The 144,179-nt window shown below is 34.5% G+C and overlaps 4 protein-coding genes and 2 long non-coding RNA genes across 9 annotated transcripts; 2 read left to right on the forward strand and 4 right to left on the reverse strand.

Annotated features, from left to right (window-relative positions):
* The first annotated feature begins 19,811 nt into the window (after positions 1-19,811).
* LOC128292882 (uncharacterized) lies at positions 19,812-24,506 on the forward strand. The gene is made up of 2 exons (XR_008282852.1): positions 19,812-19,936; positions 24,314-24,506. It is a non-coding gene; the product is annotated as an uncharacterized LOC128292882 (long non-coding RNA).
* Positions 24,507-38,647: 14,141 nt separating this feature from the next.
* On the reverse strand, positions 38,648-40,530 carry LOC128292597 (uncharacterized). The gene is made up of 4 exons (XR_008282583.1): positions 40,246-40,530; positions 39,447-39,556; positions 39,194-39,331; positions 38,648-39,079 (listed from the first exon to the last, which is right to left on the reverse strand). It is a non-coding gene; the product is annotated as an uncharacterized LOC128292597 (long non-coding RNA).
* A 2,535-nt stretch (positions 40,531-43,065) lies between these two features.
* LOC108453453 (uncharacterized) lies at positions 43,066-60,792 on the forward strand. The gene is made up of 7 exons (XM_053027554.1): positions 43,066-43,236; positions 43,320-43,494; positions 55,456-55,525; positions 56,102-56,250; positions 56,622-56,857; positions 56,983-57,772; positions 57,933-60,792. Exons 1-7 carry the CDS (start codon positions 43,066-43,068, stop codon positions 60,128-60,130), a joined length of 3,789 nt encoding a protein of 1,262 aa, XP_052883514.1. The 3' UTR covers positions 60,131-60,792.
* A 4,387-nt stretch (positions 60,793-65,179) lies between these two features.
* Positions 65,180-71,506, reverse strand: LOC108453536 (uncharacterized). Of its 3 annotated transcripts, XM_053028335.1 has the most exons (16): positions 71,310-71,498; positions 70,479-70,919; positions 69,866-69,943; positions 69,611-69,666; positions 69,093-69,212; positions 68,915-68,985; positions 68,330-68,423; positions 67,950-68,153; positions 67,245-67,496; positions 66,810-66,918; positions 66,562-66,629; positions 66,231-66,300; positions 66,077-66,151; positions 65,900-65,991; positions 65,558-65,647; positions 65,180-65,395 (listed from the first exon to the last, which is right to left on the reverse strand). In XM_053028335.1, the coding sequence occupies exons 2-15, from the start codon at positions 70,791-70,793 to the stop codon at positions 65,572-65,574; spliced, it is 1,680 nt and encodes a 559-aa protein (XP_052884295.1). In that variant the 5' UTR covers positions 70,794-70,919; positions 71,310-71,498; the 3' UTR covers positions 65,180-65,395; positions 65,558-65,571. The 3 variants fall into 3 exon arrangements, with proteins under 3 accessions (XP_052884295.1, XP_017607178.1, XP_017607179.1); XM_017751689.2 differs by having other exon boundaries at positions 65,180-65,647; positions 71,310-71,499; XM_017751690.2 differs by lacking the exon at positions 65,180-65,395 and having other exon boundaries at positions 65,487-65,647; positions 70,479-70,817; positions 71,310-71,506.
* Positions 71,507-72,014: 508 nt separating this feature from the next.
* Positions 72,015-74,155, reverse strand: LOC108453537 (uncharacterized). Its single transcript, XM_017751691.2, has 4 exons — positions 73,827-74,155; positions 73,436-73,525; positions 73,249-73,345; positions 72,015-72,414 (listed from the first exon to the last, which is right to left on the reverse strand). Exons 1-4 carry the CDS (start codon positions 74,020-74,022, stop codon positions 72,276-72,278), a joined length of 522 nt encoding a protein of 173 aa, XP_017607180.1. The 5' UTR covers positions 74,023-74,155; the 3' UTR covers positions 72,015-72,275.
* A 1,540-nt stretch (positions 74,156-75,695) lies between these two features.
* On the reverse strand, positions 75,696-78,736 carry LOC108450172 (uncharacterized). Of its 2 annotated transcripts, XM_017747682.2 has the most exons (6): positions 78,450-78,710; positions 77,547-77,873; positions 77,331-77,460; positions 76,640-76,764; positions 76,361-76,507; positions 75,696-76,143 (listed from the first exon to the last, which is right to left on the reverse strand). In XM_017747682.2, the coding sequence occupies exons 2-6, from the start codon at positions 77,730-77,732 to the stop codon at positions 76,009-76,011; spliced, it is 723 nt and encodes a 240-aa protein (XP_017603171.1). In that variant the 5' UTR covers positions 77,733-77,873; positions 78,450-78,710; the 3' UTR covers positions 75,696-76,008. The 2 variants fall into 2 exon arrangements, with proteins under 2 accessions (XP_017603171.1, XP_052885022.1); XM_053029062.1 differs by having other exon boundaries at positions 75,885-76,139; positions 77,547-78,736.
* Positions 78,737-144,179: the final 65,443 nt, after the last annotated feature.

Below are 144,179 nucleotides of genomic sequence, written 5' to 3' on the forward strand. Positions count from 1 at the left end.
AATAGGTCATTTTAAGACCACATTTCTCACCCTTTTTATAGTCTACCTGCACACAACCTTCAAATACACAAATATGTCCAAACCAATCAACCAAATCAACCAAAACATAAGTTTTTCATCTACCAACATACCATAATACTACTACTTTATCCTAATTTGTCAAAGTGGTTTCATTCATTACCTTACCAAAATAACTTCAAAACATAGATATTCAAACATACAAATATCAATATTTCAAAACTACATCTTTCAACCCTGTCCTAAACATGCCATATAAATCAAAAGTTGTATTTTAAATCTACTAGTGAAACTCTGGATAGTGCTTCCCAATGTGTTGCTCTGATCTACCAATATCACGTAAATCTACAGAAGCAATTAACACACAAAGTAAGTTTGTGAAATCTTAGTAAGTTCATAGACTCTTAATAACAACCTTACCAAAAATTCACAAACAATTCATTAAGCAATATTATACAATCAATTCCTGCCAAATACAATCTCAAATGATGAGTCCATACAATTGAGTTCAATATCAAATATACTATCATATTCCAACACTTAACTTCAACTATCACCTACCAACACTATTCAAATTAAGGGACGTCTTACGAATTTGAATATGTCATTTTCTCAGTGCCACAATTCACAACTAAGTATGGAAATAACATACCTACGTTTTACCACTCGGTATGGAAAATGCCATACCTACGTTTCACAACTCAGTATGGTTTTATTTATTGAAATACCATACCTACGTTTCACACTTTTCCATGGATAAACCATGGTCTTATCCGTCCATCACTTGTCACAACAGGAACATACTCAATCCTGCGTCTTTCTCAATTTGACTTTTAACTCAATTTTTCACATTATTTCTCAATATTAATAATTCAATAGAAGTATATGAAATAACACATTATATCATTCTCAAATTAAAAAAATTATACAAGTTCAACCATATGAACTTACCTGGCCAATTTGTCAAAGTTGTACTATTTTAGGGACTAATCGGTAATTTTCTTTTTCCTCGTTTATCTTCAGATTCTTGATCTAAAATATAAAATTATTTATTAATTAGCATCTGTTTCAATTCAAATTCAATTCATGCTTTATGCCCTTCAATTTTTGAAATTACACTTTTACCTCAAATTTTAAAATTTTTACAATTTAGTCCTTGCTTAATTAACCTCTCAATTGAGCTGATTTTTCTCAATTAACACTTTATTCCATCACTTTAAACTACTTCACAACCTTTTAAAATCATAATTTTAGCATCAAACCCTAATTTCAACATTTTTCACAATTAGGTCCTAAACATCAATTTTTATTGAAATTACTTAATAAAATCATCTCACAACCAAATTAAAGCTTCGATTTCATACTAATTCATCATAAAATTTAAGAAATCATCCATGGAAACTTCCAAAATCATCGATAGAATCAAAAACTAATGAATTAGATAGTAGGACCTAGTTGTAAAAGTCTTAAAAACACAAAAATTACAAGAAAAAGGCAAGAATTTACTCACTTGAAACAAAAATTATGAAAATCCAGTTTATAAAACCCTCCTATGGCCTTTTTGGCTGATGAGAATGAAGAAAATAAAGAGAAATCTAGATATTTCCACTTTAGTCCTTTCTTTATTTAGTTAATTTTGTAATTTTCCAATTTTGCCCTTATTTCCTCAATTTTTCTGATTTTTCTCTGCTTTTGCTGCCCAAAATATCTCCCTTGGGCTTATTTACACTTTAGGTCCTTCCTTATTTGACAACTGAGCTATTTAATCCTTTTAGCAACTTTTACACCTTTTTCAATTTAGTCCTTTTTATTTAATTGACCACCCAAACGTTAAAATTTGCTAATGAAATTTTAATACCACATTACAAACACTCCATAAATATTTATAAAAATATTTTTGACTCAGTTTTAGGAAATCGAGGTCTCGGTACCCTATTTTTAACTCAATTTATTCAATAATTTCTCCTTAAATTTTAATTTCAGATATTTAAAATATTTCTAATTTCTCACTCACTTCTAAATATTTTATTTTTATTTTTATATTTATTAAATTTTCTAATATTATTCGTCGATTTAGTGATCTCGAATCACTATTCCAACACCACTGAAATTTTAGGCTGCTACAGTCAGACCCCAAATTGAAATACTGCTATTGATTTCGAATGTATGTAGTCAATATCAGTACACTCCAACGTACTACAAAGTATGGGTTGCAAAACAGAAAGCTATGGAAAAGTTGCATCACGGGTGGGAGGGTTCGTATAACTATCTATGACAATGGTGTTAGGTAATGGATCGGTATGTACCAGGTTCCGTAACCGATCTCGAAACGTACCCAGGGTACTGCGACAATCAGATGGTCGTTAGGAAAAGAGTATTCCAATGGTTCTTTTGGACCTTCGAGCAATGTAGATAGGCATTTCAGCACTATAAATCTATGGACCAAATTGACGGCATATGGTTGTACGGAATGTATGAGTAGCATCTACTGCTTGCCATTGCACAAGACAGTAATCAAAAGATTCTCCCTATAGTGTTTGTAATAACTCCCGGAGAAACGAAAGATGCTTAAGATTTCTTTTTGAGTTGCCCACAGCCCAACATATGTGTCATATCAAACAGGGGACCCGGAATACTCTCAACAATTGATCATCACGGATCCCTCTGGAATTGCACTCATCATTGGTATTGCATACGACATGTGAGATTCAACTACTACCAAAAATATCCTTCGGTGATTGAGCGAATCCTAGTCTTTGACATGGGTTTGTAGTTCCAACTATTTATTCATGTTATTTCATTACACTAACTAGTACATATTTATCGACATGTTACGAGCTCATTCAACATGTTTTCCATCAAAAGTTGAACAAATTAAGCACTATTAACGCGTATGGTACGGTGTATATTTTGAATATACCATTCAAACAGTAGACGCAGTCGTACGATGTGGGTCTACAATACGGGCGCATTACATCAAACTTGACGGAGTGCATCAATTCGATACTAAAGGGGACACATTATTTATCGATAACATCGATTGTCAAAGAGACATACTTTGGAATTATCGCCTTGTTTCCTAAGAGGGAGTCGTCGTATGTTAGACAAATATCAAATGACGGTACCTAAGAGGGAGTCGACGTACGTTAGACAAATAGTAGATGGCGGTAAATTCTGCAATGACGTGATGAAAGAGATTCGACGAAATACATCGAGAGCAAACATGGTGTATGTAGTGTGCCACTCGAGTCGAAACCTCAATTTTCAAGTTACCGAGCACGCTAGGCCTGACTAGGAAATGTCGGGTGCATCCTACTGTGTGAATCTAATGGAAGAGACCTACTATTGTGAAAGATTCCAAGCACTTCGGTTCTCATACGCACTTGCAATTACTGCATGTGAGAACACATGGATTGAATACGCGCCTTATATCAACGACGTCGACCGACTACGACACATTTGTAGTGTTTAGAGTCTTGAATTTCCACCCGTCCTAAATAAGAGTAGGTGGTTACCTGTGTCTAGCGTGTCGTTTGAGTTAGTGCCAAACAAGGTTCTGAATCGCGTCCCGAAAGTTTGCTAGAATTCTACCTGGATAAGGAAAAATATGGATATTCGGAAAAGGCATGATCAACAGAAATTATGCGGGTATTTTCGAAACCTAGGGCATACAAAGCCTACTTGTTCTCTGGTACAGGGAAATGTAAGGGCTTCAGCATCGATAACATTGCTTTTAACCAAATTTCATATGGTCCTAAATGTTTGTTGTATTCAGTATAACTATAAAGGTTGATGTTTCGTATTGTGATCAATTTTAAGGACATAAAATTTATTTAGTTGTTGATAATAAGGAAAATCCAAAAAATTTTATATTCAAAATAATATGTCGATAACAAATTTTGACATTTTTTATTTATCGATGAAACATAGAGAATAATAATGACAAATGGTTTGTTTGAATGAATAACCTTGGTTTTTTTTTATGACATGTCTATATTTATATTAAAAAAATAAATGAAAAAATACAATCAATGGTGTCGTCAAGGAGAATGTGTACCACAAAGAGGTGGATGTCGGTCACGTAAAGGATTTCTGCAAACAACTGGTCGTACCACCGGAGGTTTATCTGAAGGTGTGAGCCTATAGACTTCCTCCTCCTACTCGTCATCGCCTGAGTACGTAGCTAGAACGACCCCTTAGGCAATTGTATCTCCAGAATCGACACCGTCATTATCTTTTTCCGTGGTTGATTATTAACTCGTCCTTGTTGCCATCATGTATTTGCCACTCCCTCGTCCACTGGTTACGACGATGAGCCACCCCCGTAAAATAGGTGTGCACGTGGTGTTTGTGTCACTATAAGCATGAAACCATAAAGTTCCCCAAATCTCGGGTACGTAGGAAATGTATCAGCATCGATTGCTACATAAGCGCTCGGATCAATGGCGGTGGGTATGTAGTCGACTATCTCAACACGGGGTTCAGCATCGACATCTATGCAAGGGTGTAGTATGTGGGGGACGTCGGTGGAGTGAAATATGTACTTGCAGAAACAAAAGAACCGGCCACGTACAGCGGTGGTCCGTAGTACGGTGGTGGTCCATAGTGCGATGGTGCTTGTAACACCCCCTAACCCTAAATCGTCACCGAAACAAGGTTACGAAGCATTAACAGACATTACGGACAACTTACAAATATTATACAATTTAATTGACATTTATAATAAAATATATTCATTAAGTCCTTTTCATGGACCTTCAAGGCCCAAATTACGAATTAGAAGTGAATCGAGACTAGATCGGGTGCTCCGGAAATTTTTTGTAATTTTTTTTTAACTCAATATAACCCCTTTTATAAACATCTAACCTTCCCTGCAATTTCAAACCACAACTAATCCAAAACCAATGGTATAACCAAAACAATTTATACTCAAATACACCTAAATCATAACCAATTCATTATCACAATAATTTAATAATTAAACATTCATAATATCATTAAAAGTTTACTAATAACTTCATTCATTTTCCCTTCAAACTTAATACCAAAGTTTATAGTATACTCTTTACCATTTTACTTAGACTAAATTCAAAACATTACAAACCATCCATACTTTATAACCAAAATCATATGACTCATGTATATAACCTAGGTACATGCCACATTTACCAAAAGGAAAATTACATCACCAAAGTTGTGCTGAAGTCAAGATTGATCTAAATGCTGAATCGGGACCTTTGACTTCTATTGACTTGCGCACGGGAACAACCGTATGCTAAGTATGTCTATACTCAGTGGTATTACCATAATTCAAATTATATAACATTAATAAATTATAACATCAACTTGTAAAATAGAAAATCATAAGAACAAATTTTACAATCAATTTAATATTTCATTTATAATAGCCTATCAACATATATCATATATTAACAATTTGCATTTTTGATCAATTCATGAACCTTAAGTTCATGCTTTCAAGTCTCATATCTCATTCTCACATCACATTTCGATTCATAATTTCACTATCTCATTTCTTCCATCAACTCATTCAAATCAAGATTTATTCATTTTCTTTTTCATTTAATTACCCCTATTGATAAGACTCGGACTTTAACGGATACATGAATTCCAACCAAACACACCAGAATAATCATCCCAAACACACCAGAAAGGCATTAAATGCCTCTACTGATATTCCGAAGAAATAAAGTAACATCAGTATCTCTTCGGCCAAGCCGAAAAGTCCCGTAAACTCTTTCAAATCCTATGGCATGCCAACTATATCCGACTCAACCCGACTAGTTAATAGGGTATTCAAATCATTTCTCAATTCAATCTCATTTCAATTCAAAACACACCTTTCAATTTAATCACAATTCAATTTAATACATTTTATTTTCCACTTTCCAATCAATAAACGATTTAAATACTCAAACATATTCATACTTCCTCTCAATTTATTTCATGTCAATAGTAATACTTACATTATAATTTACTTACCATACATAAAAATTTAAAAATAACATTAACTAAATAGTAGTTTGAATTATAGTAATACAAACCTAAAATTCGCGATTACTCCTCGATGATCTTCTCTTTTCCTTTCTATGCTGATGCCTCGGGTTCTTTATTAGCTACAAAAAATTAAAATAATTTACGCTATTAATACAGCAATAATTTATATTAAATAATTGAATTTCTATTCAATTTATACTTTAATTTCAATTTGGTCCTAATTAAACTCATTTACTTTTCTAACTCAATTCATACTTTATTTCTACTCAATTTCCTACCAAATTCAACTTAACTATCTAATGTTCATATTAAAACCCTAAATTCAAATTTTTTTCAATTTACACCCTCTAACACAAAACTTATAGCTTCTTTTACAATTTAATCCCTCTATCTATTCTAACTAGAAATTCTATCAATTAAACCCCTAATTCATCATTTTGTTCAACATGAATTTTGTTCAAAAACCTAAGAACTTCCAAAACTTCAACTTAATTTCAACAAAACTTTGTTTTAAAGCTTCTAAAACATCAAATTAAAAGAAAAAGGACTTAAGTAAGCTTTAAGCATCAAAACCCTAGTTTTTTTCTTTCTCTTTTCTTTCTCTTTTCTTTCTCCTTTCTTTCTCCCTTTTCGTTTAAGCTTTCTGTTTCTTTTATGCTTTGTTTCTTTTTAACCTTTGTTTTATTTACTTTCTTTATATTATATTTGTTTATTAATTTAATAATAATAATATAATATATAATTATAAAAAATCTATTACTTAAATAATAAGTAAATTAAATACAATATTACAAATGTACATATTTTAATTAACACACTTGTCTTTTGTCATCACCTTACACTTGTCTTTATTTATTTTATTTCATAATATAATAATAATAATTAATAAATATCTTTTACTTATTATTTAAGAAAATATACAAATATATTACAAGTGTATTTTCATGCATGTTTATTATCATTACCACAAGTGTATTTTCATGCATGTTTATTATCATTACCATACACCTATCACTATTTTAATTTATTTAATAATAATAATTTAATATAAAACCATTATAATAATTAATAATTATTATTATATATAATATATAATCTAAGAAAAATCTTAGAATTTTCTTCCCATTTGTCGCCTCACCTAATGAAATAGGCATAATTGCCTATTTAATCTCCTTTATTTTATTTTATTTTAATCTATAATTAAATTTTTACCTTTTATTCAATTTAGTCCTTTTTACTAATTACTCTAAATTAAGCTAAATTCACTTAATAAAAACCTAATTAAACATACCATTAGACTCATAAATATTTCTAATAATATTTATTAATTCGGTTTACTAAGACGGAGGCTTGATATTTCACTTTTCTGATGCCCGTGAATTTTGGATCATTACATTTCTCCCCCTTAATAAATTTCGTCCTTGAAATTTACCTGAGAAGAGATGAGGATATTGAATTCTCATTGTCTCCTCCGGTTCCCAAATTGCTTCCACCTTATGATTTCTCCTAACACTTTTAATAGAGGAACCCGTTTATTTCTCAATTCTTTTACTCTTCGAGTTGATATCTACACTGGCTCTTCTTCATAAGATAAGTCTAATCAAATTTCAATGTCTTCAGTGGGAATAATATGGAAAGGATCCAATTTGCATCTCTGAAGCATAGAAACATGAAAAACATCGTAAATCTTCTATAACTCTGAAGGCAAGACTAGTCGATAAGTAACCGGTCCAATACTTTCTACTATTTCATACGGCCCAATATAACGAGGACTTAATTTTCCCTTCCGGCCAATTCTCAGAACCTTCTTCCAAGGTGATACCTTAAGAAACACTTTATCACCAACAGACTACTCTATGTCTCACCGTTTCAAGTCCGCATAAGATTTCTGTCTATCAAATGCTGCTTTCAGTCTGTCTTTGACCTTCTTAACTATTTCCTCTGTTTCTTGAATTAATTTCGGCCCAATTACTTTTCTTTCATTTAATTCTGTCCAACAAACTGGCGATCTACACCTTCGACCATATAGAGCTTCACACGGGGCCATTTGAATACTAGATTGGAAACTGTTATTATAAACAAATTCAGCTAGCGGTAAATAACGTTCCCAACCTGATTCAAAGTTAATAATACAAGCTCTCAACATGTCTTCTAGAATCTAAATTACCCGCTCAGACTGTCCGTCAGTTTGCGGATCAAATGCACTGCTGAAATTGAGCCTGGTACCCAGAGAATCATGTAATTGCCTCCAAAATCTCGATGTAAATCATGGATCCGAGTCTAAAATTATCGATGGAAGAATACCATGTAGTCTCACAATTTCCCGAATATAAACTTTGGTAAGCTTCTGTAAAGACCAATTAGTTATAATTGCTATAAAATGAGCTGACTTTGTGAGTCGATCGACAATTACCCAGATGGCAATCTTTTTACTCGCCGACAATGGCAATCCCGTAACAAAATCCATAGTAACACAATCCCATTTCCACTCAGGAATACTAATAGGCTGTAACAACCCTGTTGGTACCTGATGTTCTTCTTTTACTCACTGACATGTCAGACATTTACCGACATACTCAACTATATCTTTCTTCATCCCTGGCCACTAATATAGTTCTCGTAGATTACGATACATCTTCCTTCCATCAGGGTGCAACACAAAAGTGCTATCATGTGCTTCTCGAAGAATCAATTTTTTTAACTCAGAAGTAGTTGGAATACAAATCCGATTTTGTAACCTCAAACAATCATGTTCATCAATACTAAAATTTTCCATCATACCTTGTTGTACCATCTCTCTTTTCTTCATTAACTTTTCATCTTCTAACTGGGATGCTCTAATCTGATCAAACATTACTGGCTTAACCCTTAGTTCAACTAACAAGCTTCCATCATCATTAATACTAAGCCTAGCAAACATTGTCCTTAATTCGACCGCAGCTTTTCTGCTCAATGCATCAGCTACTACATTTGCCTTTCCCGGATTATAGTCTATAACACAGTCATAATCTTTTAGGAGCTTAGTCCACCGTCTTTGTCTCAAGTTCAACTCTTTTTGTGACAGAAGATATTTGAGACTTTTATGATCAGTGTAAAGGTAATATTTTTCACCATATAGGTAATGCCTCCAAATCTTCAATGCAAAGATTATTGTAGCTAACTCCAAATCGTGTGTCGGGTAGTTACGTTCATGTGGCTTCAAATGTCGAGATGCATAAGCTATGACCATTCCATCTTACATCAGTACACAACCCAAACCGCTCAAGGAAGCATCATTATACACAAAAAAGTCCTTTCCTGACTCTGGTAAGGTTAAAACAGGTGTCTTGGTCAACATATGCTTCAATGTCTCAAAACTCCTCTGGCATCGATCATCCCAAATAAAAGGAACATTCTTTTGTAGCAGCTTTGTCATCAACAATGCTATTTTCGAAAATCCATTAGCAAACCTCTGGTAATATTCAGCTAACCCTAGAAAACTACGTACATCGGATACATTCTTTGGTGCTTTCCATCAGACAATTGCTTCGATCTTCTTCGAATCAACTCTAATCCCTTCAGTAGATACCACATGTTCCAATAATACTACCTCTGATAACCAAAATTCACATTTAATCAGCTTCTCGTACAACTATTTTTCCCGCAGAATCTGTAAAACTGTTCTGAGATACTGATCATGTTCCCCCTTTGTCTTCGCATAATCCAATATGTCATCAATAAAGACCACAACAAACTGATCTGAATACGGCTGGAAAATGTGGTTCATCAGATCCATGAAAGAAGCTGGGGCATTAGTCAACCTAAACGGCATCATCGAAAACTCATAATGACCATATCGAGTATAGAATACAGTCTTCGGGACATCAATTTCCTTTACTTTCACCTAATAATACCCGGATCTCAATTCAATCTTTGAAAAAACTGAAGCTCCCTTTAACTGATCAAACAAATCATCTATACGAGCAAAGAATATCGATTCTTGATCGTCACTTTGTTTAACTACCGTTAATCGATAGAAAGCCACATTGAACCATCTTTCTTTTTAACAAATAGTACCAAAGCTCCCCAATGTGACATGCTCGGTCGGATAAAGCCATGATCTAATAAGTCCTATAACTGTACATTTAATTCCTTTAATTCAATAGGCGACATTCGGTACAGAGGTATACAGATTGGAGCTGTACCCGGATAAACAACAATCGCAAATTCAACCTCCCTATCTGGTGGCAAACCCGGTAATTCTTCAAGGAATACATCTGGAAACTCATATACAGTTCTAATCTTGCTGCACTAACTAACAACCGAATCTAAATTAATAACATAAGCTAGATATGCTGTACAGCCCTGCTGAAGCTATTTGTTAACATTTATCACTAAAATGATACGTGTCGACCACTGGTACGAATGTCATTTACCTCAATGTTGTCCCTATCTTCTGTCTGAATACTGAATCTCTTTTTATAACAATCCAATACCACCCCATGTTCAGACAACCAATCCATGCCCAAGATTACATCAAAATTACCGAAAGGCATAATTAACAAATCAACGGGAAACATTTTATCCTATATTATCAACAGGCATCTTCGACACATTTGGTCCACAGACACAGTTTGTCCCAAAGGACTAAACACTTCTATTAAAACTCTACACATTTCAGATTTTAATTTATTCGACTCGACCAATTTTGAATTAATATATGAATGTGATGATCCCGGGTCAATTTATGCATAAACAGGTTCAAAATATAGTAAAAATATGCCTATTACGACGTCATGTGCATTGCTTTCTTCCCTAGTCTGAACTACGTATGCCCTAGCCGGTGCTCTAGCCTCCAACTGTTGTATGACTATATCACTGCCCCTTCTTACACCTCCACCTCTGGAAACGGAACCACCTCTACCTGAGCCTTTGCTTTGAGCAATAGACACTGACCTTTGTGATGCTGCTGGTGCGATACCTTCGCCTTTCGGGTAGTCTCTGATAAAATGATCGGTAGACCCACATCTGAAGCATCGTTTGGTTATTTTCCAACATTCACCAAGATACTTTTTCCCACAATGCTCGCATTCCGGAATATCAATGTTTCGTGAAGGCCCTTTTACACTGCCAGTAGAAACCATAATCTACTTTCCCCGGCTTTTATCTCCTCGGTCTGATCTAAAACTCGGCCTCCAACCACCTCTGGATTCCCTGGATCTTTTTGGTAGAGGATTTGAACTAGTGGTTCCAACTCGTTTCCCAGTCAATCTAGCTATTTCTGACTTTTTATCCAGACCCAAAACCTGCTCTACCGTCTTTGATCTTTCAACCAAGTCCACAAATTTTGTGATTCGATGTGATACTAGTTGTACTCTGATTTCATCTCGTAAGCCCCGTAAGAATCGCTTGCAACTATCAGCCTCTGTCGGTATAAACTCTGAAGCATATCAGCTGAGTCTAGAAAATTTCCATTCGTAATCTACCACTGATAAGTCACCTTGTTTCAACATTAGGAATTCTTGCTTTTTGTCTTCAATATATAATTCCCTGACATATTTCTTATGGAATTCTTTCTTAAATAGATCCCATATTACCTGTTCTGTAGGTAGATGTAAAATTATAGATTCCCACCACAAATAAGCTTTACCTTGCAGTAGAGAAACATCACAAATCATACATTCTCGGAGGGTACATTCCAGTTGTTGCAAAACTCTTCTAGTTGATTCCATCCAATTCTCTACTGTGGATGGACTGACTCCTTTCAGACCCAAGAATTCAGTGGCACCGTATTTTCTTAATTCTTTTATTGGGGCCCATCTCGAAATAGGTACGGATGTCGTAGCAGGAGTAGTTCCCACTACTCTTTGTAAAGCGTTAGCAATGACTCGTAATAAATGAGAATCATCTCTATCTCTATCCTTTCTTCTATCTACATTAGAAGGTTGATTTCTCATCGGGTTTATACTAGGTGTTACTGATTCAGTTTCATCTAATCTATATGATTCTTCATCTCCGGTATACATCTCTTGATCAGTATCATCTATTCGTTCAACTGACATCTTTAATCTATAAAACAAAAATAAATGAATAGGTCAGCATCCAAATCCCAACTCAGTTTCGACTTAACAGTGGCATGTATCTCTAAACTAATTTTCGAGCTTGATTTAGCCCAAGAATCGGCTAAACCTGAATAGCTTTGATACCAACAACTATAACACCCCCTAACCCTAAACCATCGCCAGAACAGAGTTACAAAGCATTACCAAACATTATGGATAACTTACGAATATTATACAATTTAATTAACACTTATAATATAATATATTCATTAAGTCTCTTTTATGGACCATCGAGGCCCAAATTACGAATTAGAAGTGAATATAGACTTGATCGGGTGCTCCAGAAATTTTTCGTAATTTTTTTTGAACCCAATATAACCCTTTTATAAACATCTAACCTTCCCTACAATTTCAAACCACAACCAATCCAAAACCAATGGCACAACCAAAACAATTTATACTCAAATACACCTAAATCATAACCAATTCATTAACACAATAATTTAATAATTAAACATTTATAATATCATTCAAATTTTACTAATAACTTCATTCATTTTCCTTCAAACTTAATATACCAAACTTTATAGTATACTCTTTACCATTTTACTTAGACTAAATTCAAAACAATACAAACCATCCATACTTTATAACCAAAATCATATGACCCATGTATATAACCTAGGTACATGCCACATTTACCAAAAGGAAAAGTACATCACCAAAGTTGTGCTGAAGTCGGGATTGATCTGGACCTTTGACTTCTACTAACCTGCGCATGGGAACAATCGTACGCTGAGTATGTCTATACTTAATGGTATTACCATAATTCAAATTATATAACATTAACAAATTATAACATCAACTTGTAATATAGAAAATCATAAGAATAAATTTTACAATAATTTAATATTTCATTTATAATAGTCTATCAACAAATATCATATATCAACAATTTGCATTTTTGATCAATTCATGAACCTTAAGTTCATGCTTTCAAATCTCATATCTCATTCTCACTTCACATTTCAATTCATAATTTCACTATCTCATTTCTTCCATCAACTTATTCAAATCAAGATTTATTCATTTTCTTTTTCATTTAATTACCCCTATTAACAAGACTCGGACTTTAATGGGTACACGAATTCCAACCAAATACACCAGAATAATCCAACCAAATGCACCAGAATAAATAATCCTCCCAAACACACCAGAAAGGCATTAAATGCCTCTTCGGATAATCCGAAGAAATAAAGTAACATCAGTATCTCCTCGGCCAAGCCAAAAAGTCCCCTGAACTCTTCTAAATCCTATGGCATACCAACTATATCCAATTCAGCCCGACTAGTTAATAGGATATTCAAATCATTTCTCAATTCAATCTCATTTCAATTCAAAACACACCTTTCAATTTAATCACACTTCAATTTAATACATTTTTTTCTACTTTCCAATCAATAAACGATTTAAATACTCAAAGATATTCATACTTCATTTCAATTTCATTCATGTCAATAGTAATACTTACCTTATAATTTACTTACCATACATAAAAATTTAAATATAACATTAATTAAATAGTAGTTTGAATTATAGTAATAAACCCGAAATTTGCGATTACTCCTCGATGGTCTTCTCTTTTCCTTTCTGTGCCGATGCCTCGGGTTCTTTATTAGCTACGAAAAATTAAAATAATTTACACTATTAATCTGGCACTAATTTATATTAAATAATTGAATTTCTATTCAATTTCTACTTTAATTTCAATTTGGTCTTAATTAAACTCATTTACTTTTCTAAATCAATTCATACTTTATTTCTACTCAATTTCCTTCCAAATTCAACTTAACTATCCAATGTTCATATTAAAACCCTAAATTAAAATTTCTTTCAATTTAGTTCAATTTAGTCCCTCGAACACAAAACTTATAGCTTCTTTTACAATTTAATCCCTCTATCAATTCTAACTAGAAATTCTATCAATTAAACCCTTAATTCATCATTTTGTTCAGCATGAATTATGTTCAAAAACCTAAGAACTTCCAAAACTTCAACTTAATTTCAACAAAACTTTATTCTAAAAGCTTCTAAAACATCAAAATTAAAAGAAAAGGACTTAATTGACTTACCAAAATAAGCTTTAAGAATCAAAACCCTAGTTTTTCCTTTTTCTTTTCTTTCTCCCTTTTCGTTTGAGCTTTTTGTTTCTTTTATGCTTTATTTCTTTTTAAGCTTTGTTTTATTTACTTTCTTTTTATTATATTTTTTATTAATTTAATAATAATATAATATATAATTATAAAAATATATATTACTTAAATAATAAGTAAATTAAATACATATATTACAAATGTACATCTTTTAATTAACACCTTGTATCTTGTCATCACCTTACACTTGTCTTTATTTATTTTATTTCATAATATAATAATAATTAATAAATATTTTTACTTATTATTTAAGAAAATATACAAATATATTACAAGTATATTTTCATGTATTTTGCACATGTTTATTATCATTACCATACATTTGTCACTATTTTAATTTATTTAATAATAATAATAATTTAATATAAAACCATAATAATAATTATTATTAATTATATATAATATATAATCTAAGAAAAATCTTAGATTTTTCTTCCCATTTTCTGCCTCAACTAATGAAATAGGCATAATTGTCTATTTAATCCCCTTTATTTTATTTTAATTTATAATTAAACTTTTACCCTTTATTCAATTTAGTCCTTTTTACTAATTACTCTAAATTGAGTTAAATTCACTTAATAAAAACCTAATTAGACACACCACTAGACACATAAATACTTCTAATAATATTTTGGTTTACTAAGACGGAGGCCTAATATTGCACTTTTCTGATGCCCGTGAATTTTGGGTCATTACAGTGCTTGTGAATAAGACACAGGGTTAGTTAATTGAATGAGAATACCTGGAGGAAAGTGACTCGGATATTGGCTACGCATTTTCTGCCGAAGCGAATGATGAACCCATTGTGCAACCACATCCCTTCTTAATATGCTGTGGCGGTGTGACCTCTTCAATTGAATTTGCCAACTCCTCTCATCCGGTGATAGCAAATATGGCTTACCGACAATTCTAAACCATGCCAAGTATTCATCAACTGCCTCCGTGTCCGCTAAGAAAATTGTTCGCAGACGGGTATGGATTGCATCATACAATCCCACGCTTCGATGTGCTCTTCGTGCCGTGCTGACTAGTCAATGTTATCCTTCCCACAGATATCCACCTTGTGTAGTTCCTTCAGGTCTTTCGGTGGCAATGAAATCCATTGTCTCCAACCAAACTACTTCAACATCCAATTTGTTTCGTGCATTTCCACTGTCGCATACACTATCAACGGCACCTTCTCGTCCCACATCTATCGATTGCCCAAAACTTCCAACGGGATGCAAGATATGACATCGGTGTCAGCATACGACATCCATTCAAACTGATAAGTAAAATTGTAAATATCACTATTTATGAATTTTCTTTTACGAATAACTGTGTCATTAATATAGGTTCGAAAGAATAGGTAATTAACATTGACTTTCGACCGTTGACCTAACAACAGCATAATATCTTCTAGAATCTCGGGCAGTCCTACGTAGCTCAACCCATGGTACCACCTTTACAAGCGATATGTTAGTCAAAACGAATAATAATAAAAATTATTGTACAAGCCACGTATTTGTTAATAAATGATGTTTACCTCGGTCACCAATGGGAATAATATGAGTTGGTCACATTGGGTCATAGAAATGGTAGTCATCATCAGGCCCACGACTGCAGCAGGAGCAAGCAACCACCGATCAATACCGCAATTGGTAGGGTGACCCGACATATCTCTCGGTATAATATGGACAATTCAGCAGATCTTCAACTTAGTTTCTTGCAGTCATTGAAGTCCACTAGATGTAGGAACCACCTTACGTACACCACATTTCGAGATTTTTTGGGTATTAAAATGCCCTCGAATAACCTCTTAATGTACACTCGGGCGTATTGTTGTATCACCTCCTTCGTTCGGTCTTCAGGGTGCTTGTTGAAATTATCCTTCAACTAATTCATCGATATCCGGCCACCTTTGAACTTGTCCGAGACCTTTCCCAACAGTGATTGGCAGAGGGTCACTTTATCCAGAACAATCCCAGATCCCGTGATGACTAGTCCATCCACTGTCAGACCGAGTTTTGGTGGTATGTCTTCAAGTGTGATTGTACACTCACCACATGGAAGGTAGAAATTATGTGTTTTGTGCTTTCATCTTGCCACCAATGCGCTGATTAATTGCAAATTGAGTTTCCAGCCTTCGGACATACGAGACACATGTAAGGATCTAGCCGTTTGCAAATGGTCACAAATTTTAGGAATCGCAAGCTTTCCCATATTATGGATGAAGCCCTCCAAAACACGATAATCCGCCTATTTACACAAAAAAAATTATAATTATAATAAAAAATTAAATTTAACATTTTTTAAATTAACGAAATTTAAATTTCGGTCTTACTGTTACTAATTGGGCGGCAAAAACATACTTATCATCGAAGCAAATTAGGGAGACGATTATTCGTGAGAAATCGATTTAAAAGAATAAAAATGATATAATTTTAAAAAATATTTTTAAATAAAAATACAAAAATTATTAAAATTGATAGACTTGAGAGGGTTTGAGAGAATTGAGAATTAAGAGAAGGATGTGGATAAAAAAAATAAAATTTGAGGGGTATTTAGAGGGTAAAAAAAAAGTTACAGTTGGTTAGGGTTTTAATTTTTTTACAATTGGCGGCAATGTTCAAAAAGCCATTGGGATTTGACCATTAGCTGGAAACTCGCCCAAGTGGATGCGCTTTCTAGCAAAATTGGCCTGTATCCCTAATTAAATTTACAATCAACGTAAAATCCAAATTTTAAAAAAAAAAGGCCTATAAGCCTTATTTTTCCAAAAATAGAACTTAAATAAATACATATAAAAAATCCAATTATGAACACTCACCAATATAAATCACATCATTAGACCTCAATCACTGCAACAAATTTTCTAAGCTGATGCGTTAGATATATTCAGGATTTTACATGCATATGTACTTGGAAATTACGTATTTAGAATATGTAATGACCCAATTTTGCCCGGGCCTAAATAAAACAAAAATTAAACTAAAAAATAAAGTCGAAGTCAGAAAGCAGTCCATTTACAATATGACCCAATGGCCCAAATAAAGAAAAAAAACCCTAATGGCCCAAATGGCCCAAAAACCTAAACATCTTCAGTAAAACAAAAGAAACCCTAGCCCCTTTCAGTCCCGCCACCGCTCCACGTGCCATGTCAGTGTGCTCACTGCCTAAGGCCTGCCTCCCTTACACCAAAATGACAAAATCCACCTCCGTTGACCTTGCCAATGCCTGTAAAAATGATGAGAAAAGAACACAAAAATAGAGCAGAGAAATAGTAGCAAAAAAAAAGTAAATAGTAGCAAAAAAATATAACATATTGTAATGAAATCGGCTATAAAGCCACAAAAACCGATTGTAATTATTTACACACAAAGATTAATCAAAAAACAGAATAAAAATTTTTGAAGGTGATTTTTTTTTCTTTCTTTCTTTTGTTTTATTTTCGTATGAATTTTTTTTAAATAAAACATAAAATAAAAAATCAAATCTTACCGAACCATTCTGATTCCCACCGCCGCGAGTGGAGGAGGATACTGTCCCCGATAACGGACGGTTTTCTTCGACGAAATGGCGGAGAAACCGAAGAGATTCCTTCAGTTTTCATTTTTTTGGTCGAGTTTTAAGGAAAACTGCCCTCAGATCTGGGTTCTAAGGATCGAAGCGTTCAAAGCGAAAGTTTTTGGTGAACTCCGACTACTGTATACGACGGTCACTGTCGCCGGCGGTCATGGCAAATGGACGATGGTCCGATGTCCGGAGAGAGGGAGAGGGAGAGAGAGTCTGAGAGAGTTCTCAGAATTTTCTGAAAAAAATGAAGAGGGAAGTGTTTTTTTTTTTTGGCTATTTATATAAGGGACTATACGGCGCCGTTTTGGACTTAACATCAGTTGCCAAAACGATGTTGTTTTGCTTAAGATCCAAAACCCGACCCAATTTTAATCTAGGATCCACTTGTTTTTCCCCCAGAGGGATATTTACGCTTCGGTCCTTTAGCTTTTTCGCCCTATTTCAATTTAATCCTATTTCCTTTTTTTTCTTTTTAATTTTACTCTGCAATTTTGGCTCCGTTTCATTTCAGTCCACCATGAAACGGTACGTTTGTAGGACTAGGAATAATTTATCATTTAGTCCTTGTCCCTTTGCGTGCATTATATTTTGACCCTAATTTCTTTTTTTCTTTTAAATTTGGTCGTTCAATTTTATTTCATTTTTAATTTGGTCCCTCGACTTGCTAAAGGAAATGGCGCATTCAGTGGGGTTTGGGATATTTTCCTGGTTAATCCCCATTCCTTTTTGCACGTTTCATTTTAATCCTTGATTCTGTTTTAATTATTTTATTATTTACCTTTTAACCCCTTTGTTATTTATTTTATTAATTTATCCTTTTAATTTCATTTAAGTTACAATTAAGCCCTTTTATTTTAATTCTTTTATTTATTCATTTATTTATTTACTTGTTTATTTATTCATTATTCCTTTTATTCTAATCATTTGTTTGTTCATTTACTTATCTATTTATCTATTATTCATTTACTTATTTATTTATTTTATTTTAATCCTTGTATTCATTTATTATTCTTTCATTTTTAAACTTTTATTTTCTTTCATCGATTATTAATTTTATTCATGCCTTCATTATTGTTACTATTTTATTATCTATTATTACTATTTTATTATCATCTTATTTATTACCCTTTTTATACTTTCAAAAATTAGATTTTTTTTTTACTTGTACACATATTGTTCTTATTTTTCTTGCTATTATTATTATTACTATTATTATTATTATCACTTACATGTCTTCGATTATTTCTATTATTATTAGAATAATAATTATAATACGATCATTGCAATCATCATTACAAATTGGTATTTTATCACTGTCGTAGTTACATTATTGCCATTCACTAGCATGACATTTTTTGTTTTTTGTATATCATCGATCCATTTTTATACATCACCATTTCATTTCATTATAATCACATCCCAAACCGTGTTTAGATATTTATCCATTGTCGTATTATACCTCAAATAAGATAAATACCTGTAACGCCCCAATTTTCGGGAATTCTGTGAATGTTGGCATAGGTTTAATTATGTTAGTGGGCCTCTAGAAACCCAAGCTTAAGATAGAACCGGGAAATTTTAGTTAATTTTCGTTCCATAAGAAAAAAGGGAGTGAAATTATGAAATAGAACCTATGTGAAAATGTTTGAAAATGCTATAGGCTAAATTGAAGTGGCCAAATAAATAGGAGTGCAAAATAGGAGGATTTGCATGACAAACCTCCCATTTTACATGAAGTGGCCAGCCATCATGTTGTTGTAGACAATATGAGCACTTGATATCCATAATTCATGGTACAAATTGATAATGGGTTAGGTAAATGTTCCATGATAATGGATTAGGTAAATATTCCATGATAATGGGTTAGGTAAATATTCCATGATAATGGTTTAGGTAAATGTTCCATGATGGGCATTTCATGTCTTTTGTATTAAAGAATTAAATGGATGAAATATGAAATTTTATTAAAAGAAAAAGGGGTGAAAAGAACAAAGTTTTGTCCATCTTTGTTCATCATAGCCTAAAGTTAGAGAAGAGAAAGGAGAGGAGAAAGCTCTTGAATGTTCGGTCACTTGGGGAAGAAAATTGAAGGTAAGTTCATGGTAAATTGCTTCTATCTTGATGTTCATGAGTTCTTCTTGATTCTACCTTAACTCTTGAAGCATATTTTGGATTTTAGTTGTGTTGTGAGCATTTAGTCATGAATTAAAATGAAGGAAATGGTTGTTGTTTCATGTTCTTTTGATGAAAAATGGAAGATAGGTGAAGTTGAGCCAAACAAATGAGCATGCATGTGCCTTAGATGCTAAGGGGAAAAATCGGCTAACATGTTGTGCTTTAAAATGATGAAATGGAGACTACACTTAAGTAAACTCATAGATATGTGATGATTGATTGGTGATATACATGTTTAAATAACATGCATGCAAGTTATGTGTGAAAGAGTGATTTGGTAATAAATCTGCTTGGGACGATGCGATAGCGTGACTTTGGAAAATCACCATAAATTGTGAGAGATGAGTTAGAAGGTTAATAAATTATATAATTAAAGCTTAATGAGTCTAGTTTCAAATGAAATAAACAAGAACTGTAACACCCCGTACCCGAGACCGTTGCCGGAGTCGGACACGAGGGGTTAACAGACTTAATTCACTTATTCACAGTCCATTTTAAAAATTTCCAGACAAGCTGGCTAACTGCGTCACTGTCACCTTAAAAATCATATCTTGAGTTCCAAAACTCGAAAATCAGTTTCGTAAATTTTCCCTGAAACTAGACTCATATATCCATCTACAAATTTTTTTCTAGAATTTTTGGTCGGGCCAATTAGTACAGTTTATTAGTTAAAGTCTCCCCTGTTACAGGGTTTGACTGCTCTGACCTTCTTGCATTACAACTTATATATCTCCCTGTACAGGGCTTCAATACTTATGCCGTTTGTTTCTATTGAAACTAGACTCAGAAAGGAATCTATACATATATGGCATGACTTCTAATTATCTCTATGCACATACGAAACATACCTCATCGTTGGGATTTTTCGAGCGTATTAATTGAAATTATTACAGCAAGATCGCTCATTCCCAAACCCACTTATCTTCGGGATTTAGCCGGATATAACCACTCGCACAAGGCCGTCTAGTCTTAGCCCGGATATGGTCACTAGCGCAAATGCCTTCGGGACTTAGCCCGGATATAGTAACTCGCACAAATGCCTTCGGGACTTAGCCCGAAATTAGTAACTCGCACAAATGCCTTCGGGACTTAGCCCGAAATTAATCACTAGCACAAATGTCTTCGGGACTTAACCCCGTTAGCGTCCGAATATTCATGCACATATCAGTAAATCATGACACATCTTTATTTCATTTTCATAACTAGAATTCAAACACAAATCAATTATTAAGCATTCCCATTTTCGGCTCAATAGCCACATACGAACAGCATGATTCGGTTTGCTTCATGACATGATTTCTATGCACATACGGCTACTCATCATACGTTTAGACTAATTAACTCAACATATAATTCAAGTAGAATCATTATATCACCATATATTCGTTATGATTATACGTCATGACTTAATCAAATCGTAAACTAAGTTCCATTACTCGAAAACTTACCTCGGATGTTGTCGAACGATTTCGACGGCTATTCGATCACTTTTTCCTTCCCTTTATCGGATTTAGTTCCCCTTTGCTCTTGAGCTTAATTTAACAAATAAATTGATTTAATCATTTGAACATCAAAAAAAGAAACTCAAGGTACTTAACCCATATATATATATATATATATATACATTAGACATTAAAGTCACATACATATGAAATCATGAATCAACTCAACATATTAACCCACACTCTCTTTTAGCCGATTGTCTAAGCCAAGATTAAGCCACCAATATGCTTACTTATAACCGAATACATGCAACACCAATCTATGTGTTCATTCATGTGGTCGAGTATACATATTCCAATATGATATCATTTCCATTTCGTTTAACACTTAACTTTTACCACATATCAAATAACCATTTCTTTACTCATGTGGCCGATTATATTCGGTCATGCATACTCACATAAAATCAATTTGGAGACTCTATCAACCCAACATACATTCGGCAATAGTCTATAGTTCTCTCTCTACCACTCATTTCACACTTAACAAAGCTTCCATTCGAAATCATTAGTGAGTATCAATTAACTTAAGCTACCTTTAAACCTTTATTTATCACCTCATGCCAAACCAAAGACCACATTCGGCATTTTCATCCACCATTCTACCAAGCATGTAATATTCAACCACAACCAACTCACAATCGGCCCTAGTTCATAACAAGGTAGCCGAATTCTTTTTATGGTTCAAACACTCATCTATCATCATTCACCTAACTTTAACATGAAACAACAAAACTCACCATTATTAGTTACCATAGTCGAAAACCTTACTCAATAAAAAAAAATCAAAATTTCATCATGGGTTACAAAAAAAAAAAAAAACTTGATATCTCACTCAAGATCAACTAAAATTTCAAGAACTAATATGAACACCTTACCTTAATATTGACCTAAGATGACCGATGGCTTCACTCCCTTCTTCCTCCTTTCAATTCGGCCAAGAAGAACCAAGGAACACAACTTGTTTTCATCACCGAATGCTCTTGTTCCTTTTTTTTCTCTAGATTCGGCTAGGAAGAAACATGAATGATGATCTCTTTTTTTTTTTCTTTCACCCATCCCTTCCTTTAGTTATCATTTCTTTATTTTATTACATCCTCCATACTAATATGGCACCTAGTTAATTAAAGTTAATATAAAATTCACACTTGATTATACAATTTGTAGCATGGCCGGCCACTACCTATAGTTTGGCTAATTTGACATGCAAGGACAAGCACTTTCCCACATATATTAATAGGCCACTTTAACACTTGCCTAGCATATTTCTAAATTGTCTCACATAAGTCCCTACTAATAATTTTCACATACACTGACCAAATTGAAGCATGGAACTATCACACAAGCATTTACTCACATCATAAACACAGAATATAACCTTTAATTATTTATAAGACTCGGTTTCGTTGTCCCGAAATCACTTTCCGACTAGGGTCACTTTAGGGCTGTCGCAAGAATATATTTTGAATTCTGTACAATGAGAAATTTGATTCGTAATGAAGAGTGGTCAGATTTGTCAAACAGTGAAACATGGGAAACTTTAAGAAAAATCTGGTATTGATTGGCTAAACCAAAAAATTCTGAAAATTTTATGGATAGAAGATATATGAGTCTATTTTCAGGAAAATTAACGGCACTTGATTTGGAGTTTCTTAGCTCCAGTTATAAATTATTTAGTGACTGTTGTTCGAAAGACAACTTGCGGTGAAATTATGATTATGTGGTAAACATTGACAAAAATTTGTTAATGAGTTGCTTATTGATTTCTTATAAGCTTACTATAATCTGTAGGTGTGGTTGGTAGAATATTGTAAGGGGTTAATCGTAGTTTGTATTTGAATAGTTAGATTAACGTGTTAGTAATCCAATTGTAGGCGGTTCGTGTGTGGATCTCACAAGATATCGTCGCAAATGTGTGTAACTAACACCCTCTTTCTTAGTCTGGATCGGCAAAAGTCGAAAAGTCGAAATGCCAAAAACCGGTATTTTGTAGATTTGAGAGTGTGCGAATGCTCGTGAGGTAAATTGATTAATGTTTTTGGTAAACTGCAAAATTTGGATTGCAAAGTGCATGATTTCTGTGCCCTCGATATTTTTGGGCTTAATGGGCCAAAATTGGAATGATGGGCCAACAGCCCAATTCGGTAAGAACCCTCGATGCGTGATTCTGTTAGTACGTGAAAAGTAGGAATATGCATGAAAAACCCTAAAATAGATAAATTATGAAATACCTTTAAAAGTGGAAAATTTACAATTTTACCCCAAGAGATAAATTACCAAATACCCCTAGGGTTAAATTAACCTAAATGCATGTTTGATTTGTTATTTATCGCATGCCATGTTGTTATTATCGATGCATGGACCGGGATATTGACGGAGGAATTATCGAAAGTGGCTTGTCCACGTCTTGGAGGCTTTGCCTCAATTCTTCATCAATGAGCGATAAGGCTACAACTGTGGAGTGTTGGGTGGGTGGGTTGAGCTATTCCCACATGGAGTGTATGGTGGGTACGGTGGAGTGTAGTGGTTGGTGGGTTGAGTAGTCTCCCAAATGGGCTTGCATATGTTTATTGATGTTGCATGTATTTTGAAATAGGCCTATGGGCCATACTATTATCTGAATAAGGGGCTAAGGCCCAGTTTATTGTAATTTGAAAAGGGCTCTGGCCCAGTATCACTGTTACCTGAATGGGCTTAGGCCCAATAGGCTTGAGCTAACTTGGGCTTTGAATTGGTTTTCCGTACACACTGAGTTTCCCCAAACTCACCCCTTTTATTTTCATCCACGCAGGAAATCCCCAACCATAGTGGGCTTGGAGCTGTGAGGGAATTCGGAGTGGCCACCCATTCTGAAAGTTTGATTTTCTTCTGGTGAACTGGACATCCTTTTATTTACGTTTGAAGTTTTGGGTTTTTAAATGTAATAAGGCCGCTTAATTATTTTTAATGGTTTTAATATGTATTACTAAGATAGGTATTACTTATTTTAACTGTTGAAATTGGATAGCTTTAGGGCACGTTTTCAAAAACAACAGTTGATTTCAAAATAACACGACAACAAGCAAAGCTTCCGTAATAAAAGTATTTTCCAAAATTAATCACTTTTCCTAAAAATGACTTAATCAAATCGGTTTCCTAGAAATATCCATGATGTTAAGGTGTGGCAATGGCGGTATGCATGTCTAGGATTGGATCCGAAGGGAGCTTGGTACTTAAGCAGTCCGATGGACTCACCACCTCTTTTCCGGTTTCCTACCTAGTGCACAGCTTCCATTCACTTTAACCTATAATGAAATTATCTTTTAAAACACTAAGTAGGTTTTTTGGATCAACAATATAAAATGTTTTTAACGCTTCGATGTGGCATGTCGATCCAGCCATAACGTCTGGGCCGGGTTTGGGGTGTTACATTTAGTGGTATCAGAGCCTAGGTTGCAACAACTCAGCTGTGGAATGGGTTTACAAAAACAAAGATTTTCGAAAACGAAAATTTTATAAAGAATGCGAAAAACTCGATTTTCAAAATTTAGATCTTTAGAAGGTGGCATTCCGAATCTCCGGCTCAAGCCTGTAAGTATTACTCTGAACTTTTCTGAATATTTTCCTGAATTATCTGTCTGTACTGAAACCCTATTAGGATACTCTAGATAGGATGATACTGAAACCATAGGAAAATCTGATAAGAGACTGAAACTGTAGCTAGACTTCGATTCTGCGAAAAACAAACTCTAAACTACTGTCTGATTCATAAAACATCTGTAATAAACACTGGAATATTAATTGATGCATAAAAATTCGTAATCAAGATAATACGATATGAGTACAAGAGGCCGTGGACAGAGCGAGGAAGTGCTCGAGCGGTATCTTCGTCTTCAGGACATATGCCGGCGGCAGATGCACCCATCGGCAACAGAAGTAGAGTCTCATGATCGTGGTGCCGGGGATGACGCTCTGTCGCAGGCAATGCTTCGTGTTCTGGAAAGGGTTGCCGGGACAAGTTCGGGCAACGGAATTCGAGGATCTATTTCTGAACGACTTCGGGCTAACGGAATATTGGTTGGAGGCCACAGAACGGATTATGGACAACTTGGACTGCTCTGAGGAGATTGTGAGTGGGGTATCTGTACTAAGTCCCTAACTTACAGGGTTTCGACTTTCTCGTTGAACCTAGATGACCGAATATCCTTTTAAAATTAAAATATGTGAGATTTAATATAAAAAAATAAAAGGCAAACTTATTTTTGAGAATTCGAGACGTCGTGTCCTAACATACGAGATACGCCCTTTTGTTACCTCGAGATAAGAAAGCCTTTTACATAGGTTTTGATCTATTTAAGGGATTTTACTAAAAATATATACATTAATACAAAGAGGGATCATGTTTGTAACTCCTTTCAAATTTTTAATTTTCGACACTAAAGACTTCAAGTAATTAATTAGGTACCAATTTTGGGCGTAACAAGGGTGCTAACCCTTCCTCGTGCGTAACCGACTCCCGAACCCGTTTTCTAAATTCTGTAGACAAAAAAATCATTGTTTTAAATCAAACATTTTATTAAAACGATCAAATTATGAGATGATTTGATCACACCTCATAAAAAAGATTGGTGGCAACTCCATTTTTGTTTTTAAAATAAAAAGTCGATTTGCAAAAAAAATAGTTTCGACAGGATATATATTTATGTTTGAAGATAACATACAATAAATAATGAAAAGATTAAAGTATCTTCGAATAATATAATATAAAAGGGGATTTTTATAATTTCTTTAATCGAGTTAGTACCTGATTGACTCGTGCCATCAACTTAATTAGAGGTTTAGAAAATAGTATAGATATACAATTGATTAAAGTAATAAAATGTAAATAATTAAATTAAAATGGATAAAAAATTAAAACAAAACTTTGATTAAGTGGTATTTAAAGTTTTACGTATTGGGGTGAATTCAAATTATGCCATAAGCATTTCGGTGGGCTGAGTCCGGAGAGAATAAAGGATTTGCTTTAGGAACTCCAAGGAGCTCAGAGATTGGAAGAGCTGGGGTGAGAAAATGATCAAATGCGCATTGGGTGATTGTTACCAGTTCCTCGCAAAGGAGATTTGACGATACCATTATAGAGGAAAAGGGGTCAAAGAAAAGTCAAGAATTTTAGGGTTTAGTTGTTATTTCTTTAATTTCTTTAGGAAAGTGTCTAATGGTTTCCTTTTAGAGTTAGGCACCTGTTTTCAGGCTTTAGGGAACTGTTGCACTGAGACATTGCCCACAGGTAGCAATAGATTGCTGACAACTATTAGGATTAGGAGGCAAAGCAGGTTTTAGGATATTGTAATTTTTATCTTAACTTCCCCTATTTTAATGCATCGGTCGATTTTGTTTCAAAAAAAAAACTGCTATAAACATATTTTTTTGTTTTTGTTTTAAATAGGAAAACTAAAGTATCTTCTAATAATATAATACGAATGAGTATTTTAAAAATTTCCTAGCCAAGTTGGTACCTGACTATTTAATTAGATTTTTCGACAAAAATAGATTGAAAAAAAAGGAAAATAAAACAATATTTAATTCTTAAATTTGATATTTTCTTTAACTTTAATCTTTGAACATTTTAAAACCGTGGAACTTAACAACATTCTCAAATTTTGGTCCATGTGTTACACCATCATTTATAAAATTATAGTTTTTATTAAAAAAAAAGGAAATGAAGTGGAAAAATTATGTCTATTTATTTAGAAAAATCAAATTCAAAAGGTTTATAGGTTGAAGTAAGATAAGAAAATTAATTATCGAAAAAAGCGAGGGTGAGGATGCTCCTTCCCTCAGATTCCGTGAATCAAAAGTTTTTTATTCATTCAGAATATGTAGCCTTTTTCTTTTAAGGCCAATTTCGTCCATATAATAATGTTAACAAAAGGGTAGTTCTATTATTTTGAGAGAGACTGTGGGAGTCAACTTTGCTTTCTGTTGGTTTTGGAAGGCCAAGAATCTTGGTCAGTACAGATCGACATAGGGATCTGAAAGCAACCCCTCTTCATATTTTGTTTTTTTGTACGGATTATCATGGCATCTTTAGGCCCTCATTTACTACAATACCCTTTTATGTCCCTTTACTTATACCATGACCCTTCACCAAACAACATCATTGTTTGAATCGGTCTGGATAAAGGGTTGAATAAAATTTTGAATTAAATTATTTTTATTTTATTTTGTATATTTGTTTATGAGCTTTTAATAATTTATTAAACTAAAATTAATCTAATCAATTGAATTGAAGATAAATGATTTGATTAGTTCATTCATCAATTCGATTTTTAAAATCTTGATAAAGAAGAAATAAAATGTTATATTTTACTTTTTATATCCCAATTTATGATTACATAAAAAAATAATTTATCAGATTTATTGTGTAACAGCCTATTTTTAGTGAAATCGGAACAATAGTTTTGGGACCACAAATCCGAGCAAGAAAGAAAATTTATTTTTATATTTTGTATGCTCTGCATTATGATAGAAATGTCATATAAAAATTCTGATAAGAAAATTTTATCGATTATGTGCTTAATTATAAAAAGGACCAAATTGCATAAAATGCAAAAGTTGGATTCTAGTAGCTAAAAGGATCAAATAGCTATGAAATTCAAAACTTGAGGTCCTTATATGGTAATTAGACCATTAAAGAAAAGTTAGTAGATATTTTTGATGAATCATCCATGGAAATTTAGAAAAAGGGCAAGGACTAAACTGGAATTCAAAATAATTAAAAGATGATAAATTAATAAATAAGAAATATCATCATATTATTATCATCTTCATCCCCAAAATACATGGAAACCCTAGGAGAGAGAGAAGAAACTAATGAAGCTTTATTAGGTAAGTATTCTTGTCCCATTTTTAGTAATTTTTATATTTTTGAGATCGGGATAGTCTAATCTATCTATTTAGGGGATTAATTTGAAAATTTATTGAAGTATAGAAATTTTTCCATGGATGAATATGCTGAAAATTTGAAATTTATGGTAGAAAATGAAAGGTTGTTGATAGATAAACAACTTTTACAAAGTGAATTTTGATGAAAACATGATTTAGGGACTAAATTGTATAGTTGTGAAAATTGAAGAAAAAATCTAAATTTTATAGAATACATGTGCTGTAAATTTTATACTGAAATTTTGGTTAGGCTTGGAATAAGGAATAAATTGTATGAATTTCATTTTCCGAGCCTAAGGACGAAATTGAAATTTATGGAAAGTTTAGGGGCAAAATGGTAATTTTGTCTAGGATGTAAATTGAGTCCAATTGAATATGAAATGTGATAAATTGATGATTAAATTCATTTATATAGATCTGGATAACTAAAATTCGAAGTTAGATCGAGGAAAAGAAAAAGTTTCGGATTAGTAGATTTTCTCATAGGAACTATTATCGAGGTAAGTTCTTGTAACTTACTTATACATGTTATTATGTTCGAATTGAATGTTGTATTTGAATTGAATAAGATATGTGCTTGTATGAATTATAAGAATATTATAAATGCATGAAAAATACATGTGCTTGAAATAAGTCCCGAAAATGTTACATTCTGTTTGAATATTGAATTTCGATGGATATATGTAATTTTCCCACATTGAAAGTGATCCTGCATATGTTTCAGACAAGATTTAGCTCAGATGAGTAATCCTAATATAGCCTTCTCGAGCATTTTGATAAATAGTTCATATGAGCATCTTGATCGGTAGTGATATAGCATGTGTTGCGCACACCGCAGCTCTTTGTGAGCGTTCTGACATGTGATCGGTTGTGATCCTGCATTAAGTGCGGACACAAATGCAACTCTTCATGAGCGTCTTGCTAAGCTTGCTTGAACTCTCTGCTACCTTATACAGTGCTTCCTGATATTATCTCTTCGAAGATATCTGATTAGCTCTATGAGCTCCCTGAGTAAAAAATTCTTATGCCCGGATAAGTGTTCTGTTATATGATTACATGGCTCGTTTGAGCAACCTGACATGTGGCTCGAGAGTGTGCTCCTTGAGTATTTACCCTAATGGGTACCCCCGATTAAGAATTGACGGTTTACGGATATGTACACCTCAAATGTACTATTTGAGTATCTATCGATAATTCAATAATTCAACGGACAAAATTCTCGACATGAAGAAATGATAAGATAAATAGATATATGTCTTGAATGATTCTGAATTTCCCAATGAAGTGTTTCATGATGAGCTCATCTATGCTTATTTGATATACATGAGACTTAAACTAACTTGTTTGATTGGGTGCATGTGGTTAGGTAATTTTCCAAGTTAATGGAAAACATGTTATTGTATGCTTAAATTTAATAAATGAGATTGGTAAGTTTAATTCCTGTTATATGAACTTACAAAGCATATAATGCTTACTAGGTTTTATTTTCTTTATTTTATAGTGCTCGGAAGCTCACGTAGGTTGGAGATCGGTTGGAGCACTATTAACTATCCACTAGCTTGTTTTGGTATAAATAGTAAACTCATTTTGGTATAATGACATGTATAGGTAACTTGATCATTGTTGGCTTCTAAAAATTGTTTTTAATTTAGCCATTGGAATGGCTAGTGATGGTTATGTTTTGGTATATCTATTAAGGTTATTCTATGGCAATATCATGAGTATATATTATGGATTGATTGAGTTATACTAAATGAATATACTTATTAAAGATAAAATTTAATATGTGTATGCATGTAATGATATATCATGTTAGATGTTAAAATTTAGCTTGGTTATAATGCTTGGATTGGTTGGAATATGAATGTAAATTTTGGCGTAGGTTATTGGAAAACTTTGGGTGAGAAATAAAGCTAGGAAATGGCTTTATTTTGTCCACACAGGTAGACACACGGGCGTGTGTCTTGGGCATGTAGTTAGGCCATGTGTCCCCTGCATTTTAAATTTGAGAAACGGAATTCTCAGAATTGAGCACACGGGCGTGTGTCTCAGCCATGTGTGCTACACGGCCCAGAACACTGGCGCGTGTCTTGGCTTTGTGAAACCTGTACTTAATTTTGAAAAATTAAATCTACCACATGGCCTAGCATACGGGCGTGTGATTGGCCATATGGCACAAGTCAAAGAGTTACACAGGGTCGAACACGGCCTGCAGCATCGGCGTGTCTTAGGGTCACATGGGTGTATAGCGTGTCTTAGGGTCACACAGATGTATCCCTTGACCACACGGGCATGTGTGCCCTACATTTAAGAAAAATATTAAAATTTCACGAAAAATTCTCTGAGTTCCCGATTTAGTCCCGACTCGATTCTAATACTCATATTGGGCGTCGAGGGTCCATTTATGGGACGTTATGAATAATCTCGAAAAATGAATAGTAATTGACATGAATTATCTATAAACATTCTAAAAATTCCAGTAATGCTCTATAACCCTGTTTCGACGACGGACACGAATTAGGAGTGTTACATGTTGAATTTTTATTTTATTTTTTGAATACATTATTACATTTAATACTCGTGGTCAAAATCAATAAAGTACATTACTTTTTATTTATTTTTTTTATTCATAAGTCTTTAAAAGTCACATTCATAATTCAAAAATTTAAAAATATCTATCATCCATTAATTTGTTAGTTAAAGGTTATAATTGCTTTTTAGTACAATCATACAAATTATGTACCGAATAGCTAAACATTATAACTATTATATTTATGTAAATATCATTTTTCAATCCACATGACCATTAATATATGCTTAAGAATGAAAAATAAAATCACTTAAAATTTCAAACCATTTAAATTTTTAAAAAATATTATTTAGTATAACGTTTGTTATGGTGTTTGTTATTTTCAACTTTGTTGTCCGATTGAGGCCCACTCTCAATCCTCATTACCTTAGTAGTCAAATCATGCAATTTGTTTGTATGAGTTCAAACTTGATGGGTTTGTGTCGTCATGCTGGCAAACTTATATTCAAGGAATACTTGTTGACATTAGAATAGAATACATGTTGGCATGCATGGGGTCTACCTAATATGTCACATTCAGGACCTTGTCATATAAAAAAAAAAATTAACCTCCATGAACAGAGAGACTCACGAAATATTCAACAACATTAGTGGAAAATATTAGTTAATTATTTTATTACTTTTAAATTAAGAATAATAAAAAATAAAATTATAAATTAATTAAATACACACAAAATATTTAAAGTTTTTAGTATTGTTTGCGTTAGCTATTTTTTTTTTTAATCTACTTAGTTTTTGCTTGTTTTATGGTGAATACATGGGAATTACTAAAGCAAGTGGCCAATTAGATATGTTGGAAATCATTATGGAAGGACTTAGTCAAGAAAGCAAGTGATATTAGATTTTAAGATGATGAGAAGGAGGATGATAAGTTATAAAATAAATTTTGATCAATGAAAAATTTTTAGGACTAAATTGATAAAATTATTTAAAATTAGAATTAAATTGATAAAACATGTAAGTATCGATGATTAAATATGTTATTATACTAATTAAAAAATCACTTCCTCATTTCCATCAACAATTTAATGGAATGTGACTAAAACAGAATTAAATGATAACATTAGTCATCAAACTGAAAATCTCCATAGTTGAGTGGTCAAAACAGAAACACGTTAATAATTTAGTAAGTGTATAATTTATCCATAAATTCTAACTTTGCCTTGATTTTTTTATGATAGGTCAAAATCAAAATTGTATTTTATAATTATAATTAAAAACCCTTAATATATTTATAATAGCTCATTAATAATATTCAGATGTCGCCTTTAACTTGAAATTCAATAATTGGGAAATTACCAAAATATTGTCTTTTAAATATCGTTCTTTTTATTGTTATTATCTTTTAAAAAATTGTCTTTGAACGGTCTGTTTTGGCATGTGAATTTATGGCTTATATATATATATATATGTATACAGAGACAGCTATGAAAATTGCATGTGAATTTATGGCATGTAAATTTATGGCTTTTATTTTATTTTATAAAAATAAAATTAGTTAAAATACAGAAATGTTAGAATCTTGCAGTAACTAGTACAGATTGGTATAGATGAAAACACACTGATACAAAAAGTACTGAATTAGAATTTATTGTTTCGGTAACATGACATTTCGACTCCTACCAGCACTACAAATACATAATTGATTTCCTTGGACAGTACCATCATATGGATTCTCTTAAAGCTTTCATTTTATTTATGTAAATTATTTCGTTAATCATTCTAAAATTAAATTATTTATATTACAAAAAATTTAACTATTCACTTAACCGTTAAATTTATTTTTTCCATTGTTATATATATGTTTTTTAATTTTTTTTCCTCATTTTTTTTATCTCCTCTCCTTTTTATTACTTTTTTCCTTTTAATCTGAAAACTTTAGCCACTTCCCCTAAATATGTTGTTACTTCTGTCACATCACCTCCAATGAACTCAAAAGTAGAAAGACATCTCGACATCAATCCATATCGACAATAGGATTAAGAGATCGGAGCACAACAATTTTAAAGTTCTGGGAGTGGCCATTTTTGAATTTTTTTTTTTTAGAAATCTAATCTTATGGATTTGAAGAGAAGGCTTTAGGCTTTACCTTGGTGGTTTTTGATCAATAGTTTGACGTCAGGCAATCACAACAACGACAGTGAAAAGCGACGATCGTGGGTAAGAAGAAAAAAAAGAGAAGGAAAACATAAAAAATTAGAAAACAGAAGCATCCCTTAGCGTCGTTCATTAACATAACAACACTCGCTAGCAATGGTTTAATAGAGGAAGCGACGACATCTTTGAAGGAAGTCACAGCTAGGATTTTCGAATTAAAAGGGAGAAGATGAATAAAAAAAAGGAAGAAAAAAATATTAAAGGAAAAATAAAAATTAACAGAAAAATTGGGAGTGACATAATTTCAAAAGACTAACGTGGTAAGTTACTTTTATCTATATATTATATAAAACCAATAAGAGTATTTTAGGCATTAAGACTTAATAAAGGAAATTAATTAATTAATGTTAAATTTTTATTATATTTTAGTTATTTTTTTAATTTTCTGTTATTATTTAGTCTTATGCAATACTTTTACTTTAAATTTAATTTTTCTGTCACTTTATTCTTTCAATTTTTGGTTGCTTTTTTTTTTTCACTTTATTCTATTTAATTTTAGGTTTTGAAGGTTTAATTTATAATTGATATTATATATATATTGTTTACGCATGCTTTTTACTTTAATTTTAAATTTCCAGTTACTTTTCTCTTCACTTAATTATTTAGTCTATATAAGGCTTCACATTTGGTGTTTAACAATCAACTTTTTCTTGATTTAATTCTTAGTTTACAATATGTTTGGGTTTTTTTCTTTAAATTCATCAATCTACCTCTTCTGTTATTATACTTATCAAAATGTTAGTTTAATATTTAATCTTATACTTTATTTATTATAGTTGGCTCAATTCATCTTATATTATTCCGGTAGTGTTGGGTGTTATTATTCATTTTATCTCAAGAGAAGTTAATGTTGAACTTGATAAAGTTACCAAAGGAGGTGCTAGTAGACCTACCCCCTTCATCGCTTCTGTCTTGATGATTTATGCCAGTTTCATAGTTGAGGGCGTAGCTACGGCTCTTTTAAGATGGAAAATATTTTATTTAGGTAAGGTAAAATTATATTTTAACCTCTCTTAAAAATAATAAAAATTTGATTTAATCCTTTAAAGATTATAAAAATATAAGCTATTAAAATGATAAAATTATATTTTTATTATAGTAAAATTACAATTTAATTTCAAACTTTTATCCATAACGTTTATGTTCCTACAAGTTTTTCGGTTGCATTGTCATAATTTAAAATTTTTGGTGAATTTTAAATTTACTTCCGTTTATTTATTAAGTTATGTTTTTAATTTGTTAAATTTTGTTTTTTTTCCAATTTTTTCTTACTTCTTTTATACGATGAATTGAATATCTAAAATCGAAAAATATGGTAGAGAGTAAAGGGTTAATTATGCTTAATCATTGTTTTCTTCAAAAATTTTAAATTAATAATTAATGTAAATTTTAAATTTAAAAATTTAAGAACAAAGAAATGTATGAATTAAATTAATAATAAATTAAAATAATTTTTAAGAAGATATTATATATTTCAATAATTTTATTTTATAAAATGACGTTGAAACTTGAAACAAAATGGGATTAAGGGTTTTATATTGATACATAAATTTATTAAATAGTTGGATAAAATATAAATTTTTATGTTAGATTGTATAAACCTAAAATATATAAAAAAAAATTGTTTTGAATTATTGAGTATTTTTTTATGTGTCTCATTAAAGAAAATATTTGGGTATTTATACATATTATCAATGTTCATGATTTGACTTCACTGTTCATGGACTTAACGTCATTATTCATAGGACTAACATTCTGAATAGGTCTCGGGCATATTGAACACGTGTACTATTCTGGGTCTCCTCTTAGGCCTCACGGTCTCCTACATGCGAACTCATTGGGTATATGCGAGCTGAGACCGCGAATTCCTCTCAGCCCGTGCAAGTTAATGTTGTGAGCTCCCCTGGCTGTACGCAAATAGACAGCTTAAATCCTACCTGAATTTCGAGTTAGTGATAATTGGTATATAATAGGAATATAAAACATGGTCTCATAATTATATTCCCAATATATTTAAACCTCATTAATTATTATTTTTCCTAATGAAAATTGTTTCCTTTTCTCGGCATTGCAAAAATGCATCCCACAAGTATGGCAAATCCTTTTCACATCTCTTATTGGGGGAAATTCCACATCAACTTCTCACTTGTAACCAAACATGAAATGAATGTATGTAACTAAACAAGGCAGGCAAACTAGTCACTTATATTTGTTTTCTATTTTATAAATTCCACCAAACCTAAAACTTTGGAAATAGTATATTCTGAAAGATTAATATTATAAAATATGCGAGGCTTTGGATCTATTGATAAACTCAGGAGGTTTGAAATCCATTAAATACAAAATTATACACATGGGTAGTTGTTATACGTTGGTTTTAGTCTAGTTTAATTTGTTGATTTTAGTTTGGATTGTATCAGTTCTTAATTCGTTTGTACTTATAATTGTTTGATTCTATTTTGTGATTACTCAAATCAGTATTATAATAATCGACACTCGTGATTATTCAGATATGTATTTATATTGCACTTGTAACACTTTTAAAAATTATTATAAAATTTATTTTAAAAACGTTTGGATTAAATAATTAAATTTTAAGATAGATAACAAATATTTTCTATTTATTCAAAGGCTTCACAATGTACGAAGAGACTAAATTTATTTATTTTAAAAGCCTTTAAATTAAATTTATTTTATACTTGTTAAAAATTAATATGAGAAATTGTATATAGATTTTAAATTTATTTTTACTATTTTAAATATAAAATATTTATTTCTACATAATAAAAATTTTAATTTTGAATTAAATAAAATAGAATTTGATTTAAGAAATCATAATTTTTAATTTGTATTCTAAAATTGTTTGAACATTTTGGTTTGAATCGGTTTTCAATTTTTCATTTTATCTTGCTTAGCTTAAATGAGTGAGAGAAAGGGACAGATGTGAATCTTAGTAGAAGTGTTTATGAGCCGGTCGACTCAATCCACTCTGGGCCAAGCTTGACTTTAACTTTTCAACATTGATCCAACTTGTTTTATTGATAAAAATAAAATCATATTAAAAACAATTTTATATAAATATTAATATATTTTATAATTAATTTTAAATAAAATTATTATTTTTAAATAATAAAATGGACCAATTGGATTGAGTCCATTTAAAAAAAATCATACTTAGGTTGAACTCAACTCAACACCTCTAAGGTTAGGGTTTAGTATTTACTTTAATTTTTTTTTCAAATTCAATTCATTTAAATTAATGTTCAAAACTCAAATTGTTAAAATAAATTATATTTTAAATTTTTTTCTTTTTTATAATTAAAAATAGTTTCCCTCATTTTCTCTCACTTTATCAATTTCTAAATTTATTTATTTATTTATATTTGATTTTTTATACATTTTCATAATTTTTAATTTAAAAAATTATTGTTATCATTTTTATAGAATTAATGTCAAATTGATAGAAAATATAAAAGATGAAGATTAAAATTATTAATATATCCACTAAAAGTGTCACCATTGGTCACTTAAAGGTTAGGTAAGAAACAAATTTAAAAAATTAATGTTCAAATTGTAATTTTTTTAATTAAAAAATTTATCCATAATTGAAAGAAATTTTTTGGGGCATTAATCTCATTATATCTTTTTGTTATATATGATATTTTGATATAATGCTTAATTACCTATGACCCTCCCCATCTCTTAAATAAAAGAATAATATTTTTAGTGCACTCAAACTTACATCCTCCTGTACAGATAACAATATCAATATAATTGAGTTGGATATAATTGATATACCTTACACTTATGCTTCACAACTTTTCTTTTTTACCCCTTAAATAATATATCGGCAACATGTATTTTCTATTTTTACTTTTTAAATTATTTAAAGTAAGAGGAATATATAAATTATGTTAAATTATAATATAATAATGCTATTTATTTGGTGTGACATTATTAAAGTAAAATGTTAATGCATTGAATAGATTGGTGGGTGTCCCACACATTTTCCCTTGAATTGCTGTGATGGTAATGATAAAAGAGCATAAAAAGAATTGATTTCTCCAACTTCCTTCACACACGCTAATATGCTATCCTATGCTCTTTAAGTTACTACATTTTCTCTTCTTTCAAAATTAATAAAGTATTTTATGCTCTTAATACATAAATCTAAACTAATTTTAGGTAAATTTAATCGTTTATATTTTTGTTAATTTAATTTTTATTTTAAATTTTAAAAAGTAATTAATTATTGATATGACATTCATGTGTATGTATACATCAATAAAGTTAATGTGTATTAACTTTTTCATCTATTTTGTGGTGATTTAACAAAATAGCATAAGTTCAAAGGTTAAAAGAAACGAAAAATTAAATGGTAGGTTAAAAGGACTTTTTTTTTTTTTAAACTTGGAGGGCTAAATAAGTCTTTATCCTATTTTCAAAAAAGTCAGATAATTTTTTAATGAAAATGCTAATTAAAATATTATTTTTTTAAATAATGTTGGCATGACAACCTACGTAATAGTCCACATGTTATTAAATGCTGACATATCACTATTTATCCTATATGCTACATTAACAAATATATTTTTTTAAAAGCATAAAGTGCATGTGGATCGCTATGTGGGCTACCATGTTTGAACTTTAACGTTTTAGTCAATATTTTAGTTAAATAACAATTTGACTCTTTTTGAAATGTCGATGAACAAATTTGACTATTTTAAAATGTTAATGACTAAATTTAGGCTCTGTTTGTTTGCTAGTAAAATATTTTTTGAAAATAATTTCTGAAAAATGATTTACTTTTTTTGGTGTTTGGATAAATTTGTGTAAAGTATTTTATGTTGTTTGGCAAATTTTCGGAAAATATTTCATAAAAGTTGTTTTAAATGAAACAAATATATATTTAAGAATTTATATCTTTTCATTGTTTAATTGAGTTTATTATATATATATATATATATATATATTAATAAATTTATATATTTCTTGCCTGTATTGCATGATGCAGCATACCAATCTGGTAGAAGCCAGGCAAGCTTTTTCCTTTTAAGCATGCAACAAACCTATATTGCAATCAACAAGCACTCACTCAAAAATGGTTAATCCCACATCTGGAAATACGACCCACAGTTTCAATGATTATAGTTCTCTTAGCCACATCTCCAGAGCTAATTCTACAACATACAAATAAGTTCAAGTCAATTATGCTTATACTGAAATAATAGGACCAAGAGACCTCGGCAACTTCAAGGCACAGAGGCCAATTCTACAACATACAAATAAGTTTTAAGATTATTCAAGAGGATCTTAGTGAAGGGAAAATTCTTTTTCTTCAGACTCTTTTACCAGTAAAATGACATCTTATAACTGCATAATCTAATCATGACATTAAGCAAAACCTAGAATTGTGATTGCTATATTTACAAATGAAAAGAGTGACAAATTTATGACCAAAACTTGTAAAATTTTCATGTTTGAACAACACTTGGTTTTCTCCACACAATCATTACATTGTACAAAGAAAAGAGAATTACACCAATCAACACCTCTTGATACAAGCAACGCCCAATATGATCCCTCATCATCATCACATAGTAAAAAGAATTAAACCTAAAACAAGGACTAAAAAATATATATAAAAATAAATGTGAAAAATACTCAACACTACCAACCCATTGGAAGAAACCATTTGACTTCTACCTGGCTGTGCCTCAATTTATAGAGGGAGAAGCCCAACTTGCAAATTTCAGCACATATCCAAAAGGAAACCTACGCCGTGCACAATCTGCTTCTCTAACTTGTATCTTTCATACTATCATAGCACCTTGTAATCTGGTTCCCAAACTGTGCATCTTTTATAATCTCAAGGCCTACCGTGTGCTGAAAACAGGCGAAAAACCAAAGTCAAAGCCTTTAAAATTTGTTACGAGAGAGATTACAAGTTTGGAAATGCCTATATTTGGCATCATGCTCTTATACGAAACAGGGAATCACCATGTAGTAACATGAACATGAAGGAGGATATGGAAAAAGATTTGGAAGGATATATTATATATACGCGAGAGAGCCTCGATCAATTGCCACTTGAGGATAACATCTAGTAGCTGTCGGAGGTCTGTTAGCATTCAACTCCTAATCCCATAGATGTAAAAAATATTAGTATAAGAAGCTATGCACGTGGTCCAAGAAAAAGAATATAGAAATAACAAAAGACTAATTACTGCTAACAAAGGGAAAGAGGAAGCACCTGCATCCATGTATCTTCTATATAACGTTTCAGTGATGCTTCTGGAGATGACATTGCTAGGTGTAAAGGATGAATCAGCTTTGGATCTACCACGAGATCTCTACCCAAAGCTAAAAAGAGAATTGTGATTGTTATAATACAAATCAAAGTTAAGTTGAAACCCAATGAAGGAAAAATTATTTTTCTTCAAACTCCTTTACTAGTAAAATAAATTCAAATACTAAAATTCGAACAAAATGACATCTTATAACTCCATAATCTAATTGTGACATTAAGCAAAACCTAGAATTGTGATTGCTAGCTTTGGAACTACCATGAGATCTCTACCCAAACCATTATCAAAAGCTAAAAAAAACCATCAAGAATATTATTGATCAATCAAGCAAAATCACATCAATATTATTGATCAATGCTATTTAAAATCATATAACATGAAGAATAACTTTCATTTAAGCCAGTTTATTCAACCATGAAGCACTAAACAAATTAGACCCTAAATAAAAAAACTCAAATAAAGTTCATAAAATTCTTAAGCCAGATCAGAACTAACCCATGAAACCCTAAAATCAACAATACCAAAGTTGGCAAATCAATCGACTGGACAAAACAAACTGGAATTTTAGATCTTGAAACCTGAAAAAAATAAGATCTTTACAAACAGATGCCAATATGTTTATTGAAATAGATTCAATTAATTGATGAAACCTTACCCTAATTACACCAAATAAAAATTTACGAGAAATCACGAACAAAGAAATCAAAACTGAAATAGAAAAAGAAGCTGTAAAGAGAAGATTACCTTCTGGGAGATATTCGGAATCGAGAGGTTGCTTCGAAATCGAGAAGATTGAAAGAGAAGACAATTGAAAATTTTTAATTTTGATGAGAAACTTGGGGGAATTTGTTGATTAATTTATAAGGAGAGATTGCCGACTTAAGTATAAAAAATTTCACGGATCAAAGCAAACTCTTACTGAAAATAATAAGGAAAGGGGAAGGGGAATGGAAAGGGAAGATCGGTGTTGCTTCTTTTCCTAAAAATGTCTTACCGAAATAAAAAAAAGGGTAAGACATTTTCCTAAATTAAGGGCTTTGTTTTCCCATGTTTTGTAATACATTTTACCTTAGGAAATTGTTTTTAGCCAAACAAACACTGGAAAAGGCTGAAAAGCTTTTCCAGAAAATGTTTTACTGCCAAACAAACGAATTAGTTAAAAAATATAAGGGTTAAATTGACAAAAGATATAAATGTTGAGAGCTAAATTTATCATTATACCTTAATATAATTGGACTTACATTACATGTAAAAATTTGAATCAATACAATATCTCTATTATATTAATTGAAAATACATATTTGTCAATATATCTTTGATGATTAAAATTTTTAAATGGACAAAATAGTTAAACAATTTTAATTTTATTAAAAACTTGATAGTTCATGGTCTACGTGAATAAAATATGAAATATGACAATCAGATAATTAAAATATTAATGGTACAAAATATTATGAAAATCAATAAAAACAACTTTAATTTTGAACTCTTACAAGTGAGTCCCTTCGTACAAATATTTATGTATATTAGCCATCAAAGGAATTCAATAATAGAATTATTAAAATTATCGAAAAATAATATAAAATAAATTTTATCGATAATAAAATTAGAGTATTCTTAAATTCAACTATTAATATATGATAATTATATAAGATAATATTAAAATTTACACATATCAATCCGACATGATAAAATTTTAATATAAGTACTCAAAATCCACACTTCAATCTATATCAATAATACTAAAACTTTATTCATTAAAAATAATTCAAAAATATTAAATATGTGTTGAGTAATTTTTCATTGTTTTTTATTGAAGGGACAATCGTGTATTTATACATATTATCACTATTCATGACTTGACTCCACTATTTACGATCTACTCCATTATTCATAGGATTGACATTCTAAACGGGTATTGGGCATGTTGGACACGTGTACTACTCTAAGTCATTTGTTAGACCTCGCAATCCCCTCCATGCGAACTCCTTGTGTATGCGCGAGCTGAGACCGTGAACTCCCATCGACACGTGCGAGCTGGTGATGCAAGCTTGATGCAGCTTGTTGGGCACGCTATGAGCTATGATGCTTAACATCTATCCCACCACATGCACGAATAAGTTTCTTCTACTTACATATGACCTTTGACAATTGAATCGTTTTCTTCTGCTTGTATCTGGACCGTCAATAGTCTTCGGTCATTGAACTGTCAAAACGCGAGAGGAGAAGCTCTTTAAAAGGGAGATCTTCGAGGCCTTAAACCTCTCACACTTAGCATTCTCAACAACCAAATCAAAGGTAATTTCAAAGAACTTTTGCTTTTTGAATTTTAATTTTCTTCTTCTATCCAAATTATGACAAGAATGAAAAGGGTTGACAATCGAATAATTTAGAGTTACCTACAGTGAGAGTAATCATCTAGGGTTTCGATGGAAGCCAACTTCCACATTTACACCATGAAAATGGAGGAGATGCAATGAGTTTTGGCCATACAGGGGATATAGATCCCCTACTTCGCGTGTGAATTTTCCATTCTTGAGTGGTTACATAGGCTGAATGAAACCACTGAGGATAGTTTCCTGCTCCCCCTCTATGCACTTGAGGTTGGGTTCCATCTGTCATTTAACCCTTTCTTCTGCCACCTGTTTGATAACTACAAAATTTCCCCTGGTCAGTTTTCAGGGTTTTCTTGGTGGATCACGATTGCGTACTTCATTGATTACTACCAGAATAAAGATGTTCCCTTGCTCGTAATTTTTCAGCACTTATACCAGCTGAAAGGTCAAAACTGAGAGAACTTATCGGGGTTCTATTACTTTATCCCCGGCACGAAAAGGTAGAGACCATTATTTCAAATTGGTTCCCCAATCTTCGCCTGAATTGGAGGAAGTATATCTGGGACCAAAATAAACTTGGTGATGGGTTCAGATTTTTAGCCGAATAGTCTTCACTGAACCGAGACATGTGCTCATTTAAGTGAACCCTCCCTAACAAGAGATGCCCTAGCCCAATTTTGGAGGCTTCACGCTGGACAATCACTGATTTTAGAGAACCTTTTAATGACGAGAAATATGTTTTAATACTGTTTAGAGGGCTTCAGCCCCAATGGGTAGAGGCATAGTGATAGTAGGGTGGTCATTCAAGCAGTTGGTACACGGCCTGAAAGTAATATGTGGCATCACAATTCTACGGATGAGTTGGGTGTAATACTATGGAGTTGCAAAGAGGAATCGATGAACTTCTTTTATAGCTTTTATGGGATGAGACCTCGCATATAGATCTCTGTCGTTTCTTTACGAGGGAAAAATGGCAGGTAGAATATTAACTGCTAATAGTTCCCATTGATCTTAGAATTGTTACTGATACAGGTATCGACTGCGACTCCATGAACAATTCGGTAGATACTAATAGTATATCTCATGAAATAAACAAGGCTATGAACATACAATCCTCGATAAGGGGCATGCGCAAAAAGTGTAAGACAATCGTAGGGACGCAAACATTGTTGTTACCAGCAAAGAGGAGGGAAATAGTAGAGGTTTGGAACAACATTACAAGAGGAGAATGGACCCTACTAGGCCTACCATTACAATAGTTGCTAGTCTAGCTTCTTCCTCTACTAGTTCGCTATTAGTGCCCCTCGTTAGCTCACCTATTACTGTTGACGAGGACTCTCTTCTCGTTGTTCCTTATGTTCCTCCTTCTATGCTGCTATTGAAAAAGCAGGAGTTGAAGGTAATAGAGGTCAATTTCCATGGCATTGTCATTTGAGCATGCAGGAGTACCCCTATGATCTTGTTGGTGCTACCCAAAAATAGAAGGCATTTTTACCAGAAATCATGGGGCAGGAAATGCATACGGTGGGGTTATCGAGTGGTGTACAAAAACCCTCAGTAAAAAGGATCATTTCATCTCTGCAATTTCTACTTGATGAAGCTAACATCATTAGGTTAGATCTCAGCCAGAATATTGATGGGGTTAAGGTCTTCCAAGGTGAGGTCGCGGAGACTAAAATAAAACTTGAAAGGGTTCGCAACATGTACCTCAAAATGAGGGAAGAAAATGAAGACCCATTCTCGTAGGATGAGTTCGTATCCAGCTGGAAAAGCTCACAAGATTTTTACTTAGATGAAAAATTATTCGAGGTCAGCATCCCTACTGTTGACAACAACAATGTGGACTAAATCGTTGATAGGGAAGAAGAGGAAGATAATCTTCATTAGTTTATTAGTGCCTTGTATTACTTTCTTCTTTTTTTGAAATAAAGTTTAATTTTTAAGGAAATTTGGTTTTATCAGTTGTTACTATAACATTATAGCATTTGCGAGCTTATCACATTTATTGTATGATTATATTGCTATCATCAAAGCTTTAACTTAAACAAATTTTAAAAAATCATCAGCTGCAATCTGTTTTAAACTTAAGCAAATTTTTCAACATTAGCAACTAAGAATACAAATTTGTGAGCTATTTTAGAGGCTTTGATATTAAATAAATAAGCCTTTTCATATTAGTTGGGAGCTTTGGCTCGTGCTTACTATGTTGGAAGCCGCGATATTGAATCAACAAGCCTTTGGATTACAACTAGGAGCTTGAGCTCGCACTGACTATTTTGGAGGTCACAATATTAAATCAACAAGCATTTGGATTACAATTGGGTGCTTTGGCTCGCACTAACTATTTTGGAGGTTGCGATATTAAATCAGCGAGCTTTTGGATTACAGCTGGGAGCTTTGGCTCACACTAACTATTTTGGAGGTCGCGATATTAAATCAGTGAGCTTTTGCATATCAGTTGGGAGCTTTGGCTTACGCTTATTGTTTTGGAGGTTAGGATATTGAATCAGCGAGCCTTTGGATTACAGTTGAGAGCTTTGGCTCGCGCTTACTGTTTTGAAGGTCGTAATATTAAATCAGTGAGCCTTTTCATATCAGTTGGGAGCTTTGGCTCTCGCTGACTATTTTAGAGGTCATGATATTAAATTGGTTGGGAACTTGAGCTCAAGTTGACTATTTTAGAAGGACATGTTGTAAACATATTAATAAAAAAAATTCTTTTTTTATTAAAGAATAAGAGTTTACACATAGTATTTTTTGAGGTGACGAGCGTTCCATCTTAGTGTTTAATACCTCTAACCTTCTGTTTGTCTTTGGGGTTGTTACGCGAACCCTGTGCTTACTGAGGAGCATCATGATCCACGTACTCGACGAGCTCACCGTCCTTGACTACCTTTTTTATAGTCTCCTTCAAAGTAAAACAATTCTTAGTTCGATGCCCCACATCATTATGGAAGACACATCTATCTGTCGAACTCAACCTCCTCTCACTGCGCTTTATAGGGGACGGATAGGGCAAGATGCTAGAATTCTTCACTTGGTTCAAAATATGCACGAGTTGCGTTCGATAGAGTATAGGTTTCAAACCTGCCTTGTGGTACATACTTCATTGTTTACTCGAGTGAAGATCTTTGAGGGGCACTAGGAGAACTTCTCGGTACTTGTGTTGTCTGATGTCTATTGCTTCAGGACGTGAGGTCTGAGTGGGTGATTGCTGTCTATTGCGAGCTCCTTCTCTTTCTTTGAACTACTAGCCATCTCTTCTAAATGTGCCACACGTCGCCCTTTTAATCTCCCCTACTTCTGCGAACTTGTGAGCTCACTTATATAGGTTCGCCAAACCCTGTGACTTATTATCAGTAAAGGAGTACTGCACATGCTTATTTTTCACTCCCATAATAAAGGCATCAATGGCTCACTAGTCTTCAAGGTTTTTCATGTTGAGAGTCGCTGCATAAAATCACTTTACATAGTCCTGAAGAGACTTTCATTCTCTTTGCCTCACAGACATCAATCCCATAGGTGTGCTCATTATCAACTTATGAGCCCTGAATCTTCCCAAGAACATCTGACCCAACTGGGAAAAACTTCGAATGAAGCCTTGGGGAAGGGATAAATACCAATCATTTGCACTCTCTTTGAGTGTTGTAGAGAAAGCTTTGAACTTCACTAAGTCTGAAGCTCCAACACATTCATATAATCATTGTATTGCATCAGGTGGGCTTGCGGGTCCTTCATGCCTTCAAACATGTCCCTCGGCACTTTGAATTCACGTGGTAAACTTACTATCGCCAACTCTAAGGGCCAAAGGATTGTTAAAGCAGAAAAGTCAATCCATGTCTTGAGCTTTAGGATGCAATGCCCTCATGTCTTGCCGCAATGCATTCATTTCACCTTGTCATTCCCTTGCATGCGAGCCTGGAACTTCCTCCTACATGGTTACATTATCATGAAAATCAGAATTATTAGATTGTACTTTTTTTTTTAGCTTCTAATTTTGCTTCAACAACTCTTGTTGGATGGTTTGCTATTGATCCATCTATACTTTCTCTGCAAACATTTGTTCCTTCATTAGCCCCATGTATTTTTAAAGAGAAAAAAACTCTTGTGGTAATGCCTCTTGGTTAGGGGAAAGTGATAGCCCTAGATCGGTGGGAAGATTAAAGTCGGATGGGCTTGAAACTCTCGGATGGGACACATTACCTAGGTTTTCCGGCCAGTCGGCAAACCAGTTAGCAAATAAATCTGTTCCAATAGGTTGGCTGTCAGAATCTGAGGCTCTAGTCTTGCCAGACGAAAAATTAACGAAAAAATTTTCATTTGGATGAGCCATTATGATCATCGAATTGAGAGAGTTCTGTTGGTCAGAAGTGTGTTCACACTCACCACACCAATTTTGAATAATTTTCTGTTGTTTTTTATTAAAGGGGACAATTAGGTATTTATACATATTATCAGTATTTATGACTTGACTCCACTATTCACGATTTGACCTACTATTCATAGGATTGACAATCTGAGCAGGCCCCGGGCATGTTGGACATGTGTACTGCTCTAGGTCAACTGTTAAACTTCGCGGTCCCTGCCCTGCGAACTCCTTGTGTATGCATGAGTTGAGACCGTAAATTCCCTTCGACACGTATGAGCTAATGATGCGAGCTCCCCCTGCTGACCTCTCGCTATATATCTCGCACACATTCCTTTGGCAGAGTTTATTTGGGTTGCGAATAAGTAAGCTGGATCTTTTTTAGATTCCAAGTTGGTGATCTTTAATGTATAACCATATGTAATCCAAATAATTAAAAAATATGTCAATTTTCATGGCAGTCATTTTCTCATAATTGTCGAAATTAAGTCATTGTAACGTGACCCCCAAAACGATTTAATTAAAACAAAGAACAAAATCAATCAAGCTTCGACAAACCTAAAAAGATGAAATCGTTGTAATGAGAATTATTCATAGTTCCGATAGATATAAAAATGTGTAATTGTATATAGCGGGAATAATTAAAAGATGGGAAAGCTTCACACATTTTCCATGAAAATGATGAATGCAGAAGTATTTAAGGGACCACAAATAAGATTAAGGTATAATTAATAAATTTCACGAGAGAATAAATAAAAGGAAAGAAAGAAAGGGTGGGTGGAATCATTACAAATTTATTTGATATGTATACAAAGCTTTTTAATTTCTTGATTCATACTTAATAAGTTGGGCCACATTTGTCACATCCTATCTGCTTGTGGCAGCTAATTCTTCAAGTCTTCAACCAAATCCAACCATTTATTTATTGATATTTGTACACATTATACAAATTTCTATTGATTAAAATGGGATTTGTATTCTGTTGGAATTTTTTAATTTTTTTTTTTTGGATTTTTCGGCAAGCTCATTAAAAATGCTGCATCATTTAATTAATTAAATCATCAATTTCCGTAGCTTAATAAAAATGAATATCACGAGATAATGCAATGAAGTTATCAATTCATGCCTATTAATATAATAAAAGGGCTTCTATCAAAATTAATTCGTAAAGGAAACATTTATCAAGCTAATTACTAGCTTATGATGTTTATTCATTCATTTGTCTTCTTACTTTATTTTTTAACTAATTAAAATTATATTAATTTTGGATAATTAATCTAATATAGCAAAATAACTAAAAATTAAAAATATTCTCTTAAACCCCACAGCAAATAAGATAATTTCTTTTTAAATTTACAAATTAATTAATATATTTAAAAATACCATTTACCATTTTGCAAAAAATTATATTTCATAATAAAAATTTTAAAAGTGTTTTTAAAACATCTTAAAATATCAGGTAATTTTGAAGTATATGCTGATATTGGGAAAAAATTTAGGTTTTAGGCCGATTTTTGTGATATTTAGGGGAATAAGTCAACTTTGGAGATGTTTCTCTGTCCAAAACTTTTTTTTTTTGTGTTCGATGTTGAAAATTTGGGGAGAAAGATTTATTTGTATTTGTGTTTGAGGTAGACATTGTGATAGTTTTAAGGTATATTTGAGTTCATGGTTGTAACGCCCCCTTTACCCGAGACCATCGCCGGAGTCGATCACGAGGCATTACTAAACTTATTTGAGCACTTAAACAAATTCAAACAATTTATATCACACTTTCCAGACAAGCTGTCCAACTGCGTTACAGATGCAAAAAATCATATCTCGAGTTACAAAACTCAAATCTAAATCCGTAAATTTTCCCAAATCTAGGCTCATATATCTACTTACTAATTTTTTCTAGAATTTTGGTTGGGCCAATTAGTACAGTTTATTAGTTGAAGTCTCCCTGTTTCAGGGTTCGGCTGCTCTGACCCCTGTTCACTACGAACCAAATTTCTCCATGTACAGAATTCAAATAACCAAGAAGTTTATTTCTATTCAAAATAGACTCAATAAGGAATCCATACATATATAGTATGACTCCTAATTAATTTTTTATAATTTTTAATGATTTTTACAAATCAGAACAGGGAGTTCAAAATCACTCGACCTTGTCTCACAAAAATTCAAATATCTCCGATATGAAAGCCTTTTGCTTACACCGTTTCTTCTATGTGAAACTAGATTCAATAAGATTTAATTTCATATAGTTGATTGTTATAATAATTCACATATTTGAGCTCAACAGTAACAACTACTCAATCTCTTCCATTTGGATCACTTCTCTTTTATTTCTTATAATCAAATTAGGAAACGGCTTACGAAATTGAGTACGTCGTTGCTCAATGCCACGATTCACAACTCAGTATGGTTTTCCTCATTGAAATACCATACCTACATTTTTCAACTCGGTATGGGAAATGCCATACCTACATTTCTTAACTCAAGATGGATTTGATAATACCATACCTACATTTCACATTTCAAGATGGATAATACCATACCTACATTTCACAACTCAGTATGGATGATACCATACCTACATTTCACACTTTGCCATGGAACAACCATGGTCTTATCCGTCAATTCATCACACGTCACGATACTGAACGTACTCAATCCTGCGTTTTCCTAATTTGCATTTCGCATTTATTCTTTCATTAACAAAATCTACACAATCCCACAACAAATTCGTATATAATAACACATTATAAACTTCAATCATTCACAAATAAACATCTAAATTCAACCATATGAACTTACCCGCTAATTTGTAGAAGATATTGAAATTTAGGGACTATTCAGCAACTTTTTCTTTTCCTCGTTCTTCTTTGGATTCTTGATCTATAATATAAAATATTTCTACTCATTAGCATTTATTTGATTTCTATTTCACTTCACAATTTATGCTGTTCAAATTTCGAAATTGCACTTTTACCCCAAAATTTACAGTTTTCACAATTTAGTCCCTACTCAATTCACCCATCAATTGAACTAATTTTTCTCAATTAACACTTTATTTTATCATTATAAACTATTTCAAAACCTTTTATATTCTGAATTTCAACAGGAACCTTCAATTCACAACTTTTTCACAATTAGGTCCTAAATATCATTTCCTATCAAAATCACTTAATAAAACCACCTTAATATGAAATTAGAACTTAAATTTCATAATAATTCATCATAAAATTCCCTTATCCATCCAGGGTAACTTCAAATTTCACCCATAAAATCAAAAACTAATGAATTCTACAAGTGGACCTAATTGTAAAAGTCATAAAAACATAAAATTATCAAGAAAAAGCAAGAATTAGACTCACATGATGTAAAAATATGAAAACCAGCTTTCTCCAGACCTTCTATGGCGTTTTGGCTGAGAAAATATGAAGAAATGTCTAGATTTTTCAATTACATCATTATTTAACTATTAACTTTTATCTATTTCCAATTTTGCCCTTGTTCACATTGTTTTCTTGCTTATTTCATACCCAAACCGTCCAGCCATTAACCTTTGGGTCTAATTGCTCTTTAAATCCATCTTTTAAATACTTAAGCTATTTACTCACAATTTAACAAATTTTGTGCTATTTTCAATTTAATCCTTTTTAATTAATTAGCCATCCAAACGTTAAAATTTTCTAACTAAACTTTAATACTAACTCAATGACACTCCATAAATATTTATAAAAATATTTATAGCTCGATTTTCAACTTTGAGGTCTCGATACCTCATTTTTGACCCGTTTGACCTAATAAATTCTTTTAATTCACTAATTTCACCATTTCACAAATTCTTCTAAATTCTTACTTGACTCATAAATATTAAATTAATATCTTGTTCAATCTTATTTGTCGAATTTAGTGATCTCAAATCACCATTTCCGACACCACTGAAAATTAGGCCGTTACAATGGTGATGTGATAGCATTTAAAGACCGATACATTTCATCTGTCATCACCTTAGAAACATATTGCATTACAACTCATGCTTCAAGTTCATAGTGCTTATACAGTAACAGGTTAAAGGATAACTAAGGCTCCTAGTTGACGATGGTTATGCAGTCACGAGTTGGAGTATAACTCGGGAGCCCAGTTGGCAGTGGTTATGCAGTCACGGGTTCAAGTTTCATGATACCAGAAAATGATGCTTTATAAGCCCTATACATAAGTTTGAGACCATAATTATAGGAAAAACAGATAGACTTTCTAATATAATCAACTTATTTTGTTTCTCCATCTCCACCAAAAGTAGTATCCTTAACCTAATTTTTCAAAACCTGTGACAGAGTTGGATGCAAGATGACTTTTAGGAGGGAAGTGACTGTGGCGGTGGAGAGAAGATAAAACTCGAGTCAAGATGGTAGTGGTTGTAGTTATTAATGAGTTCTTTAATTATAACAATTGTTGTCGGCCTAAAAGGACTTTCATCTTTTCTCCACCGTCATAGCCACTCCTCCCCTTGAAAGCCCTCTTACCCCAACACCGTCATAGGTTTCGAATAAGGAGGTTAAGGATACTAGTTTGGTAGAGATGGAGAATATAAAAAAGCCCTTTAGGTAATCGGCAAGTGATTTTGGTTTTAACATAAGGTATACAAGAACGAATGATGTACTTCTTACAACCTATACCAGTGAAGGGACATCCAACTGGGGTTGATAACAAACATGGAGATAGAATGAAGAGGGAGCTAAAAATAAAGAGGGTTCTAAATTTGATAATGATCCAATCCGGGAGTTCGAGCTAAGTGGTTTGGAAATTGCATTATTTTCTAAACCAGAAGAGAGTGGTTCTAACGGTGAAGATCCGGAAATAATGGAAGAACCCATTCAGATTTCACATCATATGCACCTCTGGCCTACATGCATAATGTCAGCCTCCATGCTGAAGGTTGCTTAGAATTTCCAGAATTCCCTCATAGAAGACTGGACCATGCAAGTTCTTCTTTAAATGTCAATGATTTACAAGTTAGAATTGAGTTTTCTTTGAAAGATTTTTTTTTGTTTCAATAAAGTGATACAACATAAAGCATGGGGTCAACTTCCATGTTAAAAAAATCCCAATTAGAAAAATTTGAGGCCAAGTGTGCAATACGTGACAATAGATATTCATGGAAAATTATGATATCTGTGAGAAAAAAGATGGAGTTCTGGACAATTAAAAAATATAATGCTCCACATACTTGTGTTGTCGCAGGTATGTCACACAATTATTCAATATTAGAATCTGACCTTATCTCTGATATTGTATTACTCATTTTGAAATACTCATGTTATTGTAGGTATAACACAAGATAATTCTAAATTAGATTCTAACATGACCTCTGACATTATCTTACATATGGTGAAAACGAGTCCTAGGATTCCCGTGTTGGTTTTGATTGCCAATATTCGTAGCCAGTACGATTATACCGTGTTGTACTACATGGTATGAGTCACAAAATAGAAGGCTATGGAAAATATGCATAACATGTGGGATAAATCATATAATGATTTGTGGCAATAGTGTCAGGTACTGAATCGGTATGTCTTAGGTTTTGTAACTGATCTGCAAATGAGCTTTGCATATTTCCACAATCGTTTGGTCCAAAGGAATAGAGTTTTTCATTGTTTGGTCCAAAATCGTACCTATGTTCCCAAATGTAGATATATTTCTCATGGAATTTTGCCCAATCTTCGTTGGTTCTCCCCTGCAAGTCGACTTTGTGTAGTTCTTCAATGTCCTAGGATGACGTCGTAATACTTTGCCTAAACTCGAACTGACGCATCACTCGATCAAATTTGTGCATCTCCATCGTCGCGAAAACTATCAATGGCACCTTCACATGCCACATATTGCGATTGGCCAAAAATTTGATTCTTGAATTCTCGGATCAACGTATGACATTCATTCAAACTATAGTACGAAATTATAAATATTATTATCCACCTAATACTAAATTTCAAATCCTTACATAAATATTATATAATTTAAAAATTCAAAAACTAACATCAACTTTCAATCATTAATCTAACAGTAGCTGTTATCTTCGAGCTTGTCCATTATACCAACATGATTCGAGTCATTGTTTCACCTATTCAAATAATATGTTATTTCAAAAATATAACAATGAAAACAATATTATGATAACTATATTATCAAATGAATTTTACATTATTACGAGTGAGAAAGAATAAAGGGCATTTACTCGGGGACGAAAAAATGGTAGTTGGTACCATGCCCATGATTGTAGAAAGAGTATGCAACCACCGATTTTAATTTTTTGTGGTTGTGTCACCCGACACATCTCTCGGTACAATGTGGCCAACACAACTAATCCCCAACTGAGTTACCCCTGCTTCTTTCAAGTCGACGAGTTGTATTAGCCACCTTAAATAAACTAGATTTCAAGATTTGTTGGGCATTAGAAGACCCCCAATACCTCTTTTCAATGGACTTGTGAAGTTGTCGATATAATTGAAATTTTCTTCCAACCATTTCATCTCTATCAGGCTCCTAAAAAACTTGTTCGACATCTTGCCTAATAGTTGCTCGCAAATTGTGCTCCAATCGCCAATGACCATTACCCTCATTACAACTGATCCATCTACTAGTTAATCGAGCTGTAAAGCTACGTTTTAGAGTGTAATTGTACACTCACAACACGGAAGATAGAATGTGTGTGTCTCGGGTCTTTATCTTTCTACCAAAGCGTTGATAAGTGTGGGATCCAAATTAGTCCCCTTGAGCATACGAGATAGGTGCAAGAATCTCACCTCTTACAAGTGTTGTTCAATAACACGTGGTGCCCTTGTAGTTAAATTGTGTATGTACGTCTCTAAAATCTGATATTCGACTTAATTATATAAACATAAAAAATATAAAATTAATAATGTTAACAACTTAATAATGAACTTAATTAAAATTTAAAAAATTAAAAATATTTTCTTACCATTTACAATTTGACGCCGAAAACGTGCGTGCCATCGAAATAAATAAGCCGAATTGCAATTATAAAAATGAATTAAAAACAAAGAAATTACGAAATATAAAATTAAAACAACAAGATTTTGAGAGAAATTAAATGAAAATTTGAGAACTAAAAAGTTGAGAGAATTGAGAGAATGAGACTTGAATGCAAAAAGAAAAAAGTTAGTTATTAGAAAAAAGTTTGCAGTCGAACTTTTTTACTATTGGCTGAAAATACGTTTTGCTGAACAAATTTTTTATTTCTCTCTTAAATTGACCTGTTCTCCTAAATATTAAAAAAAAATCTAAAATCCTAATTTTTTTCCTAAAAACGAAGTATATATAAAATTTAACCCAAAAACATCTAATAATTTCTGACAAACTCATAAATTAATCCTCCTGTAACACGTTAACTTATATTGAGAAATTAGGCAGATTATTTAATATTTAATTTCGTGGAAATTGTAAATTAATAACTTAATTAACTATGTGAGTTGTAGTCCACTTCCACCATATAAAACATCATTTTCTTTTTTCATCAATTTTATTTTTGTAAAAAATCCTTACCATAATCATAACAATTGATTAAAAAGGAAACATATAATTAAAAATTAGTAGTTAAAGAATTAGACGTTTGAATAATTAATTACTCTAACCCATAGTGGTATTTTTCCATTTTCCTTTGCTAATTCTGTATTTAATAATGGGGATAATCCAACTCAAGATTTTATTCAAGAAACATTGAGCATTTTATCACTCAATTTATGTGTTATATTTATTGGAAAATAAAGAACTAATTTCGTAATTATGTGTCTTAAACCTGAAGAAAACTCATCTTTTTAACACAAAACAGTGTTAGAGGACCCCATTTATGTATTAACCAATTAATCACTGATTAAAATGAAAATGAAACAAACTTTGAATCTAATTAACCACTAATTAATTACTATTACACCTTTTGGCTTAGGATTTCTTTTTCATTTTTCTACAAATATCTAGATTTAAATAATGGATATAAAAATTAAATTAACATGAATAATAAAGGAATTGAAATTGAAATTAAATTATTGGATTTATGTAACAGTTGAATTCAACCGCAACCCGATGCAAAAATAATATTAAAGTTGCAGTTTTTCATTAAATATTCAGCGACAACTGAGGTTTACACTTTTAGTTTTAAGAAAATCAATTAAAGAGGTAAAATTTGAAGATTAAAAGTGTTTAAAATGGATAAAGCTGGGATTTATATAATTTTTGTTAAATATATGAAAAAAGAGTAAAAAGCAAGGAAAGTAGAGAGAATCTAGAAATTCTGTTTCTATATATTTATTAAATAATAATATCTGATTATAGTATAGGTGTAGTTTCTGAAAAACCCAAGGAGAGAAAATTAAATAAAAATGAAAAAATAAAATGTGAGAGAGAAGAAGTAAAGAAAAAGGTGAGAATAAAAATAGACCGGATATTGACAAATTTCATGTCACTGTTCTTAGAAGGGTCGTTTGTTTGTGTGAAAGATTTCATTTCTTATCTGGGATCTCTCTTTCTTTCTTTCTCTCTCTTCCAAAACCAAACCAAAGCAAATCAACTCTTCTTTTTTTTTTGCCCTTTAAACCTTTTTTTTTCTCTCTCTCTCTAGAAACATAAATTAAAATTTAGAACTTCAACAATTATTCCTTGTTTAATTTTTTTAAGAGAGAGAGAGAGAGAGAGAGAGAGAGAGAAGAGAGGTCCTGTAGATCGAAATCTCATGCTGTTTGTTAATTCAATCTGGTGGTGATCTAAGCTCCTTTAATGGTGTCAGGAGAACACCCACTTGGTTGTTTTTTTAGCTGTATATTTTTTGTGGGGTAAAGATTTGTACTTTGTTTATTCTCTGGGGAAGTTTGGGAGCTATGGGTTATCTTTGATGCGAAAGTAAAAAGAGCTAAATCCATGGGAGAATCTTGAAGGAAGGGTGAGGAGACGATGTGGGTCTGAGGTAAAATTCTGTTATTTTTTTCCTACACTCTGTTAATTTGACTTATAGATTCTTTTTTAAAAAAAAAAAAGCCTATGATTTAGTCAATTGGATTTTCTTTTCTTTTCTTTCCTTTCCTTTATTTATTTTTTCCTTTTTGCCTGAGTTTCCCCCCTTTTTCCAAGTCTGATAAGTTCTGGGTGTGGTATAGTGGCTTTGTAATTGAGTTAATTAACCCCTTTAGCTCAACTGTAGGTTTCCTCCTTCTTCTTCTTTAGTTATTTTTGTTTGCTTTTGATTTCCAGTTTATGGTTTCTGGATTGGGGTTGTTGGTAATTTTGATTTGATGGATGATCATAGCTTTTCTAATGAAATGTTTAGATGTTATTATTTGCTAATCTGTCATATAAATTTAGGTATTAGTTATGTGGGATCCAGTCTATTAATTTAGCATATTAATGTCCTATATGCTTCATAAATATAATAGGATTGTGCTTTCTTGATCATAGGGTTCCTAATTTTCTTTTTTAGCTCCTTTTTTTCTGCTGAATTCTGTCTTTGTCTGGGAATTTTCAATATGCTTATGAAGTGAGTATGGTTTTTAATTAATGATGTATGGACTTGTATTATAACTCCTAAATCTTGGTTTTTTTGCGTCTACTTTTGGTGGCATTAGTTATGAATTTATGATTTGATACCTTACCGTAGATGATAGGGCTAAACTTTTTAACATTTTAGCTGGAAGCCTGGAACTATATATAGGAACTATTTTAGAGTATGGACATATTCTACCAAAAAAAGGTGTGACGATTTGATGGTTTAATGGCTATTTTTATGTATGATTTCCGTGAGCTTCTTAGTTGATGAGACTGTTGTTGTAGCATGCATCATTTAAAGTGGGGATAACATCAATGAGGGCGATTTTTCTTCAATATTGTTTGGTAAATATAGAAGTGGTTCCTTCAATTATGTTTGGTGCCTTAGCAAGTTGTTAGGTTTTGATCATTCAATCATCGTTGAAGTTTTCTTATTTTCTATATTCTTTGTGAAACCACCGTTGGCGAGTCATTCAACTGGGTTTTGTCACTTTGATGTTATAGGTGGTTTGAAGCTCCTTCTTCTTCGGTTGCTTTTTGATTGTAGGCATTCATCTCATAATTGCTTGTGATTGTTGTTATTTTTGTTTGTTTTTGGGTTCATGCGGGATAGGATCTGTGCATTAGTAGTGGAAGGGTGTCCTATTTTGTTCCGATGACTAATGTTCCAAGTTTTTAAACAAAATCCAACTCCACTAGAGAATTTTTCTCGCATCTTTTAAAAAGTTATTCATACTGAGAGAAGTAGAGAAAATTTCTCTCTTTTGATACTTGTAATTAATTAAGCAAGTAATTTCCTTAGGCCAATAGTTATTAAGATTCTAGTACTCATGATTGTTTATTTATATCGAATTACCTAGACTTATTGATTTCAGGAATGGGAACAAAAGTGCAGTCTAAAAGCTATCTTCCAGGATATTGCTCAATGAGGGATCTCAATGAGGACTCTAACAGTTGTAGCTGGCCACTTTATTATGGGGATAAAACCTTGACCAATGGTCGGTATTACAGTAGTTTTTTCCCGAGGACCATTGCCGATGCATATCCTGGGCATGATAAGGATGTTTTGAAGCGAACTATGCTTGAGCATGAGGCGACATTCAAGATTCAGGTAATGGGGTCTCTACTGTCTGTTAGCCTGTGTTTAGTTGTATAAGGCTTTTACGCGTTGCTTGTTTTTACTCTTCATTTTGTTGCGCAGATAGTTAAATATCTGAGGTTTCTGTCTTTATCCAGGTGTCTGAGCTTCATCGCTTGTACAGGATTCAAAGGGAGTTGATGGATGAAATAAAGAAGAAACAATTACAAAAAAATCAGATTCCTATTGGGCCATCATTGTCATCAAGCCCATTAGCTTCGCAAATTACAACTGAAAATGCTCATAAATGGCATATCCCCTTCCCTGAGGCAAACTCCATTTGTGCTAGACCATTGATATCTGGTGTTGAGCATAGTCATTCTCCTCTGAGTTTCATGAAGGCAAGCAGTATCCAAGCTGGTTCCTTTCTGTCACAAAGTGGAGGTAACTCAAAGGATGTTGAGGTGCTAGAGTGCAGACCCACAAAAATGAGAAGGAAAATGTTTGATCTTCAACTTCCGGCGGATGAGTACATTGATCCTGAAGAAGCAGTGCAGTTCAAGGATGACTTAGAATCTGGCATGTCAAGATTTCTTCCAAGTGGTAATGGGAATACCAGGCCTGAGAACGCTGAGAAGCTATTCCGTGGTGATGTTTGGAAGACTGGTTGCTCAGGCGATGCTTCAAGATGTTTGAAGGGTAAAAATAGTTTGGCCGACTTGAATGAGCCTATTCAGATCGAAGAAACCAATAATTCTGCATATTCTGATTGCCATGACGCCTATCATGGTGGCCGTGAACTGTCTGTGAAACCTAAGCAAGAGCTTGGTTTGTCAAAAGAAATTTCTGTCAATTCTCATCTTCGAAGTGATAATAGTTCCACAAATAATATACATGCTGAAAGCAATGGAAATGCTAGAGGATTCTTTTCCCATGTGCTTGAAGCAGGTCCATAGATAATGTTTTGTCTATTATTTTCTTGTTAGTGCTACACACACACACACACACACACACAAAAAAAAAAAAAAAAAAGAAGTGAGACTTGGTCTTTGTCATAATTTTGCATGTTGTTCTGATTATCTCATGTGAATATTGTCTTGCTTTGCAGGGAATGGTAAAAGCAACTTAGTAACTACTTCTCAAGGTTTTCAGCCTGAGAAGTTCCCTGTATCATCTCAGCAGGTATGCGTTCTTTTTGACAAAGCTCGTGATCCTCCAGCTTTTTCTCTGACTGATCAAAGCAAGGCAGATCTCTCTAGAGAGAGAATGCTTCACGGTTTAGAAGTTCCAGGAAGGAATTGTGAAATCTCTAATAACAGTTATCCAGATTTAATAACGACTTCCAATATACCTAGTTTGAATCCATTTGCTTCTTCCAATGCGGTAAAGCAGTGGTCTCATTCAGTTTCCTCTTGGGAAAAGCCTTCTAGTGACCTAAGCCAAAAGTCAATGTCAGTTCAGAGTCACCCATTTTTTAATTCATCTGGTAGTAAGAGTTCCGTGATAGCACCCCAAAGCAATGGGATTTTTGGTGAGAAGTGGCAGACGAGTTGCAATTCTAGACTTAACCCAGGTTTTGGAGGTGAATTGCCCAAACGGAATGGATTTTATCATGGATCATCATCAGGGTCCAAGGAACCTGCAATTCGATTCAGTTATGATTACCCAGACTGTAGTAATGATAGTAAGGGGGTCTTTGAGCACTTCACCATTCATGGTTCAGCTAAGCTCTACAATTGCTCAAGTAGCATAGATATGAAATCTACAAGTGATGTGAATTTGAATGTGAGGCGTTTAAATAGTTCTTCTAATGAACCCTTTTTGCAACATGGTTATCAAATAGATGGAGGAAGAAAGCACGAGGACCATCCTCCAGGTCTGCCATGGCTGCGAGCCAAGCCTGCTTGTAAGAATGATGCCCCTAATGCAGGAATGGATTTGAACGTTGGAGAGTTGAGCTTCACTCAATCTTCTCCAAAGCAGTCAACCATTAAAAATGAGACCGGAAATGGTTTCAACCAAATTTTGATACAGGATATGAAGTCAGTTCCATTCTCCAATAATATCGGTGCCAGCAGAAGTGAAATAAATGAATGCCTGCACAATAAAAAGATTCTAGGGATTCCCATTTTTGAGAGATGTTATATTTCTAAGAATGAGTCTTCTTTTACCTCCCCGCACGTATCTGTTTCTCAGCCAGCTGAAGGTGAAGCAGAAAATAAGGGGAGAAATAGGTTACTTGATATTAACTTACCTTGTGATGCCACGATTCCAGATGTGGGCCAAGACACTGTTGCAGAGAATTCTGTCATAGAGAAGGACGTGAATACGAAGCTTTCAAGTTTCAGACCTGAAATTGACTTGAACTCCTGTGTTGATGAGAATGATGTTTCTTTTATACCCTCTGTTCCTAGCACCAGCATGAAGATGACTGGAGGGATAGATTTAGAAGCTCTGCTGGCTCCCGAGCCTGAGGATGCCATTTATGCAGAAGAATTATTGGGAAAGGCATGTGCGCTACTTCCGCAATCGGTGCAAAACAAAGATGATTGCTTGCAGGATGAAGTTTTTAAGAGTGCAGCTGAGGCAATAGTTGCCATCTCATCATCAGGTCTTTACAGCCATTTGGATGATGTCAATTGCAATCTATCTGAAACTGCTGAGATAGACCGCCTTAATTGGTTCGTCGAGACAATTTCCTCTTTTGGCGAGGATCTTGAGAGCAAGGTCGAGGCTTTTTCAAGAGTTAAAGTTGGGGATCGAGATGAATCTTCATTGGAAGAGATTGATTATTTTGAATTGATGGTTTTGAAATTAGCAGAGACCAAGGAAGAGGGTTATATGCCTGAACCTCTGGTTCCTGAAAACCCTAAAGTGGAAGAAACTGGGACTATTTCTTTGTTAACAACTCGAACGCGAAAGGGCCAGGGAAGGCGAGGAAGGCAGCGGAGGGACTTCCGAAGGGACATCCTTCCAGGCCTTGCTTCCCTATCAAGGCACGAGGTAACTGAAGATCTTCAGACATTCGGAGGGCTTATGAGAGCAACGGGACATTCATGGCAATCGGGATTGACAAGAAGAAATGCCACCAGAAGTGGGTGTGGCAGGGGGAGGCGATCGTTGGTAACAAACTCCTCTCCTCCGGCTTCGGTAGCTGCGACAACATGCACACCGTTGATGCAGCATTTTAGTAATATGGAAGTGGGGTTGGAGGATAGAAGCCTTACAGGATGGGGGAAGACAACTAGGCGGCCTCGCAGGCAAAGATGCCCCGCAGGTAATCCTCCATCTATTGTCTTGCATTAACCTAGTAACGGATTGAAAACAGGATTTTAATGTATTGATTGAGGAAAAAAAATACTATAGAGGGAAGTAGTTCATTGTTCGCTTCATCGGCAGGTTTTATCAATTATCCATGGGGGTCTTGCCTTTTGTACATTTTTTTTTAAAAAAAAAAAAAAATCATGAAATTTGGGTACACTGGATTGTGTGTCTTGGGGTGGTTAGGTTACAAACAACTTGTATTATCCATAAATAATGTTGGATGATTTGTTCCCAAGATACGTGGCACCGAATTTTACTTGTCTGGTTGGTTTATTTTGGTAAATGTCTGGAAACGTAATGCTATTACAGATAGAGAAGCATAAGCTAGATGGTTGTGTCTTTTTACCACAACAAAGATTAGGCATGTAATGTAAGGCAACCATAATTGTGATATAATAATGTCAAATGTTTGTATTTAATGAGGAATAATAACATTTGAAGCTAAGTGAGTTTGGACTAGACCGGGTGGACCAGGAACTGTTGGAAGTTCTGGTTCTGAAACTAGTTGAAACTTTAATGTGGTTTGAGGGGGAACACGTGAAGAAGAGGAGCGTGGAGGAAAATGTGACTGTAAGCACATACTAAATATGGTGTTGGAGTTGTATTTTAGTTAAGAGTGAAAATGTGACGATCGCATCGAATTATTGCTTTTGCCTTTAGGATTAGATGATATATTCTTCTTCTTTTGTATTGTCCAATCACCTTACTTCACCTATCAATTTCCCATGTCTATTTATCATCCAACTGACCTTTTCCTTCACTGCTACTCTTTTCCAATCTTTCTTCTTCTTATTAGAATGTTCAACTTCCAATTTTATAAAATTTTGACTATACTATAACTATTTATTTGATTTTTTTTTTCTTTTTCTAAATTTTGATTTAATTTGTTCACTAATTAAAAAGGTTAGTTATAAGTAATTGAAAAGTCAAGCAAGAAATGATTGTGATAGTGTTATTTGTATCTATATACTTAATTCTCATACCTTTAATTTTTTTTTTGTTAAAATCCTGAACAATACTTGTTTTAATTTATCATGGCAGGATAGAAAATTTTTACCTTTAGGGCCACCTAGTAAAATTTAAGATTCTGGGTTGAGTTTTAGTTAAGATTTTTTGCTCGGCTCTAATATTATATTATAAAATAATTATATTAATTATATTATGTTAAATAATAATTATATTTATTTTAAATCATTAACCTAACAACGATAAAATCAATTTCTTGTAACTTATAAAAATTCTAATTAAATAACTCAGTTCAAAATATAAAATTTTAAAATTTATATTTAGTACAATAAAATATTTATTATATTCATTTGTGTTTTAATATAATAAAAATTTATTATATTTATGGTAGTGTCTTTTAATATAAATATTTTTAATGTTAGAAAATTTTTATTTTATTGTTTTTAGTGCAGTTAGTGTATTTTATATATATATATATATATATATATATATATATATATATTTTTAAAATATTTTAAAATAAAAATTAATCTAATATGGGTGGGCTAGATCAAGTTTGGATTTATTTTTCTTAAATTGGGTCAATTCAAACCAAAAAAAAAAAGTCTAATTTTTGGATCAGTACAAGCCTGAGCTTTGAGAATTGATTTAGATAATGTATCTAGTCGACCCATGAGTAAATCTAGTTAAAAATGTTTTTAAGAAAATTTAACAGTAATGTCTTAATTTAACTAATATCATTGTGGAAGTAGAATTAATTAAAATAGAAAGATTAAATATTAATTGTGAGCATAATAAAAAAAAATCAAAATTGTAAATTTCATTATCTTATGGTGAACTATAGGTGCTCATGGGTCAGGCCGGGTTTGGGTTGGGCTCAATTAAAAATTTAGGCCCATTTATTGGACTCAGGTCGGGCTAGGCCCAAAAAATAGGCCTAAAATTTTGCTCAAACCTGGTCCAAATAAAAACGCTAAAACCCGGGCTTGGCTCGGCTCGACTTACTGTATTAATTTTTATATTATTTTATATAATTTTTAAATATATATAATACATCAAAAATACTAAAAAATCAAAATAAATATTTTTCAACAAATTAAAAATAAATTTTATAAAATATGTAGACTTAAATAACACTAAGATAGATGTAACTTAACAAGCAAATACCTCTAAAATAATAACAAAATTAACAAATATCTTTAAAATAATTACAAAATTAATAATAAAATAAGTTTTATACAATATCCAAATAATAACAACAAAATAATAGCAACATAATAGTAATATGGTAATAAAATAGGAAGAAAACAACAAAAAATAACATTCAAAAACAAAAAAAAAATAGCAGATTTTTTTTGTCATTTAGTGAATTAGGACCGGGTCGGGACCGGGCTAAAAATACCTTACTCGAGGCCCAACACACATTTGTCCAAGCCTATTTTTCAGGCTTATATTTCTGCCCAAACCCTTCCACATTTAGAGTGGGCCTTCGGGCCAGGCCGGATAACTCGACCCATGAGCAGGTTTATGATGAACTGATTATTGAATTTTCATAAAATAGTAATAAAAAGTTTTCATAAATTTAATAATAAAATAAAAATATCATAACATTTTAACATTACTACGAATAATACTTAAATAAGAAAAAGAAAAGAAAGAGATTGCACTATTGAATTTTCTAAAATCTAACATTACATTATGGTTAATTTCCATCACTTTTCTTTTGAACTTTTCAAAACGCCCTTATAATTTCCTTCATTTCTTAATCTTTTATCATTTTACTTTTTATTTTCATAAAATAAATTCTGTTCTATGCCTTTTAAATACAAATTGGTAAAGTTTCAAAACTTTTTCATAAATATTTTTAGAAAATTTAATAAATAAAAATTAATCAATTATTTTTATATAATATTTTTAAAAAATTTTAAATATAAAATGCTTATCTTTATAGGGTAAATTATATAGGATAAACTATATTGGTAGTTACCTAATTATTAATAAATTTATTTTTAGCTACCCAACTATAAAAAGTTACAAATTGATCTTCTAACTATTCAACTTATTTTGTTTTGGTCATCCAACTATCCAATTTTTCTTTTTAGTCATCACCCGTTAAATTACTTATGAAAAGATAACTTGACAGTTTCTAAATTTGGATAATAGTAACTTCAACCCTTAACATTTATATATTGGGTCAATTTAGTCTTTCTTTTAAAAAATTAACCCTCAACATTTACACATTATGTATTTTTTTTTTTTTTTTATTTGTGACATTGAGAGTTAATTTAAAAGAACGAGAAAAAATGCAAATTATTATCTTGGGTTTTTAGAAGTTTTAATTTTTTGGTATATTTCTAATCAAAATTAGGTGATAGGTTCATTTTTTTGAAACTTTTTAAGTGAAAGGGTCACAAAGATAAGCAAATTCGAAAAGAAAAAAAAATCAAATTACACAATGTGTAAATGTTGAGAATTAAATTTTTTTTTTTAAAATCAAAACTAAATAGACACAATCTATAAATGTTGAGGGTTAAAATTACTATTATGTTAAAAGTTGCCATATTATCTTCCCGTCAACTATTTAACAGTTGGTGACAAAAAAAAAATCAAATAGTTGAATGGCTATTTTGTAACTTTCCTTAATTGAGTGACAAAAGAAACTTATCAATAATTAGGTGACTCATTTTTGTATTATATAAAATTAAAATTACCTATAAATTAAATTAAAAATAAAATACAATTTGAGTCATTTTTTAAGTTGTAAACTGAAAACCGTCCAAAGAGGTTAACAACATAACTGATTTTTTCTTCTCAGCCCTACATTACACAATATAATTTTTATTTGATAGCAACATAATATAACTAAAGCTTAATGTCAAATTTGGAAACTGAACTTTGATAAATTTTTTAATATGGTACTTGAATTTTTTAAAAATTTGACTTTGATACCTGAACTTTGACGCTGTTTATCAATATAATACTTCTAATTAACGGTATTAAAATTTGACCTGTCAAAACATATGCCCAATTAAATGACATCTATTGCTTTTTTCATCGTTTTTTAAATTTGAACATATATAAGTGACTTGAAAGTAAATAACCCTTTAATATATTTTTAACCCGAAAAAGGCCATTAATTTTTTTTTAGTTAAAAAAGAAAAAAGTAAAAGTAAAACCCAAAAAATGAACAAAACTCATCATCTTCTCCATCTTTACACCCACAACTCCTACCATCACCATTTCCCCACCATCGGTAGACCTCTCCAACATCTTCCATGATTTCTTTTTCGCCCAAATCAATTGATTTTCTCAGTATTCTCCTTTCCTCAATAACACAACCTGTGAAATTTTTCCCTTTTCAAAGACAGACATCCAAGGAACAAAAAAAGGAATGTTATCCCCTCTCGCTATATGTGTTGATGTTTTAGATTTTTAATTAATTAAATTGCTATATGTATTAAGGGTTACTAGAGATGTTCTGTTATTTTAGAGTTTTTTTCAGAGCATGTAATGCTAGTCGACTGATTGATGATGGGTTTTCAATTTACTGATATGCAGTTAAGATGTAGAAGACGAAGTTTTTTCCCCCCAAATTTTGGTTTATATTTTTTATTTGGGTTTATTTTTAGTTTATACATGACTAGGTTATGTTGTAGAGGAAATTGAATCAGGCTTAGTTCTTTCTTTTGCTTTGAGAGAACAATCATATACAAACTAACACCACAGTTCCAAGAAAATCAGGAAAAAAATGTCAAAGAATGGGAAGAAAAATAATGAATAAATAAATTTAGGACACAAAAGGATTAGATATACGTGTCACAATTTAAGCAGGCCATGTGTCCTGAAAGTTAAAAAGTTAACTTAGTTTGATAAATGGCGTCAAAGTTTAATTTTTGAAAATTCAGGTACCATATTAAAAGATTTGTCAAAATTTAGGTACCAAACCTATAATAACTAAACCACCTTAAATTAGCAAAATCCTAAATTTACCCTAAACATGAAACCAAATTTAAAAAGATTCCAGTTGCTGTTAAAGAAAAAATGGAATCCAAAGACAAGAAAGTGTTTTCTAAGAGATGGAAAATTATAAATTGAAACAAATAGATACATACAATATAATACATGATCCCACACCGGACATCACCAACCATAATCCTCATTTACGAGATTTGATTCAATGATTTTCATAAGAGTGAATTAAAGTTGAAAGACATTAAAGCTTAGATCTCCCACCAAATATTATTAATTAATACTTACGATGGTGCAAGAATATTACTTTCCCTAACATAAAAAAAAAAAAAAAAAACCCAAGCACATCATTGTTTAATAAATCATGAAATAGCTATTTCTATACCATAAGCAATCACCCCCCAAAAAAAAAAAAAATCTGCCTACAAAATAGAGTTGAAACGAAACCAAACCAGGAATATCAACTGGTGATACCGTATATTTCGTGTCTATGGTCGATGATATACGAACTTCGTCCGGGGATCCACTATAAGACCCTTTCCACCATTCACTTCTAAATCGTGCCTGCAATCATCATATCGACAGAAAATTAGAATCATTTCTACTTTCTTAAGTTGACCCTCTGGCTCGCAAACATCCATTTCATATTGAATGAGATTGGTCCTGAAAACTGTTGAACGACTCAATTGCATCCATGAAAAAATTATTAGGGTTAAGCTACTATAACACTGCAGAAGAACGCCCCTTGATTACGTATTAGAAAGGATGGCATGTTTTGCTTGAAATAATAAGAAAGATAAAACTAAATCACTCAACTGAAACACAAAATCAGGGATGGTCAATTGCTCACGAGGAACGTATCTGAATAGCTGCAGAAGCCTGTCAACATATATCACTTTCTTCCACACCTATAGATAAATTCCAAGTACAGCAAGTTACATTAAGATTTGTAAACAGGTAAATCACTCTTATATAAGAACAATTAAGACGTACCACATTGTCCACAAACATTTGCAGAGCAAAAATTGTGGCTTTCAAGTGAAAGGTAGGATGAAGAACATATATTGCCTATACAACAAAAGTAAGGGGATCAAGAAACAACTATATATGAATATTCAAATTAGATGGGATAGATATTGCTGCATACATGCAGATTACGTTGGTGTTTCCGACCGAGTATTTGTTGTAATCTTCTCATCCATCCTAAGTCAGGTTGGCTGGTTGTTCCAGAAACCAGAAAACAAACATATGAAAATGCATTAAAACAAGGATATATGATGGAAATGTACCAAGGATTGTTTGTATTAATTGTGAAGAAAATTTCCAAATCTAGATTCTATTGTCCAAAGAAAAGGCATAACTGTTTTGTTTTATTTTATTGCTTCTTGAATCAGTTTAAAGAATTCAAACATTTAATTTTATTAAAGCCCAACCTGGTAATTCTTTAAAGGAAAAAAGTCTCAAAAACCAATACGTACATTTGTAAAGAAGCTGCAGAGTGTAAGTATACAATAGTATAAGGCTTCTGTATCAAGGGTTCAAATTCCTGAAATCAATAATAAAAAGATGATTTTAGCCCAAAAGCCAGTTTTCAGTAAACATATACTGTTAAGTGACCATAGCCACAAAACTTTTCCCAAAATTAAGCAGTTTAACGATGAGTAGCTAAATAAGACGATGTCAGGAAACTTTAGAAGTCCAATTGAAGAAACTAGAAAGCTAATACCTTTACAACATAGAGAACAAAGCGTTCAAGCTCAAGACACCGCAGCAGGAAATGTGCTCCAACAACAACCATAACAGGGCGACCTTCACTGTCCACCCCTCCACGGTAACTGAGATAAAACAAATAAACTAACTAAACATTATATTAAGACCGGAGGTAATCTGAAGATGTATGGAAATTGAAGAGTTTCATTGTATAAATAAAACATGGTCCCGCATATAGTTAGTAAAGTCAACAAATAAAATGGGGAAAGTATATAGTCTACAGACTTGAACCGTTTATCATCATGAGTGTATCCACAAACATTGATTGTGAAGAACCCAAGTTACTAATGGAAATGTAAAGATTAACCGAATCCCCAAAATAATAAAATATAATAGAGGAATGGTAACTCAATAGGGAAGATATGAATGGAGAAACACATGATAAACTTACACAATTTTCATCTCTGCAATTTCAGAAAGATTAAGAGAATTTGCCTTGGAAATGTATCTAGAGTGAAGTGAGTATTCTTCAGCAGCAGATAATGGGGGCCCACCAAGATCACCAAATCCAAGCAACTTAGCACAATTCCAACCACCTTGTGCTTGAGAAGTTTTTTCCCACTGTTCCTGCCGTCTCTGATCTGGATCTTTGATCAAGGACATGAAAGCAGGATCCAAATATGTATCCAGGTAACTTGAATTCCTGAAGGAAAAGCAATCATCCATTAAGGTCATCCAATGAATTGAATTCCAAATAGGCCAAGACTACTTATAATAATCAACCCAGAACCACCATAATTGCAGGAGAATAATAAAATGTGCCATGAAAACTCAGAGATAAAATTGTTACACTTTCAAACTATAGAATTGGAGCTACTCTGATTATAATTTGAATTGATTATCACTAGGAAATGCTTGAAAGAAGTCTAAATGAAAGTGCAGATTTTATTACACTACATTAACCAATATACTTTTGGGGAAAAGAAAGCATAGGAAACCAAAAAAATACACAAGATTGTGCATTGTGATGTAGCTACACCTATATTCCAATATTTGCACATAATGATGCATTTACGAACCAATCCACAACCACGAACAGAATATAAAAATGTAGGGAAATGTAAAAGATTTTATTCATGAAATTGAGGCAACCGACCTTCGTACCAAACCTACATCACTAACAGGCAGTTCATCTGGAGCTTCGGAAGGCTTTGGGTTGGCCTTTTTGGGCAATGGCTTTATTCTGATTTTACGCTCATCAATGATAGTCTCACCATTCTCATCCCCGACATCAGCAGGGAGCTTAGATATAGCCACATCCTCCTCATGCTTATCTCGAGGAAAGTATAGTGGAAGCAATCTACAAGTTAAAAAATTAAGTGATATGACACCTCATGCCTATAGCATTATTTTAAGCAAAAGAAGAAGTAAAATAATCATCAAATTCCTCAAGACAGGAAGGCAGTATAACAATGGATTCAAACAAAGCAAGCCATCTTTGCAGGGTCGTAGAAATGAATATTAGTACTATGATACCTCTTATAGATTTCAGTATCAGATGACGTGCCAGTACAAAAAACAACAGCAGTGATTTCATCTTTCTGCTTTTCCAGTAGTCGCCGAACAGTCCCTGAAGAAAAGGACAAAGTTTTAATGGCATATTAATCTGAAACACAGGCATGTAAAAACAAACAGAGAGGTTTTTTAAGAGCTTTAGCTTCTAGAAACTATGCACTAGTAACAAAATATCAGATAACATGCACGTCAAAAAAAGAACTAAAAGAACAAAATGAAAACTCCACAGAAGTCAATGACTCTTAACATTGTATTTCTCACAGCACACTGAAAGAGTCAACTTAGGAAAATTAGAGGCTTAACTAGCATTGATCCATTGCACAAATTAAAAATATAATATCTTATAATATTATTGTCTTGTTCATTTGATGAGATAAGCAAAATTGCTTCAATTTTTATTCACCACTTTCTGTAATAAAAGTACCACATAATGAATAAAAGTTGCAAAACATTACACACTTTTGTATTACCCCTTCTTACTGCTGTATTTATGTTAATGCATTAAGAATCAGACAAATAGCTGCAATATGTAGGAAATTTTCTCACTTATAGCAACATGAGCAGCTGGTTCACGGGGATAGTTTTTAGCTTCTGTATATATGCATCCCATAGCAATACTGCATTCATACATGTCAAAGGATATTAAATATCTTACTCCATGAAACAACATATGAAATGAACAAATTGAAAAAAAATAAATATATAGCATCTGCAATATACCAACCTCCGAAGACCATTTTCAATGAGAAGTTCAAGGCAAGAGCGGTAGCAGTGACTCAGAGCATTCTCGGCAGCAGTATGATACTTCACTGCATACTTGGGACCAACTGTATGGATAACTCTCCTAATGATATGAAACATAAAACCCTCAGTTTCCAGTGAAGACAATTTTATGACTAAAAGTTAAACAGTAACATTTTCGGTACAAACTAAATCAAATACTTATATTCCAAAATGAAAAATATAACAATCTATGGCTGCGCCAACGCTAGCTCAAAACCACATGCGGCAAGATCACAAATCTAACCCATAAATGATCAGATGAGAATGATGACATCATGCAATAAGCTGTTACATTTTGTACAGGAAAGTGTTACATTTTGTACATAAAAAAAAGAATACATTATCAATCTGATTTATAAAGAACTTCATTGAAGCAGCAGACGCGAGTCTCTGATAATATTTTTGTAAAACATCATATCTAGACAGCCCCTAGTTGTGCAAGAATTTGGACATACACACCTAGCAGGAAGATCATATGCATTAGTAACTTTGGCCATTCCAGTTCTGCATCCACCCTGTCCATACAAGCAACATCAAGTCATTCTTGCTTCAAGTTTATTTTGAAAATGAAGAACTTGCTTCAGAATCACAAAAGCTTGCCATAAACTGAACCAAAGTTTACGACATAACTATCAAAATGGTGCAACAGACCATTTAGTGCATCCATGCTAACAGTTCCCTTAAAATTTCTTCCTGATTAATATTTTAGCATACCAGTGTTGCACATTCTTCTGCAAGACCAGGTCCAGCTGCTGCATGCAAACCTGGACTACTGTGTGCTTCTTCCAAGTTCTGCAACCCAGCATGGAAAGAACATATCAATAAATTTACCTCTTTGACTAATGACATGCTCTTGGTGAGGAGCTTAGGTGTTTAAAGGGGTCAAAACTTTAACTGAGTTCTCATATCAGAACATTAAGAATCAAACTTGCCAGTGCCACTCAAAGGTAAAATATACAAGTGCAAATGGTTAAATATACTCGTGTGAAGAAAAAAAAAAAATTCAGCTTGGTTCAGTTCTTAACTTTTGAACAAAGATGCAGAGCCCATGCAGATAAGTTTTGTGCATCCATGTGATAAACAATTAGGCTCCCTAAAAAAAGTAACCCTTTTTTTCTATTATTCCTTTTATCAACTCAATCCTCATATAGCAATTCGGTACAGTTCCAAGTTACTAATTGAGTTATTCTCATCATTGTGCTTCCATATTAGCTTCACTAATGACATGGTAAGGTTCTCCGTATCCAAGGTTAAAGCAATTCATGGTATCTTCAAAATGTCTCAAATTTTTACAGATCAGGTAGGATAGAGAAAACCTAGTGCTTACCTCATTTGTAGAATTAACAACAGCATCAACCTCAAGGTTCCACGGTTGACCCCTCCACAAGTATATCTTTGAGTTTATTTCATGATCAATGGGAAACCTCGATACCATCCCATTTCTACTACTCTCCTCTTCAGGAGACTTTAAAGGGTCGGGGAAAAATGAATTTGAAAATGAAGGATCTCCATTCTCATACTCCAAAGAAGACCTACTCTCTGCATCACTCCACCGCGGGACTTGATCCAAGGTCACAACAAAGTCCACATTGTCAGTTGGGACTCCCCCCATGGTTGTGGCTGTAGCCACTGTCCGATACATTGTAACAGCTCCCAATCAGAGTCCCTAACAGAAGGTGAGCCCGAAGTCCAGAAATTGAAACTTTAATACCCCCAAATAGAGAACGGATTCTATGATTAAAATAAGGTAATTCAAACTATCCCCGCCCTGAAATAACAAAATTATCACAGTAAAATCAATATTTTGATAAAAAACGAGAGCTTTATCACTGATCAACAACAAATCTCAAGATTTTTTAACCTATTTATATCAATCACCAGTATCCACCTTCCAAAAATTCCCCAATTATCGAATCATCCTTATGACATACCATGAAAATACAGGAATAACAAGACATCCCTAAATCCTCATCCGAAATTTGATAAATTATAATTAAAATGCAATAAAAAATAATTATTTAAGCAGTTACGTCTTGGGAAACCTGAACCTAAAGTCCAAAGTTTTCATAAAAGAAGTAAACAATTGACCAAACGAAATTAAAATTGGAAGAAACCCAATACAACTTAGAGTTCGATTTATGTAAATAACATAACGTACCTGAATTTCAAAAGCTGAAGAATCAAAACTGATCTTTAGCTTAATTAGGGGTTCTGATTTGTTTCTGAAATACAACTATTATTGAAGCGGAGCTCATTTTGGCCAGAAATGGATTTGGGTGAAAAAGGAAATTATTTTTTTTGGTACAAAAAAGAATTATTCGATTTGTCATTTTGTGTTGGTTTTTGTTTGACTAATGATGTTAGTGGCCCTCTAATTTTCGGCATATTCCGTTTAGGTCCTGTCCTTCCCTGTAGAACTATTTTTAGATAAAATCAAACCAGATTCATATAAAAATAATATATCTTTGTATTACGGTTTTAGTCCCTTTACTCTTTTAACTTTTTATATATTTAATTTGATCATTCAAAATAAAAATTATAGTTTAATTTGATATAATTTTTCTATTTGCATAAATGAATGGCATGATTTTTACTTAAAAGAACACCTATCCAATACAAAAATATACATGTTAGCACAGTGAATTAAAAGTGCTTTTTATTAGCCTTTTGTACTAACTAATAACTACCAAATTTTGCCAAAATAAAATATAATAATTAAATTTCAAATTTGTGCATAATATAGGATCAAAACTATAATTTGACGAATTTGATTAAGAAAAATAAAAAGAATTCCGGACCCAAAACACATATGGTTTACTTCTTAATGTTCAATTTTGGCTTTGCAAATAGAAATTAAACAGCCTTTTTCTTTTAATGGTTAGTCTTGAAGGTAAACTTTATCTACAAAAAAAATATTAAAAAGCATACAAATTTTCGATTTAAGGATGATTTCCCATCTTTCATCCTGCCATTGTTTTGTATGGATTTTGATGATTTGAAGAATGGGGATGTTTAAACCAAAAGAGGGCTATATATTGCCATTGCTATTACATTTTGTTCTTGCATGTTGGCTTTGCTTCCCATTCTTCTTTTATCTATATCCAAGCAAATTGAAATGACAATTTCATTTGATTCCAGCCTTTTCCTTCAACATTGCAATGAAGTTTTCTTTGTCTTCTGGCGACATTGCCTCCACTGAACAATCCCCTACTCCCCACTCCGCCCCACGCATGCAGTACTTGTCTTGAATTTCTTGCTTGTTCCTGCAATTTTGCAATAATTTGCAGCAACCTTCACAATTCTATCTCAATGCCTAATCATATAATGCAAGTTCAAGAATCTAGAGCTTAATTCAGTCGGTTCATGCAATCTTCCTTTAAAGATGGTATTTTGATACATCTCAAGTTAGATTCTCAACATTGCAATCCTTCCCCTATCCCCATACTAAGGCCTCCTATACACAAAATAATGCAAGTTCAACATCACAATTCTACCTCAATGCCTAATCAGATGATGCAAGTTCAAGAACCTAGAGCTTAATTCAGTCAGTTCATGCAATCACCCTTATGAGTGGTATTTTGAAACGTCTCAAGTTAGAGTCTCAACATTGCAATCGTTCCCCTATCCCCATACTAAGGCCTCCTTTACACGAAATATTGCAAGTTCAACATCACAATTCTATCTCAATGCCTAACCAAATAATGTGCTTAGTTGCTTAATGCAACTATTCTTAGTATTCAGTAAATTTGGGATTTGAATCCTGAAATCTACAACCCTTCCATATCGATAATGCAACTTCAATAACTAATAAGTTACAGTTGGTTCATGTAAACACCTTTAAGAGACGTATTTAGTAAATTTGATTGGAACATCTACAACCTCTTTCTATCCCCGTATGGAAACAAACACACCCTTTTTTTATTCTTCCCTCTAGAGACAAGCAGTTCATAGTATGAGGATAAAAGGGAAAAGGGATTATAGATGCTCGGATTCAAATTTTATGTCACTTTTTAAGGCTATTGCATGAACCGGATTTGACGTAATGCAGTTTAAGTAAGCAATTTTGATAGTGATATAGGGTAAAGAAAGTGAATTACTTTTCTTTGTTCTGCTTTGACCGCTCTAACAGCTGCTTCAGCAAGGGAGATGACTTGAATCTTGCATCAGCTTCAGCGTACTTCTTCTGGTTTTCTTCTGCATAATCAAAACCCAATTTTTTTAAGGCCAATTTTAGAATTTAAACCACAAATGTCAACGGATTACGGTGAGAACGATAAATCAAACCATTGAAGCGATTTAGGAACTCAATTTCAGGTAATTGAGGACCAGGGATTGATTCGATTCCGGGGAATCCTGATAACAATCCAGCTTTGGCTGCAAAAAGAAAAAAAAAACACAGAAGCTCAAGCAATCATTTTTTTAACTATACCTTGGATTTCAACAATTTCTATAGTTAATTTCTTATGGAATTCGAAACAAATTCACGAACATACCATATCCAACCCAACAAACAATTTTATAAACAAAATCCTAAAATGAAAAAAAAAAAAGGAAAAAAGGAAAAAAGGAAAAGAAGAAGCAACTCAAGTTACCCAAGTGGTGAAATAAACAGTCAACGCAATGAACTCAAATTGAAGACATGGAAGTCTAACATTAAATCATTGTATAGTGGTACCTGGAATTGGAGACAGAAGAATACTAACTGAAGCAGCCAAAGGTACAAAAGACTTGCGTAACACACTGCAATTCAACGGTAAATAACAAGAAGAAGAAGAAGAAGAAGAAGAAGAAGTTTTCAAGATTTTAGTGGATGTAATAGAGATTCTTTCATCAAAATAAATGGGGAGAGAGGAAGCTGTTGAGCAAATCATTGTTGGGTTGTTGGCCTTTCTTCGAGATGAACAAGCTTAATAAGTAAAGATAAAGAGGGTTAAAAAAGAATCCCCCAGGAGCGGCTGATATTAGTTTCAAGTCTACAAATGAAAATTGACTTTATGTTTAGGTTAGGATTGGATTAAGATGTAGGTCATCAGCTCGATTTAGTATGTTAACCCAACGATTTTATAACCGGACCGGTGGTCGAACCGGTCTTACCACCGGCCCAACCGGTTTACATATTAAAAAAAATACTGAAATATATAAAAAGGGCTTTGGCATGGAGGAAACGGTTCGTTTCAGGCTTTTCAGTTAAAAAAAAAAAAAGAAAAGAAGAAGAAGATATTTAAAATAATATAATGCTGTTACCCACTTCTTTCTTTTTATATTAAAATAATATTTCTTTTAATTGGTTGAATATAAAGCTGTGGGTTTTCATTAAAATAATACTAAAATGATTAATTACTTAAATAATATAAAATATAAAAATGGATTATTTTTATAATGTTTTCGAGCTACCTAAAACTTCTCTCACCTTTTATCAATAAGTCAATTAAAGTAAAATATATATATATATATATATATTTTTTTTTTAAGTTATGTTGTCAACATATCAAGTGATACTCAAAAAATACTTTTAAATACAAACCAAATAAGGTATCAGGCCACACCAGTATGAATTAAGAAAAAGTTGACATTGAGAGTGTGGCCTCTCTTCTTCCTTCAGATTTGCTACCTCTTGGTTTGTGCCTCTGCTTGCTGGTTGCTGCTGTTTGCTAGCTGTTGCTTCGGCCTCCTTCATGCCATTGTCCTCCCTCAGGTTGTCTGCACCTGTCACAAACTCCGTAAAATAAGCATACAAGTGCAACATGTCAATTAAACTTGGTCATGAGTCAGGCTACTTATCTAAGTTCAAAGGTCCACATGAAAAGCGAGAGGGTTCAGACAACAATATAAGTCTTAAAAATAGACTTAGAGAAAAAATAAAACCTATTTTCTAAATGGGTCAAGCCTCGAAAGGCCCAACTTGACCCGAATTTGACTAATTTTTTTCTTCTGTTGTTTCCCGTTGTTATGTTATTGTTTTGCTATCATTTTGTTATTATATTTATATTATTTTTTTGTTATTATTTGTATATTGTATCACTCTTGTTTTATTGTTAATTTTATTATTATTTTAGAGGCATTTACTTGATAAATTGAACTATTTTGATGTTATTCAAGTATAAAAACTTTTTTTAATATATTTTTACTTTATTGGGAAATATTTATTTTAACATTTTTAGTGTATTTAATATATTATACTTTTTAAATCTATTTTTATATAAAAATAATCTAAAATGAAGTAATACGGGCAAGTCAGACTCTGATTTAGTATTTTTTATCTGGACTAAACTTCAGCAAAATTTTAAACCCATTTTTTAGTCCGAACAGAATCCTCACCTAAAAGACAAACTTAAAATTTTTTTGCATCAACCCAACCCATATGATAAGGTGTAATGCCAACATTTATTTATTTTTTATATTCTTAATTTGAAGTTTCTCTGTTTCTTGTTAGTATTTATAGAAAGGGAACTTTACTTTCTCTTTCATTTTGCTATTTCCAGGCATGGGAAATCAAATTTTTTATTTATCGGGTGAATTGTATTTGGTATTGTGTTTGACTGTGTTATATTTTCAAAACTGAGACAACGTTTTCATTTATGAGCCGGTCACATTGTCAGATCCGATTACTAAAATGAATCGGATTGAGTTCAGTTCAATGCCCAACCAATAAAAATGCAACCTATAGGCAGATCGAAGGGGAAGCTGAAACAAAATAATTACTCAAATACTACTAAAGTGTAACTCCAAAATATTCCTCACAAGATGAAGTGAATAAAGTGATATTTTCCCTCCCCCCTAAGTTGCAGATTTTTCCAGAAAACACACAGTTTTAGTTAGCAGCACAACACACTCCATCAACGTGCCCATTGTCAAATTCATCCTTCAAGCATAGCCTTGGCAGCATCGATCAGTATCGATCTAAAATCGGTTGAAGCTAGGCCAAGAACAGTATATCCTTCTTTGTCTTCTATGTCCACATCCGCTCCATGTCTTATTAAGAGGAGGGCTACCTGACACCAAAGGAAACAATTCTGACTAAGAATACCCTAAGTCCGCAAGATTTCATAAGATGTTCAGGTTTCCCCTATCTTAATTTGTGAGTAATGTAAATCACCATAGTAGCATAGAACTGATTTTGGTTTTATCAAATGTAAAAGCAATGATAAATAGATGAGGTTCACCAGCCTGAACCTTAAACCTCGGTTTCTCAAGGCTCAGAGAGAGTACCTCCTTGTTTTGGCAAATAACCGCACTCATCAGAGGAGTTTGTCCAGCTCTATCAGTAGCATCAACTTCTGCCCCTTCCTCAATCAAGAGTTCACATAATGCTGACTTCCCAGTACTAGCTGCCCTATGCAATGGGGTGCATCCTACCTGCATTTAGTCATACTATCAACTGATGAAATGGAAATTAAAAAGAAAGATACTGCAAATGAAAAAGGAGAACCAAAAAAATACAAACAGCCCCTATATAAGAAAAAATGATTTATGTGTGAAGTTACAAGCCTTGTCCTTTGAATTAATCTTTGCACCATGAGAGATCAGAAGTTCAGCAATCTTCAACCATCCCTTGCTAGCAGCATAATGAAGGGCGGTGCGGCCACCATCATTTTTCACATTAACATTTGCTCCTTTGCAAAAAGTAAATAAGAAAATAACAATACTTAACATCAGCTGAATGCAAAATTTGCACATTCGAGATAACAATCAGAGTAAGAACCCTGCTTATGCTCAATTAAGATCCTTAACAAAGAAACTTACAGGATAAAAAACATTTTCCATAAACCAGCAGGAAGATTCTCAACCAATACGTACATGCACAAACGAATTCCATAGATTTGCAGCTTATGGATACTCTGAACATGCTGATACATTAATCTTCTAATGTTCCGATTTTCTAGTACCCCATTAGGACATGATCTTGCAGAATCGAAAGCTTAAACTAAAAAGAACAGGATCAAAGATCTAGTATGATTTATAAGAGCTAGTTTACAAAGTATTTGATGTGGTACCAGTTATATGCTAAATTAACACCCTTTAATGCCTAATTTACAGCATAACTTTTCCATAAACTTAGCTTGAATATTCGTAACCAATTCAAGTACATACACATACATATATTCACAACTCAACTCAAAACAACTGAGTTTCCACATTAGGATTAATTTGGAAAATCAGAATTATACAAATTTCTTACCTTTATTCAACAGGATTTCCATAATTTCCAAATTACCAATGCTGGCGGCTGAGTGAATGGGAGCCCAACCTTCTTCATCGATACCATTCACAACTGATTCATCAGCGGCGGCAGAGAGTAGTTTGACCACCTAATGCAAATTGATTTTTTTCACATTAACAAATCAACCCAATAGAGATAGGGCAACTCAGGAAATGGAAAGAAGTATGGGGTTACCTCAGGGTGGGCGGAGGAGACGGCGACGTGGAGAAGAGATCGGGCGTCTTCATTCCGGAGTTTAACAGACTTGGTAAGGTGGTCTTGGGAGAGGGATTTGAATATGGAAGAATCGCCCTTCTCCGCAGCTTTGAAGAGGTCTTTCTCTTTAATTTCAACTGATTTAGTTGGAGGATTAATTTCCATGTTTGAAGCGAAAATTACAGATAAAAGAAGAAGTAAGGGAAAGAAGAAGGTTAAAGAACAAGAAGATTCGAAGGGCAGAACTAACAAAGATAGCGTTTTCCTCTATTAGTTTTTCGGCTTACTCCGAAGAACACCTACTCTCTGCATCCAAGGTCACAACAAAGTCCACATTGTCAGTCGGAACTCCCCCCATGGTTGTGGCTGTAGCCACTTTCCGATAAACCGTAACAGCTCCCAATCAGAGTCCCTAACGGAAGGTTTACCCGAAGTCCAGAAACTCAAACTTTAACACCCCCAAAAAGAGAACGGATTCAAACTATCCCCTTCCCGAAATAACAAAATTATCACAACAAATTCAATATTTTGATAAAAAACGAGAGCTTTATCAATGATCAACAACAAATTTCAAGACTTTTTAACCTATTTATTTCAATCACCAGCATCCACCTTCCAAAAATTCCCCAATTATCGAATCATCCTCATGACATACCATGAAAATACAGGAATAACAAGACATCCCTAATTCCTCATCCGAAATTTGATGAATTTTAATTAAAATGCAATAAAAAGCGATTATTTAAGAGGTTACGTCTTGGGAAACCTAAACCTAAAGTCCAAAGTTTTCGTAAAAGAAGTAAACAACTGACCAAACGAAATTAAAATTCGACGAAACCCAATACAATTTAGAGTTCGATTTATGTAAATAATATAACGTACCTGAATTTCAAAAGCTGAAGAATCAAAACTGATCTTTAATTTAACTAGGGGTTCTGATTTTTTTATGAAATACAACTATTACTGAAAAACGGAGCTCATTTTGGCATAAATGAGTTGGGGTGAAAATGAAATTACCTTTTGGTAAAAAAAATTTAAAGAATATTAGGGTTTTAGGCCATTTTTCTTAAAATTTAAGAAAATAAATTATTTTTAGAGAGATAATAGGAAAATGCCTCCAGCAACCACTTCAATTGAAAACCTTTCTACTCAATGTGTATTTGTCCTAGTTAAGGGTGTCCCCCATTAGGCTTTTTATTATTATTTTAAATCGTGACCTTAATAACCCAAACTCTAACCTTAACCTTACACCCAGTTATTTCGAGATAAAATTTCACAAGGGAATCCAGGGATAAAATTGACACATCCCATTCGATCTTTCTGCAACACATAATAATGTTATCTTTAAAAACTTTTTAGAAAAACACTTATTATTAGAAACATTTTTTTTATTTGTCATGTTCAATCTTTTTCAACATTTTGAAATTATATTTCATATTCGATGGTAGAATTTCCTATAAATTGAGCACATTTTGTGTAGAGGTTTCTATATTTCGAGCATATTGATTTCATAAGGAGGTTTGCATAAAGAGACCATTTTTATGCTAAAAATCTAAAGTTTAAAAATTGACCCAACAAAGTAAATTAGTTCAAGTGTCGTTGTTTTAATTTGGATAATGAGTACTTATTTTTGTATATAATCTTTTAGTTTTAAACATATGAAACAGGTTATTCGGGCAAAGATGAGTAGACGAATTAAAGCCGTTATTTATTACGATGGTCAGATTTGTGACATCGATGTTGGGGTTGTTTTTGTATCGGCCAAATTTGTAGAGTTGGCTGTCAACTGAAGCATAAAATTGAACGAGCTTCAGTCAAGAATTAGAAGAAAAGTGGCGACTTAAAGTTGGAGGAGAATTACGAGCTTGAAATATAGATATTTAATGTCACTGAACCTTGTTAAATATGATATATTTGAGGTTAAAAGCGACATGAATGTCGAGACGATGCTTGATAGGCATTGCTCTAGTGAAAATGCTATACTAGAGTTATATGCCCACTTTGTCGATGTCGAGGAAAATGGTTTGAGTTTGACAATAGTTCCAGTAAATCAAGAACAAGAAGTAGAAACTCCAACTACACGGTTGTGCAGTGTTTTCACAATGTTGTTATAAAGCTTCTATCAAGAAATGTTAGAATCATCTATGGGAAGACATTCTTTAGTTTCAGCCATCACTATCAAATTTGGCGTACAGGCGCAGATAGTTGGTAATGTCACACCCCGAATTGTTAATTTATGTTGGAATGGTAATTTTGATGATTAATTTGAAAAGATTGCACATTGAGCATGCTTTAATGAAAATAAGTAGAAATGACAGACTGGTTGTGGAAACATTGTAATTCAAACTTGGTTTAGAGAGTTACTTGATGTGAGACATGATGATTATATATTTTAACACTTGGCTATTGAAATTGAGATCGATGAAAGAAGTGCATGAGTGGTATATAAGGGAAAGAAGTTATTCTTCAGTGTAATTCTCTTACTTTTCTGTTCTTTCTTCATATTCTTCACTGGTTTGGATTGAAAAAGAGAAAGGTGAAAGGAGCGATCTTCTTCATCTTCTTCATAATTTGTGCATAAGTAGCTGATGATTTCTCAAGCTGGTAAGCTTCCTAACCTTTCTATGTTCACGGATTTAAGAAAAAGAAAGAAAGTAAGGATTTCTATTATCCATCGATTCTATTTTGTTTTGGTTAAAATTTTTGGATAACCTTTTAAATGGCCTCTACATACAAACAAGTCATGGTTCCTGTGATGTTGAAAATTCTGAAATGGTTGTCATGTTTTGTAATTTGGAGGCTCGGATAGTAAAGGAAGTAACTAAGAAGAGGGCTTTGGCATCAACTTCTAGGTGAGTTCTAGAACTCAAACTTTAAATGGATGTTTACATTTTGGTATTGTTTGTTGGGTTTGTAATTCTTGTCCTAAGGTGATGAATACTCTGGCTGAATGATGGGTAAATGACGAGTTATTTCATAACTGAATATTGATGTATCATAATGCCTATTGTATTGATATGAAAATGCATGAAATGTTTGGCATAATGTGTTTCGTGCATGGCCAGTGGTATTGGTTGTCTGCATGTGTATGAATTATGCGAAGTTGTGGAGGGCTGTCGAAATGTGATTGAGATGGAAATTGGAGAAGGGAAAATAATATGTGATTTGCCTTTGCTATGGCATGTAAATGCAAACTGTGAATAGTGAATGTCCTAGCCTTGCAGGGGAACACTTAAGTGTTAAATTAACAAAGAGGATTTGCAGAGTTTTGGGCGGACTATATAAAAAATGAATGTATATATATGATATGTGGCTTTGTGGAGGTTCGGATGGATTGTACGGAAAAGGGTATGAACTAGTATATGAGAGCCCCATTATGAGACGAATATGAGAGCCCTTTATGGGACGTTTGATGAATGTAAGTCCATGGCCATGGCAAGATCCAATGAGGTCTGTGAAGTAGTTCGTGTATATGAATCCGCCCGACTTGCCTAAGTGACATTATCCATTGATGTAACACCCCACACCTGACCCGTCCACTAGATCTAGGTATGGAGCGTCACAAATGGACCTATACTTAATAATTGCTAATTTAACTACTATAAATCCATTTAAATTAAAACTATCTAATACAAAAATTAAAAATAAAAATCCTTACATCTAAGGCTTTAAACCACTAAATGCTTAGTCTTTTAAATTTCTATCTCTAATCAATTTATTTATTTACAATACAACTCTTAAAATCTTACTAAGGACTATTTGTCCTAAAAGTCCAAACTCTAAGGATGACGTCTAGTTACACCATGCTTTATCTTGACGCGAAGCCTCCAATAGTACCCCCTTCCTATGTGCATGACTACCTACAAATTTTGATCTCACCACTCCATCTGGCTTGGTCCCTCCTCTGAGTCTTCATTCAGCCTCGTTAGTCAAGTGATCATAAATCAACTCTGTAAGTTTAATAAAACATAGTAAGTTCCTCCACTAGGCCGCTTACAAATAAACCCTTTCATAAGAGGGTGACTGATACAAATAAATTACACATAAATTTACTCCCTGTTCGTTCATAACAATTTTGCCTTGTCAAGGTGGTGGACTCTACCCGATCCTTGGAGCTATTCAGCTCGCCATAAGATCTTTCTTTAGTCAGACTCTTCATGTAACATCCCGTTTTTCAGTAGTGTCAAAAATAATGGTTTTGGGACCACAATTCTGATCAATGAGTTGATATTTTATTAATTATTTATTATGTGTGAGGTTAGTTCAAGGTCGTATAAAAAAAATTGGGTTAAGCAATTTTGAGATCGATGGTTTAATTAAGTAAAATGACTAATTTATAATAGTTGTAAAATTTAGTAGTTATGAATTAAATATATTAAATGAATAAGGAAATATTATTAAAGGATTTAAAAGGTAAATATTCCATTGAGTTATTGATTGGACGATTTTGGTATTATTTGATAGGAAAGTTATGTTTAATTTATAAGGGTAAATTAGTAATTAGTAAAAGAATTATTATTATGCAAAATAACAAAAAGAAAAAAAAATATAGTCATCTTTTTCCCATTTTCACTTGGTTACCAAAAAAACACCATTGAAATATACCTTGGAGTATTTGGTTCTTGCCCTAGCTTGCATGTAAGTATTTGACTCTCGTTTTTAGTAATTTTGATGTATTTGTGATAGTTGAAGCTTAATCTAGCTAACCTAGGGGTTAATTTGCGAAACTATTAGAAGTTTTGAAAGTTCCATTGTTGAGTTTGTTAAGTTTTTAAAGGTTAATAATAGTTTTGTAAGCTTGATGGTTAGATAAGGTTATTTTGTTAAGTAGTTTATTGTGATTTTGATGATTAAGGACTTAGTTGTTAATTTAGTAAATTTACATGGAACTATTGTGAAATTAGGAAAACATGGACTGTTCTAGACTTATAGGATATTTGACTGACTTGTTTTGAGCTTATTTTGTTTAATTTGATATTTTCTAATTAAGGGATTAAATTGTACAAATATCAAAGTTTAAGGATAAAATTGTAAATATGGTTAGAACGACTTATATGTTTTAAATTGTGTATTTTTGAGGTTTGAATGAGTTTAATTAAACTAAATTATATCATAAATCAAGGATCTCAATGTGTGGAGGATGTACGAGGAAAAGGAAAAATAGCGGATTAGTCCTTACTAGTTGAATCATCTACCAAGTAAGTTCGTACTGATGTGTTTAATTTGTATTACTTTTATTAGTTCTCTCTATATGCAAATTAAGTTTCTATTATAGTAAATAATTTAAATTATTAGATGTATAAATGATTTTTTACAGAAAGATTTTGATGGATCGAGGAAAAGTTTCATACGTGAGATTTACTGTTTAAATATCTGTTCTGGACCAATCTCTTGCATGTGTAGTGGACTCGGGTTAACATGAGACTCAGATTAGCATGAATTAGCTATCTGTAGTTGTTAATATGTTTACCTAGCTCTGGTCAAGCTAGTTTACATGTGCTGTCATTGGTTTAAATCCGAAAGGGTAATCTGACGCAATTATACTGAATCCGATTAGCTCTTATGAGCATTACACGTTTTGGACTTATGTTTTGAGTACTTTTACAAAGATCCATCAGAAGAGTAAAATTTTTCTGATATGAAAATGTTTAAATGAAGTGCTACAAGTCATGAAGTGCAAAATTCTGTAAGTTTAAACGGTACTAATTTTAAATTTTCAAAAATAGTTGAATAATGTTAAAGTTCAATTGAATATATATATATTCATAGCTATTTAATGAACATTGTAAGTACTGTTTGGTTAATGGGAGCTTACTAAGTGTTTCTTATACTTACTTTGGTTATTATGTTTTTTTTGTAGACTTCAAACTTTTGAGAAACTCGTTGATTGGATCATTGGAGCATACACATCTTCCTACATCCTTATCAGTAGATTTTGAAGTCCTGACCTCTGGTTAAATATGGCATGTAATTAGGATGTTACCATGTAAAAGTGTGAATATGTTTTGGTACTTGTTTGCATATAAAATCTTGATGCTAGTAAAGTATTTATATCAAAATCCTTTATTTGTTATTTTGGTTATTTATGTTTTAGTATATGATACTTTGGTTTAGTGTGTTTTAGTGGCATGATGTTAAATTGTTAAACTTTGTGGAATTAATGATAGAATGGATGTTTTGATGAGAGAATTGATATGGATGAATGTAATTTTACTTAATAGTGTGGATTGTGGTGCCTTTGAATGGCATATTGGTTAGAAATTTTAGGATGGTTTTGGTATGTTCTAAGTTTGTTTAAAGTGTGATTTGATCATATGAAATATTGGTAAAAATGTGGTATCTTGGTGTACAAGAATTGGACTTTTGATTTCTTGTTTTAGGGGCTAGAATTGGAGCACATGGCCTGAGACACAGGCTATCACACGGCCGTGTGCCACACACGGTTAACTCACATGGCTATGTGTGTCCTTGTTATTTAAGTGCAGGTTTCACACGGTCTGAGACATGGCTAGCGACACGGCTATGTGTCTCAAGTCAATAGGTCGCAAGGGCTAGCACACGGCCGTGTAAGCCAAGTCAATGAATTATGTGGTTTGTCACATGGGCTGGGACACGGTCGTGTGTCCATATTTTGAATGCCCACACGGTCTAGATTATGTCACACGGTTTGGCCACACGGGTGTGACCCCTGTTTTTCAAATATTCAAGTTTTTCTGAAATTTCCTATTTTGTTTCAATTTGACCCCTGATTGTCTCCAAACTGTTTTTAGAGCACCGTAAGCCTGAGTTAAGGTCTATAGTCATATTTATACCATGTATTGATATTGCTGTTATAGGTTATTAAATTAATTGTTTAACTATTTTAAATTCAAGTGGAATGTTCTATTATGATCGGTAACACTCTATAATCTTAATCCGGCAATGGAGATGAGATAAGAGTGTTACACTTCACTTGTCTGCATCTCCAATACTTCACTTTATCAGCAAGTCTTATCCTTACTCCTCATCATCTCTTTCCTTTAAAGCACACTACTTACATAATGTCTGCTAACCCCTTATTTTACTTGGTTGTATGGCTATTTAACATTTTGTGCCTCTACAGTAGCGCTCACTTGTCTTTTGCCCAATGGTCCTGAGGTCATGCCTTCCTTGACGAATTTCCTTGGGCGAATCAGTCCTTAGTGGACTCCCTCTGTAACAGCCCGTTTTTAGTGAAATCAGAATAGTGGATTCGGAACCAAAAATCTGAGTCAGAAAGAAAATTTATTTTAAAATTTTTGCATGGTCTGCATCATGATAGGAAAGATGTATGAAAATTTCTATAAGAAAATTTTACCGATTTCATGTTTAATTATAAAAAGGACCAAATTGCATGAAAGGAAAAAGTTTCATTCTAATAGCTAGAAGGATCAAATAGCTATGGAATTAAAAATTTAAAGTCCTTATATGGTAATTATGTAACACCCCTTACCTATGTTTGACACTGAGACAGGATACGAGGCATTACCGGACTTAAACGCAAGCAAACATACAAAACTGGGCCATAAAATTTCGTTCAAATTAAATTCATTCATACATATGCGAATTTTCCCTTATATGAGCCCTCAAGGCCCAAAACATACTTTGGGTATTGTTCGGGACTAAACCAAGAACCTCCGGAACTTTTGTGACATTTAGAAAATTTTCTTGTTTTGGAGGGTCACACGCCCATGTGGGTAGGTCGTGTGGTCACACACTCCGTATGGCTTGGGACACGCCCATGTCCTCAGTCCATGTAACTCTCTATTTATGACATCATCAACTAAATAGGGTCACACTGCCAAGTCACATGCTCGTGTGCTTAGGTTGTGTGGTGAATTAAATTCCAAAAATCAAGTGCAGACTTCACACGGCCTGGGTACATGCCCATGTCCTGAGGCCGTGTCCTTCACACGGTTGAGACACGCAACCGGGTCTCTGCCCATGTGTTTAATACTGGGCATTCTGTTTTACCTAATTAGGGTGCAGAGGATGCATGGCCGGATCACATGCCCATGGGTAGGCTCTGTGTCACACACGGTCTAGACACACGCCCGTGTGGACAAATTTGAGGCTATTTTCCAAGCCTTTTGTCACCCTCAATAATACATGCACACTTACACATCTCAATGACATCCTACATGGCATAAATGAGCACTTACACATTCATAAATATGGCTCATACATATAACTTCCTATCAATTTATAGTTGCTTAAGACTTCATATTTTATTTGGACCAAGCTCACCAAATCACATGCAATATGAAACATCAATTTACTTCCATGTCATACATTCATGCCTTAGTTGTTATTTTGTCATTTACTCACATTTCTATCATCAAGCATCCATGATCATATCCACAATCCATCCATGCCAAATGAATTTAACCACAACATGAGTGACCATAACACATGTATGCATGTATGAATAGGATTACATCCCCATAATTAATATGGGCCATATCTCATGGCCATATACAAAATGAATCATCAAATCATTATAAGCCAACACATTTGGCTACACAAATATGACATATAACAAAAAGACCAAGTCTCTATACATGGCATACTCAAAATACTTAAATTTACTATACCCAAAAGATTAGTTTGATAGTGTGAATCGAGCTCCGACATCCTTCGGTCTCCGAGCTAGCTTGGCAATACTATAAAAAAAATGGAAAGGAAAGGGGAGTAAGCATAAAGCTTAGTAAGTTGGCATGTAAATAATTAACAACATTAACCATGCAATATTATACATATAACAAAATAATATTTGTCACGATGTCATCAAGTATCATAGGTACATTTTAAGTCATGCCATTTACATAATGTACAATAAAGCTCATGATTATAATTCATTCATTCACTTCTTCCAAGGTCTCATCGATTCATAATCTCAATGTTTATAAGCTTTGTGTACGTACTTGTATTCTTTCAACATGATCATACCTTGTCATCTCCTTGACTTAATTGTTGGATTACCCATTGAACCACTTAGAATACTAAAGGATACTCGGGAACTCTCATACACATGGTAGGATGCCAATGCCATATCCCAGATATGGTTTTACATGGGATCACATATCGATGCCAATGCTATGTCCCAGAAATGGTCTTACATGGGATCATAGATCGATGCCAATGCCATGTCCAAGGCATGGTCTTACATGGGATCACATATCGATGCCGTTAGCCCAGCTATCGTCTTACATGAAATTATATATCGATGCCAAAGCCATGTCCTAGACATGGTCTTACATGGGATCGCATATAACCCTAACATCATGACATTTGTATCCTAACTATTCCTAAGGTTCGATCGGGGTTTGGAGATATCAAACTTTGTCGAATCGTCATCGATTCATCATTAATTGAATCCATAGAGACAATTACACAATTCATGCATTATTAAAGCATTAAAAACATAATAATATAATGTTGCATTATTTACACACGAACTTACCTCAGTACCTAAATATGGCTAACTATTTGATTTAGTCCACAACCTTGTTCTTTCTTCTATTTAGGTCTGGAGTCTGTTTTTCTTGATCTATAATAGAGAATTTCACTTATTTAATTATCACATTGTTCAAATCAGTCCATAAATCATACTTTAAAAAAATTACAACTTTGCCCCTAAACTTTCACATAATTACAAATTAGCCCCTAGGCTCGTAAAATGAAATGTGCTAATTTTTTGTTACCCAAGCCTAGTCAAACTTATAACATGCTCATAGAAGCCCACATTTCTCATTAAAACATACATCTTACTACTCATTTTGTATCTTTTACAAATAGGTCCTTTTTATGCATTTTCATAAAAAAGCCGCTTAGTAAAAGATGTTAAACACATATCAAACTTTCATATTCCTCCATTAAACATCAAAATACATGCATGTCACACATGGTTCAAATTTCAAACATGAAACCTACTTCAAAATATGGCTAGAAATAGGTAAATCGGGTTATGAGTGTTTCAAAAATGTAAAGAGCATTAAAAATGGGGCTATGATGCACTTACTATAGAGCTTGAAAGTTGAACAAAACCCTAGATATGGCTGCTTGAGATTTTGGCCAAGGTAGGAGAAGATGAACACAATTTTTGACTTATTTTCCCTTTTTATTCTTTTATGAACCAAATGGCAAAAAGGCCCTTAAGGCCATTCTTTCAAAATTTTCCTATTCATGCCCATTTTTGTCCATAAAAATAGAAATTGGGCAAATTACTATGTAAGGAAATTTAATTAATAATCCATGTCAATTTCATGCTTAAAGCTTCTAGAACTCACATTTTGCAACTTTTGCAATTTAGTCCTAAATGTCAAGTTAGACACTTTATCAATAGAATTTCTTCATGAAATTTTCACACAAGTATGAAATAATATCATAGACCTCATAAGAATCATAAAATAATTGTTTATACTTCAGATTTGGGGTCTTGAAACCACTATTCCGACTAGGCCCTAATTCAAAATGTTACAAATTAGACTATTAAGAGAAGTTAGTAGATATTTTTGATGATTCATCCATAGAAAATTAGAAAAAGAAAGGACTAAATTAGAGATTGAAATAAATAAAAGATTATAAATAAAATAAATATCGAATATCATCATTTTATATCATCTTCTTCCCCAAATTCTATGGAAACCCTAAGAAAGAGAAAGAAAATCAAGCAAGCCTAATTGGGTAAGTAATCTTGTCCCGTTTTTAGTAATTTTTACATTTTCGAGATTGTAATAACCTAATCTATCTATTTTGAGGATTAATTTGCAGAGTTATCAAAGTGTAACATTTTTACCATGGATGAGTATGCTAAAATTTTGAAATTTAAGGTAGAAAATGAAAGGTTGTTGATATATAAACAACTTTTGTAAAGTGAACTTTGATGAAATTGTGATTTGGGGACTATATTCTAAAGTTGTAAAGTTCATGGAAAATTTCTGATATTTGTAAAATACATGAGTTATAAATGTTACATGAAAAATTTAGCTAGGCTTGTATTAATGATTAAATTGCATAAATTTCATTTTTCGAGCCTAGGGACGAAATTGGAATTAATAAAAAGTATAGGGGCAAAATGGTAATTTTGCCTAGAATGTGAATTGAATTGAGCATGAAATGAATTTTATTTGTGATTAAATTCATTTATATAGATCTAGAAAGACCTAATACTGAGTTCGATTGAGGAAAACAAAAAGTATCGGATTAGTAGATCTTTAAAACGAACAAGTATCAAGGTAAGTTCGTGTAACTAAATTATATATGTTAATTTTTTTGAATTGAATGTTGAATTTGTGTGAATTGTATAAATGTTTAATGTATGAAATTAATTACATGTCTGATATTACTAGATAAATGTTAAGTCCCATTTGAATAATTGAAATTCAATGGATACAAGATTTCTTGAATTGGTTGTAGTCCTGCATATGTTGTGGACATACCATAGCTCTTACGAGCATCTTCTTATTAGTCCTCTTGAGCTTCCCGTTATATAGTTCTGTGAGCATATTGATCGATAGTGATTTTAAATGTGTTGTGAACTACTGCAGCTTTTTGTGAGCATCCTGTTTATGATCAGTTGTGATCCTGTATATGTTACGGACACAAATGCAGCTCTTTGTGAGCGTCCTGATATAGCTCACTTGAACTTCCTGATATATGGCTATCTGGAGCCTCTGTTATACGGCTCTTTATGAGCTTTTCGATAGGCTCTTCGTGAGCTTCTCACTTAAAAGTTCTTTGTGAACTTCCTATTTATAGCTCTGATGAGATTCCTAATTTAGCTCGGATAAGCTTCCTGGTATATGGCTCACATGAGCATCCAATTATATGGCTCGAGAGAGGGCTTCCCGATTATGTGCTCTAATTAGCACCCTTGTATATGAATTGACGGATCATTGATAAGTACACCTTGTGTGTACTACCCGAGTATCCATCGATATTTCAATGATTCAACGGACAAAACTTTTGATGTGAGAAAATATGAGAATTAAATGAAGTATATCTTGAATATCCCTGAAATACCTAGAAATGGTTGCATGATGAACTCATCTTTGTTTAATTGATATTTATGTAAATTTCATGACTAACTTGTTTGATGAGAACATGTGCCTAGGCAATTGCCCACAATGTTTTGGATGCATGTTTGTATGCTTATTTTAAATGAATATAATTGGTAAGTTAATTCTTGTTATACGAACTTACTAAGCATAATATGCTTACTTTGTTTTATTTTCATCTGTTTTATAGTACTCAGAGGCTCGTGAAGGTTGGAACATGGTCGGAGTCACATTACACTATCCCTTGAACCTCTCGGCATATGAAACAAGCTAACTTTTGATATAGTGGCATGTATAGGTTAAATAGATTAAATGATAAAATATTTTGGTTGTAACTAGCCATTGGAATGTCTAGTGTTAAGCATACTTTGATGTAATTATGAGGCCCTATCATGTTTGATGTGTGTTGAAAATGGTTTTATGGTGAAAGGTATATAAACCATATGATGAATGGATTTGAATTAGTATAATTGATAATATTTGCATAAAAACATAAGTGCAAATTTGGTAAGTTTAATCACTTGAACATATATACTAATATGTTATACACAATACTTGTATTTGACTTGATTTAAATGACTTGAATTGGTTTGGAAATGTATTAAAATGTTAATGTAGGTACAAGGCAAAATTTGGGTGAGAAATAAGGCTTGGAAATGACCTTATTTTGTCCACACGGGTAGACACACGGCCATGCACACGAGCATGTGGTTTGGCCGTGTGTCCCCTGCATCTTAAAAATTAAGAAATAGAATGCTCAGAGTTGACTACACGGGCAGAGACAGTGGCATGTGTCTCAGCCGTGTGAAACACATAGCCCAACACACTAGCATGTGTCTTGGCCGTGTAAATCCTGCATCTAATTTTCGAAAATTAAATTGTCCACATGGCCTAGCACATGGGTGTGTGGCTTAAGTCAGAGAGTCATACGGGTATGAACACGGGTTGGGATATGGCCGTGTGCCTTATATCAAATACCTACATGGCCTAGGACAAGGGCATGTCATTTGGCCATGTGAGCTACACGACCTACCCACACGGGCGTGTGACCGCTGTAATTTTGCGAAAAATTCTCTGAGTTTTCGATATAGTCCCTATTTGTTTCTAATGTATAAATTGGACCTCGAGGGTTCATTTAAGGGACAATATGACTGAGTATGAATGATTTTAGATATGAATAGTAAATAACATGAATTAATTGTATTTGTTCTGTAAACTCCGGTAAGGCTCCGTAACCCTATTTCAGTGATGGATATGGGTTAGGGTGTTACATTTATTAGTATCAGAGCTAGGTTTAGCCGATTCTTGGACTAACGTAGCAAGTACAAGTTTAGCTATACGTGCCATTATATATAATTTTGTGATGGTGTGATATCTCCTGACCATTTTAAATGTGTTTTTCATATAGTAATGTCGTCCAATTGAGCTAGAGCTGAATCCAAGGAAGCTGAGAGCAATGTTCCAGCTTCAGTTCAAAGAGCTGTATTTAGTAGTAGTAGAAGGCCTGTATATGAGGCCAAAGTGAGGAGGCAAAAGAAGCCTTCTTTCAAATGATGAATGAGTGGTTCACTGAATATTTAAGAACAAATCCTACTGTACAACAACCTCCCCCTCCTACTCCTCCACCGGTTCTAGAGATGCCACAGGATACCTAACCTATTAGAACTGGTAAGCCTTCGGTTGATAAAATTCATAAATATGGGGTAGAAGAATTTAGATCAACAACTGATGATGATTCGGAAAGGGCTAAATTTTGGTTAGAAAATACTATCAGGGTTCTAGATGAATTGTCTTTCACACTTGAAGAATGTTTGAAATGTGCTTTATCTCTGCTAAAAGACTTAGCCTACCAGTGGTGGAATACCATAATTTCTGTTGTACCGAGGGAAAATGTTACATGAGAACCAAACAGAATTCAAAAAGAAGTATATTAGCCAGAGATTTCTTGATAATAAAAAAGAAATTTTTAGAGCTTAAGCAAGGAAATATGACTGTATCTGAATACGAGCAAGAATTTGTTCGGTTAGCGAAACATGCCAGAGAATGTATTCCGACTGATGTGTAAACATTTTGAAGAGGGATTGAATGAAGGCATCAAATTATTAGTTAGGATTTTGGTATTAAAAGAATGTGTTGTACTAACTGACCGAGCATACAAAGCTAAGGAATTAAATAAAGAAAAGAGGCAGGCAGAAATGGAAGCCCAAATTTCGAGTAAAAGATTTATGGGCAAGCCACAATCATCAGCTCCAAAGAAATTAAAAAATATATCATGATCGTTCTGTCTCATCTGTGGGCTATTCTGGAAAAGTCCGAGGCTCTCAACGCTCTAATTTGAGATCTCCGACCTCATCAGTAGGAAGTGCTGGAAGTGTCGGTAATCCCAAACCTAGTTGTAAACATTGTAATAAATTTTATTTCGAAAAGTGTCATATGAGAAGTGGAGCTTGCTATAGATGTGGTTCTTTTGACCACTAAATTAAAGATTATCCAGAAAGGATTGAAAAAGATATTGTTCAGAATTCGAAGCCAAATAACCCTGGCTCGAGAGGTAGACTACCTCGTCACCCCAGCAATGTCAATGGTAGCTGAGGTGTGACAAAAGATTCAACAGTCAAATCTAAAGCAAGAGCATCTGCAAGAACATATGCTATTCATGCAAAAGAGGATGCCTCTGTACCAAACGTCATTACTGGTACTTTTTCTCTTCTTGATACCGATATTATTACTTTGATCGATCCTAGTTCAACATATTCATACATATGCATATGCATGAATTTAGTGTCTATTAAAAATTTACTTGTTGAGTCCACTGAATTCGTGGTGAAAGTTTCGAACCCCCTGGGCGAGTATGTGATGGTGGATAAAGTTTGTAAAAATTGTCCTTTAATAGTACATGGTTATTATTTCTCGGCTGATCTGATGTTTTTACCATTTGATGAATTTAATGTAGTACAGGGAATGGACTGGCTAACTCAGCATGATCCAGTGGTAAATTGTAAATAAAAATATATTGTGTTAAAGTGACAGAATGGTGAATTGCTTTGTGTTGAATCTGATAAACTGGACGGGTTGTCTAATGTGATCTCAGCTATTTCAGCATAGTAATATATCAGAAAAGGGTATGATACTTATCTTGCATATGTGCCAAAGTACCTGAGTTGAAGATTAAGTCAGTGTCGGTTGTTTGTGAATTTCCTGATGTGTTTCCGAAAGAATTACCTGGTTTACGACTTGTTAAAGTGTAATAGCTCGGTTTTAGCTAAATCAGAACAGTGGTTTTGGAACCACAAATCTGAGGTCATAAAATTATTTTAATATTATTTTTAGTGTTTATAGCATGTGATTATATATGTAACACCCTAACCCGTATCCAACACCTGACAGGGCTTGAGGCATTACCGGAACTTTACACTTTCAGTATACTAACTCAGGTCACAAAATTTCATTTGAATTTAAAACTTTTCAATCATGAACATCTCGTCCCTTGTATAGGTCTTCGAGACCTATAACATATCAGAAGGCAATGTGGGACAAATACGGGCACATTCGATTACCTTTGGGCTCCTCAGAACAATTTTCCTTAACATAAAGGAACACACGCCCGTGCAGGTGGGCCGTGTGAACTCACACGCCCGTGTATCTTGGGGTACGCCCATGCCCTTCAACCGTGGGCAACATTGACTTATCAACACGGCCATGGAACATGCCCATGCTGCTTGCCCATGGATGAAACTGTAACACCCCGAACCCGAGACCATCGCCGGTGTCGGACACGAGGGGTTAACAAGCCAAATCCACATATTTCACCCACCAATTTGACATTTCCAGACAGGCTGGAAATCTGCGTCACTGTCACCTTAAAAATCATATCTCGAGTTTCAAAACTTGGAAACTGATTCCGTAAATTTTCCCTGAATTTAGACTCATATATCCATCCATGGATTTATTTCTAGAATTTTTGGTTGGGCCAATTGGTACAGTTTATTAGTTAAAGTCACCCATGTTACAGGGATCGACTGCTCTGCACTTCGCGTGTTACAACTTGAATATCTCTCTGTACAGGGATTTAATACTGGTGCCGTTTGTTTCTAATGAAACTAAACTCAAAATGGAATCTGTAAATATAAGGAATGACTCCTAATTCTTTCTGGATAATTTATAATAAATTTTTAAAGTTGCAACAGGGGACCCAGGAACCGTTCTGGCCCTATCTCACAATAGCTTTAATATCTCTTAACATGTATCTCCTATGACCGTTTCGTTTATTCCACATGAAAGTAGACTCATTAAGGTTCATTTACATAATTTATTCACTATTTAATACCATTTCTAAAAATTTTGGTGATTTTTCAAAACCACACCACTGCTGCTGCCAGCATCTGTTTTCAAAGTAACCATTACCTATTTCATGATTTCCACGATTCAAATGGCCCTTTTTGCACACATAGCACAAAGTGTGATTATGATTAACCATTCCAATGGCTAATCCTTTCAAACAATTTCATACCCCATAATGATTATCATACAAACTATTATAGAATCATACTAAAAACGTATATAAGCCATTTTCGCATGGCTATCCAAGCTTACACAAAACCGAAAGATACATGACCTTCAACATTAGGGTAGTCCTATACATGCCATTTCAAAGTTCAACCAAAATTATACCAAAATGGAGGCTTTGATAGTGTAGATGACTTCGACTTTAATGATCCCGAATCCGATTGCTACCGAGCAAAATCTATAAAACAGAGAGCCAAAGCAACGGAGTAAGCATTTTTATGCTTAGTAAGTCTCAAGCAATAAAATCAGCTTTAACCAAAGCATTACATTCACATAGCCAAATGAATCATTTCATTAATACACATTCACATAATCATACTTACTTCACCATCCCAACTCTTATGTTCATACACAAATAACGGCTTCGTTAAGGCCGATAACTCGTTCCATCATAGGAGCGAATATTCATACGCTCTTCTCGCTAGCGCAAAAGCACACACAACACATACCTTGTTATTGGGAAGTTTCACAAGTGCATTAGCTGAAAATTTTCCAGCAAGCTTATAATTTTCAAATCACATACCTTCGGAGTTTAACCGGATATAGCTACTTGTTCAAACGCCTTCGGGACATAGCCCGGTTATGGTAACCCGCACAAAGGCCTTCGGACTTAACCCGGATTTCACAATTTGCACAAATGCCTTGGTCTTAGCCGGATGTAGTCACTAGCACAATTGCCTTGGTCTTAACCGGATGTAATTACCAGCATAAATGTCTTGGGACTTAGCCGGATATCATTCAATTGCTCATGCACACATATACATCAATAATCATTTCCCATTCATATTTCATTTTCGTTACTAAGGCTCAAACACAAACATATCACTAGCATAATCGCCTTGAACTTAGCCCGGTATCATTCAAATACTCATACACACATAAATCAATAGTCATTACACATCAATTTTTCATTTCACATAATTGAGTAGGGTCATTTCTTGAGGACTTACCTCGGATGTTGTCGAACGACTTTGACGGCTATTCGATCACTTTTTCCTTCCCCTTATCCAATTGTAGCCCTCTAAGCTCTTGAGCTAATTCAAACAAATTCAATTTATTAAAGTCTCACTTGCTAGCCTTGGCCGAATACACATATCATTGATTCAACATCACATAACTAAGCACTTTAGTCAATTTTCTTTAATTACGCACACATTCGGCCTTAGCTCACAACAAGGTAGCCGATTACCTAAGTCAAGAATAGGCATCATTAAGCTTGCCTCTAACCGAATGCATGCACAATAATTCCCCTCATGTGGCCGATTATGCTTAGTCATTCTTGCATAAAATCAAAAATGAATTGCAAGATTTTCACATCATATGTGTACTAGGCCGAATGTACATGCAAATTTCACAACATTCTTCAACAAACTTCTTCTTTAAACAACATATTCATCACTTTCTTCATAATCAAAATATCATGTGCAATCATATATACACATATAAGTGCAAGGCAATTTCAAGGTGTCCATAGCCATCCAAAACACAATTTTAACTAACATGCAAGAAGCATGAACCATGCTCATGAATGCATCATGGCCGAATACATCACAATCATGCCCTTTCAACTTCAATCATGGTTAAACAAAAAAACTCAATGTCTTACTTAAAATTGGTACAAAGAAGTTTCAAGAGTAGTCAATCCATCATTGCATGCATCATTAGCAAGCTTCTCATTTAGCATGCAATGGCTTTAACACAATAACAACTTTGGCCAAATGCCATTTCCATGGCATAACAAGGATTTGAACCATGGCTAACATGCACATCAAGTTAGCAACCAAAACATGCATGAAACTCCTAACACAACCTCATACATACCTTAATCTTGATGCAAATTTAGCCAAATCTCCTTCTAGATCTCTTCTAAACCAAGCATGAAGCAAAAATCCTATCTCCTCCCTTAGTATTTTCGGCCAAAAAGGAAAGAACAAGGATGAACAATTTTTTTCTTGTTTTTCTTTCACTTGCACGGCAATGGGGGAAAGGATGAGCTATTTTTTTTTTGATTTTTTTGTTTCTCATCCAACATCATTAATTATTTTATCATTTAATTCATCATGCATTAACAAAACATGTTTCAACATGTTTTCTTTGCCCATAAACCATGTCATGGCCGGCCACTAGCTTGTTTTGGGGAAATTTGACATGCAAGTCCATAGTTTTGCATGCATGCTTTAATTAGTCATCACACATTTCCCTATCGTACTTTCAAAGTTCACTACTAAGTCCCTTCTAGTGAAATTCACCTTTATAACACTAAATCAATCATCAAAAATGTCACACATGAGCACACACATATTATAGGCATCAAAATAAATTTTAAATTATTTTTATGCCTCGGTTTTGTGGTCCCAAACCACATCCCGACTAGGGTCAATTTTGGTGTCACAACTCTCCCCCACTTAAGAAATTTTCGTCCCCGAATATCTTACCGGTAAATAGGGTTGGGTATCGCTCTTTCATAGAGTTCTCGGTTTCCCAAGTAGCTTCTTCTATCCCGTGTTTGAGCCATAACACTTTCACTAGCGGAACCCGCTTGTTTCGCAACTCTTTCACTTCACGTGCCAGGATACGAATCGGTTCTTCATCATAACTCATATTGGCTTGAATTTCAACTTCTGATGGATCAATCACGTGCGATGGATCAGATCTATAGCGTCGAAGCATTGAAACATGGAAGACGTTGTGAATCTTTTCGAGTTCAGGGGGCAAAATCAAACGATACGCAACTGGGCCAACTCGTTCGGAGATTTCGTACGGCCCAATGAATCTCGGGCTCAACTTGCCCTTACGGCCGCATCTGAGTATCTTTTTCCACGGCGAAACTTTAAGAAACACTTTATCTCCCACCTAATACTCAATGTCCTTTCGTTTCAAATCCGCGTACGACTTTTGACGATCGGAGGCTATTTTCAGACTTTCACGGATTACTTTTACTTTCTGTTCAGCATCTTTAATCAAATCCACTCCGAAAATTTTGTTTTCACCGAGCTCGGTCCAAAACAATGGTGTACGGCATTTACGCCCGTACAAAGCCTCGTAAGGCGCCATCTTAATACTTGATTGAAAACTATTGTTGTGGCGAATTCAATCAAAGGTAGGTACCGTTCCATGAACCACCGAACTCGAGGATGCAACATCTCAACATATCCTCAAGTATCTCGAATTATCCGCCGGATTGACCATCGGTTTGGGGGTGAAAGGCGGTCTTGAAATGCAACTTGGTACCCAAAGCTTCTTGCAATTTCTTCCAAAATCGCGAGGTGAACCTCGGATCTCTATCCGACACAATGTAAATCGGTACCCGTGTAATCTCACAATCTGAGAAACGTGCAATTCAGCTAGTTTATCCAATGAAAATCCGTCGCGCACAGGATAAAGTGAGCCGACTTAGTCAATCTATCAACAACAACCCAAATCACATCCTTCTTACTTGCGACAATGGCGGTCCGGACACAAAGTCCATTGTGACTCGATCCCATTTCCACTCGGGTATCGTGATCGGTGAAGTAATCTCAAGGCACTTGATGTTCCGCTTTCACTTGTTGACATATTAAACATCTCAAACAAAGTCGGAGATGTCTCGTTTCATACCATGCCACCAAACCGACGTTTCAAATCGTTGTACATCTTCGTACTCCGGGTGGATTGCCATTCGGCTACAATGGGCTTCGTTCGAATTATCGAAATAAGTTCAATTCCTTGGAACACACGACGACTTCGAACCTCAAACAATCGTCATCATCGATCCAAACTCCGATTCCTTGTTCGAACACACTCGACCCGTTTCGCAACCAACTCATCGTCGATCTTCTGAGCTTCACAAATTTGATGTATCAATAATGGTTTGGCTTTCAATTCAGCTACTAACACGTTGTCGGATCGAACGGACAAGTGCACATTCATCGTTCGTAAAGCGAATAATGATTTACGACTCAAGGCATCCGCAACCACATTCGCCTTTCCCGGGTGATAGTCAATGACCAGCTCATAATCCTTCAACAGCTCGAGCCAACGTCTTTGTCGCAGATTTAAGTCTCTTTGGGTCATCAAATATTTGAGACTTTTGTGATCCGAGTACACATGGCACCTCTCACCAAATACGTAATGTCGCCAAATCTTCAAGGCGAATACGATGGCAGCCAATTCGAGATCATGGGTCGGATAATTTTTCTCGTGTGGCTTTAATTGCCTCGACGCGCAGGCCACAACTCGACCTTCTTGCATCAATACGCAACCTAACCCAAGTAGGGAGGCGTCACTATAGATGACAAACTCTTTGCCGATTCGGGTTGCACTAGAATTGGGGCTTCATCAAATAAGTTTTCGTTGATCGAAACTTTTCGACATTTCTCCGTCCATTCGAACTTAACATCCTTTTGGAGTAGCCGTCATCGGCGTGGCTATCGTTGAGAAACCTTTACAAATCGTCGGTAATAACCTAAGCCCCAAAAGCTCGAACCTTAGTAATATTTCTGAGGCTTCCAATTAAGTATGGCTGAAATTTTATTCGAATCGACTCGAATACCCGTCTGAGATACCACATGACCCAAGAAGCTAACTTCTCTTAACCGAACTCACACTTCTTTGAACTTAGCATATAATTGCTTATCCGTAAAATTTGCAAAGACTAACCTCGGTGTTCAAGATGTTCGGTCGCATTTCTTGAATAGACCAAGATGTCATCAATGAACACGACTACGAATCGATCCAAATATGGTCCAAGATCCGATTCATTAAATCCATAAATACCGCAGGGCATTAGTAAGCCCAAACGGCATCACTAGGAACTCATAGTGACCATATCTCGCTCAAGGCGCCTTGGGTACGTCCGAATCTCGAATTCGCAATTGATAATAGCCCGATCTCAAATCTATTTTCGAGAACACCGAGGCTCCTTCGCTTGATCGAACAAGTCATCGATACGTGGTAACGGATATTTGTTCTTTATCGTCGCTTTATTAAGTCGACGATAGTCGATCTACAACCTCATGGTTCCATCCTTCTTTTCACAAACAACACCGGCGCACCCAAGGCGAAAAACTCGAAGCGAGCAAAACCTCTATCCACCAATTCTTGCAATCGAGCTTTCAACTCCTTTAATTCCGTTGGTGCCATATGATACGGAGCTATCGAAATTGGAGTGGTACTAGGTACCAATTCGATGCCAAATTCTATTTCCGAACAGTGGTAAACCCGCAATTCTTCGTGGAAAACATCCGGTATTCACAAACCATCGGTATCGATTCGGTTTCTTTTCGATTCCTTGTCATCGAGCACATACGCAAGGTACGCTTCGCACCCTTTTCTTACATATTTCCGGCCCAACATTGCGATATTACACCGGTAACCCTTTAAGTCCGTAGACTCAACCCGAATTATCTCGTTATTCGCGACCTCAAATCGATAGTCTTGCCTTTGCAATTTACAACCGCATCATGCATGGTCAACCAATCCAAACCAAGAATAACGTCGAATTCATCGAACGGCAAAAGCATCAAGTCCACCGGAAAACAAGAACCTCGGAACACTAGGGGACTTTTCTTGCACACTTTGTTGACAAGCACGTAATGACCCAAGGGGTTTGACACCCGAATTACAAACTCAGTAGACTCAATAGGCAAAGTCTTACTAGATGCTAAGGTTTCACATATATAAGAATGAGTAGAACCAGGGTCAATCAAAGCAATCACATTAGTATTGAAAAGAGTGAAAGTTCCGGTAATGACATCTGGTGAGGCAGCATCCTCGCGTGCGCGTATGGCATAAGTCCTAGCAGGAGCACGAGCCTCGGATCTGATGGTAGCATCTCTAGATCCTCTCTGACCGCCACTAACATTGCCCACATTTCTAGGTGGCCTACCTCGAGCAGTGGTAGCACCCGGGTTTCCACTCTGACTTACATTTTGTTCAAGCAACCTTGGGCAATCCTTCATAAGGTGGTCGGCCGATCCACACTTATAGCAGGAGCGATCACGGAACCAACAGCTCCCCGAATGCCATTTGCCACAATGCAGACACTCCGCCCTCTCTCGGCGATCATTTCCACCACTGGCGATCGAAGTGACTCGTGTGGTCACAGGGGGTCGATCGCGTCCTTGTCTAGAAAAGCCCGAAGCGCCTCTAGACCGGCTCACATCATCTCGAAATCTCTTCGATGCCTGTTGAAGAGACTTTCCCGAGGACCTTTTTCGGAATTCTCCAGTTCCCACATCAACTTTTTGTTTCTCCTTTCTAAGCTCTTCGGCTTTACAAGCTCGCTCAACAAGTACTACGAACTCTCGTATTTCGAGAATGCCAACGAACATCCTTATATCATCGTTCAGCCCATCCTCGAAGCGTTTACACATAATAGCTTCGGACGAAATGCATTCTCGCGTGTCTGGCTAAGCCTCACAAATTTTCGTTCGTGAGTCGATGGCGACATAGAACCTTGCTTGAGATCAAGAAATTCCTTCGCTTTTGGTCGATGAATCTCGATCGATATACTTTTTGAACTCGGTTTGAAAGAATTCCCAAGTCACTTGCTCTCTAGGCACCACAAGTCGAGTACTCCACCAATAATAGGCGTAAATCGCGTAGCAAGGAGATGGTACACTTTAAGCACTCATCGGTGTACAAGATAGCTCATCGAGCACCGGATAGTGTTATCCAACCAAAATTCAGCTTGCTCGGCATCGTCGCTATCCGTAGCCTTGAATTCAAGTGGCCCCATGTTTACGAATTCATCGATCGGGGTTTACTTGACCTTATTTGGTCGATTCACGGAGGTATTGTAGGTCTTGGGTTGCATTAGTCGGGAATGGAGGTTGTGGAATAGCAGTGTTAGTTCGAATGTATTGGTTGAACCAATCATTCATCACACTATAAAAGGCTTGCCTAGCCTCATCATTCGGATTCTTGGCCATAGGTTGAGAGTCCGCCGGCGCTGTCCCTTGCGCGAGCAGCGCCACACTCTCCACATCATCAGCTATTGCTCGATTGGGATCGGGATCCATTGCTATAAACAAACACAAATTCAAATTGTCAGAAATCTCCACACTATCAATTTATCACTTAATGGCATGTATAGCTAGACCCCAAACATATTACGGTAGTCCTAGAATCGGCTAAACCGTGGCTTTGATACCAATAAAATTGTAACACCCCGAACCCGAGACCATCGCCGGTGTCGGACACGAGGGGTTAACAAGCCAAATCCACATATTTCACCCACCAATTTGACATTTCCAGACAGGCTGGAAATCTGCATCACTGTCACCTTAAAAATCATATCTCGAGTTTCAAAACTCGGAAACTGATTCCGTAAATTTTCCCTGAATTTAGACTCATATATCCATCCATGGATTTATTTCTAGAATTTTTGGTCGGGCCAATTGGTACAGTTTATTAGTTAAAGTCACCCATGTTACAGGGATCGACTGCTCTGACCTTTGCGTGTTACAACTTGAATATCTCTCTGTACAGGGCTTTAATACTGGTGCCGTTTATTTCTAATGAAACTAGACTCAAAATGGAATCTGTAAATATAAGGCATGACTCCTAATTCTTTCTGGATAATTTATAATAAATTTTTAAAGTTGCGACAGGGGACCCAGGAACCGTTCTGGCCCTATCTCACAATAGCTTTAATATCTCTTAACATGTATCTCCTATGACCGTTTCGTTTATTCCACATGAAAGTAGACTCATTAAGGTTCATTTACATAATTTATTCACTATTTAATACCATTCCTACAAATTTTGGTGATTTTTCAAAACCACACCACTGCTGCTGCCAGCATCTGTTTTCAAAGTAACCATTACCTATTTCATGATTTCCACGATTCAAATGGCCCTTTTTGCACACATAGCACAAAGTGTGATTATGATTAACCATTCCAATGGCTAATCCTTTCAAACAATTTCATACCCCATAATGATTATCATACAAACTATTATAGAATCATACTAAAACGATATAAGCCATTTTCGCATGGCTATCCAAGCTTACACAAAACCGAAAGATACATGACCTTCAACATTAGGGTAGTCCTATACATGCCATTTCAAAGTTCAACCAAAATTATACCAAAATGGAGGCTTTGATAGTGTAGATGACTTCAAATTTAATGATCCCGAATCCGATTGCTACCGAGCAAAATCTATAAAAGAGAGCCAAAGCAACGGAGTAAGCATTTTTATGCTTAGTAAGTCTCAAGCAATAAAATCAGCTTTAACCAAAGCATTACATTCACATAGCCAAATGAATCATTTCATTAATACACATTCACATAATCATACTTACTTCACCATCCCAACTCTTATGTTCATACACAAATAACGGCTTCAAGTATACGATAACTTCGTTCCATCATAGGAGCGAATATTCATACGCTCTTCTTGCTAGCGCAAAGCACACACAACACATACCTTGTTATTGGGAAGTTTCACAAGTGCATTAGCTGATAATTTTCCAGCAAGCTTATAATTTTCAAATCACATACCTTCGAGTTTAACCGGATATAGCTACTTGTTCAAACGCCTTCGGACATAGCCCGGTTATGGTAACCCGACAAAGGCCTTCGGACTTAACCCGGATTTCACAATTTGCACAAATGCCTTTGGGTCTTAGCCCGGATGTAGTCACTAGCACAATTGCCTTCGGGTCTTAACCCGGATGTAATTACCAGCATAAATGTCTTCGGGACTTAGCCCAGATATCATTCAATTGCTCATGCACACATATACATCAATAATCATTTCCCATTCATATTTCATTTTCGTTACTAAGGCTCAAACACAAACATATCACTAGCATAATCGCCTTGAACTTAGCCCGGGTATCATTCAAATACTCATACACACATAAATCAATAGTCATTACACATCAATTTTTCATTTCACATAATTCGAGTAGGGTCATTTCTTGAGGACTTACCTCGGATGTTGTCGAACGGCTTTGACGGCTATTCGATCACTTTTTCCTTCCCCTTATCCAATTGTGGCCCTCTAAGCTCTTGAGCTAATTCAAACAAATTCAATTTATTAAAGTCTCGCTTGCTAGCCTTGGCCGAATACACATATCATTGATTAAACATCACATAACTAAGCACTTTAGTCAATTTTCTTTAATTACGCACACATTCGGCCTTAGCTCACAACAAGGTAGCCGATTACCTAAGTCAAGAATAGGCATCATTAAGCTTGCCTCTAACCGAATGCATGCACAATAATTCCCCTCATGTGGCCAATTATGCTTAGTCATTCTTGCATAAAATCAAAAATGAATTGCAAGATTTTCACATCATATGTGTACTAGGCCGAATGTACATGCAAATTTCACAACATTCTTCAACAAACTTCTTCTTTAAACAACATATTCATCACTTTCTTCATAATCAAAATATCATGTGCAATCATATATACACATATAAGTGCAAGGCCGAATTTCAAGGTGTCCATAGCCATCCAAAACACAATTTTAACTAACATGCAAGAAGCATGAACCATGCTCATGAATGCATCATGGCCGAATACATCACAATCATGCCCCTTTCAACTTCAATCATGGTTAAACAAAAAAAAACTCAATGTCTTACTTAAAATTGGTACAAAGAAGTTTCAAGAGTAGTCAATCCATCATTGCATGCATCATTAGCAAGCTTCTCATTTAGCATGCAATGGCTTTAACACAATAACAACTTTGGCCAAATGCCATTTCCATGGCATAACAAAGATTTGAACCATGGCTAACATGCACATCAAGTTAGCAACCAAAACATGCATGAAACTCCTAACACAACCTCATACATACCTTAATCTTGATGCAAATTTAGCCAAATCTCCTTCTAGATCTCTTCTAAACCAAGCATGAAGCAAAAATCCTATCTCCTCCTTAGTATTTTCGGCCAAAAGGAAAGAACAAGGATGAACAATTTTTTCTTGTTTTTCTTTCACTTGCACAATGGGGAAAGGATGAGCTATTTTTTTTTGATTTTTTTGTTTCTCATCCAACATCATTAATTATTTTATCATTTAATTCATCATGCATTAACAAAACATGTTTCAACATGTTTTCTTTGCCCATAAACCATGTCATGGCCGGCCACTAGCTTGTTTTGGGGAAATTTGACATGCAAGTCCATAGTTTTGCATGCATGCTTTAATTAGTCATCACACATTTCCCTATCGTACTTTCAAAGTTCACTACTAAGTCCCTTCTAGTGAAATTCACCTTTATAACACTAAATCAATCATCAAAAATGTCACACATGAGCACACACATATTATAGGCATCAAAATAAATTTTAAATTATTTTTTATGCCTCGGTTTTGTGGTCCCGAAACCACATCCCGACTAGGGTCAATTTTGGGCTGTCACAGAAACTGTCATTTTAACATGACCATGGTGCACGCCCGTGTGGCCTACCCGTGTACAACTTTGAGCTAAAATTTTAAGTGCAGGGGGCACACGGCCATAGCACACGCCCATGGGAGAAAACCGTGTGTCACACATGGCCTAGACACACACCCGTGTGTCCAACCATGTGGGCTCTAATAGGCTATATTCCAAGCCTAAGGTCACCCTTTTCTACCTCTTATGCTTAGAAATTACCAAGTTTGAGAGAAAACATGATTTTACACTTGTAAATAATCTTAATAAGACTCATTGTATGGAAACCTCATATCATTGGTTTCATATGTGATAGGTTATTTCCCATTTAGTGTTTATGGGTTCACATGTCACTTTAATTCATCCGAAATTGGCTCGTTCATGTGACTCATTGCCAATTGGTAACGACCAATTACTTGTAAATAAAACTATGCATAAATTCGTAGGTCATGACCTACTTCGATTGCTAACTTTCATGGCCATATACAAAGTGATAAACATATTTTTACATGCCTTCATTTGGCAAATCAAATGACATGTATAACAAAATACTCAAAAATACTATACATGCCATTGAACCAAAACAAACAAAGTCTTTATACCAAAGCTTGTCTAGTTGATAGTGTGTTGACTCTCTAATCGTCTTCCAATCCTTATGAGTCCTCGAGCTCTGTAAAACAGGGAAAAAAGAGGGGGTAAGCATTTTCATGCTTAGTAAGCTCGAATAACCAGAACGCAAACTTACCGAGTAATTAGCATACATCCATACTTAATTCATGAAATCATCCATTATGAAATGATTTCCTATTATATGCACTCAATAACTGAGTTAGTCACATAATCATGTATCATGTAATTTAACTAGATGAGCTCATCATTCAATATTTCATTCATTTATGTATATCCCATGTTATATCCCATGTTAATCTCATTGAGTTTTTAGGAAATCCCGATGGAATACCCATTATCCGTCAATTCATACGAATGATCATTCCATATATGCGCTCCCGCAAACCTCACATCACATGGCAGGATTACCAGTCCAGGCTAAATCCCCCATATTATAAACTCGTAAGGTGATGTCGAGATTACCGGTCCAGGTTAAATCCCTTAATGAGCTCAGATCTGAATTACCAGTCTAGGCTAAATTCGGACCCTAATCAGATTACCCGTCCGAGCTAAATCCGTAATGCACATATATTCTTCGGGAGGCTCGATCATTCGAAGAACACCCGTCCGGGCTAGATTCCTTTTCATAATTGAGATCAACGGATTACCCGTCTGGGCTAAATCCTTACTGCAACAGATGCAGGATCTCGTTACACATATCAATCAGGGTTTATCCATCGAATCCCTTTTTTAACCTCAACCGAGATAGTTATCAACAAGTCATTACCAAAGGTGCATTTCATGCATTTTCATACCATCAATAAATGCAAATATCATGAATTCATAAATCATTCAATTATGCATAATAGTGGTTTACTTTAAGTTATCCGAACTTACCTAGTATTCTTTTCGGGATTATATTTCGGTTATTCTGAAACCTTGCGTTTACCACGATCGACCTCCAAAATTTGTTCCTCGGGGTCTATAATAGAAAAATTAACTCATTAATACCCCACATTGTATATTTCAAGTTTAATATCTACCCCAGTCCAAATGACCGTTTTGCCCTTAACCTTTGACATTTTTACGATTTAGTCCTTAGGCTCGTATAATGAAACACATGCAATTTTTATCTTACCCAAGCTGAACCAAACATTTTTCTCTCTTATGGCAACCCACATTTTTCATTATTTTCCCCATTTCTACCACACATTTACATCTTTTGCCAAATAGTCCCTGTTAGGGTTTCTCATGAAAACCAACTTGGAAAAGATGTTTAACACACATTTATCTTTCGTCTTCCTCCATAATCCATCAAAATTCCAATAGCTCATGCACGGGTAAATTTTTGAACATGAACCCTAGCATGAAATATGGGTAGAAATGGAGAGAGCAAGCTACTGGGATTTCAAAAATACAAAGAACATGTAAAACGGGGCTTGGAAGCACTTACTATTTAGCTTGGGAAGCTTGAAAACCCTAGCTATGGTGAACCTTGAAGTTTCAGCTGGATGAAGGAGAAAATCATCTGATTTTGGTTTATTTTTCCCATTTTATTTAATTAAAATGACAAATGACCAAAATGCCCTTATGCCCTTTCTTTAAAATTTCATCCATGCATGCCCATTTTTGTCCAAAATTTTTGAATTTGGGCAAATTACTCTCCAAGACCTTCTAATTCATAATCTAAAGCAATTTCATACAAATTGCTTCTAGAATCTAAATTTTGCAATTTATTCAATTTAGTCCCTGATTTCCAATTGGACATCTTATACTTAGAAATTCTTCATGAAACTTTAACACATGAATATACTCATATTCTATGCCTCATAATAATCATAAAATAAATATTGTGATGTCGGATTTGTGGTCCTGAAACCACTATTCTGACTAGGCCCTATTTCGAGATGTTACATTTCTCCCCCCTTAGGGATTTTCATCCTCGAAAGTCTTACCAAAAAACAGATTCGGATATTGACTTCTCATAGTTTCTTCCAGCTCCCATGTAGCCTCTTCTACACCATGTCGATGCCATAGAACTTTTACAAGAGCCACATCTTTATTTCTCAACTATTTAAATTCGCGAGCCAATATCTTAACCGGTTCTTCTCCATAAGTCATGTCCAGTAGAATTTCAATCTCAGTCGGTGAAATTACATGAGAGGGGTCTGATTGGTATCTCCTTAACATGGATACATGGAACACGTCGTGAATATTTTCCAGTTTGGGTGGCAACGCCAAACGATAAGCTAATGGTCCAACTCTTTCAGTGATCTCGTACGGTCCGATAAATCGCGAACTCAGTTTACCTTTCTGACCAAATCTCAATACCTTTCTCCATGGAGATACTTTCAAGAATACTTTATCTCCAACTTGAAACTCAATTTCTTTTCTTTTCATACCAGCATAAGACTTTTGCCTATCTGATGCCGCTTTTAAACAATCCTTTATCACTTTAACTTTTTCTTCAGTTTTTTTTAATTAAATTAACTCCATGAATCTGATTTTCCTTGAGTTCTGTCCAGTACAATGGAGTTCGGCACTTCCTGCCATACAAGGCCTCATAAGGTGCCATATTCAAACTTGTTTGGAAACTATTGTTGTAGGCAAATTCTACCAAAGACAGGTATTTTCCCCAAGTACCCTGAAATTCAAGGATGCAGCAACGCAACATGTTCTCGAGAATCTGAATCATCCGCTCAGATTGACCATCGGTCTGAGGGTGAAAAGCCGTGTTAGAACTCAAATTCATACCTAAGGCTTTTTGTAACTTCTTCTAAAATCTTGAAGTGAATCTCGGGTCTCTGTCTGAAATTATCGACAATGGTACTCCGTGCAATCTTACTATCTCAGAAATGTACAAATCGGCTAATCTGTCAAGGGAATAATCCGTCTTTACCGGGATAAAATGAGCTGAATTTTTCAATTTGTCCACTATAACCCATATGGCATCTTTCTTTTTCGGAGTCAAAGGTAATCCTGTCACAAAGTCCATGGTAATTCTGTCCCACTTCCCTTCGGGGACCATTACAGGCTGTAACAAACCTGAAGGCACTTGATGTTCAACTTTAACTTGCTGACATACCAAGCATTTAGAGACAAATTCAGAAACATCTCTTTTCATACCGTCCACCAGTACATCTTCTTTAAATCTTGTACATCTTAGTACTTCCCAGGTGAATTGACAAACGACTGCTATGTGCTTCTTGCAAAGTCTTCTGAATAAGTTAATTGTCTTTGGGTACACAAACCCTATCTCTGAGCATCAAACATCCATCAGGACTAATTTAGAAATTGGACTCAATATCAGACTCACATTGAGCCTTTTTTGCTTGCAAGTCATCATCATTAAACTGAGCATCATGAATTTCTTGCAGAAATGTTGGCCTAGCCTCTAGCTCGGCTAGAACTGAACCATCATCGAGTAATGTCAAACGGGTATCCATGACTCTGAAGGCAAACAGAGATTTTCTACTCAGTGCATCGACGACCATATTCGCCCTTCCCGGGTGATAGTTGATAATCAAATCATAATCCTTAATTAGTTTTAACCGTCTCCGCTGTCTCAAATTTAATTCTTTCTGAATCATCAAGTATTTCAAACTCTTGTGGTCTGTGAATATACGGCAAGTCTCGCCATACAAATAATGCCTCCAAATTTTCAAGGCAAAAACAATAGCGGCAAGCTCTAGATCGTGGGTTGGATAATTCTTCTCATGAGGCTTCAATTGCCGTGAAGCATAGGCTATCATCTTGCCATCTTGCATAAGCACACACCCCAATCCATTTAAGGATGCATCATTGTAGACCACAAATTCTTTTCTCGGTTCAAGTAGCACTAAAACAGAAGTTTTTAACTTCTCAAAACTTTGCTGACACTTCTCTGTCCATTCAAACTTAACGTCTTTCTGAAGCAGCTTCGTAATCGGAGTCGCTATCATGGAAAATCCTTTTACAAACCTTCGATAGTAACTGGCTAAGCCCAAAAAGCTTCTAACCTCGGTTACAATCTTAGGCGGCTTCCATTCAACAATTGCAGAAATCTTACTTGGATCAACTTAGATACCTTCACCCAAAACTATATAACCCAAAAATCTAATTTCCTGGAGCCAAAATTCACTCTTGCTAAACTTAGTATACAATTGCTTTTCCTACAAGGTCTGCAACACAATTCTCAGATGCTTCGCATGCTCTGTCTCATCTTTAGAGTATATCAAAATGTCGTCGATAAACACAATGACAAACTTATCCAAATATGGTCAAAAGATTCTATTCATTTGATCCATAAACACAGTCGGTGCATTCGTCATCTCAAACGGCATGACAAGAAATTCATAATGGCTGAAAGCTGTCTTGGGTACATCCAAGTCTTTAACTCGCAGCTGATAATAGCCAGACCTCAAGTCTATCTTGGAGAATATGGTGGCTCCTCTCATCTAGTCAAATAAATCATCGATCCTTGGCAAATGATACTTATTCTTGATAGTTACCTGGTTCAGTTGCTGATAATCAATACATAACCTCATCGAACCATCTTTTTTCTTTACGAACAACACGGGGGCACCCTAAGGTGAAAAACTTGGCCTAGCAAATCCTTTATCCGTCAGTTCTTGCAACTGTGCTTTTAACTCCTTCAGCTCGGTAGGTGCCATCCTGTATGGGGCAATAGAAATGCGAGTCGTCCCTGGCACCAATTCAATACCAAACTCTATCTCCCTTTTAGGAGGTAATCCGGGTAATTCCTCCAGAAACACATCTGGGTACTCACATACTATCGGTACAAACTCAATCTTCAATGTAATTTCCTTATTGTTCATCACAAATGCAAGGTAGGCTTCGTATCTTTTCCTCATATATCTCTGGGCAACCATTGCGGTGATTACAACCGGCGGCGAACCCAATTTTCTTGATTCGACCCGTAGGATCTTAACATCCTGGCATTTCAACTTAATGTACTTACTGCCACAATTCACTGTTACATCATGAAGGGCTAACCAATCCATACCAAGTATTACATCAAATTCATCAAATGGTAACAATATAAGGTTAGCCAGGAAACAACAACCTTGAATCGTCAAAGGACAATTCTTACAGACTTTATCAACTAGGACTGATCTGCCTAGTGGGTTCAACACTCTGATAATATCTTTCGTAGGTTCCACAGGTATGTTCATACTAGATGCCATTCTCATGTAGATATATGGATGTATTGACCTCGGGTCAATTAAAGCAACAACACTCGTATTAAAAAGAGAGAAAGTACCCGTAATAACATTAGGAGCAGAGGCTCCCTCTCGAGCACGTATCGCATACGTTCTTGCCGGGGCTCGAACCTCTAGTTTTGCAGTGTCTTTAGTCACGACTCGACTGCCACTAGCACTCCCTGGTATCTCGGAGGTCTACCTCATGGAATAGGAGTACTCGATTTCGGGGTTACACCACTTTTTTTTCAACTCGCTCTGGGTAGTCTCTAAGGAAGTGATCAAGAGAACCACATCTAAAACATGCACCGCTCTTCATTCGGCACTCCCCGAAATGAAGTTTGTTACAACTCTTACACTTCAATTTTTGATCATCTACACTCCCTACACTAGCTACCATCGGGGAGGAAGATCTTTGACCTCGTCATTTAAAGCTTCTCGCTCTACCTGAATATCCCACTGACGAAGTGGAGCGTTCATGCTAGGTCCTGGCTTTTTTCATGGAGAACGAGAGTGTTTTACTGCTAGACCTCTTGCTCGCAACTTGAGCCTCTCTCTTAGCTTATTTTCTTTCATTATTAAGTTCTTCAGCCTTCTTGGCTCGATCGGCCAATGCGGCAAACTCTCATATTTCCAAGATCCCAATCAACAATTTGATGTCCTCATTCAGACCTTCCTCGAAGCGTTTACTCATTTCTGATTCAGTTTGGACCTATTCAGTTGCGTACTGACTTAGTCGTACAAACTCTCTCTCATATTCCGCTACAGTCTTGTTACCTTGTTTGAGTTCCAGGAACTCCTTTCGCTTCAAGTCCAAAAACCGTTGGCTAATATATTTCTTTCTAAACTCTGCTTGGAAGAAATCCCAAGTAATATTTTTCTTTGGCACTACTGAGGATACTGTTTTCCACCAATTGTATACAATATCCTTCAAAAGGGACATGGCACACTTCAAACATTCCTCGGGTGTGCATGACAAATCATCTAGTACCCTCATAGTATTTTCGAGCCAAAACTCGGCTCTTTCAACGTCATCATCAACTTTCACTCTAAATTCCTCAGCCCCATACTTTCTAAGCTTATCTAAGGGGCTTTACTGATTCTCACTGGTGCCATACCTCGTGGCACGTCCTCATCAGGTTGGTTAGAGGGCGGGGGAGGTCTCGGTATATTAGGGCGATTTCTTAGATAATCCCCAAACCATTCATCCATCATATCAAAGAAGGCAGCCCGGGCCTCCTCTCGGCCTTCTAACATTAGCCTTCTATTACTACTAGATACAGCTCGTTGTACAGAAGCTGGAGCATGGCTCTCGGCTCCCTTAGACTCATCTTGTCCTTGATTGGAAGACATTTACTATATTCAAAACAATTTAAACAATTAGGAGACGTCACACTATCGAAATTTGAGTAATGGCATGTATAGCGAACCTTTAACATCCTCTACGGTAGTCCTAGAACCGACTAAACCGTAGCTCTAATACCAATAAATGTAACACCCCTAACTCGTATCCAACACCGGACAGGGTTTGAGGCATTATCGGAACTTTAAACTTTCAGTATACTAACTCAGGTCACAAAATTTCATTTGAATTTAAAACTTTTCAATCATGAACATCTCGTCCCTTGTATAGGCCTTCGAGACCTATAACATATCGGAAGGCAATACGGGGCAAATACGGGCATGTTCGATTACCCTTGGGCTCCTCAGAATAATTTTCCTTAACATAAAGGAACACACGCTCGTGCAGGTGGGCCGTGTGAACTCACACGCCCGTGTATCTTGGGGCACGCCCATGCCCTTCAACCATGGGCAACACTGACTTATCAACACGGCCATGGAACACGCCCGTGCTGCTTGCCCGTGGACAAAACTATCATTTTAACACTGCCATGGTGCATGCCCGTGTGGCCTACCCGTGTACAGCTTTGAGCTAAAATTTTAAGTGCAGGGGACACACGACCATAGCACACGCCCATGGGAGAAAACCGTGTGTCACACATGGCCTAGACACACGCCAGTGTGTCCAACCATGTGGACTCTAATAGGCTATATTCCAAGCCTAAGGTCACCATTTTCTACCTCTTATGCTTAGAAATTGTCAAGTTTGAGAGAAAACATGATTTTACACTTGTAAATAATTTTAATAAGACTCATTGTATGGAAACCTCATATCATTGGTTTCATACGTGATAGGTTATTTCCCATTTAGTGTTTATGGGTTCACATGTCACTTTAATTCATCCGAAATTGGCTCGTTCATGCGACTCATTGCCAATTGGTAATGACCCATTACTTGTAAATAAAACTATGCATAAATTCGTAGGTCATGGCTTACTTCGATTAAGCCAATTTTCATGGCCATATACAAAGTGATAAACATATTTTTACATGCCTTCATTTGGCAAATCAAATGACACGTAACAAAATACTCAAAAATACTATACATGCCATTGAACCAAAACAAACAAAGTCTTTATACCAAAGCTTGTCTTGTTGATAGTGTGTTGACTCTCCAATCGTCTTCCAATCCTTATGAGTCATCGAGCTCTGTAAAACAGGGAAAAAAGAGGGGGTAAACATTTTCATGCTTAGTAAGCTCGAATAACCCGAAAGTAAACTTACCGAGTAATTAGCATACATCTATACTTAATTCATGAAATCATCCATTATGAAATGATTTTCTATCACATGCACTCAATCACTGAGTTAGTCACATAATCATGTATTATGTAATTTAACTAGATGAGCTCATCATTCAATATTTCATTCATTTATGTATATCCCATGTTATATCCCATGTTAATCTCATTGAGTTTCTAGGCAATCCCGATGGAATACCCATTATCCGTCAATTCATACGAATGATCATTCCATATATGCACTCCCGCGAACCTCACATCACATGGCAGGATTACCAGTCCAGGCTAAATCTCTCATATCATGAACTCGTAAGGTGATGTTGGGATTACCAGTCCAGGCTAAATCCCTTATAGCAACAAACACCCTTAATGAGCTCGGATATGAATTACCAGTCTAGGCTAAATTTAGACCCTAATCAGATTACCCTTCCGGGCTAAATCCGTAATGCACATATATTCTTTAGGAGGCTCGATCATTCAAGGAACTCCAGTTCGGGCTAAATTCCTTTTCATAATTGAGATCAATGGATTACCCATCAGGGTTTATCCATCGAATCCCCTTTTTAACCTCAACCGAGATAGTTATCAACAAGTCATTACCAAAGGTGCATTTCATGCATTTTCATACCATCAATAAATGAAAATATCATGCATTCATAAATCATTCAATTATGCATAGTAGGGGTTTACTTTAAGTTATCTGAACTTACCTGGTATTCTTTTCGGGACTGTGTTTCGTTATTCTGAAACCTTGCGTTTACCACGATCGACCTCCGAAATTTGTTCCTCAGGGTATATAATAACAAAATTAACTCATTAATACCCAACATTATACATTTCAAGTTTAATATCTACCCCCGGTCCAAATGGCCATTTTGCCCTTAACTTTTGACATTTTTACGATTTAGTCCCTAGGCTCGTATAATGAAACACATGCAATTTCTATCTTACCCAAGTCTAACCAAACATTTTTCTCTCTTATGGAAACCCACATTTTTCATTATTTTCCCCATTTCTACCACATATTTACATCTTTTTCCAAATAGTCCCTATTAGGGTTTCTTATGAAAACCAACTTGGAAAAGATGTTTAACACACATTTATCTTTCATTTTCCTCCATAATCCATCAAAATACCAATAACTCATGCATGGGTAAATTTTTGAACATGAACCCTAGCATGAAATATGGGTAGAAATGGAGAGAGCAAGCTACCGGGATTTCAAAAATACAAAGAACATGAAAAACAGGGCTTGGGAGCACTTACTATTTAGCTTGGAAAGCTTGAAAACCCTAGCTATGGTGACCCTTGAAGTTTTGACTGAATGAGGGAGAAAATGAGCTGATTTTGGTTCATTTTCCCATTTTATTTCATTAAAATGACAAATGACAAATGACCAAAATGCCCTTATGCCCTTTCTTTAAAATTTCATCCATGCAAGCCCATTTTTGTCCAAAAATTTTGAATTTAGGAAAATTACTTTCCAAGACCTTCTAATTCATAATCTAAAGCAATTTCATACAAATTGCTCCTAGAATCCAAAATTTTCAATTTATTCAATTTAGTCCCTGATTTCCAATTGGACATCTTATACTTAGAAATTTCTCATGAAACTTTAACATATGCATATACTCATATTCTATGCCTCATAATAATCATAAAATAAATATTTTGATGTCAGATTTGTGGTGCCGAAACCACTATTCTAACTAGGCCCTATTTCGGGATGTTACAATATACGTGTGAAAATTTTGTGAGCTAATTTTATCGTTTAATAGCTTAATTTGATGAAAGGACTAAATCGCGTAAAATGAAAAAGTTGCGTTCTAATAGTTTAAGTGCTTATTTGCTTTGATAAGTTAAATGTGAGGTCCTTATTTTGTTATTGGACCAATGATAGTGGTGTTGGTCATAAATGACCTTATAATATGTGAATTATGCATTTATTTCATTATGGTTAAATGGTAATTATGTAATTAAGTTAATTAGAACAAAACATAATAAAATGGTTCATCATTTCTCATCTTTTTGAATCGAAATTAAAGAAAAGGATAGGGTTTTGGATGCTTAAACCATTCGGCACTTGTGTCGCTTGATTAAGGTATGTATTTTGCTCAGTTTTTGATGATTTTTATGTTTTTGTGATCGTTGCTTTGAGTACTAGCTAGCCCGTGCCTTAATTTTTGAGTTTGTTGGTGATTTATAAAATTCCATTGATGATGGTTTGATGTTTTTGAATGTTGATGATGAAATATGAAAGTTTGGTGTTTGATATACATGTTTGTAAAGTGATTTTGAGTAAAAATGCATATTAGGGATTAAATTGAGAAATATGTAGATTTAGGGGTTGAAATGTGAAATAAATGAAAGTTTTGGGCTGCTAGGGACCTATATGAAATTCGGCACACATGGGTTTGTAATGAATTGGTGTAATTTTTGTGTTTATTGAAACAAGGACTAAATTGTAAGAAATGTCAAAATTTAGGGCCAAATTGCAAATTGGCTTAAATATGTGCTTGTAGATGAAATTGATTGAATTGGTGATTAGATGGATTAATTTTGAATATATATAGATCAAGAACGAAAGAAATTGAACTTAGATTGAGGCACGAACAAAGTTCTCGATTAATCGGCTAGTTTTGTTGTTTCTACGACCGAGGTAAGTTCATATACAAATAAATGTATTTAAATTGAATTATACATGTTTAATTGTCATTGAATTGCTATGTATGTTGAATGAGCAAATACGACCAAGAATCGACAGAGTTACGACATCCAAAAGTCCCGTACGAACCGTAGGAATAGTATAGGATACGGATGTCATGACATTAGGTTACCGAGCTGTGATTACATGTAAGACCATGTCTGGGACATTGGCATTGTATTATGCTTACGTGTAAGACCATGTCTAAGACATTGGCATCATTATATGATTTCGTGTAAGACCCTATCTGGGACAGTGGCATCGATATGTGATAACATGTAAGACCATATTTGGGATATGACATTGTACGAGCTATATGTGATTGCTAAGTATCCTTAACGATTTCGAAAGATTCAACTGGAAAAGTCAAGTCGAGAAAGAATGTGAGAATGAGTTAAGTGACTCAGGTACGTACGAGATTCATACGAGTATTGAAAAGGGAAGTATTTGATGAATTCAATTATGATATTGAATATGTGTACCATGAGAAAGGTTTGTGAACTTGTATGTGTTTAGCTATGCTTAGCATATTTGAATTGATATGCAAATATTCATATGACGACTTTATTTGTATATGGCTTACTAAGCTTTTAAAGCTTACTTTGTGTGTTCTTTCCCTATTTTATAGATTATCAAAGCTAGCTCGGACTCGGGGATCGTCGGGAAATATCATCACATTATCGATCATTTTGTTGGTACTTTTGAAGCTTTGTAATTATGGTATATGGCATGTATAAGCTAGTAGTTTTATGATAAGTTTTGAGATATGATATTAGCCATTTGTATTGGCTTGTGAAATAATGTAAATGTTGGTGTGTATGGCCATTTAAGTTGGCTTGAATTATGTGTTTGGTAAGTAATTCATGATGTATAAGTTGTCATATGTTTTGGTTTGTTTGGTATGGTTATATGGTTGCTCAAGTAACTAGCTGCCATTTGGTGTGTAACGCCCCAAATTTGGGCCTAAAAGTATTAGGTCTTAAGCGAGGAAGCAGTTGGGAAGCTACTTATAAATATTTAATTGTACAAGGAAGTGACACAATTGTGTGTTTGGCTTAGTGGTTGTATACTCTAGAAGTGTCTGAGAAGTCATGGGTTCAAGCATTGGCTTCCACAAAATTTTGGTTTTTGAGGATAAAACCCCTATCTTTGGCTAGTAGGATTATAAGTTTATTTTGGTAAAGTATGACATAAAGAGCCTACTGATCTAGTGGATAGTGGCATGTGGAGTGTGCTAGTGGTCTGTGGTTCGAATCCTTGCTTGTGCAAATGGAGATTAGTTTTACTGTTGGCTATGGGAGGTAGTAGTATTTGACAGAAACACTGCAGAGTGGAGTGGAGTTTGAATTGGTCATGGAGGGATTGTATGAGGGAGTTGAGGAGAGATATGAGGAGGGATTTTAGGAGGAAATCAAGGGGATTTGAAGTGGAAGGGAGTTGGTGCCGAATTTGAATGTTGGCACAAGAAGAATTCAGTTTGGTACTCCCTATCTTCATTTTTTGGTTCCAATCAATTGTTTGAGGGTTCGTTTCACTCTGGGTTTTGGATGGCCGAATATTTCGTTTCTCTCCCTCTCTATCTTACAGTTTTGGGCATTTCCTTTTGTATCTTTGCTTATTCTCTTCTCCTCTCTCTTTTTTTCTGGCATTTTTTCTCTTTTCCCCTACCCTCAGGTCAGGCACTTTTCTATTGTTTGTTGTTCTCCTTGGCCGAATGTTCCCTCTACTCCCCTCTCTCATATTTTTTGGCTTTTAACTCTTAGTACTTGACCGATTCTCTTCTTATCTTCTCTCTCTCTTAATCATAATACATGGCCGAATACTCCTGCCTCTCTTATCCTCACTATGTCGACTTTCCCTTCATTGCTATCCACCGTTTCTGTGGTCATTCTTTTCACCGGTTTTGCATGGGTAAGTCTGGCCTTTGTTTTAAGTGCACATCATTATTCTTTCCTTTTTATTTTTCTGCTATGTTGATAGTCCCCATATAATGTATTCTTTGCTACCGATGCTTGCTAGGGGTGGTTTATGCTAAGCCTCTGCCTCTGTCGCATGGGGTGATCATTGTGGAAATAGAACGACTACTTCCCTTCTCTAGAGACGGTTTTACGATTCGATAAGTGGTTTACGCTTGGTTCAAATGGATGTGCGAATAGTATGATCAAGGTTAATAGATTTGGTTGGTATGCAGATAATAATCAAAGAAGGGAGAAAGATCATTCTTGATCAACGGTTTAGGTACGTAGAGCCTTGGGGTTTCGAAACAAGGTATGTGACAATTGATCTTTTGGATTAGTATTATGGAAAGGAGTAGTATTAATTTATTTACCTTGAGACTTATGGAATGGTTGTGGTTTGGATCAAGGTTTGGAATGCTCAAGGGGCTACGTACGTGTTTTTGTAAACAAGTGTGTAAAACAATGCCGTTACCGTAAATCGATAAAAGCCAGAAAATAGGACCATTGATGCCACATGGGCGAGCGATCGCTCATGTGGTAACCCCAAATGTATAAATATGGGTGCTGAATTTCGAGAGGCCACCATGGGTGATACCATGGACTTAGGCCGTTTTGGGCCATGTTGGGTTGAAATAGGCCGTATGGGCCCTACAGGCTCGTGGACCCACACCGGTAAATCACATGGACGCGTGGAGATTTTTGGGCCAGATTGTGTTGTTCGCACAATCAAGGCCATTTTTAGGCTTCATGGGCCATACGGGCGTGTGAGCCCTCATAGGCCCGCATTATGGGCTTTGGGCCCATTTTCACTGTTTGATTCTTAAGGTTGCACAGGTCGCCCGAGACGACTGTGACCTTCTGTTGGGTCGTAAGCGTACCTGAACCCTCATGTGATAAAATGATGATTTTGCCCTTATGTGACGAAATGACAATTTTGCCCTTATGTGATAAAATGATGATTTTGCCCTTATGTGATAAAATAACCGATATTCCCTCATAAGGTAAAATGATCCAAATACCCACATAGGATAGAATGACCGAAATGCCCCTGTAGGGTAAAAATACTGTAATACCTCAGTAAGGTAAAATGACAGATTTGTTCCACGATGTGTATGACTGTATTTGAGCATGCCATGTTATATGTATGTTGCATCCATGTATAATATTATGTTGCATTGCATGGGGTGGGATATATGATTTGGAGGAAGTGTACTGTACTGATATTGTAACAGTCCCTACCCGTATCCGTCGCTAAAATAGAGTATGAGGCATTACCGAAGAGTACGAAACACTTACAGATAATTCAAATATATTTTCATAACAACTTGTCTCAATTTCATACTATTTCATATTTAAGCTTTACTCACCAAAGTATTTGAAATATCATTTTTATACAAATAGCACACATGAGGTACATAATTCCATAATTATGAATGAACACATTTATCAAACATTTTCCATATTCATATATCAATGTCTCATGTCTCCATATATCAATAACCGTCATTTTCATGAATTTCGAGTTCAGTTTCATAATTATTTGTCTCGTGTTCAATTTATTCCATGTCGGAACTTTATTCATTAAAACATTTGAATTATCAATACATATGGACAGTACATTCAAGATGAACAATTATATAATTACAAATGAAATTCATTCATCAACTAAGTTTTATACTCATGTCTTATCAACTTGTACTTCCTTATATTCCATGTAACACTTACCAAACTTTGTCAAATTAGTGAACGTCTTATGCAAATGGTCTACATCGATATGCACTAAATTTCACTGATAATCACTGATGCCATAACATAGCTATGGTCTTTTCACTAGAATGCCATAGCATAGCTATGTTCTTTTCACTAGAATGTCATAGCTCAGCTATGGTCTTACCTCTTCTCTTTCATTATGCCATGGTGAAACCATAGACTTATCCGTCAATTCATCACATTTTACTAAAATGCCATAGCCCCGCTATGGTCTTACATCTTATACACATATCACACTGATGCCATATCCCAGATTTGGTCTTACACAAATGCACATATCACTCCAATGCCATATCCCAGATATGATCTTACATGGAAATCACTTGTCACTTGTAGCCGAAGCTACCACTATTCACTGATCAGACAGCCAAAGCAAACGTTTTTCACTGATCAGGTAGTTGAAGCTACCACTTTTCACTGATCAGGTAGCCGAAGCTACCACTTTTCACTAATTAGGTAGCCGAAGCTACCACTTTTCACTGATCAGGTACCCGAAGCTACCACTTTTCACTTGTCATTTGTCCTTGATCAGATAAGTGTAACCGAAGCTATCACGTATCGCTTTCGCTTGTCCTTGATCAGATAAGTATAGCTGAAACTATCACTTATCACTTTCAATTGTTCTTGATCAGATAAATGTAGCCGAAGCTATCACTTATCATTTGTTGTCATGGTCCAACCATGGTTTTTTCCGTCAATTCATCTTGTCACTGAACTAAAGTGCTCAATTTGATCATTTATTCAATTTTCATACTTTTACATTATTCACGATTTTATCATCAATACATATAAAATAACACATCATGAAATTCAAAAATTAACAAATGATCACTAAAATTTAGCCATAAAAACTCACAAGTTCGATTTTTATATTATAATGATAATCATAATCTCATAATAAATATTCCAAATAAAACATTATATCACTTCTAATTCAACATTTATCGATTATAACTGGGCACGTGATCAATTTATACACAAGTAATTCATATATATATTTATATTTTCCTCCTCCTCCTCTCCATCCACATCCTTAGTATAAATAACACACTTGTAAGTAACATTATCCATAATTTTCACTGTTTACTTATGTGAATATTTAGGCTATCCATCCGTGTCATAGTCACTAAATTATTTTTATCTTGAGCTACAAAACTCCAAATTAAGATCTGCTAATTTTTTCTGAAACTAGACTCACGTATCTTCTTACCATAAAATTTGCATAATTTTTGGTTTAACCAATAAGTACAATTTATTCTTTAAAGTCACCCCTGTTCTGCTGTCTGATAGTTCCGACCCTTCTTCACTAAAAATTAATTATCTCCTCGTACAGGATTCGAATGATATTCCCATTTGTTTCTCTTAAAAATAGACTCATTCAGGATTCTAAAAATATAAATTTAGCCCCCTAATTAGTTTTATTAAATATTTTATGATTTTTCAAATTCAGAATAGGGGAACCCGAATTAATTCTGACATTATCTTACAAAATTTATTATATCTCATGATTTACAATTCCATTGCTTACACCGTTTCTTCTATGAGAAACTAGACTCAATAAGATTTAATTCCATATTTTATTCATCTTCTAATTTTATTTTTATAGTTTATGTTGATTTTTAAAAGTTAGCCTACTGCTGCTGTCCAAAACTGTTTTAGTGCAAGATGTTTATTACCATTTTTCCCATAAGCTTTTAATAAATAATAATTTCGTCCCTACTCAATTAACCTGTCAATTGAGATGATTTTTCTCAATTAGCACTTTATTCTATCACTTTAAACTACTTTATAACCTTTGGGAATCAGAATTTCAGCACTAGACTTTAATTCCAAACATTTTCACAATTAGGTCCTAAAAATCAATTTCTGTTGAAATTACCTAATAAAATCATATCATAAACAAATTAAAGCTTCAATTTCATGCTATTTCATCATAAAATTACAGCACTCAACCATGATGACTTTCAATTTCATCTATGAAATCAAAAACTAATGAATTTAATAGTGGGACCTAGTTGTAAAAGTCTTAAAAACACAAAAATTATAAGAAAAAGGCAAGGATTAACTCACTTGGTGCAAAAATTATGGAATACCAGCTTAAAGAACCCTCCTATGGCATTTTGGCTTATAAAAATGAAGAAAAAAAAAGAGAATTCTAGATATTCCAATTTGGTCCCACTTTTATTTAGCTAATTTTGGCAATTTTCAAATTTTACCCTTCTTTCACCATTTTCCTGATTCTTCTCAGCTATTGCCGCCCAAAATATCTCCTTTGTATTTTCACTTTAGGTCTTTCCTCATTTGACAATTGAGCTATTTAATCCTTTTAACAATTTTTACACCTTTTTTAATTTAGTCCTTTTTATTTAATTAACCACCCAAACGCCAAAATTTTCTGAAGAAATTTTAATACTACCTCACTAACACTCCATAAATATTTCTAAAAATATTTATGGCTAGGTTTATGAAGTCGAGGTCTCGATACCTCATTCTTGACCCAATTTACCTAATTAATTCTTTTAAATCACCAAATTCACTAATTCAAAAATACTTCTATATTTACATTTGACTCATAGGTATTAATTTATTAAATTTTTGACTCACTCGTCGAATTTAGTGATCTCAAACCTCTATTCCCGACACCATTGAAAATTAGGCTGTTACAGATATGGTCGCACGAGTCGCGATTGACGAGTGTGGACCTACCAATGGCTTTAAGCCTATTATACTGGCAGCTTTACTGCAATACTGTTTTAGTGCCGTAACTGGTGCTACTTGGTGTGTAAGGCTGGGTGGGTCAATTTTATCCCCACATGGCGTGTAGGGTTGGTACGGAGATGGTGTGTAGAGGCTAGGTTGGGTATGATTTTCTTATTGCATACTAAACAGATTCTGTAGTGGGCTTATGCCCTACTGATACTATTACTGGATTGGGCTCAAGCCCACACTATTTTTTATTCTGAAATGGGCTTTGGCCCTAACTGAAACTAAAAAGGCTTAGACCCAAATTGTGTTACTCTGATTGTTTGCTTATATGGGATTACACACTGAGTTTTCATAAACTCACCCATCTGTTCTAACTGTACAGGTATCTCCAAGATTAGGCGGGTCAGTGCTGTGAGGGACTCGAAGGTGGCGACACTACTGCACATGCTTCCGAATTTATCTTTTAATTTATAAGTAATTTTATTGGGGTATTTTTATGTAAAAGGCCTCTTTAAGTTTTATTCTTTAATTTGGGCTTTTATTATTTGATTATGATTTATACCTGCTAGTGGTAGGATGCAGGTTTTCAAAAGATATGCATGATTTACCAAAATACCACGAAAACGCAAAACCGTTTCAGAAGCTTCAGCAATAAATGAGATTTTTGGAATTAATAACGTTTTAAAGTAAATACTTTTTGATAGTGATGCAAGTTTTAAAATTATTTTCTAGATTACACAAAGAGGCTAAATAAACATTGGGCTTTTCAAACGTTATCACGTTTTACGAAAAACACTTCAATGTGACATCGCTAGATTTGGCCATAATAGGCCGGGTTTGCGGTGTTACATGGTGAGTTAATGCTTGAATGATAATATGTTGTGGCTTGGTATTAAGATGATGAAATGGTATGATTTGAAGCATGAAATAGATGATAAGATGATGAGGAAATGCATTTAGAAATTATGTAAGTTTGATGATTTTGGCATATTGATTTGATATGTTTTGGCTATGAACTTGAGTGGTTAAGAGAATGTTTTATAAATGGCATGAAATGTGTATGAATTGGCATGTTTTTACTGCTTATAAATGTATTGAAATGGTACCATATTGATTGCTATGTGTGCTTGAGAAAATGGTGGCAAATTGGCTTTGCAAATAGCCTATTTTTGTCCACACCGGCGTGTGTTTCAGCTGTGTGCGACATATGGTCATGCTACACTACCGTGTGTCCCCTAGGGTACCCTTTCGAATTAAGTCAGTATACCTTACAGGTTTGACATGGTCTAGACACACGGGCGTGTCTACTAGCTGTGTGCCACACACGGGTTGGCACATGGGCGTGTGGCTGGCCATGTGACCCAAGTCAGTAACCCTCCAGTTTTCCCACGGCCTTGGCACACGGGCGTGTCCTCGACCGTGTGGCGCAAGTCAGTATGTATGCCCTGTTTTCACATGGTCGGTGACACGGGTGTGTTTTGTGGTCGTGTGAGGCACACGGCCTGTTTACACCGGCGTGTGACCCCTGAATGTTTGAAAATTTTATAATTTTCCCAAAGTTTGCAAATGTTATCATTTTAGTCCCGAACGTCATTTAAGATGTTTTAAGGCCTTGTATAGCCTTATAAGGGACAATGTGAATGTGTCGGATGGGTTTTATATATGAATGCATAAATGTATGTGAATGATGTGTATTAATCAGTAATGCCTCGTAACACTATTCCGACATCGGATACGGGTTAGGGGTGTTACATAGAGAGGTATAAATTTTCTATAGATCTTGTTCCGGGGACAACACTGATATCTATAATACCCCACAAAATGGCTCCTACTAAATTAAAGGAGTTGAAAACGCAGTTGCAAGAACTAACAGACAGAAGTTTTGCTCGACCCAGTTCATCACCTTGGGGTGCACCAGTTTTATTTGTTAAGAACAAAGATGGGTCGTTGAGATTATGTATTGATTACAGACAGCTCAATAAGGTTACAATCAAGAACAAGTATCCATTCCCTCATACTGACGACTTGTTTGATCAGTTAAAATGTGCCACTATATTTTCAAAGATTGATCTCCATTTTAGCTATTATTAGTTATGAGTGAAAGACTCAGATGTACTAAAGACAACCTTCAAAACTAGGTACAGGCACTATGAGTTTCTTGTGATGCCGTTCAGTTTGACTAATGTACCTGTAGTATTTATCGATCTGATGAATAGAATTTTTAGATCATATCTAGAAAAATTTGTGGTGGTATTTGTTGAAGATATCCTGGTATATTCTCGAGATGAAAATAAGCATGTTGATGATTTGAGAATTGTGTTACAAACCCTGCATGAGAAACAACTGTATCCCAAATTCAGTAAATGTGAATTTTGGCTTCGGGAAGTCGATTTTCTTGGAGATATAGTATCTGCTGAAGGTAGCAGAGTTGACCCCGAATAAAATATTAGTAATTGTTAATTGGAAACCACCGAAAAATGTGTCTGAAGTTAGAAGCTTTTTGGGACTAGTTGGATATTATTGGAGGTTTGTAAAAGGTTTCTTGATGATAGCCTTTTCGATGACTCATTTGTTACAGAAGGATGTGAAATTTGAATGGACTGATAAATGCCAGCAGAATTTTGACAGGTTGAAAGCCTTGTTGACTGAAGCACTCGTACTAGTTCAGCCTGACTTGAGTAAGGAATTTCTAATATACAATGATGCGTCATTGAATGGTTTAGGCTTTGTTTTGATGCAAGAAGGTAAAGTAATAACCTATGCTTTTAGACAGCTAAAACCACATGAAAAGAATTACCGGATACATGATTTAGAATTGACAGCCATTGTTTTTGCACTGAAAATTTGGCGACACTATTTATTTGGTTAAAAGTGCCACATATTCATTGATCACAAAATTTTAAAGTATTTGATGTCACAGAAAGACTTGAACTTGAGACAACAAAGGTGGCTTAAGTTATTGAAAAATTATGATCTGGTTATTAATTATCATCTGGGAAAAGGTAATGTAGTTGTAGATGCTTTGAGCAAAAAGTCTCTATTTTTTTTGTGAGTAATGAATACTCAGTTGTCACTATCAGATGATGGTTCAATCATAGCTGAACTAAAATCTAGACCGATGTTTCTGCAGTAGATTTCTGAAGCTCAGAAAAATGATGATGAATTACAAGCTAAACGTGTACAGTGTGAGTTGAATTCTTATTAAGAATTTCAGATTGGGTACGATGGTTGTCTGTTATTTAGAGGCAGAATATGTGTTCCAAAAAATTCAGAACTAGTACAGAAGATTTTGTACAAAGCTCACAATGATACAATTTCTATTCATCCTGGTAGTAACAAAATGTACAATGATTTGAAAAAGATGTACTGGTGGCCGAGAGTGAAACATGATATTTCTAAATTTGTATCTAAATGTTTGATATTCCAGCAAGTAAATGCTGAGCATCAATGGTCCTTAGGTTTACATAATGTCTACTGACCCCTTATTTTACTTGGTTGTACACCCATTTAACATTTTGTACCTCTATAGTAGCGCTCACTTGTCTTTTGCCGCCCAATGGTCCTTAGGTCATGCCTTCCTTGACAGACTTCCTTGGGCGAACTAGTCCTCAATGGACTCCCTCTGTAACAACTTGTTTTCAGTTAAATTAGAACAGTGGTTTCGGGACCACAAATCCGAGTCAGAAAGCAAATTTATTTTAAAATCATTACATGCATCATGATAGGAAAGACGTATGAAAATTTCTAGAAATTTTTTTTACCGATTTCATGTTTAATTATAGAAAGGAACAAAAGTTGAATTCTAATAGCTAGAAGGATCAAATAACAATGGAATTCAAATTTTGAAGTCCTTATATGGTAATTAGACCATTAAGAGAAGTTAGTAGATATTTTTGATGATTCATCCATAGAAAATTAGAAAAATAAAAGGATAAATTGGAGATTGAAATAAATAAAAGATGATAAATAAAATAAATATCTCATATCATCATTTTATATCACATTCTTCTCCGAATTCTATGGAAACCCTAGGAAAGAGAAAGAAAATCAAGCAAAGCCTAATTGGGTAAGTAATCTTGTCCTGTTTTTTTAGTAATTTTTACATTTCTGAGATCGTAAAAACCTAATCTATCTATTTTGGGGATTAATTTGAAAAGTTATCAAAGTATAAAATTTTTACCATGGATGAGTATGCTAAAATTTTGAAATTTATGGTAGAAAATGAAAGGTTGTTGATAGATAAACAACTTTTGTAAAGTGAATTTTGATGAAATTGTGATTTAGGGACTAAATTATAGAGTTGTAAAATTCATAGAAAATTTATGATTTTTGTGAAATACATGAGCTATAAATGTTACATGAAAAATTTAGCTAGGTTTGGATTAATGATTAAATTGTATGGATTTCATTTTTCGAGCCTAGAGACGAAATTGGAATTAATGAAAAGTATAGAGGCAAAATGGTAATTTTGTCTAGAATGTGAATTGAATTGAATTGAGCATGAAATGAATTAAATTGATAATTAAATTCATTTATATAGATATGGAAATACCTAATATTGAGTTGGATCAAGGAAAACAAAAAGTGTCGAATTAGTAGATCCTCAAAATGAACAAGTATCAAGTTAAGTTCGTATAACTAGATTATATATGTTAATTTGTTTGAATTGAATGTTGAATTTGTGTGAATTGCATAAATTTTTAATGTATGAAATTAATTACATCCCCGATATTACTCGATCCCATTTGAATAAATGAAATTCGATGGATACAGGTTTTCCCGAATTGGTTATAGTCCTCCAGATGTTGCAGACATACCATAGCTCTTACGAGCATCCTCTCGAGCTTTCTATTATATAGTTCTACGAACATCCTGATCGGTAGTGATTCTGCATGTGTTGTGGACTACCATAGCTTTTTGTGAGCATCCTGTTTATGATCGATTGTGATCTTGTATATGTTACAGACACAAATGAAGCTCTTTATGAGCATCCTGATATAGCTCGCTTGAACTTCCTGATATACGGCTATCCGAAGCCCTTGTTATATGGCTCTTTATGAGCTTCCCGATAGGCTCTTTGTGAGCTTCCTGCTTAAAAGTTCTTTGTGAACTTCCTATTTATAGCTCTTATGAGCTTCCTGATTTAGCCTGGATAAGCTTCTTGTTACATGGCTCACATGAGCATCCTGTTATATGGCTCAAGAGAGTGCTTCCAAGTTATGTGAGCACCCCTGTATATGAATTGACGGATCATTGATAAGAACACCTTATGTGTACTACCCGTGTATCCATCGATATTTCAATGATTTAACGGAAAAAATTTTTGATGTGAGAAAATATGAGAATTAAATGAAGTATATCTTGAATATCCCTGAAATACTTGGAAATGGTTGCATGATGAACTCATCTTTGTTTTCTTGATATTCATGTAAAAATTTCATGACTAACTTGTTTGATGAGAACATGTGTTTAGGAAATTGGCCATAATGTTTTGGATTCATGTTTGTATGCTTCTTTTAAATGAATATAATTGGTAAGTTAAATTCTTGTTTTACGAACTTACTAAGCATAATATGCTTACTTTGTTTTATTTTCCTCAATTTTATAATACTCAGAGGCTCGTGAGGGTTGGAACTTGGTCGGAGTCACATCACACTATCCCTTGGAGCTCTCGGCATATGAAACAAGCTAACTTTTGATATAACGACATGTATAGGTTAAATAGATTAAATGATAAAATATTTAGGTTGTAACTAGCCATTGGAATGGCTAGTGTTAAGCATACTTTGATGTAATTATATGAGGCCCTATCATGTTTGATGTGTGTTGAAAATGGTTTTATGGTGAAAAGTATATAACCATATGATGAATGGATTTGAATTAGTATAATTGATAAAATTTGCATATAAACATAAGTGCAAATTTGGCAAGTTTAATCACTTGAACATATGTACTAATATGCTATACACAATACTTGTATTTGGCTTGATTTAAATGACTTGAATTGGTTTGGAAATGTATTAAAATGTTAATGTAGGTACAAGGCAAAATTTGGGTGAGAAATAAGGCTTGGAAATGACATTATTTTGTCCACAATGGTAGGCACACGACCATGCACATGGGCATGTGGTTTGGTCGTATGTCCCCTACATCTTAAACATTAAGAAACAAAATGCTCAGAATTGACCACACGGGTAGAGACATGAGCGTGTGTCTCAGTCGTTTGAAACATACAGCCCAATATGCGGGCGTGTGTCTTGGCTGTGTGAATCCTGCACCTAATTTTTGAAAATTAAATTGTCCATACGACCTAGCACACGGGCATGTGACTGGCCGTGTGACTCAAGTCTGAGAGTTACACGGGTATGAAAACGGGTTGGGATACCACCGAGTGCCTTATATTGAATGCCCACACGGCCTAGGACACGGGCGTGTGACCCCTATATTTAATAAAAAATTTGGAATTTCGCAAAAAATTCTCTGAGTTTCCGATATTGTCCCGATTTGTTTATAATGTATAAATTGGACCTTGAGGGTTCATTTAAGAGACATTATGATTGAATATGAATGATTTCAGATATGAATAGTGTAACAACCCATTTTTCACTGAAATCGAAACAGTGGTGTCGAGACCACAAATCTGACTCGAAAATAAGGTTTATTTTTATTTCATGATATGGTCCGGAATGTAATAGGCATTTCGTATGAAAATTGTGATACAAAAATTTTATCAATTTAGTGCTTAATTACGAGGACTAAATCGCATAAAATGCGAAAGTTATATTCTAGTAGCTATGAGGATCAAATAGCTATGGAATTCAAAACTAGAGGTCCTTATACGGTAATTAGACCATTAAGAAAAGTATGTAGATTTTTCTTGGTGACTCATCCATGGAATTATTGAAAAAGGGTAAAGACTAAATTGGAAATAACAAAATACCTAGTTAATTAAAAGATGAAAAGAAATTATATCATCTTGTTTTCATCATCTTCAACCTAAAACACATGGAAACCCTAGGTGGGAGAAAAAAAACTTTCAAGGCCTAATTGGGTAAGTTTCATTGTCCCATTTTTAGTAATTTTGGTATTTTTAAAACCGGGATAGCTTAATCTCTCTATTTGAGGGATTAATTTGAAAAATTATCAAGTTATGAAAAATGGGTCATGGATGTATATGCTGGAAATTAGAAATTTATGGTAGAAAATGAAAGATTATTGATAGATAAACAACTTTTACAAAGTGATTTTTGATGAAAACATGATTTAGGGACTAAAATGTAAACTTGTAAAATTTGATTAAAAATTCTAAAATTTTATGAATACATGTGCTGGAAAATTTGTAATTGGGCTTTGGCTAGGATTGGAATAGGGAGTAATTTGCACAAGTTTCATTTTCCGGACGTAGGGTCAAAATCAAAATTTATGAAAAAGATAGGAGCAAAATGGTAATCCTAGGACGTAAATTGATTCTATTTAAATATGAAATGCATGAAATTGATGGTTAAATTCATTTACATAGATCCGGAAAACACTAATTCAAAGTTAGATCGAGGAAAAGAAAAAGTTTCGGATTAGTAGATTTCTAAAGCGAACAAGTGTCGAGGTAAGTTCGTATAACTTAATCGGGCATGTAATTATGTTAATTGAATGTTGTGTTCGTATGCAATGTGATTTATGTTGATGTGCTTTAATTGTATGCTATGATGGAAAATTGATGCATGCTTGAAATGGAGATAAAGGGTTAAGTCCCGATTGAATGTGAATTCCGATGATTATATGCACTTTCCTGAAACTAATAAGGTCCTGCATTTGTTGCAGATGGGATTTAGCTCAGATGAGTAATTCCATTGACCTTGTTATATAGAAAGGATTTAGCCCGACAGGTAATCCCGATATAATACCACTCGAGCATACGTTATGATTAGGGTTTAGCCTAAACTGGTAATCCTAATCGAGCTCCTCTGTGCGTACATTATATAATGGATTTAGCCTGGACTGGCAATCCTGTTATACAATAAGTGGCTCGAGAGAGTGTTTCTTGGTTAAGTGCCCTAAGGGGTACCCTTGAATAAGGAATTGATAGATTATTGAATTGTACACTTCAAGTGTACTACTTAAGCATCCATCGGAATTCAATGATTCAACGGACATAAAACTCTTGACGTGGCATGAGAACTCTGAGATGAATTGATAATTTATTGAAAGAGTATTGTATCATGAGCTCACCTATGTTGCTTCATTGATATGAAGATTTTAGTGACTAACATGATTGATTGGATGTATGTGATTAGGAAAATTAGCTAAATGGATGGAAACATAACATTGTATGCCTAGATTTAATAAGCAAGATTGGTAAGTTTAGTTTCCGTTATACGAACTTACTAAGCATGTAATGCTTACTCTATTTTATTTTCCCCTATTTTTTTAGTGCTCGAAAGCTCGCGAGGGTTGGAGATACTGGAGCAACTTCAGACTATCAACTAGTCATTTTGGGTATACTTAGTAAAATCATTTTGGTATAATGGCATGTATAGGACAACATGGTAATTAGTTGCTTGGAATGTTATTCTGTAACCTAACCATTGGAATAGCTAGTAATGGTTCATTTTGGTATGACTAAATAGATTATTATGGTATATATATATACATATGTGTTATGTTAAGAATATGTGATCAAATGTTATTATTGCCTAAGTTAAACCAAGGTAAGTTTACAAACACATATGTGTAATCGCCCGATTTAGACCCTAGTCGAAATAGAGGTTTTGGGAACCAAATCTGAGTCAGAAAAGCATTTTAATATTATTTTCTTTGTTTACTATATTTGAATTGATATCTGTGAAAATTCTGTATGAAAATTTGATCGTTTGTGTGTTTAATTTGATAAAAGGACCAAATCGCGTAAAGTGTAAAAGTTGCTTATTATATGTTAGAAGTGTCTATTTGATATGGCTTATTAATGGTGAGGTCCTTATGTGGTTATTTGACCATTGGAAGTTTGAATGAACAAATATGCCAAAGGTTAGTGGAATTTAAATGTGTATAATAAGGCTACTATGGTAAAATGTATATTATGTTAATATTAATTAAACAAAAACATAAATTAGTTCATTATTTATCATCCATTGCTGAAATTACACAAAGAAAAAGAAAGAACAAGAGCTCTAGGGTTCGGCCATTGATTTCTTTGATTAAGGTATGAGTTTTGTTCTTTTTTTGATAATTTCTGCGTTTTTGTAATGTTACTTTGTATACTATCAAGCCCATGCCACAATTTCTAAATTTGTTAATGATTTTGAGTTGAGCTATTGATGAAACTATGATTTTATGAAGTTTGATGATAGTATGTGAAAGATTGATGTTGGGTTAACATGTTTTGTCTTTGAAATTTTGATGAATTTGAGTAATTTAGACTAAATTTAGAAATTTGTAAATTGAGGGACTAAAATGTGAAATAAATGAAATATGTGGGCTTATATGAGCTATATGAAAATTCGGCTTGACATGTGTATGAAGAAATTATGTGTATTTTGTGATTTTGTGAAATAGGGACTAAAGTGTCAAAATATGAAAATGTGAGGGCTAGTTTGTAAAGTGCCCTAAATATGTGTTTTTGGATTGATTTGAATGATTTGGTGAATAAAATGGTTAAATTTGAATATGTTTAGACCAAGAACCAAAGAAAATGGAATTAGATCGGAGAAAGTCAAAAGTCATTGAATAGTCGACTCTGTTCGTCCGAATCCGTAAGAGGTAAGTCTATGTACAAATAAATGTATTTGAAATGGTTTATTTATGCTTATATGCTATTGAACAATGATAAATGGCTTTATGCCTTGAATTTGAGATATTCGAGAAAGTATCGACAATGTTTTGACGTCTGAAAAGCCCCGTACGAACCCTAGGAATAGTTAGGATACATATGTCATGACATAGGATCTGATATGTGTTATCGTGTAAGACCACATCTGGGACGTTGGCATCAACTTATGATTTACGTGTAAGACTATGTCTGGGACGTTGGCATCATATTTGATTTCGTGTTAGACCTTGTCTAGGATAGTGGCATCGATATTTGATTACATGTAAGACCACGTCTAGGACGTTGGCATTGTACGAGATTTTTGAGTTATCCGCGCATCCTTATGATTTTGAACGGTTCAACGGGCATTCTGAGAAACAATTGATTATATGAGATGTGCATCCGATTTAGGTATGTTTGAAATGTATACTATGTTTGAGAAGTAAAAGGTAAGTATATGCACAAGTAATGATATAAGTATAAGAAAATATGTTATATGTGTAAATGAATTGGGAATATGTTAAATGTATATGAACTATGTGAGTTGAGATAGTATTTAGCTGTGGAGTATATGTAATTTGATGATGCTTTCATCTTTTGAATGATAAGTTTATTAGCATATGGCTTACTAAGCTTTTAAAAGCTTACTTTGTGTGTGTTTTCAATTGTTTTATAGATCATCGAAGCTATCGGGAGCTCAGGGATCGTCAAGGATCATCACCACACTATTGAACTCTAATTTGGTACCTTTTAAAAGTGTAAATATAAAAGTATGGCATGTATAGGCTAGAAGTATGTGGATAAGTTTTGTAATGTATATATATCATGCCATGTGATATGGCTAGTTTGTGTTTGAACTTATTGTTTGATATTGAGATATGATATGTTATGCAAATGTGCCGTTGTGATGTGTTTTTGGTTGGCCAAAAGGAATGGTCAATTTGGTAAGGTTTTGGTATGTGTATATTTTAGAATTTGGTAAGAATTTGGCATGAAAAGGAATGGAATGTATTAAGGTTGTAAACCATATGTTTTTGGTATGTTTTTGGCTTATGGAATGATGTGCATTGGTATGTGTTACAAGCATGAATTTGTTGTCAATGATATGGCATGAATGATGTATGTTTTGGTATCAAAATTAGCTGAAATTATAGTGCAAATGTGCTTGGTTTGACGCTTGTAGGTTTGACCCAAATTGGGTGGCAAATTGGCTTTTCAAATGGCCTATTTTTGTCCACACGGGTTGAGACACGAGAGTGTGTCTCAGTCGTGCATGACATACGGTCATGTTGCATGACCGTGTGTCCCTTGGGGTACCCTACGATTTTAAGTCAGTCTTGAGCAAGGCCAAGGCACACGAGGTGTGGCTAGCCGTGTGACCCAAGTCAATTTCGACCATGGCCAAGACACACGGGCATGTCTTGTGGTTGTGTGATTAAGTCACTATATATGCCCTGATTTGACACGGTCTAGACACGCGTGTAACACCCCGAACCCGAGACCATCGCCGGTGTCGGACACGAGGGGTTAACAAGCCAAGTTCACATGTTTTGCCCACCAATTTGACATTTCCAGTCAGGCTGGAAAACTGCGTCACTGTCGCCTTAAAAATCATATCTCGAGTTTCAAAACTCGGAAACTGGTTTCGTAAATTTTCCCTGAATTTAGACTCATATATCCATCCATGTATTTATTTCTAGAATTTTTGGTCGGGCCAATTGGTACAGTTTATTAGTTAAAGTCACCCATGTTACAGGGATCGACTGCTCTGACCTTCGCGCATTATAACTTGAATATCTCTCTGTACAGGGCTTTAACACTGGTGCCGTTTGTTTCTAATGAAACTAGACTCAAAATGGAATCTGTAAATATAAGGCATGACTCCTAATTATTTCTGGATAATTTATAGTAAATTTTTAAAGTTGCAACAGGGGACCCAGAAACCGTTCTGGCCCTGTCTCACAATAGCCTTAATATCTCTTAACATGTAACTCCTATGACCATTTCGTTTCTTCCATATGAAAATAGACTCATCAAGGTTCATTTAAATAGCTTATTCACTATTTAATACCATTCCTACAAATTTTGGTGATTTTTCACATTCACGTCACTGCAGCTGGCAGCATCTGTTTTTAAGGTAGGTCTTACCTATTTGGTAGTCTCCATGAACCAACTAGTCTTGCCATACATAGGTTCATATATGATCATTTTAACCCTGCCAATGGCTGATCATGTGACCAACATTCCCATTTCCAATCCATAGCCACATTATGACACCAAATATATACATACAAACCACAAATAGTCTAAGTTCATGCTTCCTTTTTGAGCCATTTTCGCATGGCCGTACATATATACATCACAACATATTTAACCAACAAGGGTAGTCCTATACATGCCATCTCAAGTTCAACCAAAAATTTATACCAAAATGGAGGCTTGATAGTGTGGATGACTTCGACTTCAACGATCCCAAATCCGATTGCTTCGAGCGAAATCTAGAAAACTGAGAGCCAAAGCAACGGGGTAAGCATTTTATGCTTAGTAAGTCTCAAGGAATATAATCAACTCTAATTACAGCAATACATTCACATAGCCAAATGCATCATTTCATTAATACACATTCTTACTTCACACTTCATCATTATATAATTTCACAAAGTATCAATCAATTCAATGACTGAAATTCATTAGTCGATTGAGCGAATGTTGCTCAAACATGTCGACTTTCCAATGCACATATAAACGCACCTCATTCTTTGGGCTTTTGAGTGTACTCATTGAATTTATTACAGCAACCAACACTCACCTCCAGCCCAAGATTCTTCGAATATAACCGGATATAACCATGTGCACAAATGCCTTCGGTATTAGCCCGGATAGAATGTCTCGCACGAATGCCTTGGTCTTAGCCGGATATAGCCACTAGCACAATTGCCTTGGTCTTAACCGGATATAATTTCAGCATAATTGTCTTGATTTAGCCGGATATCATTCAATTTCCCATGAACACATACATCAATTATCATTGGACATACATATTTCATTTTCGTTACTAAGGCTCAAACGCAATTATAGTCACAAGCATATTCGCCTTGGGACTTAGCCCGGTAGAATTCAAATACTCATGCACACATAATCAATAATCAATACACATCCATACTTTATTTCACATAATTCAAGTAGGGTCACTTCTTGAGGACTTACCTCGGATGTTGTCGAACGGCTTTTTCGGCTATTCGATCACTTTCTCCTTCCCTTGTCCAATTGTGGCCCTCTAAGCTCTTGAGCTAATTCAAACAAATTCAATTTATTAAAACCTCATTGTGCTAGCTTATGGCGAATATGACAAGGAGTTTAAATGGTCATATGGCCACCCTTTAGCTTGAATACACAATGGTCATGCACATTTTATACTACATCAAGCAATTCAATACAATTTATTCGAGCATCAAGGAAATGCTAAGGCCTTCAATAGGCTACCCAAGGCCGAATATTCATGTACATGTTGAGGCCAATTATGCACTTAATACCTCACAAAAACAGCATACATTTTACTAGTTAATGCTTTGCATATTGTGGCTCAAAACTTATAATATAGCATCAAGCACTTATATGTGTGCTAGGCGAATTGTGCTTGCAAATTTCACAATTATTCTTCAACATCTTCTTCTTTAAACAAACTTATTCATCACTTCCTTCATAACCAAAACATCATGTGCAAACATATATATACATATATGAGCATGGCGAATTTCAAGGTGTCCATAGCCATCCAAAACACAAATTTTAACTAACATGCAAGAAGCATGAACCATGCTCATGAATGCATCATGGCGAATATGACAATCATGCTCCTTTTCAACTTCCATCATGATAAAACAAAAGAAAGCTCAAAATCTTACTCAAGAGTAGACAATCCATCATTGCATGCATCATCATCAAGCTTCACACTTAGCATGCAATGGCTTTATCACCATAACAACTTTGGCCAAATACCATTTCCATGGCTTAACAAAGATTTGAACCATGGCTAACATGCACATCAAGTTAGCAACCAAAACATGCATGAAACTCCTAACACAACCTCATACATACCTTAATCTTGATGCAAACTTAGCCAAATCTCCTTCTAGATCTCTTCCAAACCAAGCATGAAGCAAAAATCCTCCTTCTTCCTTAGTTTTGGCTCAAAGAAAGGATGAACAAAATTTTTTTCTTTCCTTCTCTACAACTCACGGCAATGGGGGGGAATACCTCACTCACACACATTTTTTTTTCATTCTTTTCTTACCCATACACCTTTGTTTATTATTTCTCCCTAATGCACCAACAAAACATGTTTCATGACATGTTTTGCCCATCCTCTCTTGCCATGGCCAGCCACTTCATGTTGGGGGGGGGAAATTTGACATGCAAATCCCTTATTTTTGCATGCATGAGCAATTAGTCATCACACATTTCCCCATCATACTTTCAAAGTTCACTACTAGGTCCTTTCTAGTGAAATTCACATTTATAACACTAAATCGAAACATCAAAAATGTCACACACAAATTAACACATATCATAGGCATCAAAATAAATTTTAAATTATTTTTATGCCTCGGTTTTGTGGTCTCGAAACCACATCTCGACTAGGGTCAATTTTGGGCTGTCACAACGCGGGCGTGTCTAATGTCGTGTGAGGCACACGGCCTGTTCACATGGGCGTGTGACATATACAACTTTGAAAAAAGTATAAGTTTTGAAAAATTTTGTATGAGCTTGGTTTAGTCCTGACCCCTTTCTAATGTATGTTTAACGTCTCAATGACCTATATAAGGGACACTATATTGATGTTTGATTTTTGATGCTATAATGTTTGTGAAATGAATGTTAAATGTTTCGATATGCCCGGTAATGCCTTTAAACTTAGTCAGGCGACGGGTACAGGTTTGGGGTGTTACGTTTGGTTGGTATAAGAGCTTCGGTTTAGTCGATTCTAAGACTAACGTAGCATATGTCAGTCTAGCTATACATGCCATATTTATGAACTGTGATAGTGTGATGAATCCTGACAATGAAAATGTGTTTTTATATAGCAAATGGATCCCGAACGAGCAGTAGCTGACGATGTCGAAAGTAATGGGACAGCGTTATCCGATTCTAGACCGACTACGAGTAGCCATGATGGAGAGGCTACACAAGCCTTCTATCAAATGATGAATGATTGGTTCAGTCAGTACTTTAGAACTAATTCGGCTGTTCAACAACCCCCAACCCCGGTTAATCCTCTGCAAGTCCCTGCTATGCTACAGGCTAATCCAAATCAGTTGATTAAGCCTCTAGTTGATAAGATTAGAAAATATGGGGCTGAAGAGTTCTGAGCTACAACGAATGATGATGCTGAAAGAACCAAGTTCTTGATAGAAAATACAATAAGAGTATTTGTGAATTGTCATTGAATCCCGATGAATGCCTAAAGTGTGCCATTTCACTTTTGAGAGATACGGCCTATCATTGGTGAAAGACTTTGATATCAGTGGTTCCAAGAGAGTGAGTCACCTGGGATTTCTTTTAAGCTGAATTCTGGAAGAAATACATCAGTCAGAGATTTATCGATCAGAAACGTAAAGAGTTTCTTGAGCTTAAACAAGGTCGTATGTCTATTACAGAATACGAGCTAGAATTTTTAAGACTAAGTCAATATGCTCGAGAATGTCTATCCACTGAGGCAATAATGTGCAAAAGATTTGAAGGTGGTCTGAATGAAGATATTCGTTTGTTAGTCAGGATTCTTGAGATCATAGAATTCGTTGTACTTGTTGAACGAGCATATAAAGCTGGAGAACTCTGAAAAGAGAAAAGAAAAGCTATTTCATAAGCTAGAGAAGTGCGAAAGAGATCATCGAGCAAGTTATTTCAATCAACATCAAAGAAGTTTCGAGACGATTATAGCCGTTCAAAGGCTAATGTGGTACATTCGAGTAGAGATCGTGTTAGATAACATTCGAGTTTCAGAGCTCCAGCTACATCTGTTGCCAGTGTTGGAAATGTTCGATCTAATCGCCTTGAGTGCAAACACTATGTTAAAAGACATCCTAAAAATTGTAGATTGTATGATCGAGCCTTTTTCAAATGTGGATTGTTAGATCATTTCATCCGTGATTGTCCTGAATCTGTTGAGCAAGAGATTGTGCAAAATCTGAGGTCAAGTGGCAATGCATCTCGTGGTTGACCTCTCAGAAATACGGGTAATGTGAGTGGCAGTTAGAGGGGAACAAAAGACACTGCTGTTAGATCCGAGGCTCGTGCACCTACTAGAGCCTATGCCATTCGAGCTCGTGAGGAAGCTTCGTCTCCAGATGTAATTACAGGTGCATTTACTCTTTATGATACTTTTTTGATTGCATTGATAGATCCTAGATTGACGCATTCTTATGTATGCATGAATTTAGTGAATAGTAAGACTTTGCCTGTAGAGTCTACTGAATTAGTAATTAAAGTATCGAACCCCCTAGGTAGATATGTTTGGTTGATAAAATTTGTAAGCATTGTCCGTTGATGTTTCGAGACATTTGTTTTTCGGCTGATCTGATGCTATTACCTTTCGATGAGTTTGATATAATTTTGGGTATGGATTGGCTAACTTTGCACGATGCTATTGTGAATTGCAAATGGAAAACTATTGATTTGAGATGCAAGAATGAAGAAATAGTTAGAATTGAATCCAGTGATTTGAATGAGTTATCGGCTGTGATTTCGTCAATGAAAGCTCTGAGTATTACGAGAAAAGGTTGTGAAACTTACTTTGCCTATGTGATTGATTCGAAAGTATCAGAAAAGAAAGTTGAACCAGTGCCTGTTGTCTGTGAATTTCCTGATGTGTTTCCTAAAGAACTTCCGGGATTACCTCCGATCTGAGAAGTTGAATTTGGCATGGAGTTAGTACCTGGAACTACTCTGATTTCGATAGCTCCGTATAGAATGGCTCCGACAGAACTAAAATAATTAAAGTCTCAGTTGCAAGAGTTGACTGATAGAGGATTTGCTAAACTGAGTTTTTCACCTTGGGGTGCACTAGTTCTGTTTGTGAAAAAGAAAGACGGTACGATGAGAATCTGCATAGATTATCATCAATTGAACAAAGTGACTATTACGAATAAATACCCTTTGCCCCGAATTGATGATTTGTTTGATCAATTGAAAGGAGCTACTCTATTTCAAAGATAGATTTGAGATCAGACTATTATCAGTTGCGAGTGAAAGACTTAGACATTCTGAAAACTGCATTCAAAACGAGGTACAACCACATGAGTTCTTAGTTATGCCTTTTGGATTAACTAATGTACTTGCTATCTTTATGGATTTGATGAATAGAATTTTTAGACTGTATTTAGATTGATTTGTTGTCGAATTCATTAATAATATATTGATTTATTCGCGTAATGAATCTGAGCATGTCGAACATCTGAGAATAGTGCTACAGACCTTGCGAGATAAGTAATTGTATGCAAAGCTTAGTAAATGTGAATTCTGGTTACGAGAAGTCGATTTTTTAGGCCATATTGTATCAGCATCAGGTATCTGAGTTGATCCAAGCAAAATTTTGGCTATTCTGGATTGGAAGCCTTCGAGAAATGTTTCTAAAGTCCGCAGTTTTTTGGGACTTACCAGTTATTAAAGACGGTTCATAAAAGGCTTTTTTATGATTGCAACTCTATTAACGAAACTTCTTCAGGAAGATGTGAAATTTGAATGGTCCGAAAAGTGTCAGAAAAGCTTTGATCAATTGAAAGCTCTATTAACTAAAGCCCCAGTGTTAGTACAACCTGAATCGGGTAAAGAATTTGTGATCTATAGTGATGCTTCGTTGAATGGTATAGGGTGTGTTTTGATGTAGGAAGGTAAAGTTATTGCTTATGCTTCGAGGCAGTTAAAGCCACATGAAAAGAACTATCCAACTCATGACCTTGAGTTAGCTGTGATTGTATTTGCTTGGAAGATTTGGCATCACTATCTGTTTGGTGAGAAATGTCACATATATTCTGATCATAAGAGTTTAAAATATTTGATGACTCGGAAAGATTTGAATCTGCAATAGAGAAGATGGTTAGAACTATTAAAAGACTATGAGCTTGTGATTGATTACTATCCAGGAAAAGCAAATGTTGTTGCTGAAGCTTTGAGTTAGAAATCACTGTTTGCTCTACGTGTGATGAATGCTCATTTGGTTCTGTCTGATGATGGTTCGATATTAGCCAAATTAAAAGCAAGACCGTTATTCATTGAACAGATTATTGATGCTCAGAAAGTTGATAATGAGATAATAACAAAACGAGCTCAATGTGATTTAGATTCTGATTCAGAATTTAGAGTTGATAATGATGATTGTTTGAGATTTCGAGATCGAATTTGTGTTCTGAGAAATTCAGAGCTGATTCATATGATTTTGAATGAAGCTCATAACAGTCGTTTATCTGTTCATTCGGGTAGTACGGAAATGTATAAAGATCTAAAACAGCTTTATTTGTGGCCTAGTATAAAGCGTGATATCTCTGAATTTGTTGCGAAATGCTTAATCTGTCAGCAAGTTAAAGCTGAACATCAAGTGTCATCTGGTTTGTTACAACTAATTATGATTCTAGAATGGAAATGGGATAGAGTGATGATGGACTTTGTTTCGAGTTTGCCCTTATCTCCGAGAAAGAAAGATGTTATCTGGGTCGTGGTTGACCGATTGATGAAATCAGCCTATTTTGTTCCAGTACGACCCGATTACTCGCTTGATAAGTTAGTGGAGTTATACATTTCTAATATTGTGAGATTGCACGGTGTGCCATTATCTATTATGTCAGATAGAGATCCGAAATTCACATCACGATTCTGGAAGAAATTGCAAGATGCTCTAGGTACGAAATTGCACTTCAGTACTACTTTTCACCTGCAAATGGATGGTCAATCCGAGTGGATTATTCAAATTCTTGAGGATATGTTGAGATGTTGCATTCTTGAATTTAAAGGTACGTTGGAATAGTATTTTCCTTTGATTGAATTTGCCTACAATAACAGTTTTCAACCAATCATTAAAATGGCACCATACAAAGCCTTATATGGTTGTAAATGTTGTGCACCTTTGTATTGGATTGAGCTCAGTGACAATAAGATATACGGGGTTGACTTGATAAAAGAGACTGAACAAAAAGTAAAAGTGATCCGAGATAGTTTGAAAGCAGTTTCTGATCGGCAGAAATCATATGCGGATTTTAAACGAAAAGATATTGAATTTGAAATCAGCGACAAAGTGTTTATAAAAGTCTCACATGGAAGAAAGTACTCCGATTTGGCAGAAAAGGCAAATTAAGTCCGAGGTTCATTGGGCCGTATGAAATTATTAAGCATATTGACCGATTGCGTTAAGTTGTTATTGCCACCAGAGCTAGAAAAGATTCATAATTTGTTTCACATATCGATGGTTCGACGATACAAATTCGATCCTTCGCATGTGATTCTTCCGTCTGAGATTGAGTGTAACAGGCTAATTTTGGGCTTAGTTAGAACAGTGGTTTTGGGACCACAAATCTGAAGTCAAGAAATTATTTTTATTATTATTTTGGTGTCATAGTATGATTATATGAGTGTATAAAAATTTTGGTGAATTAATTTTAGCGTTGTGAGCCTAATTGCGAAAAAAGACTAAATCGCATAAATGGAAAAAGTTGTGATTTGCTAGCCAAAGGTGTTAAATAGCTAGAGAGCCATAATTGGAGGTCTTTAAAGTACAATTAGACCCTTAAAAGAAGCTTGGCTAGCCATAGGGACAAGATTTGACCAAATTGTCAAGGTTAAGTGGATGTTGGTGACTTAGTTGATAGAATAAATAAAATAAAGAGAAAAGCTATCATATTTTTTATCACCTTCTTCTCCACTGTAAATACCAAAAAATTAAGGGTTTTGGAAGCTTAAAACTTTCAGCCACTTATTCCTCTCTCAAGTAAGTTATTTAGATAGTTATTTTTGATAATTTTGGTACTTTTGAAACCCTTGTAGCATGAGCTAACTAATGAGGGGACTACTTTGCAAAATGGTTAAGAGTCTAGGGTTTTACCATGAAAGCATATATGTTGTTAACTAAAAATTTTATGGAAAAATATGAGTTATGGTTGTGAAATAAATAACTTTTGTGAAAGAACTTCTCATGAAAACCCTAATAGGACCATTTTGTAAAAAGGAAATTTTGTAAAATAATGGAAATTTTGGGTTGCTATAAGAGAAAAAAGGGTTCGGCTAAGCTTAAGGCATGAAGAGATTCAATAAAAATTGATTTTTGAGCCTAAGGGTAAAATGCTCATTTTGTGAAAGTCTAGGGGCAAAATGGTTATTTTGCCAAAAATGTGAATTTTGATTGTCTAAATTTATTTAGTGATTAAATGAGTGAATTTTCATTATTTTAGATCAAGAAATGAAAAATCCGAACCTAAACCGGGGGAAAGCTAAGCAAGTAGATTAAATCGACTAGTTGCCTACATTGTGTAATCCGAGGTAAGTTGTATGTTAATAATGCAACTATAGTGTTATGATTTATGATTGAATTGATATTGCATAAATTGTTTTGATTGTTAATATGAGTATGTATGTTAAGAAATTAATGTAATAAAGACTCTCAGTTGAACATTAGGAATAAGATTGGATATTCATGCCATGACATTGGGTGATATATCTGCTAGTACAAGACAAGTCTGGGACATGCATCAGCCTCAAGATATACAAGCCAGTGTAAGACATGTCTGGGACATGCATCAGGATTGAGACGAGAGCTAGTGTAAGACTTGTCTGGGACATGGCGTCAACTTGTTGTGTGTCAGTGTTAGACCTGTCTCAGACATGGCATCGACATCGATAGATGAGAGCCAGTGTAAGACCTACTTGGGAAATGGCATCGGCCTCGATATGTGAAAGTTAGTGTAAGACCTATCTGGGACATGGCATCGACTTTGATGTGCTAGCTAGTGTAAGACCATGTCTGGGACATGGCGTCGGCACCTTATCCTATGTTTGGGGCTATTGAATATCCTGTAGTATTCCAAATGGTTCAACAGGATATTTATGGTTTATATCGAAATGAGAGAACTTATGACCATATGGTGAGTGGTACAGGTGCCTAAATGAGAATTACGACATACGAGCTTCATTTACGTTGTATGTTTAGTAAAGGAGGAAGTGAGTAAGTTATACATATGACTACTTGTTTATTTTACACGAATTATGAAATATGAATTCAAACTGATGTTGTATGATTAGTGAGAAACAAATATGAGCAAGTAGTGTTTATGAATCCTTACTTTCATGTGCAAATCGAGATATGTTGGGAGTATGATCCATTATGGTAGCCTATAGTTACTAATTATTTGCATGAGACTTACTAAGCTTTATGCTTACCTCTTTTCCTTTCCATTTTCTTATAGTGCCGCCAAAGTAGCTCGTGGATCATAGTCTTACGTCGGAGAAGCCAGTCACATTATCCCTGAAGCATTTGGTATAACTAGTTTTATCATTTTGATTCTGGCATGTATAGGAACTAGTCTTTTTGTAATGGTCACATTGTTTTGGGCCAAACAAATCTCTTGTCATAGCTCTTTATTCATTTTTTATAATGCCATGGATAGTGGCTGATATTGGTTATTGATAAGTGCAAATAATGATGATTTCATAGATGAGTAAATCGCATGACTAATCAAGTTCCTGTTAGATTATTAAAGTGTAATGTAGTTGTATTAGATATCTTGTTGTGGTTGAATTGGCTTTGTGTTGCCATGTGAATTGGTGGTATGTATTGCTTTGTAGGTAGGTGTAAGTAAGGGTGGAAAAAAAGGCTTGGTAGATAGCCTAATTTTGTCCACACGACTAGACACACGAGCGTGTGCCTAGCCGTGTGTGGCACATGGTTAGCCCTATGGGATTTTTGTTCGACTGTGTGTCCCCTGTACCTCAAATTTGCAAGTCAGTATGAATGGTAGTAAACATGTGGGTAAAGACACGACCATGTGTCTCAGCCGTGTGGAGGACACGGCCTTTGGCCACGGGCGTGTGCTTCTAATTTGTTATTAACATCAAAAATAGAATGTCAAGGTTTTTACACACGGGCTTCAACACGGGGTTGTCATGGCTGTGTGGGGAACACGGGCTGTAGACACGGGTGTGTACTTGGCCGTGTGAA

Source organism: Gossypium arboreum, chromosome 5 (assembly GCF_025698485.1).
Source record: "Gossypium arboreum isolate Shixiya-1 chromosome 5, ASM2569848v2, whole genome shotgun sequence".
Classification (NCBI taxonomy): domain Eukaryota; kingdom Viridiplantae; phylum Streptophyta; class Magnoliopsida; order Malvales; family Malvaceae; genus Gossypium; species Gossypium arboreum.

Coding starts and splice junctions, on each gene's coding strand:
- LOC108453453 (XM_053027554.1), top strand. CDS start 43,066: ATGGACCCTACTAGGCCTACCATTACAATAGTTGCTAGTCTAGCTTCT. Junction 56,251..56,621: donor TTGTCACTTTGATGTTATAG/GTGGTTTGAAGC, acceptor TATTGATTTCAG/GAATGGGAACAAAAGTGCAG. Junction 57,773..57,932: donor TTCCCATGTGCTTGAAGCAG/GTCCATAGATAA, acceptor CTTGCTTTGCAG/GGAATGGTAAAAGCAACTTA.
- LOC108453536 (XM_017751689.2), bottom strand. CDS start 70,793: ATGTATCGGACAGTGGCTACAGCCACAACCATGGGGGGAGTCCCAACT. Junction 69,213..69,610: donor GCATATGATCTTCCTGCTAG/GTGTGTATGTCC, acceptor TCATATCATTAG/GAGAGTTATCCATACAGTTG. Junction 66,919..67,244: donor ATTGCAGAGATGAAAATTGT/GTAAGTTTATCA, acceptor GTTTTATCTCAG/TTACCGTGGAGGGGTGGACA.
- LOC108453537 (XM_017751691.2), bottom strand. CDS start 74,022: ATGATTTGCTCAACAGCTTCCTCTCTCCCCATTTATTTTGATGAAAGA. Junction 73,526..73,826: donor TCTTCTGTCTCCAATTCCAG/GTACCACTATAC, acceptor TTCTTTTTGCAG/CCAAAGCTGGATTGTTATCA. Junction 73,346..73,435: donor GTTCCTAAATCGCTTCAATG/GTTTGATTTATC, acceptor TTGATTATGCAG/AAGAAAACCAGAAGAAGTAC.
- LOC108450172 (XM_017747682.2), bottom strand. CDS start 77,732: ATGGAAATTAATCCTCCAACTAAATCAGTTGAAATTAAAGAGAAAGAC. Junction 76,508..76,639: donor AGATTAATTCAAAGGACAAG/GCTTGTAACTTC, acceptor GACTAAATGCAG/GTAGGATGCACCCCATTGCA. Junction 76,144..76,360: donor TTATTTGCCAAAACAAGGAG/GTACTCTCTCTG, acceptor CTTTGGTGTCAG/GTAGCCCTCCTCTTAATAAG.